The 115,212-nt window shown below is 45.0% G+C and overlaps 1 protein-coding gene across 2 annotated transcripts; it reads left to right on the top strand.

Annotated features, from left to right (window-relative positions):
• Nucleotides 1-14,888: 14,888 nt before the first annotated feature.
• ADNP (activity dependent neuroprotector homeobox) lies at nt 14,889-76,167 on the top strand. 2 transcript variants are annotated; one of them, XM_077253221.1, is made up of 5 exons: nt 14,889-15,121; nt 21,124-21,256; nt 63,543-63,659; nt 65,819-65,911; nt 71,727-76,167. In XM_077253221.1, exons 3-5 carry the CDS (start codon nt 63,552-63,554, stop codon nt 74,790-74,792), a joined length of 3,267 nt encoding a protein of 1,088 aa, XP_077109336.1. In that variant the 5' UTR covers nt 14,889-15,121; nt 21,124-21,256; nt 63,543-63,551; the 3' UTR covers nt 74,793-76,167. The 2 variants fall into 2 exon arrangements, with proteins under 2 accessions (XP_077109336.1, XP_077109335.1); XM_077253220.1 differs by lacking the exon at nt 14,889-15,121 and adding an exon at nt 15,194-15,377.
• Nucleotides 76,168-115,212: the final 39,045 nt, after the last annotated feature.

Below are 115,212 nucleotides of genomic sequence, written 5' to 3' on the forward strand. Positions count from 1 at the left end.
ATTAGGAGGCGGATCTCTGCTGCTGACGGACACGTCCTCACTGCACAGAAATATTTAGACTGGGCGGCCATTACTGTTCGCGCTCTCCAGCTCTGCTACGCCCACTCCACGCCCCTCTTCTCTTCCTGCGCTCTCCTCAGCGCTGCAATGGCGGCGGATTTTGGCGGCAAATGGCACAGCACACAGTCTTGCAATAAAGTACAGTCCAAGCACAGTAAATCACAGTCTCTAGGCACACATGACCTGATTCTTCAGGCTTAAGTAGATCCTGTTCGTGACGCCAAGTTGGAGCGCCCCCACACCGCCGCAGGGCCGAGGGGTACCCGGAGCCGGGCCTCTAGGTCTCAGTCCTGGGGTTGTCACGGTGGCTAGACCCGGTCCGTGGCTCTGTCCGTCAGTGGGGGACGTCCGGTGCAATAAGTGATGTTGTAGCGGTGCAGTTGTGGGGTGCAGGTCGCGGTAAATAACGAGGACACCAGGTTGCAGTCTCTTTACCTCTTTACTGAAGCTCTCTGGGTCCTCAGTCCGGAATACGGCTCACCAGGCTGCGCAAGTCCGGCCGGTCCAATGGCACTTCCAGAGCTCTCCTTGCAGGTGGAAATCGATGCCTTCCTTCTAGCGCTATGTGTTGCAGTCCTTCCCTGCTGTGCTTACGGAAAGTACCCCACAACTGTTGTGTCTGTTTCTCGTGTTCCCTCACAACAACTTAATTCGCAATGATCTTCCTCGTCCCTCCAGATACTATGGTAGGAACGCACCCGTATGACGGGGAGGCTCGGAGATCTTCCGGGACTCTATCTGCGCCCCTCTCCTGTTGGTACCCCCCTTTGCCTTCCTGGGTGATGCGTGAGACAGTCCGCCTCAAGCTAACTGCCCTGCCGTAGGTCTGAGGTATGGCTTGAAACTCTTTACCTCCTCGGCGTTCCGGCCACCGGTAGTGCGCCTCAGTAAGGTGCTGCCTCTTTCAGCACAACCCTCACTGGTATCTCCTTTCGCTTGATTTCGTTTCTCACTCAGCACAATCTATCTCGCTTCTTAGTCCTTCCTTGGGCACCGCCGCTATGCTGAGCAGGCACGGTCCCTTTACGTTCTTTCCATGCCAAGCCTCTGCCAGGATCCCACCCCTGGCAGAGACCCTACAGTCTCTCCCTTCACAACACCCTCTGCCACCAGGTGTTGCTCCGTTCAATCCCGTCAGCGTTCTCCCTAACTTCCTGCCTGACCCCCAGTTTACCCACTATGGTGGGGAGTGGCCTAATGAATAGCACCCTTAGCTCCCCCCGGAGGCCCAGCTGTGAAATGTATTGGTGACTGTGATACCTGCTCAGAGAACTCCTTCCGTGCCATCGAACGCAGCATGGCCCCCCTTAGTGGCTGAACCATGCTACTGCAACGACCAGGACTCTGGGGCGCTGCACATGAATAATACAGAAACTAGCAACCATGGAACCTAGGTCGTTATCAAGAATAGAGCCTATCTGAATAATAATAAAACATTAACAATACCTCTGAGATGAGAAAAAAAATATCAATTGAAAGGACCATGGTATTATAAAACAGAAATGGCCTGTGACAGATACTCGGGTACCAATAATACCCAAATTAGGAAAGCTAGGAAACTAAAGGGAGCAAACCTTAATTGCTCATTCAGTCTCTTTGGAATCACACAGTCTAGCGGAAAAATCCATTTACATTCATGTTGCAGAATTCTCCTATTCCACCCCTTCTCATTTTCTAGAAAAGCATAGCTTCTATAGCACCTAAAAAAAAAATAGACCCCCACATCGCTGTTTGTCAGGAGACATTTGTGGGGAAGTTCTTTAGCCTTGCAGAAAATAAGGTATTAATAATCTCAAAGATCTTATTTATGCAAATGTCAAAAGTCACAGAATGTGTGTATCTGTAAATGCCGCCAGGGAATTTAAAGGGGTGGTCCAATGCCTACAATGCCCGCAACCCCTCCCCACTGAAAAATATAGTTCTTACCGATAACGGTATTTCCGCCCACCAAGGACAGGAAACCTACAGATAAAAAGGCGGTACCACTCTCCTGCATCAGTTGTTTTACATAGAAAATGATGGGAGACTACTAAAACATTTGTTAATTTTAACTGTTTAGCATAACGAGATACCGCGTGACTTTAAAACTATGAATAGACTATGGCACTATTTTGATGTGAGCACCCACAAGTGAAGGGAGGGAATGTACGGGTGCCGTCATGGGCTCAGAGAAATACCGTTATCGGTAAGAACTATATTTTTCTCTGATCGCCCATGACGGCACCACGGAGAGAATTGCATATATAGTACATTCAGGGAGGGACCACCGCTTCCAGAACCCTTTTACCGAAGGTAAGGTCTGAAGAGGAGATTAGGTCCAATCTATAGTGCTTATAGAATGTGGATGGTGAGGACCAGGTAGCAGCTCTACATATCTGGTCAATAGAAGCTCCGGCCTTCTCCACCCAGGAAGATGCCACTGCCCTTGTCGAGTGAGCCTTAACCTCCCCGGGAACGGACATCCCACTTGCCGAGTATGAAAGACTGATGGCGTCCGTGATCCATCTTGCTATGGTGGCTTTCGATGCTTTTTTCCCCTTTCGGGGACCCTGGAAACACACAAACAGAGAGGGATCCTCCCTACTCTCTCTAGTGACTTCTAGGTAACGTAAGAGACATCTTCTTACATCTAGTGTATGTAATGTTTGTTCCTTCTTATTTATAGGGTTAGGACAGAAGGAGGGGAGAGATATCTCTTGAGACCTGTGAAATTTTGAAGCCACTTTCGAGAGATATGCTGGGTCTGTTTTTAAAATGACCCTATCCTCTAGAAATTGTGTGTAAGGAGGGTTAGCTGAGAGAGCCTGTAAGTCGCTGACCCTACGGGCAGAAGTGAGGGCGACTAACAGAGCGGTTTTGAGGGATAGGTTTTTTATTGAAGTTTCGTGTAATGGTTCAAATGGTGGACTAGTCAGGGCTTTAAGGACCAAGTTTAAGTCCCATTGAGGAACGACTTTTACCGGAAGAGGCCTTGATCTTCCTGCTGCTCTGATGAATATAGAGATCCACCTATTTGAAGCTAAGTCAAAATTGAATAGGGCTCCCAATGCCGCCACGTGAACTTTCAGGGTACTAGTGGCTAACCCCATCTCCAACCCGTTTTGTAGGAACTCTAATATGGAATTAAGGGGAATTTCTTTCCCTATTTTTGCACCTGATGAAGACAGAAACTTTTTCCATATCTTGCCGTACTGTTTCGTTGTAACCGGCTTCCTACTTTGTAATAAAGTTGAAATTAGCCCCGGGGAGAACCCCCTGTTTTCTAATAGTTTCCTTTCAAGAGCCAGGCTGTCAAGTGCAAGTTCCTGACCTGCGGATGACAGACTGGGCCCTGTGACAATAGATCCTGGAGGTCTGGTAATACCCAAGGGTCGGATATTGACATCTTCCTCATCCATGAGAACCAAGGTCTCTTCGGCCAGAACGGGGCAATTAAGATGACCAGCGCCCCGTCCTCCCGAATCTTCCTCAGCACTGCTGGAATCAGAATAAGAGGAGGAAAGGCGTAGACCAGATGGTGACCCCAAGACATCAGGAAAGCGTCCACAACTACTGGGTTCCCCAGAGGAGATAGGGAGCAAAAGGAGGCTACTTTTTTGTTTAGATGGCTCGCAAAGAGATCTATTTTGGGAACCCCCCATTTTTCTGTGATCTGGGTAAATATTGCCCGATTTAGTTCCCATTCTCCCTGTTTTAGGCTGGACCGACTGAGGAAGTCTGCTTTGTAATTGTCTACTCCCTTTATGTGCAGGCTTGTTAGGGATAGGAGGTTGCTCTTGGCTATTTGTAGGATTGAGTTGGTCACTTCCATTAGATTTTTGGAACGGGTGCCCCCCTGGTGATTTAGGTAAGATACTACCACCCGGTTGTCCGACATCACTCTTACGTGATGAGAGTGAAGGACCCCCAAGAATTCCTGAAGGGCAAATTTGACCGCAAGAAGTTCCTTCATGTTGGAGGATTTGTTTGCTAGAGAAGGAGACCAGATGCCCTGGGCTACCAGATCGCCCAGATGAGCCCCCCACCCTGAGGGGCTTGCGTCCGTAGTCAGGACCTTTGAGATCTGAATTACCCATGGGACCCCCTGGGAAAGATTTTCCTGCGATTTCCACCATATCAGAGAGTGATTGGTACGAGGAGATAGAGTTAACCGCCCGTCTAAATGCCCTCCTAGATGGGTTTGTTCTGATAATATCTGCCATTGGAGATCTCTTGAATGTAATTGGGCCCACTGGACCGCGGGGATGCAAGAGGTCATGGAGCCTAGGAGGGACATACCCTGACGGAGTGTTATGGAGGGGAGAGATTGAACTCTTGATACTAAACTTTTTAGTTTTTGTATTTTGTTCTCCGGGAGCCGACATTCCATTTTTTTGGAGTCTAGAGTGAGACCTAGGTACTCCTGGACCTGAGAAGGCATTAGTCTGGATTTTTCTATGTTTATTAGCCAACCCAATTCCTTTAGGGAATGAATCACTGTTGCCAGTTGATTCTCGCAATGCTGCGGGGAGGAGCCTATCACCAAGAAATCGTCCAGATATGGTACAATCAAGGTATTTTCTTCCCTGAGGTGAGCCATTACCTCCGCGATCAGTTTTGTGAAAATCCTCGGGGCTATGGCTAGACCAAAAGGCAGAGCTGAGAACTGGAAGTGACTTAGGACTCCTCTGATGTGAACCGCCATCCTGAGGAATCTTTGGTGATCTTTGTGTATTGGGACGTGATAATATGCGTCCTTTAGGTCTAGGACCACCATGAAGCATTGAGGAAACAGCATTTTGATAGATGATTTTATCGTTTCCATCTTGAATGCCTGAACCTCTAGGTAATCGTTTAGGTTTTTCAGATTTATAATGGTCCTGAAGGAACCGTCTGGTTTTTTCCTCAGAAAAAGAGGGGAATAGTACCCTTGTCCTCTTTCTTGAGGGGGAACCTCCAGTACTCTCTTTTTTACTAACCCGATGACCTCTTTTTCTAGTGCCAGCTGCTCTTCTGCCGAAGATCTTGTAGATGTCATCGTAAAAGAGGGACGAGGGCATCTTTTGAATGTTAACCTCAGTCCTGATTCTATGATGTTCAGTATCCATTGACTGGAGGTAATCCTTTCCCAGGCTGGGAGAAAGAGACATAATCTCCCTCCCACCTGGGGCGAACCTTCATTGTGAAGGTTTCTTGTTATCGTTGGGGTTTTTGTTGAAGATAAACCCCTTATTTTTGTTCCTCTTATCCTCCCACTTTCCTTGGCCTCTCCCCGGGTTTTTGCGGAAAAACCTCTTGTTCCAAAAGGGCTTCTGGTAAGAGGGGAGACCCAGAGAAGGAAAGGACTTTTTCTTGTCCCCTGCTTTTTCCAAAATGTCGTCTAAGGTAGAACCGAACAAAAATTCTCCTTCGCAGGGGATGGTACACAGTTTTGTTTTTGTTTGGAGGTCGCCTGGCCAGTTCTTAAGCCAGAGGGCGTGCCTGGCCGCGTTAGCAAACACTGCTGACCTAGCGGCCAATCTGATTGAGTCGGCCGAGGCATCGGCCAGGAAAGCCGCAGCCCCCCTCATTACTGGTAAAGTATTCAGTATCGAGTCTCGGGAAGTCTTCCCCTTTAATTGACCCTCTAGCTGATTCAGCCAGATCATTAGGGAACGAGATGTACATGCAGCTGCTACTGCAGGTTTTAGGCCTCCTCCTGCTGCCTCCCAAGAGCCTTTGAGGAAGGCGTCCGCCTTCTTGTCCATAGGGTCTTTTAGAACCCCCATGTCTTCAAACGGGAGAGCGAATTTTTTTGACGCTTTAGCTATTGCTACATCTAATTTGGGGGCTTTCTCCCAAAAGGAGCAGGGTTCATCCTCGAAGGGGTATTTCCTTTTTGGAGTTAAAAGAGACTTTTTCATGGGTTTTTTCCATTCTTTTTTAATTAAAGCTGCAATTTCGTCATTAAGCGGAAAAGCTCTTCTCTTTTTTTGTTCTAGGCCCCCAAACATGATGTCTTGTACCGATTTTTTAGGGTGGGAGTCTACTAACCCCATAGTACTTCTCACTGCTTTTATGAGGCCATCGGTGTCCTCTAGTGAGAAACAGTTGTGCCCCCCCGAAGAAGTGGATGATGCAGATGAGGAGGACAAGTCGGAGGATACTGAACTCGCACTACCGCTGTCAGATTTTGAGACCGGAGACGGAGACCTGTCTCTGGTCCTTCTCCGTTCTTTTCCCCTTTTTAGGGATCTGAAGGTGTCTTCCACTTGCTCCTTAATCAGGTTTTTTAGATCGGTTGTAAACCCAGGCAGGCTTTCGGATACTCCAAAATAAAGATACAAAAAGCATAAATATTTAATCTTAGCCAGGAGCATTACTGTGATCACTCCTCTCAATCTATACCAAGAATCCAAAAAATAGTGGACAATTATATACTTTTTACCAAAAGATGAGTACAAAGTACTCACAGACCACCATACTACACAAAGTAAAATCAATAAAGTTTATTGAAAAAAACATTAAAAAAATACATCATACTATCTGAGGATATATAGAAAAGGACTCAGTCTAAATTCCATACCAAGCAGCAAATATTCATATAGTATTGAACATTATTAATGGAAGATATATCTCTGTGCTAAAGCTCATAAGAAATCCTTTAAGGCAGATAAATAGTGTATTATACCCGGATAGATAGAGCTGAAAACACCATAAAAAATACAAAAAACCATTAAGGAAATGTTCACTCTCAATGCTTACCCATCATGAGTGCCGCTGTGGGAACGCCCCTGCGCAGTAGCACCCACCCGACAGCGAGGAGCGCCGAACGCCGGCGCCTGCGCAGTCGAGCTTCTGCGGCGCCTGCGCAGATCGTCTGAGCGCCCGAGCGGCAACCCCGCCGGCGCCTCGTGAGACCAGCGCAATCCCGGGCATGCGCCGAACTTTCAAGATGGCGCCCGGAGTGCAGATATGGCGCTGCTGACCGGCGCCCCCGGTCCTATGCAGTCCCTACCGCGCGGCTCTGCACGCCTGATGGCGCTGCAGTGTGCAGACTGACGCTTGTTTGGGGAGGGCCGCGCCGCCCCTCCCGCAACCACAGAGGGACCCCCCTGGATGTTGCCGCTGCTGCATCTTACCTGGGGAGGTGACCGCGAACTCCTTGTCACCTCCCCCGCACACCCTAGAGGCCCACTAGCCCCCAGCGGTGGCGATTCGGGTCACCACCTCAGCCGAGGCAGAGGGACCCCAGCTGCCTGAGTCGGACTGGTTGACCCCGGAATTCCAACGTCGATCTGGTAAGTCCGTAGGTCTCCCATCAAGGACAGGAAACCAACTGATGCAGGAGAGTGGTACCGCCTTTTTATCTGTAGGTTTCCTGTCCTTGGTGGGCGGATCCCCTCTCCGTGGTGCCGTCATGGGCGATCAGAGAAAAATTACTTAATCGGGGCAGCGCTGCAGTCACTTTCCTGTAGGTTAGATCACTGCCATCCCCTGTGATATCTTGTTTTGGGGGTGATGGAAAAGTGACCACAGCTTCAGTGGCCACCGCCACACTTCTGTGCCAACCGCCAATATCTTCAATAGCTGCCGCCACACTTCTGTGCCCTCCACCAATATCTTCAAAGGCCTCGGCCATACTTCGTCTGTGCCCGCAGCACAGACGCTGATTAAGGTGGTAGTCTTGGGTACCGTCTCACAGTGGCACTTTGGTTGCTACGACGGCACGATCCGTGACGTTCCAGCGATATCCATACGATATCGCTGTGTCTGACACGCAGCAGCGATCAGGGACCCTGCTGAGAATTGTACGTCGTAGCAGATTGTTTGGAACTTTATTTCGTCGCTGGATCTCCCGCTGTCATCGCTGGATTGGTGTGTGTGACACCGATCCAGCGATGTGTTCGCTTGTAACCAGGGTAAACATCGGGTTACTAAGCGCAGGGCCGCGCTTAGTAACCCGGTGTTTACCCTGGTTACCATCGTAAATGTAAAAAAAACCCAAACAGTACATACTCACCTTCCGGTGTCTGTAACGTCCCTCGCCGTCTGCTTCCCACACTGACTGTGAGTGCCGGCCGTAAAGTAAAAGCACAGCACAGCGGTGAAGTCACCGCTGCGCTCTGCTTTTACTTTACGGCCGGCAATCACAGTCAGTGCGGGAAGCAGACGGCGAGAGACGTGACACCGGAAGGTGAGTATGTAGTGTTTGTTTTTTTTTTACATTTACGATGGTAACCAGGGTAAACATCGGGTTACTAAGCGCAGCCCTGCGCTTAGTAACCCGATGTTTACCCTGGTTACCCGGGGACTTCGGCATCGTTGGTCGCTGGAGAGCTGTCTGTGTGACAGCTCTCCAGCGACCACACAACGACTTACCAACGATCACGGCCAGGTCGTATCGCTGGTCGTGATCGTTGGTAAATCGTTTAGTGTAACGGTACCCTTACAGACATGAAAAAACTGGTGACGGGTTCCCTTTAAGTATATTAGATAACTTACTAATGAAATTGACAGTGAGAAATCAACATTTTGGCTTGTCTTGTCCAAGTGATTTATTCATTAACTGAAGTTACAAAAGATAAAGTTTAAATTCAGTGCCTTAATTTAGAATGTAAGACTAATTTTGACTTGAGGTGTATAAATCAGTTCTCTTTTTCTCAAGCAGGATTGAGCTGGTATTATTTTAATATTAGTTTCTAGAAAGATATCTAAAAGACTGGTTCTAAAAATGTCATAAAAATTATGCTATATATTTAGCATGGCAACATTTTTAACTATGTATTTTATTAGTTTTTGTGTTTATACCTCTACAAGGAAAAAAACACATACCGGAAAAAAAAACACAACAAAAATAACACAACCATGCTCGCCTTTGATTTTAAATTATGACCGGTAAATCTGTCATGTTGCACATGCAGGTCTGTCTGTGGTTAGCATTAGTGATGAGCGAGTATACTCGTTACTCGAGATTTCTCTAGCACGCTCGGGTGTCCTCCGAGTATTTTTAAGTGCTCAGAGATTTAGTTTTCATCGCCTCAGCTGAATGATTTACATCTGTTAGCCAGCATAAGTACATGTGGGGGGTTGCCTGGTTGCTAGGGAATCCCCACATGTAATCAAGCAGGCTAGTAGCTGTAAATCATCCAGCTGCAGCGAAAAAAAATAAATCTCCAAGCACTAAAAAATACTCGGATGACACCCGAGCATACTTGGGAAATCTCGAGTAACGAGTATATTCGCTCATCACTAGTTAGCATGTTATAAAGCAGAAGATGAGCAGATTGGTATATAGTTTTGTCGGAACAATTTGTCAGTATCCCTGCTCTTTTTATGCTTATGAGTCCAGTGGGCGGTACTTAGTTATTAAAGGGGTGTTCTGAAGTCCAAAGTAATTTTCATACTAAATCCCTATTTATTTTGTGCCATAATCTAAACTATTTTCTAATATGCTTGAACTAAACATTCCCTAACTACACCAACTGCTTTTCTTATTTTATTTTTTTTACTTCTTTTTTGATGATGCTTTGTTTCAGTTCCAATGCATACTGGGATACTCAAACGAAGCTTTATCAGGGGCAGAGGCAGCCCCCTTCCTGAAACGAAGCGTCATCAGTTACCTCCGTTTCAGGGTCTGGGCAAGTCTCTATGCGATGTGCGCAATGACAGTGCACTGTCGCTGCTTTAGATCAGCAGTAGCAAGCTGGCAACAAAGGGGTGTCAGAGTACATGGCGTGCAGAGAACAGTGACATCACTTGTGGAGGCAACGTTAGTCTTTGCACGCCGGGTATTCTGACAGCAATCTGTTGCCGGCTTGTTACTGCTGATCTGAGCCAACAACAGAGAACGCACTGTCATTGTGCATATCGCGCAGCATGCATGGATGCCTCATTTCAGGGAGGGGTCAGAGGCTGTGACAGTTACCGCAGCCTCTGCCCCAATGACGCTTCATTTGAGTATACCAGCATGTACTGGGAAAGAAGGGTAATCAAAAAAGGAAGTAGTTAAAAAAAAATAAAATAAAAGCAGTTAGATAGTGAAGTTAGAGAAGGATAGGGAGTTTTTAATTCAAGTATATTAGAAAATAGTTTAGATTATGTACTAAATAGATAGAGATTTAAGATGAAAATTACTTTGGACTTCGGACCACCCCTTTACTATCATGTTTTTATGCAAAGGGAGGACTGTTATTCACTGATTAAGCCCACCCACTTGACTCCCAAGCATAGAAATCACAGCAATTATAAATAATAAACTACTAATTATATATTGCATTTTCCCCACAAATCTATAGATCTCTGTTCAGCTTCTCCTGCAGATCAGATACCATGTTCTTAACTTCAAAATGGTTTACTGAACTTACTCATTACAGTCCCAGCTAGCAGAAGGAAATTAAAAAACAGCTCTGACTATAAAGAACATGAAAATTCACGAGTAATCAGACATTTTAGTAGACGTACAGTCGATTTAAACGACGCTCACAGAGATCACAGCTGAGAATAACAGAAAAAATACAATATTTTCCTATATCTGGAGTCTCGGACTCTTTCCATAATTAGTTAAAAAAAACCTTGTATGATTTTCCATACCGTTGACATTTGAGTCATGGCAAGCATTAAATATCACTCCTACCAAGAGACTTTTGTAGTTATCTCCACGCTTCCATGGGATGTGCAGTTAATATGTTTGTCCCCCATACTTTGCATTATTAAAGTTTTAGCTTTTTTCCGATTCAGAAAATAAAACTCTCAGCTGCATAAAAAGTTCTGTACTTTCTCTTATACTTGCTGTACATATTGGTTTTCACACTTGTTTTTTTTGCTGTGAGTTTACTGCAAGTAGCAGGTCCACATTCAATTACTGCAAAACAAGGCATGAAAATGTGATACAAAACATGTATTGGTGGGACAATTCTAAAACTTATTGTTGTGCTTTAAGACATGATAGAAACAGATGCAAATTGCTGATGGTTCTTCCACCTCTTTTCACAAAATACTCAAATCATTGTGAGGCAGAGACCGGTGTTACATGTAAGGGTCGCTGTGTGTTCCCCTCAGGATGCACATGGAAGCGTATTGAGGCCATGGGAGTGCATTGCAGTCACAGGCGTAGCTGTGATTGCAATGCAGAATAAAAGTGTTAGTCTAGGGCAAACTAATTTTCCATGGCAGATTTAAGAAAACCTGCTCTGGGCTTTTATGTTTTGAAACGAACTACAGGATGGTGGTGCAAACAAGAAGAGCGGAGTATATAAAAAAGGTAAAATCTGTGTCCACAAACACCAGAGACAAATGTTGCAGTGAATCACTCCCACTTACCCATCATACATGGTAGCTCCCACACCTCACCCAGTGGTCCCTGATGCACATTTTGCGTTGAAGCTTTTTCAAAAGGGGATCCCTTCCATGTCTCCTCAATATTTTCCTGTATGCTGATATTATTGTGTTATGACTACGAACATGTATGTGATAACTGAATAAAAATTATTTTTAACATAACTTGTGGCATGTTATATACTCTGCTCCTCTTGTTTGCAATATCTTTGGGACTTTTTCTGCTTTATCTATTCTTCTCAGTTGCTTATTGTGGGAGAGAGATCTCTTTCTGCTCTCGGCCACAGTATTACACTCCCTGACAGAAGTTATGTCGCTTATCCATGTTATGTAAATAAAAGCTTATAACCTGACGTTAAATTCATCCATTGGTTGTATAAATTATTCTTTTGAAAGCTGAAACCCTCCCAAATGTGGTTTAGGTTAAGAAAATAAATTGGCATCAATGCAGAAATATTATCAATTAATGGACACAGAATGGTCAGATTTTGGCAAGACAAAAGTTTTGTCGCCCACAGAAAGTAATGTGATGTTCAAACAAATAATTAACTTAAAATACAAATATATGTTGCATAACATTGGTGAATGAAGTTGCGGTGCTATTAGGGTCATATTTAATATTTTCTGTGACTTCCATGAGCTTGAAGGACTGCATCCATGCGGTTCAACAATGATTCATACAATTTATTAATGAAGTCATCAGGAATAGCAAAGAATGCAGTCTTACATGCCTCCCAGAGTTCATATAGATTATTTGGTTTTGTCTTCCAAGCTTCCTCTTTCATCCTACCCCAAACATGCTCAATGATGTTCATGTCTGGTGACTGGGTGGGCCAGTCCATGAGCACCTTGATCTTTTTTTGCCTGGAGGAACTTTGTTGTAGAGATGGATGTATGAGATGGAGCACCATCCTGCTGCAGAATTTGACCATTTTATGATTTGGAATTTAAGAGGTAGCTAATACTTCTTGATATTTTAGGCTATTGATATTGCCTTCCACCTTGCAAATGTTTCGGTGAGCGTATGGTATATACTCCTCCAATTCTAACGCATGGAATATGTGTACAAACCTCTGATACACTCACTGCAAACTCCATGATAACTGCAGACTACTCGCTGCCACCAGTCTTTTATAGAGGCTGACTGGAGGTCTGGTTCAGGTTCTGGTAGCATATGGCTTCGGGGTGCGGGTTACAGATCAAAAGGAACAGAACTATCAAATTTTATATTTAATCCAAAAAATAAAATAAAAAAAATTTTACAAAGGGGACAACATACATAGTTATAGAAAATAAGAGATTAACAAATGACTTAGCACGCCGATCACAGAGATGATTCAGCTTAGTGGATGGAAGCAATCCGACTGAAAAAGCTTGTTAATGGGATCAAGCCTACACTGGTGTGTATCTTTCTCGGCATTGAACACAGATCATACTTTGTCTTGACTATCAGTACCTGAGTTAACCCCCTTCCCCAATCCCCCGTGATGACTTCACGTGGGCCGGGTTGTGGGATGTCCTCAGCCCTTCAGGATTTCATTAAATTTTCAACTTATGCGATAACTTCACTTCTGATGATAGCAGAAGTTTGAGATCACCAATATATGTTTTATATGGATTTTATCGTTACCCAGAGACCAAACATGACAAGGCTTTTGTCATTTATCTGGCCACTATGGATTTGGGGCTCATAAGCAGGTGTTACAGTTATGAAAAAGCATGCATCTTCTTCCCTGTTAACCCCTGAAGCTGAAAATGTATGTTCCATCACTATCGGATCTAAACAAACTCCAATATTCCGAATTTTATTTCAGAGACAGCGATCTATTATAAATATATAACGTTTCCTCTGAGAGAACCTAGGTGTCATTTAAATTCAGGATGCATTTCCTGGAGACAAAAGAGGCTCTTCCATGTCTCTGTCTATGTGTAAACACAGGTACCTGTGTTCCAACTTTCTGAAAAGACCTTTTCCTGCCTTAATAATTTGTCTAATATATAACTCTTTGTCCTCGCACAATAGACATCCTTTTTTTCACTGCAGGGGCACTTTGTCCTAAAGGGACTGCCTTCATTTTAATTAGGATGGTTTACTTCACAACTATATGAAAATTCCTTCTTCCTTCTGTCCATTGTACAGGCTATTCCAAGAGGCTCATACTGTAAGCTATTTGCTTCCTCACTGGAAATCTATGTGAGAGGGAAGGAGAGAGGGGGGGGGGTCAGTGCCCCTTCACAAGGGGCTTAGAGATTTTAATATTTTCTATGACACTCATTGAAACCTAATGCTGTAAAACATGGCACCACAACATACCTGCCGAGAGGGCCGCCCACCAAAACTGTCAGCCCAGGCAAGGGCATTAATCAGAGAGGTGCACAGCGACCATAGGTCTGACTCACCCCTCACTCCTACCTAGCCATACAGTGCTAGAATACCTAGCGCCATATAGTGGCCATAGATATGATGCCAGTGGGAACATACATAATGCCACAAGTAATTATTACACATAACGCTCCGAATACCGCTCCCTGATCCCAGCACTGTCATAGAGAAAGGGTCTCAAGTACGAAGAGTGTCCATTACCCCAATGGGACGTCCACATTCCCTGTGGGAACTTTTCATTGAAGTTCATAGTGATTTATGTTTAATTGATGTGAGAGAAGCTGAATAAATACAATCTCTTAGGTTGGGACTTGGGAATATTTCCTCTGTTACTGAGATGGATGGGAGTGTGGGTATTATTGAGATCAGCGCTAGTAGAGGAAGATCCCGGCTGCTGCTAAGAGGACACACGCACAAGCGAAGACTCAGTGGCTCCTTATACGACCTCATGTGCTAGTTACAGGCTACTCCCACCACGCAACCAATGGTGACCGGCGTCTACCTATCTATAGAAGAGCGGCGGCACCAGGAACAGCGCCATTCTTGTCAATGGCCATGTCAGGTATAACAGTTGACCTGATGGACATGGACTCGGTTATTTCTGGTAGAAAGCTGTATATTTCTCTTATGGTTTTTGGGTAGACAATATGTCACGGCCAAACACTTTTGCAGAAGCCGAAGTGGTGGCCATCACAACGTGTTTCTGGTACTAGGTACATAGACTGAAGAAAATCCCAGTCATAACTAGGATGACACCTCACCTCTAGGATCCCAAGAAGAGCTGCAGCAGTAGCTACACCAATATCGTCATAGAACCAATGGTTCTCCAACTTTGACTTTGGCAAATTGGGTCTGTAGGCTTAAACATTGGTCAAAATGTATCTGGTTGGATAAAAAACCCAACCATATCATTGGTGATGGTGGTGGTGTTGGTTGTGTTCTTTCAGTGGCCCCTGGCCAATATGGGGGCCCCTAGGGCAGCATAGGAGCAGGAGTCAGGGCCCCAGGCAGTACTGCTGATGGCCATTGTTTGAGCTGCATGCTGCACAGAGCAGGAAATGGGGGCCCTGAGTCTGCAATCCTCGCCCTGACCGCATGGCTGCAGCACTGAGCACCCAGCACCATGTGACCAACTCAAGCATGTAGCCCCGGCAGCGGAAGGATACGCTACAGAGAAGAGGGAAAAACACAGCACACACTGAACCCCGCCGTGATTTCACATCGTCTCCTCGTATCCTTCCGTCAGAGTGAGGCGCCCCCTACTGGAGGTTGTGTGCAGCTGTCGGCGCCGTCCTCTCGCTTTCGGCTCCAGGACAAAGAGCTTCCCGCAATCCTCAACGGCAGACGGAACCGCAACCCGGGAGCTCCCGCCAGGCCGGAAAGGTTTGTGTTTTCCCGGGCTCTCCTCGCTCCCCTCACGGACAATGAGTCCCCCCCACATGCTAATGAGCCGCTGACGCCACATCCGATCTTTCTCGGACGCCATTTTGGCCAGGGCAGGATCGTAGCCGCGGTGTATTGTCTGGAGGAGGACCCCGGCCGCCGGCTCCCGCCTCATCCTCCTCCTCATCTCCCGCCAGGGCCTGCCACCCCCTCCCTGCCGGCCGGTGAGGGGGAGCCTGACAGCCGACAACCGGAGGTACGTAAGGGCCCGGGAGGAGGGGAGCGGCGCCCCGGGAGCAGGAGTCCCGGAACCAGCGTGTACTGGCGATAGCGGGAGCCCCCCATACATAGGAGGACCATGTATACACTTATATGTACCCTGTGTGTCCTCACATTCCGGGGCTGTGCGCAGAGTAATATAGATCATCCTCAGTATGAGGAGTGCAGGCAGCGGACACCATGTCACATCGGGACACTACACCCCCCCTCCTGTATAGGGGACACTACATCCCCCCCTCCTGTATACGGGACACTACATCCCCCCCCTCCTCCTGTATAGGGGACACTACACCCCCCCCCTCCTGTATAGGGGACACTACACCCCCCCCTCCTGTATACGGGACACTACACCCCCCCCCCTCCTGTATAGGGGACACTACACCCCCCCCCCTCCTGTATAGGGGACACTACACCCCCCCTCCTGTATAGGGGACACTACATCCCCCCCCTCCTGTATACGGGACACTACATCCCCCCCCTCCTCCTGTATAGGGGACACTACACCCCCCCCTCCTGTATAGGGGACACTACACCCCCCCCCCCTCCTGTATAGGGGACACTACATCCCCCCCCTCCTGTATAGGGGACACTACATCCCCCTCCCTCCTGTATAGGGGACACTACATCCCCCTCCCTCCTGTATAGGGGACACTACATCCCCCTCCCTCCTGTATAGGGGACACTACATCCCCCCTCCCTCCTGTATAGGGGACACTACATCCCCCCTCCCTCCTGTATAGGGGACACTACATCCCCCCTCCCTCCTGTATACGGGACACTACATCCCCACCAGCCTCCTGTATACGGGACACTACATCCCCCCCTCCCCCCTGTATACGGGACACTACATCCCCCCTCCCCCCTGTATACGGGACACTACATCCCCCCTCCCCGTATACGGGACACTACATCCCCACCACCCTCCTGTATACGGGACACTACATCCCCACCACCCTCCTGTATACGGGACACTACATCCCCACCACCCTCCTGTATACGGGACACTACATCCCCACCACCCTCCTGTATACGGGACACTACATCCCCACCACCCTCCTGTATACGGGACACTACATCCCCACCACCCTCCTGTATGCGGGACACTACATCCCCACCACCCTCCTGTATGCGGGACACTACATCCCCACCACCCTCCTGTATGCGGGACACTACATCCCCACCACCCTCCTGTATGCGGGACACTACATCCCCACCACCCTCCTGTATGCGGGACACTACATCCCCACCACCCTCCTGTATGCGGGGCACTACATCCCCACCACCCTCCTGTATGCGGGGCACTACATCCCCACCACCCTCCTGTATGCGGGGCACTACATCCCCACCACCCTCCTGTATGCGGGGCACTACATCCCCACCACCCTCCTGTATGCGGGGCACTACATCCCCACCACCCTCCTGTATGCGGGGCACTACATCCCCACCACCCTCCTGTATGCGGGGCACTACATCCCCACCACCCTCCTGTATGCGGGGCACTACATCCCCACCACCCTCCTGTATACGGGGCACTACATCCCCACCACCCTCCTGTATACGGGACACTACATCCCCACCACCCTCCTGTATACGGGACACTACATCCCCACCACCCTCCTGTATACGGGACACTACATCCCCACCACCCTCCTGTATACGGGACACTACATCCCCACCACCCTCCTGTATACGGGACACTACATCCCCACCACCCTCCTGTATACGGGACACTACATCCCCACCACCCTCCTGTATACGGGACACTACATCCCCACCACCCTCCTGTATACGGGACACTACATCCCCACCACCCTCCTGTATACGGGACACTACATCCCCACCACCCTCCTGTATACGGGACACTACATCCCCACCACCCTCCTGTATACGGGACACTACATCCCCACCACCCTCCTGTATACGGGACACTACATCCCCACCACCCTCCTGTATACGGGACACTACATCCCCACCACCCTCCTGTATACGGGACACTACATCCCCACCACCCTCCTGTATACGGGACACTACATCCCCACCACCCTCCTGTATACGGGACACTACATCCCCACCACCCTCCTGTATACGGGACACTACATCCCCACCACCCTCCTGTATACGGGACACTACATCCCCACCACCCTCCTGTATACGGGACACTACATCCCCACCACCCTCCTGTATACGGGACACTACATCCCCACCACCCTCCTGTATACGGGACACTACATCCCCACCACCCTCCTGTATACGGGACACTACATCCCCACCACCCTCCTGTATACGGGACACTACATCCCCACCACCCTCCTGTATACGGGACACTACATCCCCACCACCCTCCTGTATACGGGACACTACATCCCCACCACCCTCCTGTATACGGGACACTACATCCCCACCACCCTCCTGTATACGGGACACTACATCCCCACCACCCTCCTGTATACGGGACACTACATCCCCACCACCCTCCTGTATACGGGACACTACATCCCCACCACCCTCCTGTATACGGGACACTACATCCCCACCACCCTCCTGTATACGGGACACTACATCCCCACCACCCTCCTGTATACGGGACACTACATCCCCACCACCCTCCTGTATACGGGACACTACATCCCCACCACCCTCCTGTATACGGGACACTACATCCCCACCACCCTCCTGTATACGGGACACTACATCCCCACCACCCTCCTGTATACGGGACACTACATCCCCACCACCCTCCTGTATACGGGACACTACATCCCCACCACCCTCCTGTATACGGGACACTACATCCCCACCACCCTCCTGTATACGGGACACTACATCCCCACCACCCTCCTGTATACGGGACACTACATCCCCACCACCCTCCTGTATACGGGACACTACATCCCCACCACCCTCCTGTATACGGGACTACACAACATTACGCTTACTCCGCTCCCCTATAGGGGAGAGGATGACAATACATTACGCCGCTCGTGTATGAGGGGGCACTGCACTACACTGCTTGCGTATGAGGGGGGGGGGGGGCACTGCATTACACCGCTCGCGTATGGGGGGGGAACACTGCATTACACCGCTCGCGTATAAGGGGGGAGTCACTGCATGACATCGCTCGCGTATGGGGGGGAAGTCACTGCATGACATCGCTCGCGTATGGGGGACACTGCATGACACTGCTCACGTATGGGGGGGACACTGCATGACACTGCTCACGTATGGGGGGACACTGCATACGTATTGGGGGGACACTGCATGACACTGCTCACGTATGGGGGGACACTGCTCACGTATGGGGGGACACTGCTCACGTATGGGGGGACACTGCTCACGTATGGGGGGACACTGCTCACGTATGGGGGGACACTGCTCACGTATGGGGGGACACTGCTCACGTATGGGGGGACACTGCTCACGTATGGGGGGACACTGCATGACACTGCTCACGTATGGGGGGACACTGCATGACACCGCTCCTGTATAGGGGGGGGGACACTGCATGACACTGCTCACGTATGGGGGACACTGCATGACACTGCTCACGTATGGGGGGACACTGCATGACACTGCTCACGTATGGGGGGGACACTGCATGACACTGCTCACGTATGGGGGGACACTGCATGACACTGCTCACGTATGGGGGGACACTGCATGACACTGCTCACGTATGGGGGGGACACTGCATGACACTGCTCACGTATGGGGGGGACACTGCATGACACTGCTCACGTATGGGGGGACACTGCTCACGTATGAGGGGGGGACACTGCATGACACTGCTCACGTATGGGGGACACACTGCATGACACTGCTCACGTATGGGGGGACACTGCTCACGTATGAGGGGGACACTGCATGACACTGCTCACGTATGGGGGGGACACTGCTCACGTATGAGGGGGGACACTGCATGACACTGCTCACGTATGGGGGGGGACACTGCATGATACTGCTCACGTATGGGGGGACACTGCATGACACTGCTCACATATGGGGGGACACTGCTCACGTATGGGGGGGACACTGCATGACACTGCTCACGTATGGGGGGGACACTGCATGACACTGCTCACGTATGGGGGGACACTGCATGACACTGCTCACGTATGGGGGGACACTGCTCACGTATAGGGGGGACACTGCATGACACTGCTCACGTATGGGGGGACACTGCATGACACTGCTCACGTATGGGGGGACACTGCATGACACTGCTCACGTATGGGGGGGGACACTGCATGACACTGCTCACGTATGGGGGGGACACTGCATGACACTGCTCACGTATGGGGGGGACACTGCATGACACTGCTCACGTATGGGGGGACACTGCTCACGTATGGGGGTGGGACACTGCATGACTGCTCACGTATGGGGGGGACACTGCATGACACTGCTCACGTATGTGGGGGACACTGCATGACACTGCTCACGTATGGGGGGACACTGCTCACGTATGAGGGGGACACTGCATGACACTGCTCACGTATGGGGGGGACACTGCTCACGTATGAGGGGGGACACTGCATGACACTGCTCACGTATGGGGGGGGACACTGCATGATACTGCTCACGTATGGGGGGACACTGCGCACGTATGGGGGGGACACTGCATGACACTGCTCACGTATGGGGGGACACTGCATGACACTGCTCACGTATGGGGGGACACTGCATGACACTGGTCACGTATGGGGGGACACTGCATGACACTGCTCACGTATGGGGGGACACTGCATGACACTGCTCACGTATGGGGGGACACTGCATGACACTGCTCACGTATGGGGGGACACTGCATGACACTGCTCACGTATGGGGGGACACTGCATGACACTGCTCACGTATGGGGGGGACACTGCATGACACTGCTCACGTATGGGGGGGACACTGCATGACACCGCTCCTGTATAGGGGGAACTATATCGCATTGCTCCTGTTTTTGTGGGGGATATATCCAACCCCTCCTGTTGCTGTATGGGGGGCTGCACAACCTCCCACCCCACCTGTGTTGAGTATTTGGAGAGCTCCAGCCCCCCCTCTGCTCCTAGATGCTGGGTGCACCCTGACCTGCCGGGTGATGGCCTTGGTCGCTGTCATCAGGTCACATTGTCATGTAAATTGTCGCACAATTGTGATTTGTAACTGGCGCAGAACTTGTTACACCGGGAAGCAATGCGGCTGCGGGCCGGGAAGGGGTTAAATGCCGGGGGCGGGCCCAGACTGCTGTGAAAAGGCGCGCTCGGTGCCGGGCCATGTGTCCGCTCTCCGGCGCCGTCTGCGCGGTGCGGGCGCCTCTGCCGCCCGAGCTCCACTCCCGCCTTCACCGCCGCCCGAGCTCCACTGCCGCCCTCACCGCTGCCCGGGCTCCGCCGCTCCCGCCGGGCGCTCGTGCAGCACGGAAAAGAACAGCCAGTCTGCGCCTCCACCCAACATGCACCGCAGCAGAGGCGCCCGCAAGCCTGTAGGGGGCGCATTCTGTGCGCTGGGTAAGGCTCCGGAGTGTGGGGGAGGGGAGGCTGAAGCAGGAACTGCAGCACAGCGCCTCCTACAAGGCAGCAGAGACTGCGGAGAGGAGGGAGGCAGGCGGCCTGTCTGTGCCGGCCATAGAGCTGCACTAGGGCCCCTCCACCAGCTGATGCCCCCGCTAGAGCTCGGTGAGGGGAGCAGCGGCCCCGGGGTGGGCTGTCACTGACCCGTCTGTACTTCTCTTCCAGGAGGCCTCGCTGCACACTGGATGCATGGATGTGACCTGCCCCCCCTTGTGCTGTGTGAAGACCCCCGACATCTGTGGCACTGGTTCCAGTCTTGCTTTACCTTCTTGATCTAATTTCTTTTGAGGAGCAAAAGGTTTGTCTTTGTCCCATGCATGTAGCTTCACCATGTCATGAAATAGCAGCAGCACATACTGTAGCAGCGCTGTGCAGAGAACGCTCTGGGGTGGTGGGCGATGTTCAGCTCTGTCCTGCACAACTTTTTCTCTGGTATCACAGCATTTTAGGGGAAGCCTCAGTACAACGGCTTTGTTGTGGTCACATGGAGCTGGGTTATTGTGGGCTCTCCGTGGCCTGTGGTGGTCTTCCTGCTGCTCTTTATATGTCGGGTGTCGTGAACATTGGTGTCTGATTTGTCGGCCTTTTGTTCGGACGGTGGGGGTCTTGGAACTCTCTTGTCCCAATATCCCCAGGTTGTATATGGACTGCCCCGTTGGGTTATTCTTATTATAAGTTGGATCCTTTCATATCTGGTGACTTATTTCCCTGTGATTTGTCCAATATTCAATTTTGTCATTTTGATTAAATCTCCAATTTTGTTTTTCCCCCTGGATTTTTATTTTATTTATTTTTTTGTTCAATAAGCACTTTCATCAAGTATTGTTTCACGAATAATATGCTTAGTCCTGTTACTAAATACACAAGAGTCTTAGATTGATCAGAAAACATAACTTGTACTTGGACCTAATACTTAACTTTCATGATTTCTTATAAAAGTAAAAACGCAGATCAGACGCCACTGCCCTGGTTAGTGTTTGTCGGTCGAATCATGCTGTAGAATGAATTCTCTGTTTCTACCTATAGAAAACACAACACCTCAAGGTCCAATACACTAAAAAACATCAATGGTTCCCTACCGATCCCACTAGCAGGCTTCTAGTATTGATGAAGAAAAATAGCGTATGTAGCACAAGATTTCATATTTATGTCAAACATGGCTGATTGGAGGCCCATGACGGATGTGAGGCACAGTTCTGAAAGATGAATGCATGCTTGTCTTTTGTTCTGGTCAGCACTGATATATTCCTGGGCTCAGTAGCCCCAGGCTATAAAGGTCCTTATAAAAGTTTGTGCAAATCGATTTTTCAGGACCCAGTCCCTTGGCTCCGTCTTTAGTCTGTGGCTTCTGGATGGGGGTCCTGATCTCCGCTTCCTACCTGATGGCATCCACTTCTCTTTTTTTGATCAGCCAGCCAGGTGCAACCTCATCTTTTTAGTAGAACATATGTGACGTCACACCAGGCCAGATAATCAAGAGCCGCGGATGGTGGGAGGTAAAAAAAAATAAAATGGTTCTATTAGCTGCAGATTACTGTTGTGCGACTCAATTCGCACCAACTCTAGCCCTCCATACACATTAGCTGGTGATTGAACAATCACTCGGCTGACGGCAATCTCTCTCAACTGCCCCATATACAGGCACGCTTGGCTAAGCGTTTGTGTTCTGAGAGCCGCTGGCAGACATTTCTGTTAGCCGCTTATCTCTGGGGAGAACAAAAGGATCAGCTGCTAAAAATTCTACTGTCTCCTGACATCATAAGTTGGGAGGCCCCCATAGATATGAGTGTCGGTTTGCTAGTCTGTGTATGGAGGGTCTTTAGATATTAGCTGTATACTTTTTCAGTTCAGTATGTGATCTCATGAGTATGGTCCCTGCTGTAAATAAAATGTCACTAGCTGCTGAATTTTACCAAATCATTCCTGGTGAGAGTGCAGTGGATTTTGCGGGAATTCTATAGTAATAAGCCACCTACTGTATGTGCCTAAATAAAGACCACATCCTTTTAAAATTCTTCCCTTCATATTTTCCTCCTTTCTCCCACCACTCACCCACTGTTTACCATCCCCCATGGTGGTGTAGCAGTGACTTGACATGTCACCTCGATGACCAGCCTCTGCCCATCGGTGATGTCACATGACAGGCTGCTATTATAGAAGTCACATTATCATGGCAGATTGTGGGATATCTGTGATGGGTGACTCTCCTTGTAAGGCTTATTGACTCTTTCACTCCCAGGCAATTTACCTCCTCTTCTTCCATAAGCCACAGCTTTATTTTTCCATCGATATAGATGTATGATGAGGTCTTGTAGTTTTGGATGACACTTCATTTTACCATTATAATATGTTGAAAAGTGGGGGAGGGAAACTCCAAGTTGGGTGACATTCTGAAAAATATGCAATTAAATTTTTTTTTTTTTTTTCCTCCTGTGTTCATTTTATGATAAAAATTACCTGGACAGTTTTCCCTAGGTCAGCATGAGTACAGCAATAAAAACATGCATATATATATTTTTAAGTGGAAAAAAAATTAAAAGTAAAAAAAGTCTGTTTTTTTTGTTTACATCTTTTGAGACACTTAATGTATTTAGTTTTCCATCAAGGAGGCTATGCGAGGGCTGTTTTTTTTGTGTCGGCCTGATGCTTTCATTTGTACCATATTCGGCTCCATCAGACTCTCCGCTTTCTTTTAGGCTGTGTGCACACTTTGCAGATTTTTCGCATTTTTTTTTTTTTTTTCCTGCTAAAAACACTATAAGACCGCAAAAAATCTGCAAACATTATGCATCCCATAATTTTTAATGAATTCCGCAATTTTTGTACACATGATGCGTTTTTTTCCGTGAAAAAAACGCATCGCGGTAAAACGTGGCATGTTCATTAATTTTGCGGATTTCCCACTATATAATGCATTGGGAAATATCCGGAAAAATCCGCCAAAAAAACGCACCAAAAACCGCGGTAAAGCGCAAAAAACCGCATGCGGATTTCTTGCAGAAAATGTCAGGAATTTTCTGCAAGAAATCCTGAACGTGTGCACATAGCCTTAGAATGACGTTTAGGGCTCATACTCACATGCGAGAAACTCGGATGAGTATCACACGTCAATACCCGGCGCTGCACCCGGCCCTCAGATCGGAGCATGCGGCCACATAGCAATACATGCAGCCGCACGCTCCACTTCTGAGCGCCGGGTACTGACGTGCGAGACTCATCCGAGTTTCTCGCATGTCAGTATGACGTTTATTGATCAAGTTGATAACTTTGTCTTGATAGAAAGAGACCTTTTCATTGAAACACTTTGTTATATATCCTACAATTGATCTCTTGTACTATATACCACAGTATACAGTAAAAATCTGTCTCCTTTTGAAGCGACTGATGCAGGTATCAGCCACATGTGGAGGAAGCCTGCCTCCACATGCGGTCACCACAGCAAGGGTTTACAGTTGCCCCTGTGTGAAGGGGTTAAATCTCTTTAAAATTTCCAAATTTCTCACTTCTAGAATATCATAGTGTAAAAGAAAGGCACAGGCCTGTATTAAGAATGATGTTTTCTATCAAGCCTTAATGGAGTACCTCATATTAAATCTGGCACCTCCTTTGGGCTTCCTTCAGAGATGTCCAGTTAGGGGCTGGTTTACATTTCTGGCATAATTTACGTTACTTTTGTGTCATAAATTATGAATTTGTCATTAAGGCTTTGCCAGGTCATGCTCTGCCCACCATGATGGAGATGAAAATGACAAATCTTGCGCAACTTTCAAGTTGTGAATTTTTTTTTTTTTTGCTACCTTTGCAGGAGTTTTACACCATAATTCCGGTGAAAATTCCTTGATGGATCAGGTCCATAAATTCATCTGGTTTATTCTCCAGCAGAATTGATCCAGAGGCAAAAACATACGGCACATGAATCATGAGGATCCTGACTACAAATATGGCAATCAGATTAAATCCCTGGATCAATGACCCATCTAGTAATCTAGTAGACAGAACTTGTACGATTATTATACTCCCTCTCGAAATCTCTCCTACAACTTTTTTCCTTCTCCCATATATGATTTGGCTACATTTTTTTTTTTTTAACAGTTTATCACTTATCCATAGGATAAATTATAACTTCTTGATCGGTAGGGGTCTGACCTCTGGCACCTTCACCGATCACTAGAACAGGTCACTTTTATCCCTGTTATAATGGAGCTGCCCTGCACATGCTTGACTACTGCTCCATGTATTCACCATGGGACCGCTGGAGCACTGTAGTTGGCTTTTTCTCATTGTCTCATAGGGAATGAATAGAGCAAAACCCTGTTGTGGGGATCTCGGCAGTTGCACCCCCTCCTCTCCCACTGATTATCGCTGGAATTACTCTTTACAACAATCTGCCTCCCTTGCTGTGACTAAAAAAATATTAAGATTTTTGAGTCCACAGTGGTTGATACCTGTGTGATGCTGTGGCTAAGCATTTTTTTACATTTTGCCATCCACTTGGCTCTGGCTGTTTCCCTTGCTGTGATCATTTTACGGGAAAGTCAGTCTTGGCATTTTTTCGGACTTAATGCTGTGCTTCCTATGTTTTTATCACTGACCCTTTCACTAAAGGAGATGAGTGACGTAGGCAGCTAGGGCGAACACCAGGCAAGGTGGTTTATACATGAGGGAGTTTTAATTCAAGGTGTAAAAAGTCACATTACTATAGTGTCAGAAATTGGTAGGTTTGTCCAACTATCGGTAGACAAGAATTGGACATATTGGATTTCACCAGACTTTAAGCTTTATTCCTCCTGGAGATAAACAATGGTCTCAAAAATCCGGTGTTATTCGCCAAGCCACTTAAAGATAACTTTTCTAGATTATGGCATGGTGTCCCTCATGCTGGAAAAAGTATTGTTCATCAGCTTGTTTCTGGATCATTGGGAGAAGTTTCTCTTGGAGGGATGTTTTTCTCAGGAGCCCTTTCAGACTATTTGAGATATGTGGAACAATGATGGCCTAGAGAAGAAAAGGTGAGCACTACCATGAGTCCTGTGTGGTACCAAAGGTAAAGCATACTGAGATCACTCGTGTGGGGGCCTTTCATGCAAGAGAGTGGACTCCCAATTTTGCCCAAGAACACAGCCCGTAATAAAGAATGGTATCTAGAAATCCTCCCAAGAGCAACTTTTCCCAACTACCCTGGATCAATTTCATGATGAGCAATGCTGGTTCCAGTAGATGGAGACTGTCGTGGGACAAAAGTGACAAGTGGCTCAGTGAACAAAACATTGAAATTTTGTGTACATGTCCAAAAGACTTCCCAGATCTCATTCCCACTGAGAACCTGTGGTCAATCCTCAAAAAGTGGGTGAACAAACAAAAACACAGAAATTGTGATAAACTTCAAACATTGATGAGACCAGAATGGGAGGTCATCAGTCAGGATTTGGCCCAGAAGCTGATATCCAGCTGTGAGGCTAAGGGTACTGTCACACTCTGCAACTTTCCAACGATCACGACCAGCGATACGACCTGGCCGTGATTGTTGGAAAGTCGTTGTGTGGTCGCTGGGGAGCTGTCACACAGACCGCTCTCCAGCGACCAACGATGCCGAAGGCCCCGGGTAACCAGGGTAAACATCGGGTTACTAAGCGCAGGGCCGCGCTTAGTAACCCGATGTTTACCCTGGTTACCATCGTAAAAGTAAAAAAAAAACAAACAGTACATGCTCACATTCCGGTGTCCGTCAGGTCCCTTGCAGTCTGCTTCCCGCTCTGACTGAGTGCCGCCGTAAAGTGAAAGCAGATCACAGCGGTGACGTCACCGCTGTGCTGTGCCACTGCCTTATGGCCGGCAGTCAGTCAGTGCGGGAAGCAGACGGCAAGGGACCTGAAGGACACCGGAATGTGAGTGTATTGTTTTTTGTTTTTTTTAACTTTTACGCTGGTAACCAGGGTAAACATCGGGTTACTAAGCGCGGCCCTGCGCTTAGTAACCCGATGTTTACCCTGGTTACAAGCGAACGCATCGCTGGATCGCTGTCACACACAACGATCCAGCGATGACAGCGGGAGATCCAGCGACGAAATAAAGTTTCAAACGATCTGCTACGACGTACGATTCTCAGCAGGGTCCCTGATCGCTGCTGCGTGTCAGACACAGCGATATCGTATGGATATCGCTGGAACGTCACGGATCGTACCGTCGTAGCGACAAAAGTGCCACTGTGAGACAGTACCCTAAGGGCAGAAGTCTTGGAAAATAAGGGACAACACTGTAAATATTGAGTCTTTACTTAAACTTGATCTGTTTGTAAGAAGTTTGAAAACTTATGAAATACTGATAATTGTACTTTAGTAACCACATAAATATGACAACAAGAGCTAAAAATCACAACTGGCAAATTTAGAAAATCAAAAATTCTCTAAACTTTTGATTAGTCCTGCATATGGGCTGCTTCCTTGTAAAGAGGGCAGTGGTGTGAGAGCCTTTTCTATGCACCAGTGCAAATTGTATGCACACATTTTTGTGAATGGAACATACTGGATACACCTTGGTCAAGAAGGATTTACAGGGGATTTCCACCCTTAGTTACAAGACAGGAAGTACTTTCATGTGGTAGTGTACACTGGAGTCTGCTCTGATTTCCAGAACACAGGATCGTCAGCCATATAGTCTCTGACATATACCCTCTTTGGAGGTTTCTCCAACCTACTTCTCCATCAGTTTAGTGAATGAACTAATTTGAAACCTAGGTCCATATTTGTATGTTTATTCTTAAAAACTGGGGTCAGATCTGTTCTTGTCTTGGTGTATATATAAAAAATAAATGTGTTTGTGTATATGTATGTATAATATATCTATCTCAATCTCCTGTTATAGTGAACTGTGCCTGTCAGTCTTGTAAAGTTAGCCAAATTGGGATGTATCTAAAATCTTAAGTGTCGTGTGCGCCGTAGCTTATTATAATTTACACCAGTTTCTGGTTTAAATTTTTCTTAAATTTGACAATACTATGAGAGGCCTTGCCTCCTAAACTACTTTTCCAAAGATTGGTAGGAATTGTAGCGACTGAAAGACAATTTATTGCCAAATTGGATGTGCACCATAAGTTGAGACTTTGCAAAGTAAACAGCTTGCAACCATTAATAAGTTCCCCCATAGCTGAGGTGCAGTTCCTATTAGGACTGGTTGCCGCATACAGATGGCTTCCAGAGATGCCTGCTTCAGTGCTTCTTATGCCAGTGGTATGGATTTATGACTGACTGAGCAGAATTGCTGGGCATATCTGGAATTTCCGTGCAGAAAACCCGAATTGCATTTGTGAGGATTTTGCTTGTTTTACACATTTTGCAGAGCATTTCTATTTTCTTTGAGGGTTCTGACATGTCTGATTTATTAATCTATGCTGCGTGCAGAGTTATTAGTCAAGTTGTATTTTAGAGGATTATTTTCATTATGGATCAACCACTATGTTCTCAATCAACCCAAAAGACTCATAAATATCAAAGCTTAATATTTTTGGAAGTTGGAGTGGGGTTTTTTAGATTTGGTTATCTTAGGAGCATATCTGTTAGTAACTATTACTGTGCAGAATTATTAGGCAACTTATTAAAAACCAAATATATTCCCATCTCACTTGTTTATTTTCACCAGGTAATCCAATATAACTGCACAAAATTTAGAAATAAAAATTTCTGACATGCAAAAACAAAACCAAAAAAATTAGTGACCAATATAGCCACCTTTCTTTATGATGACATTCAGCAGCCTTCCATCCACAGATTGTCATTTGCTTGATCTGTTTACGATCAACATTGCGTGTAGCAGCCACCACAGCCTCCCAGACACTGTTCCGAGAGGTGGACTGTTTTCCCTCCCTGTAGATCTCATATTTTATGAGGGACCACAGGTTCTCTATGGGGTTCAGATCAGGTGAACAAGGGGGCCATGTCATTGTTTTTTCTTCTTTGAGACCTTTACTGGCCAGCCACGCCGTGGAATAGTTGGAGGCATGTGACGGAGCATTGCCCTGCATGAAAATCATGTTTTTCTTGAACGATACCGACTTCTTCCTGTACCACTGCTTGAAGAAGTTGTCTTACAGAAACTGGCAGTAGGTCTGAGAGTTGAGCTTCACTCCATCCTCAACCTGAAAAGATCCCACAAGTTCATCTTTGATAGCAGCCCATACCAGTAGCCCACCTCCACCTTGCTGGCGTCTGAGTCGGAGTGGAGCTCTCTGCCCTTTACTGATCCAGCATCTGGCCCATCAAGAGTCACTCTCATTTCATCAGTCCATAAAACCTTTGAGAAGTCAGTGTTAAGATATTTCTTGGCCCAGTCTTGACGTTTTATCTTATGTTTCTTGTTCAAAGGTGGTCGTTTTTCAGCCTTCCTTACCTTGGCCATGTCCCTGAGTATCGCACACCTTGTGCTTTTTGATACTCCAGTAACGTTTCAACCCTGAAATATGGCACAACTGGTGGCAAATGGCATCTTGGCAGCTTCACGCTTGATTTTCCTCAATTCATGGGCAGTTATTTTGTGCCTTTTTTGCCCAACAAGCTTCTTGCGACCCTGTTGGCTATTTGCCATGAAACGCTTGATTGTTCGGTCACCAGGCTTCAAACGTTTGGCAATTTCAAGACTGCTGCATCCCTCTGCAAGACATCTCACAATATGGGACTTTTCAGAGCCCGTCAAATCTCTCTTCTGACCCATTTTGCCAAAGGAAAGCAAGTTGCCTAATAATTAAGCACACCTTATAAAGGGTTTTGATGTCATTAGACAACACCCCTCCTCATTACAGAGATGCACATCACCTGATTTACTTAATTGGTAGTTGGCTCTCAAGCCTGAACAGCTTGGAGTAGGACAACATGTATAAAAAGTATCATGTGATCAAAATACAACTTGCCTAATAATTATGCACACAGTGTAGTGTAATGTTGTAGCCGGGTGTTGTTCTACATAGGTTGGATGCACATGGAGTCTTTTCACTGAGTTTTTGGAACAGAAACTCCCAAGATTTTTAGGAGGATTTAGATTCCACTCAGTTTCCTCAAGGCTTCTGCATTAAAACATTAAAAAAAAAAAAAAGTCAGTGTGCACATAATCTCAGGCATTTTCTGCTTTTGGAAAGCCCTTCTGCAACTGCAGTTTAAAACAAAACACAAGAAAACCACACAAAAAACTGTCCTATACTCGCCCTCCTCGGGTCCATAATTGATTCTCTGCAGTGCCGAGCTCACTGGTTGGCTGCACTGCAGCGTTGGTGTCATAATGTCAGTACTGCATCCTTTAATGGACACCAGAAACTGCTGCAAGAGACTGCAATGAACCCGGGAAGGGTGAATAAAAGCTGTTTGTTTTTTATTTTGTAAATGCTGGAAAAAAAACAGAATATTCAGGGAAGGAGCAGGAGTAAAAGAGCAAAATCTGTCCCACTTTTTATCTGGCTACAGGTCCTCGTTTTATAACGGGTGATTACTCACTAAAAAACCCAACAATTTACCAAATCCTGGACGTTCACTGCAGCCAATGGCTGTTCTAAAATTAGTAGTAATAGCACGTCGGTAAGGTTAGTTATTCCCATTTTCATAGATGGTGGAATTGTTGGATATTGCTGGCAAAGACTAGCACTTTTACAATTATCTGGTTTAGTAAGGTTTGCAGCCGATCTTGAGATAGTAACTTCTTTTGTTTAGTTTGTTGCCTGGGAGACCGACCATTGCAGCTTTGTAAGCACTGGGCAGAAGCTGGCAGGTTTAGGAGGTAATGGTGCACATTGACAGTCCCGGCTGTTTAAAAGCAGTGCGAAAAGCTCAGTAGAAAAATATAAATGTGCTTGTGTTTTACAAGCAGTATCTGACTATACTGATCTTTGAAGTTGGTAATACCCCTTTTAAGACCAATATATGGCAAATATCGTGTCTGCAGGTAACACAGAAGGTTCTCGGTATGATTATATAAATGTTCTTGAAGGTGCCATGTTTCCATTCAAGCATAAAGCAAAAAATCATAGGAGACCTCTGATGGACGTGTGAAAAGATGACATTTGTGAAGTCGGTCATGGCAGATTTCAAGAATACCACGGCGGTCAAGTGGTTAAACCCCTTTTGCACTGCCCAGAGACTTCTTCTCTTACTGGAAACATTTTAAGCAAAGGGTCATTCACATCAATAGCTGTGTACTGGGAGTGTGGTCAGATTTCCATTTGGAAAAATTCCTGAGCCGTGCCCACGGGTATATTCACACACCAGAAATGTCTGTGGTTGCGTATCCATCTATTATGTTTTGGTGGAAATCGCATGGATTTCTAAGAGCACCATTCACATGAATTGAGCTGTTGCAAAGATTCCTGCGATCAGTCTGGCGAGAGTATATTGTAATGGTCTTATTGTCCTAGAAATGTTCCGATGTCAAGATTGGGCTTAACATGTAAGGCCACGTTCCCATGTTGAGCTTTTACTCGCATTTTGACTAGTGTTGAGCGATACCGTCCGATACTTGAAAGTATCGGTATCGGAAAGTATCGGCCGATACCGGCAAAGTATCGGATCTAATCCGATACCGATACCAATACAAGTCAATGGGACTCAAGTATCGGACGGTATCCCTGATGGTTCCCAGGGTCTGAAGGAGAGGAAACTCTCCTTCAGGCCCTGGGAACCATATTAATGTGTAAAATAAAGAATTAAAATAAAAAAATATTGCTATACTCACCTCTCCGACGCAGCCTGGACCTCACCGAGGGAACCGGCAGCGTTCTTTGCTTAAAATGCGCGCTTTTCCTTCCTTCCGTGACGTCACGGCTTCTGATTGGTCGCGTGCCGCCCATGTGGCCGCGACGCGACCAATCACAGCAAGCCGTGACGTAATTTCAGGTCCTTCAGGATTTTAAAATTACGTTCTGGCTTGTGATTGGTCGCGTCGCGGTCACATGGGCGACGCGACCAATCACAAGCCGTGACATCACGGGAGGCTGGACACGCGCACATTTTAAAATGCGCGCGTCTCCTGCCTCCCGTGACGTCACGGCTTGTGATTGGTCGCGTCGCCCATGTGACCGCGACGCGACCAATCACAAAGCCGGAACGTAATTTTAAAATACTGAATGCCTAGAAGGACCTGAAAATTACGTCACGGCTTGCTGTGATTGGTCGCATCGCGGCCACATGGGCGGCACGCGACCAATCAGAAGCCGTGACGTCACAGAAGGAAGGAAAAGCGCGCATTTTAAGAAAAGAATGCTGCCGGTTCCCTCGGTGAGGTCCAGGCTGCGTCGGAGAGGTGAGTATAGCAATATTTTTTATTTTAATTCTTTCTTTTACACATTAATGTTGTTTCGATCCCGATACCACAAAAGTATCGGATCTCGGTATCGGAATTCCGATACAGCAAATATCGGCCGATACCCGATACTTGCGGTATCGGAATGCTCAACACTAATTTTGACATTACTTGTTTTCCCTGCGTCAAAAACACAACGTCTTAGGCTATGTGCCCATGTTGCAGAAATGGTGCGGAAATGTCCGCAGCATTTCCGCAACTCCCTGCTGCAGGTAAAGTGCATGTGGAATTCGCATTTGTTTTCCCGCAAAACACAAGAGTTTTGCAAGCGTTTTTAGCTTGCAGAATGCTTGCGCTTTTCCAAGCGATTTGAAGCATCTCTTGGAAAAGTGATTGACAGATTGGTCACACAAGCATAGTGCTTGACAAGTGTGACCAACTTTTTACTATTGATGCTGCCTAGGCAGCATCAATAGTAAAAGATAGAATGTTAAAAATAATAAATATGGTTATTGTCACCTTCTGACGGCCCCCGATCTCCTCAGGGGCGCTCCCAGTACTTTCTTTTCCCAGGGATGCTTTGCACGAAGGACCTTTCTGACGTCATGGTCAAGTGACCGCGACGTCATCCCAGGTCCTTTGAGCAATGCATCCCTGGGAACGGAAGCCACCGTGTGCACCGCTGAGAGGCATTTTTTTTACAGAAATATGGTTCCCAAGGGCCTGGAGAAGTCTCCTCCTCCAGACCCAGATACCAGCCGCACATGAAGCGCTCACTTTACACATGGTGGGCATAGCCACATGCGTAAAGTGAGCGTTTCATTGCAATCCTATGGCTGCGGAATCGACGTAACTCCGCAGAAATAATGAACATGCTGCGGATTTTACTGCTATGCGATTTCGCAGCGGTAAAATCCGCAGCATGGGCACAGCAACTGCGGAATCCCATAGGATTGCATGAGAATGGAGTTTTTAAGCGTTTTTATGCGTTTCCACTGCGGCAGAAACGCATAAAAAATGCAGTGTGGGAACACAGCCTTAGGCCATGTTCACACTTTGCGGTTTTTACCACGGAGCCGCGGCGATTTTGATGCTGCGGGTCCGCAGCAGTTTCCATAGCGTTTCCATTAACATGTAAACCCTATGGAAACCGCAAACCGCTGTGCACATGCTGCGGGAAAAACCGCGCAGAAACGCAGTGGTTTACATTCCGCAGCATGTCACTTCTTTGTGCAGAATCGCTGCGATTCTGCACCCATAGAAATGCATTGAACCGCTTACTTCCCGCATGGGGCTGTGCCCACTTTGCGGGAAGTAAGCGGATAATGCGCGGTTGCTACCCGGGGTGGAGGAGAGGAGACTCTCCTCCAGGCCCTGGGAAGCATGAATAGTGTAAAAAAAAAAAAAAAAAAAAAGAATTAAAATAAAAAATAATGCTATACTCACCTCTCAGCGCTGCCCGCGGCCATCCGGTCAGGGTTACTGTGCGAACAGGACCTGCGGTGACGCCGCGGTCACATGACCGTGACGTCACGAAGGTCCTTCTCAGCACAGCAGCTTTGGAATCGGACCGCCGAGTGCAGCGCCGAGGAGATCGCGACGTCAGAGGGTGAGTATAGCCAATTTTTATTGTTTTTGCCATTACTATTGATGCTGCATATTGCTGCATATGCAGCATCAATAGTACAGGAGTAATCCCGCAGCGGAAACCGCGGAACAAACCGCGATAAATCTGCAGGGATAACCGCAGCGGTTTTGCCCTGCAGATTTATCAATTCCGCTGCGGGAGAGCCCGCAGAGCACACTGCAAAGTGTGCACATGGCCTTAGAGTCCCAGCAATCTAGATGGTTTCTAGAAATCTCCTGCCAGTGCGCTTTTCTAATCTGCGTAAACTACACTGCGGTGCATGTTTCACATCATAAATTTCTCTTGCGGGTAGGTGGATTTTTCTGTGCAGTTGTTCCCCAAAGACTGAAATTGGATATGGTAAGCCGCAGGTAAAAAAAAAGCACATGCATTTTTAGCGCATTTCCACCGCGGAAACCCATTAAAAACGCAAGTAATCCGCACTAAGTATGTCAATAAAGTTCAGTGAACTCAAAGTACCGAAATTTTTTTTTTTTTTTTTAAAAAAAAGGCACCTTTATTTAACCCCTTCATGACCCAGCCTATTTTGGCCTTAATGACCTGGCGGTTTTTTGCAATTCTGACCAGTGTCCCTTTATGAGGTAATAACTCCGGAACGCTTCAACGTATCCTAGTGGTTCTGAGATTGTTTTTTCGTGACATATTGGGCTTCATGTTAGTGGTAAATTTAGGTCGATAATTTCTGCGTTTATTTGTGAAAAAAACGGAAATTTGGCGAAAATTTTGAATGTTGCAATTTTCACATTTTGAATTTTTATTCTGTTAAACCAGAGAGTTATGTGACACAAAATAGTTAATAAATAACACTTCCCACATGTCTACTTTACATCAGCACAATTTTGGAAACAAAATTTTTTTTTGCTAGGAAGTTATAAGGGTTAAAATTTGACCAGTGATTTCTCATTTTTACAACAAAATGTACAAATCCATTTTTTTTAGGGACCACCTCACATTTGAAGTCAGTTTCAGGGTTCTATATGGCCGAAAATACCCAAAAGTGACACCATTCTAAAAACTGCACCCCTCAAGGTGCTCAAAACCACATAAAAGAATTTTATTAACCCTTCAGGTGTTTCACAGCAGCAGAAGCAACATGGAAGTAAAAAATGAACATTTAACTTTTTAGTCACAAAAATGATCTTTTAGCAACAATTTTTTTATTTTCCCAAGGGTAAAAGGAGAAACTGGACCACGAATGATGTTGTCCAATTTGTCCTGAGTACGCTGATACCTCATATGTGGGAGTAAACCACTGTTTGGGCGCACGGCAGGGCTCGGAAGGGAAGGAGCGCCATTTGACTTTTTGAATGAAAAATTGGCTCCAATCTTTAGCGGACACCATGTCGCGTTTGGAGAACCCCCTTGTGCCTAAACATTGGAGCTCCCCCACAAGTGACCCCATTTTGGAAACTAGACCCCCCAAGGAACTTCTCTAGAAGCATAGTGAGCACTTTAAACCCCCAGGTGCTTCACAAATTGATCCGTAAAAATGAAAAAGTACACTTTTTCACACAAAATTTCTTTTAGCCTCAATTTTTTCATTTTCACATGGGCAACAGGATAAAATGGATCCTAAAATTTGTTGGGCAATTTCTCCTGAGTACGCCGATACCTCATATGTGGGGGTAAACCACTGTTTGGGTGCACGGCAAGGCTCGGAAGGGGAGGCGCGCCATTTGACTTTTTGAATGGAAAATTAGCTCCAATCGTTAACGGACACCATGTCGCGTTTGGAGAGCCCCTGTGTGCCTAAACATTGGAGCTCCCCTACAAGTGACCCCATTTTGGAAACTAGACCCCCCAAGGAACTTATCTAGATGAATAGTGAGCACTTAAAACCCCCAGGTGCTTCACAGAAGTTTATAACGCAGAGCCATGAAAATAAAAAATAATTTTTCTTTCCTCAAAAATGATTTTTAGCCCAGAATTTTTTAATTTTCCCAAGGGTAACAGGAGAAATTTGACCCCAAAAGTTGTTGTCCAGTTTCTCCTGAGTACGCTGATACCCCATATGTGGGGGTAAACCACTGTTTGGGCACATGCCGGGGCTCGGAAGGGAAGTAGTGACATTTGAAATGCAGACTTTGATGGAATGGTCTGCGGGCGTCACCTTGCATTTGCAGAGCCCCTGATGTGCCTAAACAGTAGAAACACCCCACAAGTGACCCCATTTTGGAAACTAGACCCCCGAAGGAACTTATCTAGATATGTGGTGAGCACTTTCAACCCCCAAGTGCTTCACAGAAGTTTATAACGCAGAGCCGTGAAAATAAAAAATAATTGTTCCTTCCTCAAACATTATGTTTTAGCAAGTAATTTTTTATTTTTGCAAGGGTAACAGGAGAAATTGGACCCCAACAGTTGTTGCCCAGTTTGTCCTGAGTACGCTGGTACCCCATATGTGGGGGTAAACCACTGTTTGGGCGCACGTCGGGGCTTGGAAGGGAGGGAGCATCATTTGACTTTTTGAACGCCAGATTGGCTGGAATCAATGGTGGCGCCATGTTGCTTTTGGAGACCCCTGATGTGCCTAAACAGTGGAAACCCCTCAATTCTAACTTCAACAATAACCCCAACACACCCCTAACCCTAATCCCAACTGTAGCCATAACCCTAATCACAACCCTAACCCTAACACACCCGTAACCCTAATCCCAACCCTAACCACAACTGTAACCCCAACACACCCCTAACCCTATCCGTAACCCTAACCACAAGCCTAATCTTAACCCTATTTCCAACCCTAGCCCTAATTCCAACCCTAACCATAAGGCTATGTGCCCACGTTGCGGATTTGTGTGAGATTTTTCACCATTTTTGAAAAATACGCAGGTAAAAGGCACTGCATTTTTACCTGCGGATTTCCAGTGTTTTGTGCGGATTTCATCTGTGGATTCCTATTGAGAAACAGGTGTAAAACACTGCGGAATCCGCACAAAGAATTGACATGCTGCGGAAAATACAACACAGCGTTTCCGCGCGGTATTTTCCGCACCATGGGTACAGCGAATTTGGTTTTCCATAGGTTTACATGGTACTGTAAACCTGATGGAACACTGCTACGAATTTGCAGCGGCCAATCCGCTGTGGATCCGCAGCCAAATCCGCACCGTGTGCACATAGCCTAATTCTAACCCTAACCCTAGTTCTAACCCTAATTCTAGCCGAAACCCTAACCCTAAGGCCAGGTTCACACTGCGCTAGCAGCAGCCCGTTCAGCACATACGTTAACGGGCTGCTGCTAGCGCAAGTGGCGACGTTTGCATCGCGCTAGCGCAGATAGAGCATGGCTACGATCGCTCTGATTGGCTGTTGAAAGTGACGTTTCACTTTCAATCAGAGCGATAGTAATATTTCACCAATGAAAATTGGTGAAATATTACAATCCAGCCATGGCCGATGCTGCAATATAGCATCAGCCATGGCTGGAGATCGTGATCAGCCCCCCCACCGCCACCGATCTCCTCCCCTCCGGTCCTCCGTCCTGTCATATAGCGCCCCCCGCTCCCCTCCGTCCTCCTGTGCAGCAGAGCACTCCCATCTGCGCACGCGAGGCCTCAGGAAGATGGCCGCCCCCACTGATAACCAGGGGAATAGCGCAGATCGCGCTCTTTTTCCTCACCTGTGCAGTGGATTCGGCAGTTGGGCATGCGCAAACCACTACGCCACCAACGGAAAAATAAGCAAGATCTGGGGGAAGGAACAGCGATGTCACCGCCCATTTGACCAGACCAGCCTGATTGACAGGCGGAAACGGCGACTTTGGTAACGTATTTCGGCAGCATAGGTTGGGAATCGGGGTACACAAAATACACTATTGTAACGCACAGCTCAGGCCCTATTTAACGGTATATTTATCTCATACTGAAAAAACGGGGTGACAGGTTCGCTTTAAAGAATGACATGCCAAACAAAACAAAATAATAACACATGTTTAAAGCAAGTAACCCAATTTTAAATATGTGCAGAAATTCTGCAACATCAAAAAATGCACCAAAAGCCTAAGGTGATCTCGGTGGTCAGTGGGTGTCGCACAGTTGTTGTGACTAGATGGTATTTGTGTGTTTTCCTTGTATAAATAGGTCGTTAGTTCTTCTGTCTGATGATGCGCTGAATGATGATGTTGGTGGTCTTCTCTGGGCTTTTGTGTCCATTTTAAACCCTATTGTCTTGGCATCACTCTGATTCTGTCGCTGTATTTTGTGAGTTATTTACCTGACTCTTGGTGTTACCATAAGACTTAATTCCATAAGCCCCATTACACTCGCACACTTTTCTTGGCTACCCCTTTTATCGGGGCTGTGGCCTCGGTAAGCCAAGCATCAGACTCCTCAATTTCCCTGATTCCGTCTCCACAGCCCTGCCTCACCACTGAGCAATGTACATAAAGTGCAAATCATAAAATCCGAGATCCTTAGGTCAGGAATAGCACGGACATTTCATAACCTTCCAAAACTATGAAATCTACAGCCCATCCTGCACTGAACTACTGTACCCAATTTATTATATATTTTAGGAGTCTGTTCATTTTATACCAACTCCACCAAAATGGACACCAAGTGCCCTGCCTTTTTATACATATTGACTGGAGCATTGGAACTAATTTATTTGTGGACTTTTACAACAGGTTTCCAGTGCGTATTATGGCATATCCATTTCTGCAATAAAATGTGCAGCTGTCATTGCCTCTGCAGTTCTTTGCCGTAGAAATTCTATAATTTTAACTTTTTGGGATCTCGAGGGAGAATACCAGCTGAGTATTACCCTCTCACATTAGGTTACTGATGTTTCTAACCAGAGGGGCTTCTACCAAGGGGGGAAGCATTTGTCCTCTTTTCACTTTTTTTGTGGTGTCAGACTTCTGCTTATATTTCTATTTCAATTGTTGAGCAAAAAACTATTACTCCTTGAGGTGCTGTATCTCTGTACTATGTGATTATTTGGGGCGCCACTCGGGAGATGTGGCACGATGACATCACATCTACACATACATTTGCCAAGATGTGCGCAAAGACAGCAGATTTTGTGCATAAAACCTGGAATACTGCGGTCAGATTTGACTGAAACGACGTTAGCTGACTTGACCCCATTGTAAGTCCGTGGGGCATCAATATTACCTTGTGTATGACTGATCTGTTTTGGCAGATCACCGTGGTTTTTTTTCGCCATACAGTTGCTGAGAAACTGGCCTTTTTACTCTTCGCCACGACAGCACCCTACTGGAGAGAGAGGGATCCGCCCCGCAGGAACAGGAAACCTATTGAGAAATAAAAGGGGGCGGTCCGCCTCTCCTCCTCAGTTTAGGTTTCCTGTTCCTGCGGGAACGACAGGACTTCCGAATGAGAAAGCATACCTGGGCTTGCATGCCGCCTGCGCAGTATCCGAGAGAACGGCAGGGGCTGCGGCTCAGAAGCAGCGTCGGGGGAGTTCCGTTAGACGGCTCCCCCCTCGTCTGATGGAGCGGGCAGAAGGCCGGGTTCGGGAAAGGCCGACCGGCGTCCTTCCCAGCGTGCGGTACGGCAGCAGGAGCGGGTAAGATGACCTTCCTTCGCGGCCCGGCGTTGAATCCCGGGCCGCACACGCGCCGACCGCCGCAAATACAGGCTACCCCGGAAGTGGATCTTGGACTTCCGGGGCGCCTAGGCCGGATCCAGGGCAGGGGAGCGGCACTGTCTGCGCATGCGCGAAAAAAAAAAACCAAAAAAAAAAAAACCACGTTTTGGCGCTCTATTTAAAGCGCTCACTAACACTGAAACGGCGATGCAGAGATGTTATCCCCAGGTGCCATGGACCCTACAACCGGAGTTCCAGTACCCCCCGCCAAAGATCACGCCAGAGGATCCTCGGACACCGCTCGTAAAAGCGACGGTTCCAGAACAGGATCTCGGCCTTCTGATCCGGTATTATTTGCTTCACTGGGTGAGTTGTGAACTCTGCCTATTAAGCTAACGCTGTCTCCCTATCTCTCTCTTTTCCCTTTCTCTCTCTACTTACACGCTTAGAGCAAAAAACAACAAAAAACGAAGCACAGGGAATGTGCCTTGTGTAACCAGCCCCTCCCTGACTCATACCCCAAAAAACTTTGTGAGGACTGTTTTAAAGAAACAACACAGGGAGCAGCAGTGTCCATTACGGACCTACGGGCCATTATTAGAGAAGAACTAAAAAATATGACCCAGGAAAAACCGCGTAGTTCTAAATCTAAAACACCGACACTTGTGTCAGACTCCGATAGTGACCAACCGATACTGTCAGATGCCTCCCTATCATGTCCAGCGTCATCATCCTCATCAGAGATTGAGGGACGCTCATGTTTCCCCTTAGACAGTGTGGACAACTTGGTAAAATCCATTCGAAATACCATGGGGTGTGAGGAGTCTAAGGGTGCGCAAACCGCGCAAGAGATAATGTTCGCGGGTTTGGCAGACAGAAAGAGGAGATGTTATCCGGTTATACCAGCAGTGAAAACATTAATCAAAAGAGAGTGGGAGAAGCAAGATCAGAGAGGCTTTCTACCCTCAGCCTCAAAACGCAAATATCCGTTTAGTGACGAGGAGCTTCTTACTTGGACCAAAGTCCATAAAGTCGACGCGGCTGTAGCCTCTACCTCCAAACAATCCACTTTACCTGTGGAGGATGCGGGACTATTGGTCGATCCTTTGGATCGTAAGGCTGAATCATCCCTTAAACGTTCCTGGGAAGCGGCTACAGGAATATTCAAACCTGCAGTAGCCAGTACTTGCGCGGCCCGATCAATGATCATCTGGATTGATCAGTTAGACCAGCAAATTGAAAAGAAAAGCTCGAGAGAAAAACTAAGAGCAGCCATCCCCTTAATACGAGGAGCAGCGGCCTTTCTGGCAGACGCCTCCGCCGACTCACTCCGTTTAGCAGCAAGATCTGCGGGCCTTGTAAATAACGCAAGAAGAGCTCTATGGATGAAGAGCTGGAAAGGGGACGCGCAATCTAAATCTAAAATATGCGCAATCCCATGTGAGGGTGAGTACCTCTTTGGTAAAACCTTAGATGACATACTCAAAAAGGCAAAGGACAGGAAGAAAGCTTTTCCTGAATCCTCTATTCCCTTTTACAGGAGAGCCTTTAAGAGGAGGCCGTTTGGCAAAAGGAGGCAAACAGATAGGTCTACAACATGGACCCCTAAGGACGACAAGCAGAGAGGTACCATGTTTAGAAGACCCAACCCCCCAAAAGACAACAAATACTGAGGACATACCAGTTGGGGGCAGACTTAAATTTTTCACCACCCAATGGGAGAAGATAACATCTAGCTCGTGGGTTTTAAATATCGTCCGAGATGGAATTAAATTAAAATTCTCTCGTGTGCCCCACGAGTCTTATATTATAACAACTCTCAGCTCGCCTATACAGCAACAGGCTCTAGAGCTTGAAATTCAAACCCTAATATCAAAACGGGTCCTAGTCCAAGTACCGATGGGACAGGAGGGTAGGGGATTCTACTCTCCCCTATTCCTAATCTCTAAGCCCGACGGTTCTTTCAGAACCATCATAAACCTTAAAAAACTCAATTCATTCATTGAAAATTATACATTTAAAATGGAGTCCATTAGGTCCACCATAAAACTCCTCTTCCCAAACTGTATGATGGGGGGCATTGATCTAAAGGATGCTTACTATCATCTCCCCATTCATAACAGATACCAAAAATTCCTCAGAGTGGCGGTAAAAATCAACAACGAGGTTCGTCACTTCCAGTATGCGGCCTTACCCTTCGGCCTCTCAACAGCGCCGAGGATCTTCACCAAGATAATGCTAGAGGTGATGGCATACCTACGCCAGAAGGAAACTTTGATTGTGCCCTATCTGGATGACTTTTTGGTAATAGGAAATTCAGTTACTCAATGTGCTGATCGTTTAGCTCACGCAATTTCGTCTCTACAGGACCTGGGCTGGATAATCAATACCGACAAATCCAGACTCACTCCGCTTTCCCGTCAGGCGTTCTTGGGGTTCCAGTTAGACTCCATATCTCAAAAGTGTCTCCTGCCGCAGGTAAAAATCCTACTGATCAGACACAAAGTCCTAGCCGCAATAACTAATCCTCGTATATCCCTAAGACAAGCTATGTCATTACTAGGGTCTCTTATCTCTTGTATACCAGCAGTGAGATGGGCTCAACACCACACTCGAGTACTACAACATCAAATTTTACAAGAGGATAGACGGTTATTTGGTCACCTAAATACAAAAATAACCTTATCTCAGGAGGTTTTAACTTCCTTAGAGTGGTGGCTAGACTCAAACCATTTGTTGAGTGGGGTTCCATGGGTAATAACGCCATCTCACACCATAACCACTGACGCCAGTCCTCATGGATGGGGCGCTCATATGGGGAACGATTATTGCCAGGGTTTATGGAGCATGGAAGAAAATTGCAGCTCCTCTAACTTTAAAGAACTGAATGCTGTAAAATACGCCTTATACCATTTCCTCCCACAGATTCGGGGGAAAGACATCAGAGTCCTGTCCGACAACACCACCACGGTGGCGTATCTAAATCGGCAAGGAGGTACGAGATCAGAGACTCTGATGTCTTCTGCTACGGAAATCTTAAATCTAGCAGAAAGTCACCTAACATCCCTTACTGCACTGCACATAAGGGGAGCAAGCAATCAGCAGGCGGACTTTTTAAGCCGACACACCCTAAGGCAAGGAGAGTGGTGTCTAAACCAGCAAATATTTCTGGACATAATATCTCTTTGGGGCCATCCTCAGATAGATCTTTTCGCCACAAGGGAAAACAGAAAAGTCCGGAGATTTGCTTCTCTATCTCCAGCGGATCATCCGGACATTCTGGACGCTCTCCAAGCCCCTTGGCAGTTCAGTCTGGCGTACGCATTTCCTCCGATCATATTGCTGCCTCAAGTTATACGCAAAATCAGAGAAGAAGGGGCGAGAGTTGTACTGATAGCTCCATTCTGGCCCAAGAGACCATGGTTCTCATGGCTACGGACCATGTCGGTCTCAGATCCTTGGGTCCTCCCCTCAACGCCCAACCTTCTCTTCCAGGGTCCGTTTTTCCACCCTCAGGTGGACAATCTCCACCTGACGGCCTGGAACTTTAGAGGCAGATGCTATGATCGAGAGGATTCTCGGGGGGTTTAATTGATACGCTTCTCCATAGTAGAAAACCCTCCACCACAAAAATCTATACAAGAGTATGGAGAAAATTTTTTCAATTCCATACATTTACCAACACATCAGAGATTCCGATACATTCTATCCTGGAGTTTCTTCAAAAAGGGAGAGAACTAGGTCTAACTGTAAACACCTTAAAGGTTCATGTTTCAGCACTAGGAGCCCTCTATGGCCATAACATTGCGGGGGATAGATGGGTATCCAGATTTATTACGGCCTGCGAAAGAATGAATCCAGTTATCATACCTAGAATTCCACCCTGGGATTTAAATTTAGTCTTACAAGCCCTAACAGACTCCATTCGAGCCAATAGACTCAATACCAATTAAATGTCTATCACTAAAAACGGCCCTCTTGGTAGCACTGACTTCAGCTAGGAGAATCAGTGACATCCAATCACTCTCTATAGATCCACCTTTTTTGTTAACCTTTCAGGATAAGTTAATTCTTAAACCAGACCCTTCCTACCTACCCAAAGTAGCGAAAAAATTCCACAGGTCACAAGAAATAATCTTGCCCACTTTCTTCAGTAATCCCTCCACTCCTGAAGAACAAAAATATCACACTCTAGACGTTAAAAGAGTAGTGTTAAAATACATTGAAAAGACCAGTAGCTGGCGACAGAGTAGGGCTCTGTTTATTTCCTTCCAGGGTGTCAAGAAGGGTCATGGAGTAACAAAAAGCACCTTTTTACTCTTCGCCACGACAGCACCCTACTGGAGAGAGGGATCCGCCCCGCAGGAACAGGAAACCTATTGAGAAATAAATGGGGGCGGTCCGCCTCTCCTCCTCAGTTTAGGTTTCCTGTTCCTGCGGGAACGACAGGACTCTTACTGAGAAGACATACCTGGGCTTGCATGCCGCCTGCGCAGTATCCGTGAGAACGGCAGGGGCTGCGGCTCAGAAGCAGCGTCGGGGGAGTTCCGTTAGACGGCTCCCCCCTCGTCTGATGGAGCGGGCAGACGGCCGGGTCCGGGAAAGGCCGACCGGCGTCCTTCCCAGCGTGCGGTACGGCAGCAGGAGCCGGGTAAGGTGACCTTCCAGCGGCCGGCGTGGAATCCCGGGCCGCGCGTGCGCCGACCGCCGCACATACAGGCTACCCCGGAAGTGGTTCTTGGACTTCCGGGGCGCCTAGGCCGGATCCAGGGCGGGGGAGCCGGCACTGATCTGCGCATGCGCGGGAAAAAAAAAAAAAAAAACGTTTTGGCGCTCTATTTAAAGCGCTCACTAACGCTGAATCGGCGATGCAGAGATGTCATCCCCAGGTGCCATGGACCCTACAACCGGAGTTCCAGTACCCCCCGCCAAAGATCACGCCAGAGGATCCTCGGACACCGCTCGTAAAAGCGACGGTTCCAGAACAGGATCTCGGCCTTCTGATCCGGTATTATTTGCTTCACTGGGTGAGTTGTGAACTCTACCTATTAAGCTAACGCTGTCTCCCTATCTCTCTCTTTTCCCTTTCTCTCTCTACTTACACGCTTAGAGCAAAAAACGACAAAAAACGAAGCACAGGGAATGTGCCTTGTGTAACCAGCCCCTCCCTGACTCATACCCCAAAAAACTTTGTGAGGACTGTTTAAAAGAAACACAGGGAGCAGCAGTGTCCATTACGGACCTACGGGCCATTATTAGAGAAGAACTAAAAAATATGACCCAGGAAAAACCGCGTAGTTCTAAATCTAAAACGCCAACACTTGTGTCAGACTCCGACAGTGACCAACCGATACTGTCAGATGCCTCCCTATCATCATGTCCAGCGTCATCATCCTCATCAGAGATTGAGGGACGCTCATGTTTCCCCTTGGACAGTGTGGACAACTCAATTCATTCATTGAAAATTATACATTTAAAATGGAGTCCATTAGGTCCACCATAAAACTCCTCTTCCCAAACTGTATGATGGGGGGGCATTGATCTAAAGGATGCTTACTATCATCTCCCCATTCATAACAGATACCAAAAATTCCTCAGAGTGGCGGTAAAAATCAACAACGAGGTTCGTCACTTCCAGTATGCGGCCTTACCCTTCGGCCTCTCAACAGCGCCCGAGGATCTTCACCAAGATAATGCTAGAGGTGATGGCATACCTACGCCAGAAGGAAACTTTGATTGTGCCCTATCTGGATGACTTTTTGGTAATAGGAAATTCAGTTACTCAATGTGCCGATCGTTTGGCTCACGCAATTTCCTCTCTACAGGACCTGGGCTGGATAATCAATACCGACAAATCCAGACTCACTCCGCTTTCCCGTCAGGCGTTTTTGGGGTTCCAGTTAGACTCCATATCTCAAAAGTGTCTCCTGCCGCAGGTAAAAATCCTACTGATCAGACACAAAGTCCTAGCCGCAATAACTAATCCTCGTATATCCCTGAGACAAGCTATGTCGTTACTAGGGTCTCTTATCTCTTGTATACCAGCAGTAAGATGGGCTCAACACCACACTCGAGTCCTACAACATCAAATTTTACAAGAGGATAGACGGTTATTTGGTCACCTAAATACAAAAATAACCTTATCTCAGGAGGTTTTAACTTCCTTAGAGTGGTGGCTAGACTCAAACCATTTGTTGAGTGGGGTTCCATGGGTAATAACGCCATCTCACACCATAACCACTGACGCCAGTCCTCATGGATGGGGCGCTCATATGGGGAACGATTATTGCCAGGGTTTATGGAGCAGGGAAGAAAATTGCAGCTCCTCTAACTTTAAAGAACTGAATGCTGTAAAATACGCCTTATACCATTTCCTCCCACAGATTCGGGGGAAAGACGTCAGAGTCCTGTCCGACAACACCACCACGGTGGCGTATCTAAATCGGCAAGGAGGTACACGATCAGAGACTCTGATGTCTTCTGCTACGGAAATCTTAAATCTAGCAGAAAGTCACCTAACATCCCTTACTGCATTGCACATAAGGGGAGCAAGCAATCAGCAGGCGGACTTCTTAAGCAGACACACCCTGAGGCAAGGAGAGTGGTGTCTAAACCAGCAGATATTTCTGGACATAATATCTCTTTGGGGCCGTCCTCAGATAGATCTCTTCGCCACAAGGAAAAACAGAAAAGTCCGGAGATTTGCTTCTCTATCTCCAGCGGATCATCCGGACATTCTGGACGCTCTCCAAGCCCCTTGGCAGTTCAGTCTGGCGTACGCGTTTCCTCCGATCATATTGCTTCCTCAAGTTATACGCAAAATCAGGGAAGAAGGGGCGAGAGTTGTACTGATAAGCTCCATTCTGGCCCAAGAGACCATGGTTCTCATGGTTACAGACCATGTCGGTCTCAGATCCTTGGGTCCTCCCCTCAACGCCCAACCTTCTCTTCCAGGGTCCGTTTTTCCACCCTCAGGTGGACAATCTACACCTGACGGCCTGGAACTTGAGAGGCAGATGTTAAGATCGAGAGGATTCTCGGGGGGTTTAATTGATACGCTTCTCCATAGTAGAAAACCCTCCACCACAAAAATCTATACAAGAGTATGGAGAAAATTTTTTCAATTCCATACATCTACCGACACATCAGAAATTCCGATACATTCTATCCTGGAGTTTCTTCAAAAAGGGAGAGAACTAGGTCTAACTGTAAACACCTTGAAGGTTCATGTTTCAGCGCTAGGAGCCCTCTATGGCCATAACATCGCGGGGGATAGATGGGTATCCAGATTTATTACGGCCTGCGAAAGAATGAATCCAGTTAACATACCTAGGATTCCACCCTGGGATTTAAATTTAGTCTTACAAGCCCTAACAGACTCTCCGTTCGAGCCAATAGACTCAATACCAATTAAATGTCTATCACTAAAAACGGCCCTCTTGGTAGCACTGACTTCAGCTAGGAGAATCAGTGACATCCAAGCACTCTCTATAGATCCACCTTTTTTGTTAACCTTTCAGGATAAGCTAATTCTTAAACCAGACCCTTCCTACCTGCCCAAAGTAGCAAAAAAATTCCACAGGTCACAAGAAATAATCTTGCCCACTTTCTTCAGTAATCCATCCACTCCTGAAGAACAAAAATATCACACTCTAGACGTTAAAAGAGTAGTGTTAAAATACATTGAAAAGACCAGCAGCTGGCGACAGAGTAGGGCTCTGTTTATTTCCCTCCAGGGCGTCAAGAAGGGTCATGGAGTAACAAAAAGCACCTTATCCCGGTGGATCAGAGAGGCTATCAGACTGGCTTACTCCGCGAGGAAAGAAAACCCTCCGGAAGGCATAACGGCACACTCTACCAGAGCGATGGCATCCTCCTGGGCAGAGAGGGGAGACGTCCCGATTGAAACTATATGTAAGGCGGCAACGTGGTCAAACCCTTCTACATTTTATAACCACTATAGGCTAGACCTATCGTCAACTTCTGACCTAGACTTTGGCAGGACTGTCCTCAGCACGGTGGTCCCCTCCCTAGGTGATGGTCTCTGAAAGATCTCCAGTAGGGTGCTGTCGTGGCGAAGAGTAAAAAGCCGGATTACTCACCGGTAATGCTCTTTTAGTGAGTCCACGACAGCACCCTCTTACATCCCTCCCTAGATTAATATAATGCATATTATTTGAGTAAAATCCTTTTAATCATAAGCAAATAAGTTTAAACAATGAAATAAATGATATTTGCCTAATACTGGCGGTCCTCCGGGTACTCTGAAATCAAAACTGAGGAGGAGAGGCGGACCGCCCCCATTTATTTCTCAATAGGTTTCCTGTTCCTGCGGGGCGGATCCCTCTCTCCAGTAGGGTGCTGTCGTGGACTCACTAAAAGAGCATTACCGGTGAGTAATCCGGCTTATCCCGGTGGATCAGAGAGGCTATCAGACTGGCTTACTCCGCGAGGAAAGAAAACCCTCCGGAAGGCATAACGGCACACTCTACCAGAGCGATGGCATCCTCCTGGGCAGAGAGGGGAGACGTCCCGATTGAAACTATATGTAAGGCGGCAACGTGGTCAAATCCTTCTACATTTTATAACCACTATAGGCTAGACCTATCGTCAACTTCTGACCTAGACTTTGGCAGGACTGTCCTCAGCACGGTGGTCCCCTCCCTAGGTGATGGTCTCTGAAAGATCTCCAGTAGGGTGCTGTCGTGGCGAAGAGTAAAAAGCCGGATTACTCACCGGTAATGCTCTTTTAGTGAGTCCACGACAGCACCCTCTTACATCCCTCCCTATATTAATATAATGCATATTATTTGAGTAAAATCCTTTTAATCATAAGCAAATAAGTTTAAAGAATGAAATAAATGATATTTGCCTAATATTGGCGGTCCTCCGGGTACTCTGAAATCAAAACTGAGGAGGAGAGGCGGACCGCCCCCTTTTATTTCTCAATAGGGTTCCTGTTCCTGCGGGGCGGATCCCTCTCTCTCCAGTAGGGTGCTGTCGTGGACTCACTAAAAGAGCATTACCGGTGAGTAATCCGGCTTTTTAATGTTCTCTACAAGGGGGCAGTGCTCACGGGGTAATGAAGAGCAGCCAGAAGAGGGACCTCCAGAAAATCCTGTGAGCAATGCTCTCTGGTAAAGATCTCCAATTTGCATTAAATTAAAAAAAAAATCATATCTCTAGGAACCATATGACACATTAAAAAGGAATAATCGGGAGCAGCAGGAATAACAAGAGCAAACACTGGCACTTTTGACTATGACGGGTCCTCTCTTTTTTTTTTTTAAGGGTTTTTTTTTTATCAAGTATAGAAGTTATTCCCTAGCTGCTGGAGTCTGATTACTGGGGTCCTCACCGTGATCCTGTCTGAATGTAGGGGATGTCTAGCACCTCCAATCCATTTCATCTTTATGGGACTGCGACAGGCAGGTGGACACTGTAGTGACCGGTCTCCGTTAGTCACACAAACAAAAGTTAATTTTAGTCAATAGATCTTGTAATAATGATGCATTCCACAATTGGATGTGATTAAATAAAATGTTCCTGTGCTGAGATGATCTTATCAGTGTCCCTGAATGGTTAAAAAACTTCTTGAATGTGGTGTCAAGAACCTTGAGGGGTGAAGTATTTAGAATAGTTACTTTTGGGCATTTTCTGCCATATAGACCCCTCAAAGTCACTTCAAATGTAATGTGGTCCCTAAAAAAAAAAAAAATTGGTTGGAAAAATGCGAAATTGCTGGTCAACTTGTAACCCTTTCAACTTCCAAACTTCACTATCATGTAGTAGCTTAGACCAAGAACAATCTGTTAGGTGAGGTCCCAATCAGGCGCGGAACCTAAAACAAGTGAACCCCTAAAATGTAACTATTATTAGAAAGTAAAAAACCAAAACCTTGCAGATTTGTTGATAGATAGATGGATAGATAGATGGATAGATAGATGGATAGATAGATGGATAGATAGATGGATGGATGGATAGATAGATAGATAGATAGATAGATAGATCATGGTATACTGCCAAGGGAGCAAAGACAATCACAGTATGTGTGGGAATGTATGCCCTAGGGAGCCCTCAGGGAAACCCTACCTATCAGTGGAGGGATACATAGTGAAGATATAATTCCAAACCCCCAATACATTGAAAGTGTGATTTATCTCATGGGTCTGTCTTAATAAGAACTTTGACATGTTTAATATGCAGCACAGATAAGTACATCATTACCTCTATACTTCTATTTGATGACTTTTTGTCATTAATAGTGTTTGCTTTCCTCTAACAATTTTTTTTTCTACCCCTTCCATATTGGAATACTTATAAATCGGGGTCACCTATATGTATTGGGAGTTTGGAATTATGTCAGCATGAATTCATGTGTTGACTTTTTATTTTCTTTGATAATGTAGTGGGGACTGGGATCTGACACTCCTTAATAGGCTGCATTTTTGCATAGCAAGAGGATAGATCATACATACAACTTTATCCCTAGTACAATTTTAGGTTGGGGTTTTTTCTCAGTGCCCTTGCTTGATCCCCCTGATTCCCTGCAGACACATTACATGGTGTTTATACCCTCTGTTCTAAACCCCATTAATAGGTTAGTGGCCAAGACGTCATACCTACCTCCTATTATTTAGGAAAGAGGTTGACTGCCCCATATTGGCTGTTCTTGTACATAACTGGGTTGCTGTATGATTTGTTTTTACTACATGTTAGGTTAAGGGTACACAAGGGTCATTAGGGTTAGCTATCAACAAGTTGGGGCGCCATACTCCTTGTAGGTAGGGTATCCTTGAGGGATTTCTAGGGCATACTAGCACACACATACTGTGATCTTCATTGCTCCCTTGGGGGTATACTCTGATATCCCCCTTTTTTCTCACATTTGGTATTGTTTTTTTTATATATCTTGTTAACATAAACCTGCAAGTTTTTTTTTGTTTGTTTGTTTTTTAACTTTCTAATAAGTTTATATTTTAGGTGTCCATTTGTTTTCGTTCTGTACTAACATGAAGTACAATATGTCACCAAAAGAACATTCTCAGAATCCGTGGGATCCGTTCCAGAGTTATTACCTCATAAAGTGACACTGGTCAGAGTTGTAAAAATTTTCCTGGTCATTAAGGTGCAAACCACCTTGGGGGGTAGGTAAAGGGGTTAAGTTAATAGGTGCAGAGTAGCTTCTAATAAAGGGGTATGCGCTCTCGTCCACATACTTACAATGAAACGTGCCCAGGTACGTGCAGCCATCATCTTGCCAGAGACTAGATCCTTTTCTCTAGATCACTGGGGTTGTTGGTCCTCTGATCACAATCAGGCTTCTGTATGATAAATCTACTAGTTTGGACCATTTCCTTGCGGCAAGCCATGCTTGCCAGGTGATAGCAACAACATGCAGAATAGAGATCGGCAAAGTGGTCATCTTCTGTTCTTTGATGGCAGGCAGGAACATAGTTTCTTAAAGTATTATGGAGTGTGCACTGTAATTTTTTTTTTTTTTTTTAAATTGTGGGGGCTGGTCATTCTTATTCTGGGTCTGCCTTCTGTTCAGCACCTAGGTGCTTTCAAGGCACTGCTATCACCCTGAAATATAGTGGCAAGACACCCCATTAGATGTAGCTTCTACTCTGGTGTTTGCACCCTTCACTGCTGTCACCTGTTGACCATCTGGTTCCAGGAGCAGAGCTACCAATGAATGGAAACCACCTGTTGGTTTGAGTGTGATTATCTGGCGGTGGCACAGACAAACTGCGGAATTTGCCAGGCGGCAGCTCTCATATGTTGGGGCCTGCTTGGCAACAAACGTCACACTTTTGCACATTAGGGAGCCTGAAGATCTCCCACTGGAATAATTATAATGGGAAACTCTGTGGGAAAATGTCCTTTCTTTGGTGGTGGCAGGATTTTGTCACTCTGCAAAAATTCCTTATTATTTAAGACAATTGTTAAAATATGGCATTATGCCTGTTCTTTAATGTGATGTTAGATAAATAGCGTTACCTACCGTTCTGGAATTGAAGGGTGCGATGAAGTTGAGGAGGAAAAACTGAAAATAGTTGTCCTGTCATCCTTCAGGTCATGGTTCCTTTGTCTTCTGGTGAGTGGCAGGAGTGTGGCTTGCGCTTGCTTAGTCTCTATTAATGGTCATCGGTGCCTTGTGCATAAAGCTCCATGATATCTCAATATAACTTCCCTAAAAATTATGCATCTTCTATGCTGGAGTCTGTATAAAATGGACCGACTTTTAAAATATGTAATAAATTGGGTTCAGTAGTTCAGTGCTGGATGTGCTGTAAAAAAAAAAAATTCTGAAGAATTTGAGAAATTTAATGAAATATCCTTTAAATGTCTGTTCTGCTCCTGATCTAAGGATCGCGGCTTTTAGGGGAGATGAATCTGTGCTGCACTTTATGTACAGGCTCAGTAGTGGCCATGCCCAGAGACGTGTAAACTTATTTTTAACAGTTTATTAGCCTTAATTGGGTTTTCTACTGTTGTATTCTTGTGTGTTCCTATTAAGTCTATAAAGCTTAAGACTATAATTTTATTTCCAGGGTCCCAATAAGTCTATGGGCATGGCTGCTTAATTTTTTGCCCTGTGCTCAAGACAAGTATATTGTTACCTGTGTGTGTAGCGGGCTGAATGATGGGTTCTTTTTCAATATCTAAGCCAGCCCCCTTCTCAGCTATGCATTACATTAACTGTCAGAGATTGAGGCTTTGTACTGCAAGTTGCATACAGACTACTGGAAATGGCGTTCACACACAGCAGTTTGGTGACCACCCTGAAAATTAAAACTAAAAATATTTTGACAGTTCCTCCCTTTTCAATATCTTCATATTCTTTGGTCCTGTTTTGTTTCCTAGCTCTGGTTAATTCAAACTGGGAAAATATATATTTAAACCATTTTCTGTGCCTTCATGGACCGACCTTGACACTATCGCACATTGAGTATTTGATTGCAGAAATTTCTGCATCTCTTGGCAGGAGAACGCAGCCTCAAAAATGTTGGGTCTTTGCCTTCGTGTTTTTGGGTTTTTTTTTCAGTGCATTCAATGGACGAAAAACGCAGAGAATTGACATACTGCAGATTATTTTCTGCACCAAATCTGCAAGTCAAAAATATCAAATATGTGCATGACACGTAAGGTTTCTCATTCACTTTGCTGGCCTCATGTTTGCTGCAGGTTTTGTCACGAATCTGCGCAAGAAAAACTCGACAAAAACGCACCAAAACTGCAACTTGTGCACAGTCTAAGGCTGTCTGCAGCAGAAACTTCTCCCCTTTGCTCAAAGTTTTGCCTAGCATCTCTATGGCTAACAGAGAAGATGATAGAACTGCTCAACAGGATATTACTCCTTTTGTAGGTTTACATAACTTTCTGCATGATCCTGAACATTGGCTACATTGAGACAGAGCAGAAATCCATCATGTCTGTGTATAGGAAACAGAAGCTAATCTCTACCCTCTAGCTCAGACAGGTGAAAATTAGAAATTGAGCTAGCCTAAAAATAGTCAAATAATGACCAGTAATTGTGTTTTACCTCTTGTACATACATATGACAGCTCATTCTGAATTCACCTGAGATCTAAATTGAATGTACTTATTTATACAAAAAGTTGACCATAAAGCCAAGATGATGCCCCGATTCCTGAAGTTTCTCTGGATCGCTTCCTTTTCTTTATTGTTCTGCATACCCACTGATGGACAATTGTTCTGCTTTCTTATGGTCTTTTCACATGTGGTACATTTAGAAGCCGATCATATAAGTAACACTTCAAGAGTCAGTCGCCTCTCTTGCTTATAAAAGTAGGACTTAAAAGCTACCGCTGTGTAATTTCCATAATACAGACAAGCCGTTTTGGTGCCAACAATCGGATGTGCATTTGGGGTGTTACCTACCCAGTTGTCACTGACACTGGTGTCATTGCAAGTTTCTTGGATCTTAATGTCTTGGGCCAGCTGAATATCTCTGCTTCAGACTGATGTACCCAATGCTTATAGCATGGCAGCCAATAGATCTCAGAACTAAGCCAGTATTGGAGCGGGTCAGATTTGACTTTAGTCAGATGTGACATAATTTCAAGTGACAATATTTTAAGTGCATCATCTGAAATATACCAGAAATAGGCCAGATGGTAAGACTAATCACTGTATTCTACCTTAACTTGCCTTCCCTTTCTCCCCTGCTCTTTAACCATGCTCACATTTCCCCCGCCTTTTTTTGCTCCACTAATCCTCACTCTCCTCCGCTAACCCCATACCCTCGCAACCTCAAACCACATAACTATCTCCCCTCTCTTAACCCCCCCCCCCCCCCCGCCTCATTCATCACTAATCCTCCCCCTATCCTTCACACTATGAGAAACTATCGCAACCCCTCACACTTAAAATCTGTGCCACTGACCCCCACCCCCCTGCTTCCTCTCTCTGGGGCACTTTGGAATGCCCGCTCTATATGCAACAAGCTCCACGTGATCCATGATCTCTTTACTCCCCGCAACCTTTCCTTCCTGGCCCTCACTGAGACCTGGCTGACGCCCGATTACACGGCCTCGCCTGCAGCACTGAGTTGTGGTGGCCTCCAATTTACCCACACTCCTCGCTCTGGCAACAGACATGGTGGAGGAGTGGGTATCCTTCTTTCTAAAAACTGTGTTTTCAACCCTATCCAACCCCTACCCTCCCTTATCCTCCCTTTCGAGGTTCACTCTGTCCGTATCTACGCTTCCTCCAATCTCCAAATGGCTGTCATATACCGACCACCGGGCTCAGCCATTGCCTTCATCGACCAATTCTCCACCTGGCTCCTTCACTTTCTCTCCGGTGACATCCCCACCATCATCATGGGTGACTTTAATATCCCTACTGACACCTGCCAGCCAGCAGCCTCCAAGCTACTGGCCCTTACTTCATCCTTTGGACTCACCCAGTGGTCCTCCACAGCCACCCACACAGACGGACATACACTAGACCTCATCTTCACATGCCTTTGTTCCTTATCTAATCTTGTAACCTCTCCCTTCCCCCTATCTGACCATTATCTACTCACCTTCTCATCCTTGTCCTCCTCACCTGCCCCCCATGTCCAGCCATTACCACATCCACGCAGAAACCTTGCACATCTAGACATTCAGACTCTCACTCTCTCCTACCCCTGTCCTCCATATCTTCACTCCACAACACGGACAGCACCACTGCGTTCTATAACTCCACTCTCACATCAGCCATAGACTGTCGCCCCTCTCATGCATGGCAAAGTGCGACGAACCAATAGGCAACCTTGGCATAACAATCTCACAAAAAAACTTCAACAAGCATCCAGGGTTGCAGAGCGACGTTGGAAGAAAACACGCCTGCCAGACGACTTCACTGCTTTCAAACAAGCTACATTTGACTTCAAATTAGCCCTCAACTCCGCTAAACAGACCTATTTCGCTAACCTTGTATCTTCACTATCCTACAACCCAAAACAACTGTTCAGCATATTTAACTGCCACCTCCAACTCCCCTCATCTCCTCCGAGGACTTTGCCACCTACTTCAAAAACAAGATCGACCAAACAAGGCAAACCCTAACTGTTCCACCACCCCAATCACTCAATATACCAGACCTCTGCTCTTCCCTAATAACCTTCCTCTCCAACATCACTGAAGGAGAGCTTACTCGCCTCTTTTCCAAATCACACCTCACCACCTGTGCACTTGCTCCCCAACCTCACTAACATGCTCATTCCAGCCCTAACCCATCTCTTTAAAGGGAACCTATCACCCCGTTTTTTAAAGATTAGATAAAAATAGTGTGAAATAGGGGCAGAGCTGGGCTTTACATTAGTGCCTCTTTGGAGCCTTTACACCCCCGTTAGGCTGCCGAAATACCTTAGTGAAGTGTCCGTTTTGTCCTGTCACTCAAGCTGGTCAGGTCGGATGGGCGTGGTCACAGCGCTGTTTGTCCCCCAGGATCCTGCTCATCATTACGTTGGTGGCGTAGTGGTGTGCGCATGTCCAGCAGATGAATCCACTGCCCAGGAGATGAATAACGGCGCGGTCTTCGCTATTCAGCCGTTTACCGGTGGGCGCGGCCATCTTTCCTGTGGGCGCGGCCATCTTTCCTGTGGCCGCGCCTGCGCAGATGGAGCGCTCTGCTGCCCGGGGCTTCAGGAAAATGGCCACCGCGATCTCCATCTGCGCACGCGCGGAATCCCGCGGCCATTTTCCTGAAGCCCCGGGCAGCAGAGCGCTCCATCTGCGCAGGCGCGGCCACAGGAAAGATCGCCGCGCCCACCGGTAAACGGCTGAATAGCGAAGACCGCGCCGTTATTCATCTCCTGGGCAGTGGATTCATCTGCTGGACATGCGCACACCACTACGCCACCAACGTAATGATGAGCAGGATCCTGGGGGACAAACAGCGCTGTGACCACGCCCATCCGACCTGACCAGCTTGAGTGACAGGACAAAACGGACACTTCACTAAGGTATTTGGGCAGCCTAACGGGGGTGTAAAGGCACCAAAGAGGCACTAATGTAAAGCCCAGCTCTGCCCCTATTTCACACTATTTTTATCTAATCTTTAAAAAACGGGCTGATAGGTTCCCTTTAACCTATCGCTATCTTCTGGTACTTTCCCCTCTGCCTTCAAACATGCCACCATCACACCCATCCTCAAAAAAACTAACTAAGCTAACACAGTTCTCCATCCTCCTTCTTCTTGACCTGTCCTCTGCTTTCGACACAGTCGATCACTGCCTACTACTACAGATTCTTTTTTCCCTTGGCATCAAAGACCTTGCCCTGTCCTGGATTGCCTCATACCTTTCCGACCGCACATTTAGCGTTTCCCACTCCCACACTACCTCCTCATCCCGCCCTCTCTCTGTTGGAGTCCCTCAGGGCTCTGTCCTAGGGCCCCTACTTTTTTCCATCTATACCCTTGGCCTAGGGCAACTCATAAAGTCCCATGGCTTCCAGTACCACCTGTATGCGGACGACACTCAGATCTACCTCTCTGGCTCAGATGTCGCCTCTCTTCTGTCCAGAATCCCGGAGTGTCTGTCAGCCAAATCCTCCTTCTTCACCTCTCGCTTACTAAAACTCAATGTAGACAAAACCGAACTCATCATCTTTCCCCCATCTCACGTATCCCCCTTACCTGATCTATCTATTATGGTAAACGGCATCACGTTCTCTCCCGCACCTGAAAACCGCTGCCTCGGGGTAACTCTCGAATGTGCCTTGTCCTTCAAACCGCACGTTCAAACCCTTGCCACCTCCTGTCGCCTCCAACTCAAAAATATTGCCAGAATCCGTCCCTTCCTCACCCCACAATCTACGAAGACTCTTGTGCATGCCCTTATCTCCCGCCTCGACTACTGCAACACCCTCCTCTGTGGCCTCCCCACTAACTCTCTTGCACCACTCCAGTCTGTCCTCAACTCTGCTGCCCAGCTAATCCACCTCTCTCCTCGCTTCTCCCCTTTGCAAATCCCTCCACTGGCTTCCAATTCCCCAACGAATCCAGTTCAAACTACTAACACTGATATACAAAGCCATCCACAACCTGTCCCCTCCCTATATTTCTGAACTAATCTCCCAATACCTTCCCTCACGTAATCTCCGATCCTCCCAAGACCTCCTACTCTCCTCCACACTTATTCGTTCCTCACACAACCACCTCCAAGATTTCTCCCGAATATCCCCCATCCTCTGGAATTCCATGCCTCAACACGTCCGATTATCTACCACCCTCGGATCCTTCAGACGGAACCTGAAAACCCATCTCTTCAGGAAAGCCTACAGCCTGCAATAACCATTATACTCACCCAGGGGTGGTCCCGCTGCGGTCCGGTCGGATGGGTGTCTCCGGTCCGCTCCGGCGCCTCCCATCTTCGTTCCATGACGTCCTCTTCGGGTATTTACGCTCCGGCGCAGGCGTACTTTGTCTGCCCTGTTGAGGGCAGAGCAAAGTACTGCAGTGTGCAGGCGCTGGAACCCATCCGACCGGACCGCAGCGGGACCGCCCCTGGGTGAGTATTATCTAACGTCTTTTTCTCCTCTTTCAAGTAACATCGGCGGCTTATCTACAGCATTACAGAATGCTGTAGATAAGCCCCTGATGCCGGTGAGCTTACCTCACCAGCGATTTTGGGGGTGACAGGTTCCCTTTAAAACGTGTCAGAAATATTTGATGTTTGTTTCATCTCTTGTACCACAGCCAATAACTTAAATGATGGAACCATTGTGCTGCTTTCATCTTCCACTAAAGATGGGCACTGCAAAGAAAGTGAAGTCGGTCTCCAGTGTCAGAAGAGATCAGAGATTAGTAGAGGCCGTGGCTTCTGAACCCCTTCAGATCAGTATTTGACATCTCTATGACATGTTTAAAAGTTTTGTGAAAGTACAGTTACCTTTTATCTGTACTTTACTCAGGACATAATTATCAGTACTGCCTTTTTTTTTTTTTGTTCGTGCAAACTTCGATTATACAATCTTAAGATGCCTGATTTATCAAACAGTATGAAAAACCTAGGATAAATGTGGCTCATATTAAGAATAAAAAATAAAGAATTTTTGTCTTTGCTTACTCACCAAGGTTAATCACAGCAGAATCAAATTTTACACTGTGTACAGGAAAAACCTCCCAAAAATTCTTGAATGTTTTACAGCACGATGAAAAAAAAGGTGTAAAATAATCCTTTATTTTACACTGAAATAAAAAGAAACAAAGATTCCTAGGAGACTAGCTTTTTGAACTATGAGGTTCCTAATCTTAGCGTGGCTATGAAATGAAAGATTTTTATAATGTTTTGTGTTTTGTCGGGTTGTGCTGCTAAGATTGTCTATTGTAAGTTCACCACCTATTAGTTTGCTAACTTTTTTTTTGCTGTCGTGTATGGTCACTCCTCCATTCCAGTACATTACTCCTGTCTTTTTTCCATTTAAGCAAGGCTGATGTGGTCTTTCATTTATAAATGGGGTGCAAAAAAAGTGTTTATCTCGATAAACTTACTCCATGAGTGTTTGATATCATCATCACAACAGAGACCCTAATCACAGGACAATAAAACAATCCTTATCTAAGAATTGGCCCAATATTTATGGACGTTTATCACCCATGGTAATTCTGCTTCATGTCACCTGGCTTATCCATGGTTCTCTCCCCTCCCCCCCCCCCCCCCCCCCCCCTTTTTTTTTTTTTTTTTGCCTCTATACTATGTTGTGCATAAATATGTGATTCTTCAGAATTTGTCTTAGTCTTTGCCTGATGAAGAGACGTATGTAGTCTCGAAAGCTTGCAATTTGTTACCATCTTTTCAGTTAGCCATTAAAAGGTATCAACCACTGAGGACTCTCAATTCTAAATATTTTGATATCATTGTATCCTTCATAATCTTAAAGTGAACCTGTCACCAGGTTTGTCCGAGACGAGTTACGGCCACCGCCTTTCAGAGCTAATCTACAACATTTTATAATGCTGTTGATAAGCCCCTGATCCGACCTGTAAGAAGAAAAAGAAGTTTTATTTTACTCACCTGCGGGGAGGTCCGGTCCGAGGGGTGTCGCAGGTCTTGGTCCGGCGCCTCCCATCTTCTTGCGATGCCACCCTGCTACTTGCTTCACAGGCTACCTAGCATCGCACACTTATCTGCCATGTTGAGGGCAGAACAAATTACTGCAGTTTGCAGGTGCTGGGCTTCTCTGACCTCTCCCTGCGCACTGCAGTCATTTGTTCTGCCCTCAACAGGGCAGATAAGTAAGCCTGCGCAGGAGCGTGATGCAGGGAAGCCTGTGTGGATGACGCAGGGAAGCATCATCCACATGAAGCAAGCGGGAGGGTGGCATCACAAGAAGATGGAGGTGCCGGACCAGGGCCTGTGACACCCATTGGACCTGATCGCCCTGCAGGTGAGTATAATAAAAGCTCTTTTTCTTCTCTTGCAGGTCGGATCGGGGGCTTATTGACAGCATTCTAGAATGCTGTAGATAAACCCTGAAAGGCGGTGGCCATAACTCGTACCGGCCAAACCTGGTGATAGGTTCCCTTTTAAAGAGCACATCCTAAAAAGAAGTAATTTTGTAGGCACCATGGCCACTTAACTTCTTGTTGTTTTCCATCTCTAGTTATGTGAGTTAGGCCATGTTCACACTTCGCGGTTTTTACCGCGGATCCGCGGCGATTTTGATGCTGCGGGTCCGCAGCAGTTTCCATAGCGTTTACATTAACATGTAAACCCTATGGAAACCGCAATCCGCTGTGCACATGCTGCGGGAAAAACCGCGCAGAATCGCAGCGGTTTAAAACCCGCAGCATGTCACTTCTTTGTGCAGAATCGCTGCGATTCTGCACCCATAGAAATGCATTGAACCGCTTACTTCCCGCATGGGGCTGTGCCCACGTTGCGGGAAGTAAGCGGTTAATGTGCAGATGGTACCCGGGGTGGAGGAGAGGAGACTCTCCTCCAGGCCCTGGGAACCATATTAGTGTAAAAAAAAAAGAATAAAAAATAAAAAATCATGTTATACTCACCTCTCAGCGCTGCACGCGGCTGGCCGGTCTCAGTTGCTGTGCGAACAGGACCTGCGGTGACGTCGCAGTCACATGACCGTGATAACGCCGCGGTCACATGACCGTGACGTCACGAAGGTCCTTCTTGGCACAGCATCTTTGGAACCAGACCGCCGAGTGCAGCGCCGAAGAGATCCGGACATCAGAGGGTGAGTATAGCCAATTTTTTATTATTTTTACCATTACTATTGATGCTGCATATGCAGCATCAATAGTATAGGCGGAAACCCGTAGCGCAAACCGCGATAAATCTGCAGGGATAACCGCAGCGGGTTTGCCCTGCAGATTTATCAAATCCGCTGCGGGAGAACCCGCAGAGGTCACACGCAAAGTGTGAACATGGCCTTACAGTCTACCTCTGTTACTGGTAGAGCTCATGTTGGATTCTATTCTTTCTTGGCTCAGAAATTTGCAAAAATTTAGTTTTTTGTTCTCAAAACATGCCTATTACACTTGGGCGTCTTATGGTAAAATATTTTGTTACTGATGGCCTCTGGTTCAGGTGGAGAGCCATAACACTATACTGTGACTGCTGAATTGTCTGGTTCAGGTGGAGAGCCATAACACTATATACTGTGACTCTGCTGAATTGAACTTTTGGGCTGCCTGCACAATTTGGGGAACTCGTTATTTGGTAATGATGGCTTCTGATTTATGCTTCCCTTTCACTGCTGCTTTTCAGACCTGTCTATATGCTGGCAGGTCTCCCATCTTTGACTGAACAAAGGCATAGATGGACTTTGGTACTGATGGATTATTCTATTGTTTGGGTCCTACCATAATTACTAATAGGAAGAAACTGCATCATGTAGCTTAAAGAAATGGTAGTGTCCAAAGATTCGTTTAGTTTCAGTAAAGCATTGATACAGAGATGTTAATCCACCGCAATCCTTAGTTATTTTGCTTTCCTGTATCCCTCAACCCTCAGGATACTCTTGGATTTTTACAGCCAGTAACAGTATCCTGAAGTTTATGTAACACCATTGACCTATGGTATAGTGACAGATATACACAATCTGACGGCTGCTTGCAGTTTTGGCTTCTGTGAGCAGATGCTGTTGGCATGCTGATACGGTTACATGCCTCGGCAGTGCTGTAGTGTATGTGGTTATGCTTGGAAACAAAGGCGCGTCTTGATGCTTCAGAGCCAAAAAAACAGCACTCTGTACCGTCACCTGCTGCTTACAATACAGCTGCACTCTTACATGCGACACCTTTGGCCCCTTCATACACTAAAACCTGGGTGCATTGCAGCCCCGTAACTTGGGCGGCTGCACCACCACCTAATGTGTTCAATAGCAATTCTGGTGTTGTCTGGAAACTGACATTTTACTGTCGAGTAGTGTAAAAAGTGAATTCCATAACCCTTTTTGGTTTAGTAATTTTTTTTTTTAGGTAGCTGACAATTTTTCCCATTACTGAGAGATGACACATGGTGCTTTTAACATTCTATGGGGAGGGAGAATGAGGGAGGAGCTAGTGGCAGACACACATTCCGCTGCAAGTTCTCCTGAAATCTCCATAGAACTTTGACCACCAAAGACATCTCCTATCTCAGTAATAGGGAAGTCTGTATTCACTAAAAACGCATTTTATCCATTAATTGAGAATTTTTAGGATGAATGATCATCATACTGATCTCAGATTGCATAATAAAGGCATTCTGTCAGATTCACTTTTATGCACCGTTTTAAATAAAACAATCTACACCGGGGGCCAAGTGTTTTCTGAAACCTGAAAAACGCTTTTAAATTAAAAATTCAATTTTGTATATTTGTGTTGGTTTTGTGTTTCTCTTACTATTCAGAATGGATATCCACCATATTAGGAGACTGCATCTTCCAATCCCAATGTTATACGTTTTGCTTAAAAACCTCAAATGAAATCTACATTTTGTGGATATATTCTGGCAGGTTTTACTACTTGGGGATGTTCTCAATTTTAATATATATATATATATATATATATATATATATATATATATATATATATATATATATATATATATATATATATATATATATACACCGTATAAGCCGAGATTTTCAGCCCAAATTTATACTCGAGTCACGGTCTGTGGCAGGGTCGGCGGGTGAGGGGGAGAGGGCGCCGAGGCATACTTACCTAGTCCCGGCGATCCTGTCGCTCCCCCTGCCCGTCCCACGGTCTCCGGGTGCCGCAGCTCTTCCCCTGAGCGGTCACGTGGGACCGCTCATTAGAGAAATGAATAGGCTGCTCCACCCCCCATAGGGGCGGAGCCGCCTATTCATTTCTCTAATGAAGCGGTGCCGGTGACCGCTGATAGAGAAAGAGGCTGCGGCACCGAAGACAGGCAGGGGAAGGAGCGGGACGCCGGGAGCAGGTAAGTATGACATATTCTCCATCTTCCCGGCGTCTCTCTGCACTGACTGTGCAGGCAGAGGGCGCGATGACGCATATAATGTGCGCGCCGCCCTCTGCCTGATCAGTCAGTGCGGAGAGACGCCGGGAAGATGGCGCCGAGGAGCTGCAGGCAAGACAGGTGAGTATGTGTTTTATTATTTTTATTGCAGCAACAGCTATGGGGCAATAATGTACGGTGCAGAGCACTATATGGCACAGCTATGGGGCAACGGTGCAGAGCACTATATGGCACAGCTATGGGGCAATAATGGTGCAGAGCACTATATGGCACAGCTATGGGGCAATAATGGACGGTGCAGAGCACTATATGGCACAGCTATGGGGCAATAATGGTGCAGAGCACTATATGGCACAGCTATGGGACAATAATGGTGCAGAGCACTATATGGCACAGCTATGGGGCAATAATGATGCAGAGCACTATATGGCACAGCTATGGGGCAATAATGGTGCAGAGCACTATATGGCACAGCTATGGGACAATAATGGTGCAGAGCACTATATGGCACAGCTATGGGACAATAATGGACGGTGCAGAGCACTATATGGCACAGCTATGGGGCAATAATGGTGCAGAGCACTATATGGCACAGCTATGGGGCAATAATGGTGCAGAGCACTATATGGCACAGCTATGGGACAATAATGGTGCAGAGCACTATATGGCACAGCTATGGGGCAATAATGGACGGTGCAGAGCACTATATGGCACAGCTATGGGGCAATAATGGTGCAGAGCACTATATGGCACAGCTATGGGACAATAATGGTGCAGAGCACTATATGGCACAGCTATGGGGCAATTATGAACGGTGCAGAGCACTATATGGCACAGCTATGGGGCAATAATGGTGCAGAGCACTATATGGCACAGCTATGGGGCAATAATGAACGGTATGGAGCATCTATTTTTATTTTTGAAATTCACCGGTAGCTGCTGCATTTTCCACCCTAGGCTTATACTCGAGTCAATAAGTTTTCCCAGTTTTTTGTGGCAAAATTAGGGGGGTCGGCTTATACTCGGGTCGGCTTATACTCGAGTATATACGGTATATTTTTTTTTTTTATTTATTTTTTTTTCTGATTTTTATCAATTTATTTTATTAAATGTAGCGCCTCTTTTGTATTCCTCCAGGCAGTAATAATGTTCCAACTTCCGGTAAATAATCTGGGCAGCTTACGAAAAGCCAGGAAGACGGTGAAGAAGATCTTGGGTGATATTGGCCTGGAGTACTGCAAAGACCATGTGGACGTGAGTGTTATGTTGTTCGCTTTCTTATAACATGGACCTATTTGCTTTTATAACCCCACAATAACCTGTATGCACCCTCACTAGCCGAAAGGCCACATTCCCATGGTGGCTGAGAACCTAAACCATCATACTTGTTTTGTTTGCTCCCATTCCTGGTCTTCACTTACAAATACTGATGCAACACTACTTATGCATGTGGCCTTAGGAGGGGTCAGAATCTGCCCTGTAAGTGCTGCAATAAACCACCTGCATTGCACTGGCTCTCTGTTAACCAGTATTGTAGAAATAATTGATGCACTTTTAATTTAAAAAAAAATATATATATATATATATATATATCACATTGTGGTATACAGTCCTGCTCAGCGTTATTGGAACCCATATATTGTAGTGTAAGTACATAATGTGGAATATCTCCTTAAAAAATGAATCAAGTGAAAGTTTTTTTGTATAGAGAACTTGTGTTAAATACAAAAGAGCAAATGATAAACAATAATTTAAAACAAAAAACAATGGGAGGAAAAATGGAAAAACTTAAATCTTGTGACACTGGTATTGGCACCCTGCACATTAAATTAGGACGGAAACAGATTTTGACTCTCCTATGGTAAGTCACTAATGAGAATTGCCTCTGCTTAATTGCCAGTGCCCATGTGACATGGATTAGTCAATAAATGATGACTTCAGTGTTTTTTAAAAGCCACATGGTAAGCCCGGTTTCTTTCTCACAATGGTGAAGACAAAGGAGCTGTTGAAGGACATCAGAACTGCTATTATAAGCAAACACAAGACTTGCAAAGGGAATAAGGCCATCTCCAAGGACCTTGGTATCCCATTTTCAACAGTGTGCATTGTCACTAATAAGTTTGCCAAGCATGGAACCATCAAGAACCTACCTGGACTTGGGGAAAAGAGGAAAATTAACAAGAGATGTCTTCGAAGGTTGGTGCAAAAGGTGGAAAAGAACACCACGTTAAACATTCAAAGACCTGAAAGCCAACGTGGAACAGTCTGGGGTCATGGTTTCAGCAAGTACCATACGCCGCACACTAAACCAATCAGAGCTTTAATGGGCGAAAGCCAAGGAAGAAACCATTGCTGAAGAAAAGACACATAAAAAGGAACAGCCGCTCTTTGCCGAAAAGTACCTTGACAAACCATAATCCTTCTAGGAAATTGTTCTGTGAACAGATAAAACAAAAATAGAGGTTTTTGGCAATGCAAAGCAACAGTGTTACAGACGTCGCAATGACGCTTATAAGCAAAATAACACCCTGCCAACAGTTAAGCATGGTGTAGGATCCATCATGCTGTGGGGTTGATTTGCTTCCTCTGGTACTGGAGGCCTTGACCGTATCACAGGAATCAAGATATTAGAGGGTTATCAAGAGATTTTAGAGCGAAATGGCCTACTCAATGTAAGAAAACTTGGGTTGAGTTGAAGATTATGAATCCTTCAGCAATGAGTTCTTACCCGAAATCTGCCATTGGGAAAAAGAACCCTGCAAACATACAAGAGCTTGAAACTACAAAGGAAGACTGGGAGAAAATACCAGCTGAGAAGTGCAAGAAGCTTATAGATGGTCTACAGGAAACGTTTGGAGGCTGTCATAAATGCCAAAGGGTGTGCAACCAAATATTAATTAGGGGTGCCTTTATTGCTGCACATGCTGTTTATTCTGTTTTTTCTTTGAAATTGCAACATGTAAGTTGAAAAGCAATGTTTTATTATTGTATTATTTTGAACCACTGATTAAAAAATCCTGAGGATATAACTATGGTACATTTCATTTTATTTCTGAAGATATTGTACAGTCTATGAAAAAAAAAAAAAAAAAAAATGAACGGGTTCAAATAATACTTAACAGGACTGTATGGCTTGTCAAAAAAGAAATCTAGCTTGTCACAATGTGTCGGCCCATTAAATTGTTGTCGATCTGTCAGATTAAAAGTGTGTAGAGGAAGAAAGCAAATAAATATTTTAAGAACACTGCAGAAAAAATTGCAATGTTAGATCTATACATTTGGTGCAAGTTGCACCAAATTACAAACTTATTCTATCAAGGGCTTTAGTGTAACTGCAGTTGCTGAATACGGACTTGTATGGTTTTATTTTTCCACTTTAAATACACCTCTTATACACTCTTTTTGGTTTGCAGGAATTTAAGCCATTTGAACCCAATGACTTCTACGTGAAGAACACGTCATGGGATGATGTAGGACTCTGGGACCCCTCACTCACTAAAAATCAGGTATTTGTGGAAAAAAAAATCCCAGTGCATAAATATTTATGATTTTTGTTTGATAAAAAAAATTATGAAAGCGGTCTCTATCATTCGGCTTGCTGTTCGTGAGAAGGGAGTATTGTTTTATATTCAGAAGCTAAAACCTGGTCCCGATAAAATGAATCTCATGCAGGCGTGTATGGCTTGTGTTGTGTGGTGCATCTTGGCTTCCGTGTAATGTGCCTGACTACGCCATTTGTGGTGAAAGTCAATACTAAAATGAAAAATATAACTCTTATGCCTCAGATTCATTTTTTTTTTTTTTTTTTTTTTTTTTTTTAAGGCTCCTTGAGGTGTCCAAAATTTTTCTCAACTCATGGTTATGCAAAAAAAAAATTCCAGCTTTTTGCACTGTACTGAACTCATCAAGTTGTGCCACATAAATATGTAAATTACTCTAGGCAGTGGAGCCTGTGCCTCTTAATGTACTGGGTGGCGTGCAAAATGCTTGTCTTGATGAACCTGGACTTATGGTTTTATTTTTTCTCCTAAACCTAAAATATTAAAATGAGTACAATAGGTACCTTATACTGCTAAATCAAGTATTGAGCTGGACATCGAATGGAATGATGTAATCAAATAAGAGAATGTGGAACGCCCAGTGAATGTTAGCTTGAGACAGGTGCTGGTTCCTCTGGAGCCATCCGCTGAGCTTCTGTAGAACAATAGTAGCCAGAAAGAGCTGCACTTCTATGTAAATTGCCTCACCAGCAACAAATTTTTGAAAACACCAATGATGCCAACAGAAGACCAATATCTATAGGAATAGCTCCGTATTTTACTTCTGTACTATAGAAATTACTGTCCATCAGTCTGCTCCAATCCAGAATGGTTGTACTGCGTTGAAATAAGTGTAATTGCTATAAATTGTAATTTAAATAATGGAGAAAAACAGACCAATCTGTTCTATGAACTTGTGCTTAAAGGGAGCCTGTCACCTCTGGAATCTTTTTACCTGCAGATATAGTGGTAATCTGTGGGTAAATGGCATTTAAAATGCCTTACTGCTGGATCAGCAGCTACAGGGAGAAAATGAAGTTATATTCTCCTAGGATCCGCTTGCTTCCAGTCATCAGGGAGGTGCAGGGAGTGACTATAAGGTCAGCAATCGCTGCACGCTGCAGAGCTGGCTTTTCAACCAGTGGGCATGGGAGCGATTTACATTGTGTTTGTGTAGTGAGTGATGGCTATAACTGCACTCTGTCCTGCCCCGATGATTGGAAGCGAATCGCTGCAGGGAGGTTATAACGTCACATTTCCCCTGTTAGCTGCTGCTCCAGTGAAGCAGCCAGGCGTTATTTACCTGCAAATTACCATTTATATTTGGAGGTGACAGGTTTTATTTTAATGGAGTCAGCACAAAATGATTAAACCAAGTGCACATGCTCATGCATCCATGGTGAGGTCAATTGTTTAACCTGTGAAAAAATTCAGAATTAACAAAAACTAAATTTTTAAATTTAGACACATGGAGCTTGTGAAGGATTATTTTCTGCTCCCTTAGTTGATGTGTTTACAGATGCCATTTTAGGGTATATGCAACATTTTGATCACCTCTTGTTGCAGCAGTGAAAACTAATTATGGCGGTTTGATTTTTTTCTGATATTGATAGCTGATAGCTCATCAATCTGATATTGATGAGCTATCCAATTTAAAGGTCCTAAATATTGCAAGGCCACATAAACCTATAAAGGAGTTGTCATAAATTAAGAGGGCTCTACTTTTATTCACAACTAGCTGAAGAGCCCGGCGTTGCCTGGGCATAGTAAATATCTGTGGTTAGTTATAGCAACTCACTTCTTATTTTCCCATCACCCCTCTCATTTAGCACCTCACTTCTCTCATTTTCCCCCTCTCTCTTATTTTCCCCCTCACTCCTCTCATTCCCCCTTAACACTTGTCATTTGAACCTCAGATCTGTCATTTTCTGATCACTCCACTATTTTCCCTCACTCCTCTCATTTTGCACTCACACCTTTTCATTTTCACCTCACACCTCTCATTTTCCCCTCAGTATATACATGTTTGTCATCTCCCTTATATATAGTATACACCTGTATGTCATCTCCTGTATATAGTATATACTTGTATGACATCTCCCCTGTAAATAAAATATACCTGCTGTATGTCATCTCCTCCTGTATATTGTATATACCTATGTCATCTCCTATATATAGTATATACCTGTATGTCATCTCTTCTGTATATGGTATATACCTGTATGTAATCTCCTCCTATGTATAGTATATACCTGTATGTCATCTCCTGTATATCCTACTATATAATTGTCTAAGGGGTACTTCCGTCTGTCCCAGATATTCATTGGTCGTGGCCTCTGTCTGTCATGGAATCCAAGTCGCTGATTGGTCTCGCCAGCTGCCTGTCATGGCTGCCGCGACCAATCTGCGACGGCCACAGTCCGATTAGTCCCGCCCTACTCCCCTGCAGTCAGTGCCCGGCGCCCGCTACATACTCCCCGCAGTCACCGCTCACAGGGTTAATGCCAGCGGTAACGGACCGCGTTATGCCGCAGGTAACTCACTCTGTTGTTGCCGCTATTAACCCTGTGTGACCAAGTTTTTACTATTGATGCTGCCTATGCAGCATCAATAGTAAAAACATCTAATGTTAAAAATAATTTAAAAAATAAAAAATCATTATATACTCACCTTCTGCCGCCTTTCCCGCTCCATTCAAGCGGCAGGTTCCGGTGGCAAGGATGGTATGCGACAAGGACCTGCCATGACGTCACGGTCATGTGACCGCGATGTCTTCACAGGTCCTGCGCGAGAAGGACCTGCCATGACGTCACGGTCACGTGACCGGACCGCGACGTCAACACAGGTCCTGCGTGGCTGCGCGAGAAGGACCTGCTATGACGTCACGGTCACCTCGACGTCATCACAGGTCCTGCGCTCATACCAACCCTGGGACCGGAAGCTGGACTACAAGGGGCCCTCAGAAGGGGAGTATGTTTTTTATTTTTTAACCTGTGACATACGTGGCTGGGCAATATACTACGTGACTGGCCAATATACTACGTGGCTCTGTGCTGTATACTACGTGGGCTGGGCAATATACTACGTGGGCTGGGCAATATACTACGTGGGCTGGGCAATATACTACGTGGGCTGGGCAATATACTACGTGGGCTGGGCAATATACTACGTGGGCTGGGCAATATACTACGTGGACATGCATATTCTAGAATACCCGATGCGCTAGAATTGGGCCACCATCTAGTAGTATATACCTGCTGTATGTCATCTCCTCTATATACCTGTGTCCTCTCCTCTTTTATATAGTATATACCTGTATGTCATCTCCTATATATAGTATATACCTGTATGTAATCTCCTATATATAGTATATACCTGTATGTAATCTCTTCTGTATATAGTATATACCTGTATGTAATCTATATATAGTATATACCTGTATGTCATCTCCTGTATATAGTATATACCTGTATGTCATCTCCTCTGTATATAGTATATACCTGCTGTATGTCATCTCCTCTATATACCTATGTATCATCTCCTCTTTTATATAGTATGTACTTGTATGTCGTCATCTCCTGTATATACAGTAGTATATACCTGTAAGTCATCTCCCCTGTATATAGTATATACCTGTCATCGCCTGTATACAGTATATACCTGTAAGCCATATCCTCCTGTATATAGTATATACCTGTCATCTGCTCCTGTATATAGTATGTGCCATCTCCTCCTGTATACAGTATATACCTGTATGTCATCTCCTCCTATATATAGTATATACCAGTATGTCATCTCCTCCTGTATATAGTATATACCTGTCATCTGCTCCTGTATATAGTATATACCTGTGTCATCTCCTCCTGTATATAGTATATACCTGTATGTCATCTCCTCCTGTATATAGTAAATACCTGTAAGTCATCTCCCCTGTATATAGTATGTACCTGTCATCTCCTCCTGTATATAGTATGTACCTGTCATCTCCTGCTGTATATAGTATATACGTGTGTCATCTCCTGCTGTATATAGTATATACCTGTGTCATCTCCTGTATATAGTATATACCTGTATGTCATCTCCCCTGCATACAGTATACCTGTCATCTCCTGTATACAGTATATACCTGTAAGCCATATCCTTCTGTATATAGTATATACCTGTCATCTGCTCCTGTATATAGTATGTGTCATCTCCTCCTGTATACAGTATATACCTGTATGTCATCTCCTCCTATATATAGTATATACCTGTCATCTGCTCCTGTATATAGTATATACGTGTGTCTTCTCCTCCTGTATATAGTATATACCTGTGTCATCTGCTCCTGTATATAGTATATACCTGTATGTCATCGCCCTGGTATATAGTATGTACCTGTATGTCATCTCTTCCTGTATTAGACCTCGTTCACCTGTTATTTGGTCAGTATTTTTACCTCAGTATTTGTAAGCTAAATTGGCAGCCTGATAAAACCCCAGCCAACAGGAAGCCATCCCCCCCCCCCCCCCCCCCCCCGGCAGTATATATTAGCTCACACATAATAGGTCATGTGACTGACAGCTGCCGTATTTCCTATATGGTACATTTGTTGCTCTTGTAGTTTGTCTGCCTATTAATCAGATTTTTATTTTAGAAGGATAATACCAGACTTGTGTGTGTTTTACGGCGAGTTTCATGTGTCAAGTTGTGTTTGTTGAGTTGCGTGTGGCGACATGCATGTAACGACTTTTGTAAGATGAGTTTTGTGTGGTGACATGCGAGTAGCAACTTTTTGTGTCGAGTTGCATGTGACAGGTTAGTGTAGCAAGTTGTGTGCAGCAAGATTTGCGCGTGGCGAGTTTTGTGTGGTGCGTTTTGAGTATGTGCAAGTTTTGTGTGAGGCAACTTTGCATGTGTTGCAGCTTTTGTGCATGTGGCAATTTTTCTGCGTGTGCAAGTTTTGCGTGTGGCGAGTTTTCCATGAGGTGAATTTTGCATGTGTGGCGAGTTTTGCGTGAGCCTAGTTTTGCATGTGGTGAGTTTTGAGCAGCGACTTTTGTGTTTCGACTTTTATGTGGCGAGGTTGGTGTATGTGTGGTGAAATGTGTGCTGAGGGTGGTATATGTGTTCAAGCACGTGGTAGAGTGTGGCGCATTTTGTGTGTGTTCATATCCCCGTGTGTGGTGAGTGTCCCATGTCGGGCCCCACCTTAGCCACTGTACGGTATATACTCTTTGGCGCCATCGCTCTCATTCTTTAAGTCCCCCTTGTTCACATCTGGCAGCTGTCAATTTGCCTCCCAACACTTTTCCTTTCACTTTTTCCCTATTATGTAGATAGAGGCAAAATTGTTTGGTGAATTGGAACGCGCGGGGTTAAAATTTCGCCTCACAACATAGGCTATGACGCTCTCGGGGTCCAGATGTGTGACTGTGCATACTTTTGTGGCTGTAGCTGCGACGGTGCAGATGCCAATCCCAGACACACACACATGCACACGCACACACACTGCTGTCTAAATGTGTTTTTAATTCTAAGCGTTATAAAATTAAGTATAATAAAGTATATATAACTTTTTACTTCACGCTGCTTTTATTAAAACCAACAGGTTATGGTTTGACATTAATATTTTCATGCAAAAGGCAGAGTGAATTGACTGTAAGGATATGTATAGGCGAATAAGTGCCAACACACTTTTTCTTACGTTTATGGTATTTTCAGCAGTTACATTTTCCTGTGTATATGCAAAGCCGGATGTAATCGTGAGCTGTTGCTGAAAACTGTTTCTCTTTTCTTATAGGACTACAGAACTAAACAGTTTTGCTGCAGCCAGTGCCCATTCTCGTCAAAGTTCTTTTCTGCTTACAAAAGTCACTTTCGAAACGTCCACAACGAAGACTTTGAGAACCGGATCCTTCTTAACTGTCCATACTGTACCTACAATGGAGACAGAAAGACTTTGGAAATGCACATTAAGGTGTTCCATGCACCAAACAACCCTCAGCCCAGTCCAGTCATCCAAACTTTTAAAGATAAAGCAAAGTTCGACAGCCTTAAACCTAAGCAGGCCGACAGTGTGGAGCAAGCGGTTTATTATTGTAAAAAGTGCACTTACAGAGATCCTCTCTATGAAGTGGTAAGAAAACACATATACAGGGAACATTTCCAGCACGTCGCAGCACCGTACGTTGCAAAGGGCAGTGACAAATCGGTGAATGGGGCCATGCCAATAGGGGCAAGCCCAAGCAATGACGGCAGCATTCATTGCAAGCGATGCCTGTTTATGCCGAAGACATACGAAACCTTAGTTCAGCATGTAATTGAAGACCATGAGCGAATTGGGTACCAAGTGACAGCAATGATAGGACATACAAATGTGGTCGTTCCTAGATCCAAGCCATTGATGCTGATAGCTCCAAAGCCACAAGATAAAAAACCCATGGGCATTCCCCCAAGAATGGGTCCAATGTCCCCAGGAAATGTCCGAACTCTTCCTTCTCAACAAATGGTGAACAGACTTTCAATACCAAAGCCTTCAATGAATTCTAACATGATGTCCAACGTCCACATGCAGCAGAATAACTATGGGGTGAAAGGATTGTCTTCAGGGTACCCTGTTGGGCAACAGATGAGATTAGGAATGGGTGGTAATGCCCCTGTTTCGATCCCCCAGCAATCCCAGTCAATGAAGCAGATGCTTCCTGGTGGTAACATGAGATCTTACTCTCTTGGTAATGAGCAAAGATCGCAGGCTCCTTTAAGGTACGCTCTTCAGTGTGGAAACTCCAGCCTTTCAGGCGGCCATCTTAAACCAGCTTCCATGACTCCAACCCATATTCCATCTCGAAGCCTGGTTCAGCCTGGTGGAAAACCCACCACTGCTGCTGCTGCGGCGGCCGCTGCAGCAGCAGCTGCCAACTCTTCGTCTACCCAAAAATGGAAAATATGTACAATTTGCAACGAGTTATTTCCAGAAAATGTGTACAGCATTCACTTTGAAAAGGAGCACAAAGCTGAAAAGGTCCCAGCGGTGGCAAACTACATAATGAAAATACATAATTTTACAAGCAAATGTCTATACTGTAACAGATACTTGCCAACTGACACGTTGCTAAACCACATGTTAATCCATGGCCTCTCCTGTCCTTACTGTCGCTCAACTTTCAACGACGTTGAGAAAATGGCAGCCCACATGAGAATGGTTCATGCAGACGAAGAAATGGCACCAAAAACTGATTCCACTTTGACATTCGACTTGACATTACAGCAAGGAAGCCACACCAATATCCACTTACTGGTCACAACGTACAACCTGAGGGATGCCCCGGCCGAATCTGTAGCTTACCACGCTCAGAACCAACCAGCTGTTCCTCCTCCTACTCCAAAAACACAAGTAAAGACTGTAGAGAAGGTGGAACCACCTGTCAAAAGCGTACCACAGACTGCTGTGCCGTACAAGAAAGATGTAGGCAAAACCCTTTGTCCTCTCTGCTTTTCCATCTTGAAGGGTCCCATTTCTGATGCCCTTGCCCATCATTTGAGAGAAAGACATCAAGTCATCCAGACTGTCCATCCTGTTGAGAAAAAGCTCACTTACAAATGCATCCATTGTCTAGGAGTGTACACGAGTAACATGACTGCTTCAACTATTACTCTGCATCTCGTACATTGCAGAGGGGTAGGCAAAACCCAGAATGGGCAAGAGAAGACTGGAGGTATCATCAAAATCAATCCATATCAACGAATGCCAATGAAACGTTCCAATGACTTTATTGATTTATATCCTGCCAAAAAGAGAAGACCTGATGACGACCCAGATGCCCCAATTATTTTAGATGATAAACCTGAAGAGCCAGTGGTCTTGGCTCTGGACCCTAAGGGTCATGAAGATGACTCCTATGAAGCCAGAAAGACATTCCTTACAAAATACTTTAACATGCAGCCCTATGCGGGCAGGCGAGAAATTGAAAAGTTGGCAGCCAGTTTGTGGTTATGGAAGAATGATATTTCTTCCCATTTCAGTAACAAAAGAAAAAAGTGCACCAGAGATTGTGAAAGATACTCGCTCAAGGTTTTGCTGGGCTTCAACATGAGGGAGCTGAATAAAGTCAAACACGAGATGGACTTTGGTGATGAATGGAAGTTTGAGAACATCGATGAAAGTCAGTCTGTCCCTAATGCGAGTAAAACAATAGAGAAGAAGAAATTGAACGAGTCCAGCTCGTCCGATGCATCTGAAAATGCAGCAGAGGATTCGAGCGAAAGTGTTGTTGAGCAAACACCTGAGAAGGATGTTAAGTCCACGAATTCAGAACACAACACAAGTCTCTCAGAGCAACCTGTCAAAGCGCTAGAAAACCAAAATGTTGACACTCCATCAAATGTGATCGACCACTCTAATGCAATTGTTTTGGACAGCTCTGACAACGATGGAGAGGCAGAAGATTCCCCTGTGCTGAAGGAAAAGATCTCAATCCCAGAGAGAGAGCCTCTTAAGTCCAAGCTAGAGTTGGACCTCGAGGACCGCAATCCGGAAGTGAAGCAGAGTATTCAGATCAACGATTCCAACCACAGTAAAGATGCTGAAAATGGCCAAGAGATTGAAAAAGATAACTTGGTCGAGAGCGATGAGGATCAAGTCAAGTGCAAAACAAACTCTCATGACAAAGCCGATGAATTCTGGTCTAAAGAGAAGTCTCTCTTGTTACCTAGCATGTCCGTGAAAGAGGAAAATTTGTCAGAGAAACCAGTGGAATGGCAGACTAGCACAAACGACCGAGAAGACGAAGATCACTTTAACGTGACTGTTACCGATAAAATGCACAACAGTCTACAAGGAGTAGGACTCAGTAGCCAACAAGTATAGGTTAAACTTTTTTAGATACCACTTGTGTGTACAGCCTCGTAGCTGATATTTTCATTACAGCAGGACTGATAAGCTACTCCAGTGAACTGTTACTGCATGGTGATGACGTCGGACGCTGGGTTATCCACTCTCCTTGGTTTCGATGGCTTTCTGTCCTGCATTTGGCACATACCGATGTGACGCGCAACATTGGATGATACAAAATGCACAGATGTTTTATCCGCATTTTTTTTCCCTTTTGAGTTTTTCAATGATGTTCATCATTATTAGTTCATCATGTTATTTTTCTATTTTTTTTTTCTCTTACAAAAAAAGATAAAACTTTAAAAAAAGTAAATAAAAAAAAAAAAAAAACTTGATGCAGAGAAACCCGGCAAACCTCACAGTGCAAGGTTTCCATCCTCTGAACTACAGGACTCTGCAGGTTATTCTGAATTTTCTGGCTCACTGTATAGATTTTTGGGATACTAATTTTTTTTTCTCCCCTCACTACCCTTGTCAATGTATTCATTCTGAATAGGCAAAATGTATATTTGTACAGTATTTTAGACTTCTTCAAAGTGACTTATCAAATTTGTTCTTGTGTATCCACTATAGATTTTTTTTAATTTAGTGATGGCCTGCTGTGTAATTAACGCTGTATCTAGTTTACTTAGCAAACTGCTATAGCTAAAAACAAAAAAAGAAAAAAAAATGGTAAAAAAAACCTTAAGAATTTTTGAAGAACTTGGGTTTTTGCGCATAATCTGTACAATCTGAAGATGGATACGGTCATATAAAATATATCTGGACTATTGTAATTGATACTTTGTTTGCTGCCCCCAAACCCTGAAAAATTGAGCTGATGGAAAACCTAATATCCTGGAAGAGAGGTAACTTTATAATATTGTCCACGGTGCTAGCGTCCTGCGCGGCGACCATTCAGCAGAGCAAACATTTGGGAAGGGATTGAAGCCTAGCCTTTTTTCTTGGCAGGTAATGTCACAATGATGATAAATGGACCCCAGTGATGGTATAGGTGGGGTGCTGGATCATTTCTCAGAATTGCCGCCTGCCCTATCTGTAAGTGGCAGGCACGATTTAAACTAGGGAGAAGAAAAAACAAAAAAAAATCCACACACAATGTTTGCTAGTCGACATATTCTGATACCTTTCTAAAGGTAGAGATCTGTATAATGTGTATTGTGTTTAAAGTATCAAACCAGAAAACACAATGCCGTATTTTCGTTATTAGTATATTTAGTTGCCCACCTAGTGATGTTCATTTATTCCATCTACTATTTGGCACACTGTTGTAGTAGTATTTTGTGATCTTTCTTTCCCTTTGTATTCATTTAAGCATCTAAATAAAAAGCTGTATTGTGCTTAATGTCAATCTTTGGCTCTGTTCTCTGGATATGTACAAGGGTGAGGACCATCTTTATTTACATTTCTGTAGATGTATATTATGTAAAAGGCAACCTGCTATGTCAAAAACACTTAGTCTGCAGAGATGTGGTTAGTCTGCAGGTTAATAGCTTTCTGAAACTGTGTGGCTGCTGCACTGAAGGCACGGCTACCGGGAGGAAGCTAACTTTATTCCTCCTGACAGCCTCCAGTCACTGAAGTTGTGACGCCTTTATCACCGCTCCGTAGATAGTGGTGGCCCCGACATGGACTGCTGATGTCTGTGCATCAGTACTTAGCCGGCTGTCAGTCAGTGTCAGGGTGTGGTTCCACCTGCCGCTCACTGTGTATTGAGTGTTGACTAATGCCGTGCCTCTACAACTGAAAGCCGGAGGGGGGGTGGGGGCGGGAGGAAAACTGTTAATTTCCTCCCAACAGATTAAACCCATATCTGCAGGTTAATTGCATTTTTTTCATGACAGTTTCCTTTAAAGTAAGCCTTCAATATTGCATTTATGGCTACTGATCCGTAGGGTGCATTGGTGGTAGTTACAAGCCTTGAGACCCAGAAAAAGTTACACAGTGCCAATAAACATTTTCAGGCCTGCAAATTGCCAAAGACATGCTCACACATTGTGGCTTTTTTTGTCTGTGTTTTCAGGGGAAAGGAAGCTGCATCTTACTGTAACAGCTATAAAGCAATGAAATTTCAGAAATCTCATGTGCACATGCCTGGGTTTTTATTTTCCCTCTTGCCTGAATTTGAGAAAAGCAGCATTTTAAAATCTGCATCATGTCAATTCTTTCAGCAGATTTTCACCCATAGAAAGCAATGAGATTGCAAAAAGAACACAAACCTGTTTTGCGTTTTTTTTTTTTTGTCACCAATGCATATCTATATTAAACGTGTACTGTAGACAGATGACACATGTAATACACACCAAAAAAACAAAACAGGTGAACATGCCCTAAAGGTGTGTTTATAAATAAGGACCTTCTGGAGTTGGTCCTCTTTCTATCGCCTCTCTCTCGCTCTCCTCATTTTATTTTTTATCTCTGAAACCAATTAAGAGTGTTTGGGATCATTGTCTTCCTGAAATGACTGCCCTTGTTTCATTTTCATCATCCTGGTAGATGGTAGCAAATTTGCCAAGACATTCTTGATAAAAATATGCCAAGCTTCACTGTTGGTATGGTGTTTTTAGGGTGACAGGCAGTTCCTTTTGGCCTCCAAACATGGTGTGTATTATGGCATCCAAAGAGTTCCAATCTTGGTTTTATCTGACCAGACTATAGTCTTCCAGTATTTCACAAGCTTGTCAAAATGATGTTGAGCGAACTGTAAACTTGCATGAATATGCTTTTTGTTCAGCAATGGATTCTTGCGTGGTGAGCGTGCATATAGGCCATGGAGGTTGAGTGCATTACCTATTTTCTTTGAATCCTACTGATTCCAGGTCTTTTCTGTAGCTCTCAGCAGGTAGTCCTTGGCTCTTGGAGAACTTTTTTGATTCTTTTCACTCCTCTGTCTCAAATCTAACTGGGAGCACCTGGTCGTGGCCAATATATGGTGAGATTACGGTATGTTCTTTCCACTTCCAGATTTGGGACCCAACAGTGCTCACTGGAATCTTCGTTAGTTTAGAAATTCTTCTGTAACCAATGCCATCAGTATGTTTCGCAACAAGGTTACAAAGGTCTTGAGGCAGCTAACTGGTGTTACCCATCATGAGATGTTTCTTGTGTGGCACCTTGGTAAAGACACCCATTTTATAGGCCATCAGTTAAGCCAGCTGATATCTTTCACTAAGTGGCATGATTGTTTTCTAATCTGCCAGCTGGTGTCATGACTTTCCATGGCTTTGTGCACCTTTCTTTCTTTGTGTTCATTTTCTTTGTCATTTCTCATTATTACATACAGATTAAGTTATGGGCATCCATGGTTTAATTTCTTTGTGGCTTGGATAGGTTTTTACCAATATCCGGTGAGATTTCCATGTCAATAACGCCTTTAAATATATAATAGAAGGTTGGTGTCGCGTTCAATACTTATTTCACCCGCTGTATATAGTATACTTTACATCTGGGGCTGCATTGATTGTGCGGTTTGATGCGATGTGGATTCAATAAATAACATGTTACTAGTCTTCCGTTCCCCACAGTACGGATTTAAAACCCGCAACAGAAAATCTTTCCTGTATCAACGAACCATGTACTTTGGCATCTTGTTTTAAAAGGAGTATGTCCAAAAATGACTGTTCAAACAAAGCTCTGTGAATGCTTGGCCAAACAGTTCGGGCTGTCTTCCCACTTTCTAGTTCATCTCGCCACCTCCTCTTGATCAGCCCTGGCTTTACCAGAGCAAGAGAAGGATGAAGTTCGATGGATGGTACACCGAGTGCTTGTGCTTGGTTTCACGGTACAAATTTCAGAATACACTCTGTGTGAACATACCCCAAGACTTGCCTCACTGACATCTGTAACCATGGAAACCAGTCCAGCTTGTTTCTATAGTTACATTAGACAGTACATTACTAACCAGCGAAACTTTCCTTTTTCAAATTCGTTGCGTGGTATCTTAACTTCTGATACTTCCAAGCAACAAACTCCTGCCTCTAGTTGTTAGCTTGTACTTTGACTTAAAAAATAAAATATTTAAAAAATAAAATGAGTTGCATTTGTTCTTTTGCATCTCAGTTTCTCTGGATTCGAGGTTACATGCAATAAACTCAGGGAAAATGTTTTTGGTTTTTTTTGTCTCCCCCCACCACCACCACTCCCTCCATATTTGCAGCGATTTACTTCAGATAATGCTGCTATTTGACCCCTGTGAATAAGACAGAAGTCCTAAGGCAAGACTGGCTATTTCAATAAATAATTATGATAGTTTGGGTCCCCATGGACTTCTATGGGATTCGGGTTCAGCTTAAAGTTTGTATTGAGTTCTAGTACCAGAACTGAACTTCAATAGGGATGAGCAGACCCATGGATGAACCATTTACTACATGCCATTAGTTTTCCTTTTTAAGGCCCGCAAATTACCTAGTTAAGAGCAATTTTGGTATGAGGTTTCTGGTAAAACTCCTTAGCAGCTCTGTTCTAAGATTTATTCTGCTCTGATTGAACAGACTATTGGGGGATTTAAGTTTTTGATGCAAAGATGTCTGCTGCATGCTTGTCTCTTAGGCTACTTTCACACTAGCGTCGAGCTCGGCCCATCGCGGTGCGTCGGGCAGAGGTTCCCGACCCTAGCGTTGTCTCCGCCGCACAACGGGGGCAGCTGATGCATTTTTCCAGCGCATCCGCTGCCCCATTGTGAGGTGGGGGCGGAGTTCCGGCCGCGCATGCGCGGTCGGAAAAAGCGGACCGTCGTGAGCAAAAAACGTTACATGTAGCGTTTTTTGGTCCCGACGGTCCGCCACAACACGGCGCAACCGTCGCACGACGGTTGCGACGTGTGTCAATACGTCGCTTAATGTTAGTCTATGGGGAAAAACCGCATCCTGCAAGCACTTTTGCAGGATGCGTTTTTTCGGCAAAACGACGCATTGTGGCGGATTGCAGTTAACGCTAGTGTGAAAGTAGCCTTAGGCTACTTTCACACATCTGTTTTTTGCCGTCAGGCACAATCCGGTGAGTTTTGAAAAAAAAGATCCTTTTTTTTTCCCGCCGGATCCGTTATTTCTCAGAGTTGTATTAGCACCTAATTGTGCCTGATGGGCACACGTTTCATCGGTTTTTTTTCCGGATCAGTCCAAAAAGCTGGTTCCAGCGGATGGAGAAAATGTACAGAGGAACATTTTTTTTTTTTTCTGTCCTGCGAAAAATGCCCAGCCACTGATCCGGCGAAAAACGTATGAAACGGAGATGTGAAATGTTGAATCCGGCCTCTGAATCTGGTTTTTCATACATTCTCCATTCAAATCATGCACATCTCTTGTAGAAAAGTGGGACGATTTCTTCTTATCACTTGTCATGTCCACAATCTTTTTTTTTTTTTTTTTTTTTTTTTTTTTTTTCTTTAAAGCTATAACATACATGACCATTTTCAGTTCACTGTTACAGAATTGCAATGCATCCGTAATAATCAGAGGCTAGACTTTGGCTCCTGTTTTTTTTTTTTTTTTTTATTCCCTCTGCAAACACCCATACACTTTAATGGAAAGAAATGTGTGCATGATGCAATATTTTTTCTTCACGTCCTGCTTAAAAATCGCTCTTCTGCCCTGCCCCATTGAATAACATTGGTCCGGATACTGTCTGTTTTATCCACGGACAGTACTTGGACTGAAATTTTGCTTGCGTCAATTGACATGCTGCAGATATGAAACTGCTTCAAATCTTTAAGGAAAAAATAGGTTGCAGATTTCAGAAATCTTATTTACATTGGTATAGTAAAATGCTGTGTCTTTTTGCATCAAAAAAGCGATGTTAACATATCCTTACTGTTGGTGTACTTTTGGGACAATTACATTTGTTCTTTATCTTGTCCCATTAGTATCTGCAGTATTGTATTGTCCTACCTGGTGCCCCAGCTTTTAATATGCGTATGTCTTACAGAAAACCTATAGAAAGAATAATTATCAGCTTGTATTAGTGAGGATGCTCAGCAGAGGTCAGTGTTATCTGCTGCATCCTTCTATATAGAATATTATGTTATCTAGGAGCACGCGGTGCTGCGCTGATTAAAGGTTTATGCAGTATGATATAGGACAACAGGATCCCTCCTGGCTCTAGCGCAGGGGACACTTTCTTACATGGCATGGGTGCTGCAGAAGTGGTTCATGGCATAAGGAAACTTGGAAACATTCACGGTCCCAGAACACTTATATTCTGTCCCAAACATCATATATGCTCATAGGACAAAGTTTGGATCAGGAGCCCATGAGCCAGCCTGGACATCGCAGATAGTACTTGCATCATGAATGTCCTAGATTTCTGTCCTATTGCTTGTAGGATCTGAGCTACAATATGAGATTCTGCTGCTACAGAACAATCTCTTGCAGGATGGAGTAAAGTGTGTATGTGGAGTCACTCGTACAAATATCACTAAAGAACAGGGCACACTAATGAGACATCTGTGACATTTGAGATCATGTTTTAATTTCTGCCTCAGCCTGGCATTGAGAAATGCTATATTTTGGCGAATTACATTATGTGCAATTTACTTATTTATTCCCATTACACTAAGTCTATGTTCACATGTTGAGTTTTTGCTTTTTTTTCCTGCAGACAAAACTTGCTCTTTCTCTAGTCACCTTCCACGACAGCATAGGAGGATGTCTCCATTCCCTAATGGGGACAGGAAGCACAAAGAGGTTAAAAGGCCCCACCTACCTCCAAATCGCCAGTCTTTCCTGTAGAGGTTTTTCTATGCTGCGTGGCCGGTGACCGTGGCATACTTGCGTTTTAACCTGGCAGTGGTGGTCGTGGGCTCTGCCTTCCTCCACACGTTGCGCTGCTCCCGTCTCCTGACTCGGGACCTGTCCTGGCCCACCCGCGCCTCATTGAGGTAAAGCGGGCCAGTAATCCCCGGCGGTGTCCTCCTGAGCTCACCGCCATGTTCCTCATCCTCCTGCGGCTCGGCGTCCCGGAAGTGACGTCGGCGGACGCGCGCGTCACTTCCGGTTTCTGCGTTCCACCCTGTGGAATGCACACACTTCCTGGTGTGGCCTTGTTCCGGCCTCCAGGGCCTTCGGACACCGTGGATGGCGCGCCTCCCCACGTGGAGGCCTGCCTTGGACCCGAGGATGAGGAGGGGACTGTTTTCACCTGCACTGGGGGCTGGGTTTATGGCTATATAAACCAGCCTGAAGCACCTCCAGGTAAGACTGATCCCTTCAGTATCGATGGTGCTTCCTGCCCTACATCTGTAGAACCCAGCGCTGCCCCAGCTCCTTTAAGTCAGTCGCGGGGTGGGTCCGTGCCCAGGGTGATAAGGGGCCCTATTTTAATTCCTGACTCCACTCTCCCTTTATCTTAGGGAGACAAGTCTGCCCAGAGAAACCCGGCCAAGAAAACGGCAAAATGTGCGATCTGCAGTATAAAGCTTCCCTCCTTATGAGAGAAGAAACTCAGGCCTGCACTGACAAAATCGTTAGAGCCAAGCAACCTTTCCTGCTAGAAGAAACCCGTACGCTTGTCAGGAGTGAAGTACAATGTTCCTTAGCTGCCTTCAATCCTGATATGCATCCTCCGCAAAAAAAAAAAGGATTCAAACTGAGGATTCTGATTCTAACCGTTCCTATACTTCCTCCTCGGAAAAATGGGGTGAAACTTCAAGTTATAAAATTTCTGAAGCAAGAAAGTACTTTTTCTCCTTGGATTACATTGATGAACTAGTGATGGCAGTGTGCAGCACTATGGGGCTGCAGAAGGAACCTATATCTCAAACTATACAAGATGAAATGTTTGGAGGATTGAAGTGAGAAAAGCGACTGGGGTTCCCAGTACACCAAAACATCATAGACATGAGATCTCAGGAGTGGGAATGCCCGGAGAAGCGGCTAGTCACACCATCAGAAATGAGACACAGGTTTCCCTTAGAGGCAGGTTCCCCTTCCTGGGATGTGCCAAGGGTGGACAATACAGGTGGCAAGAGTGGCTAAGAAAACTTCACTCCCCTTTGAAGACTCCTCCCAGCTAAGGGACCCATTAGATAGAAAAATGGAGGGTCTATTAAAAAAATCCTGGGAAACGTCCACCTCTGGATTAAAGTCTAACATTGCGGCTACCTGTGTCACTAGAGCCCTTTCTCGCTGGATAGATGAGCTTGAGAAGCATATTTCTTAGGGCACATCAAGGGGAGAACTGCTGGATTCTCTACCAATGCTTCAAAAGGCTTCAGCCTTTCAGATGCCTCCATGGAGTCTATTAGGATTGCGGCTAGGTCCCTAGTCCAGTCCAATTCTGCACGAAGAGCCCTCTGGCTTAAGATGTGAAGTGGTGACGTAACCTCCAAAATTAAGCTGTGCTCAATACCCTTTAAAGGTGACTACCTATTTGGCCCCTCTCTAGATGAAATTCTAGAAAAGGCCACAGATAGGCTTTTGCTCTGGAAGGGCTTTTTTCCTATCAGGAAGCGTTTTTTTCATGCCTCCCAGTCAAGTACCCCTCAAAGAAGAGGTAAAGGTAAAACGGGGAGATGGAGCTATGCCAAAGGGAGGGGAAAAAATATCCTCATTCCACAGCAGCAGGAGAAATGACTCCGTCCCGTTGGGGGGGTCTCGCAAAATTCGTCCATCACTGGCGGGCCATCTCCGAATCTCAGTGGGTCCTCAATATAATACAAGAGGGCCTTCTGATAGAATTCTTACCCCCCCCCCCCCCCCTTGGAATCTGCGGATTACCTCCCCGTCGTCTCAGAGATTTTTCAATTATGACAGGCCTGAGGGACCTGCTAAAATCAAACGCAATTTCCCAGATACCCCCAGAAGAATGGGGTGTAGGACATTATTCCCTATTCCTGGTAAAAAAAAACCAGGGGAACTAAGCTGAATCGTCATATTGTATACCACAGATTCAAGATGGAATCCGTGAAGTCTGCCATTTCCCTAATAGGTCCAGGGTTCTTTATGGTAACAATAGACCTAAAAGACGCTTACTTTCACGCGCCCATTCACCCCGTCACAGAAAATTTCTCAGGTTTGCGATTCAGTTCAATCAGCAAGTGACTCGCTTTCAGTTCAACGTGCTCCCTTTTGGAATCTCTTCAGCTCCAAGAGTTTTCTCAAGGATAATGGCAGAGACAGTGTCTCATATCCGCAAACATGGAATCTGTATCATCCCTTACCTGGACGATCTGCTTCTAATAGCCCCTTCAGCTCAGACTCACCAATCCTGTTGCGAGAACCCTGGACATTCTTAAAACAGGGTGGCTCTCGAATTTAAAAAAATCCCAATTACAACCTTCCAAGACAGGAAGGTTCCTGGAGGTTTTGCTGGACTCATTGAAACAGAAGTCTTTTCTCCCGGTAGATCATCTTCGGGCCCTAACAAAAAAGGTGATCGATTTCAGAGAAAGCAGATCTCCGACCATACGGGAAAGCATGTCGGTCCTGGGCTCCGTGACGGCATGTATCCAGTCAGTGTCATGGACTTGGGACCATTCCAGAGTCCGCCAGGCCCACATTCTTCCAAACTGGGATGGAAATCTGGGTTCCCTAAACAGAAGAGTGTTTACCCCAGGCCGCGTGAAGGCATCACTTGCATGGTGGTTGAACCCCAGAAATATTCGCAGGGGGGTAAGCTGGTCACAATCTCCCCTTGTGACAATCACGACAGACGCCAGCAAGCGGGGTTGGGGAGCAGTAATCCTGCATACTCCGTTTCAGGGCCTCTGGAGTCAGACAGTAAGTGCCAGATCCTCTAATTTCAGGGAACTGAAAGCAGTGGAGGAAGCCCTCAAAGCAGCAAGCAGCTTAATTTCAGGAAGACATATCCAGATTTACTCAGACAACACAACTGTCGCCCATCTCAAGCATCAGGGGAGCTCAAAATTCAACAGCTTGGCAGGCGTCTCGAGTCTAATTTTTTGCTGGGCAGAAAATAACCTCTCCCTCACAGCAGTCCATCTGAAGGGGTCATCAAACTTCCAGGCGGATTTCCTGAGTCATCAGGACATTCAACCTGGGGAGTGGAGCCTGAACAGAAGATCTTTCAGGATGCTGGTGGACAAATGGGGCCTTCCGGAGGTAGATCTCTTTGCCTCAGGTCAGAATGCCCAAGTAAAAACCTTTTTTTCCCTAAATCCCAGGGACAATCCCAGAGGGGTAGATGCCATGGTCCAGACTTGGAACTTTCGACTGGCATACGCTTTCCCACCAATTCCTCTGTTGGCAAAAGTCCTGTGGAAGATACGAAAGGAACAGGTACCTACCATACTGATAGCCCCAGCATGGCCGAAGATGAGTTGGTACAACCTCATTGTGGAACTGCATATGGACGGGCCAATTCTCTTACCAGTGGATGCCGATCTTCTCATCCAAGGGTCCTTTCAACATTGCAACCCCTGGAAATGGAACCTAGCAGCCAGGTTGCTGAAACCCAGGTCCTAAAGGCGGGGGGGACTATCGGATGCAGTGATTTCAACCTTACAAAGATCCAGGAAATCTGTCACAAATGCAATCTACAGTAAGGTGTGGAAGACCTTCTCCACCTTTTGTCTTCCTAGTAGTCCTGATCCTCTCCGTCCAAATATATAAAAAAATATTAGATTTTCTTCAGCGCGGTTTAGAGTTGGGGCTTAAACCTAGCACATTGAAGGTTCAAGTGCTGTTTTCGATCAGGAGCTGGCCAACCATCGTTGGATCAAAAGATTAAGGGTATGTGCACACGTCTGGATTTCTTGCAGAAATTTCGTGAAGAAAACAGGAAATTTTCTGCAAGAAATCCGCATTTTTTTTTTTTTGCGTTTTTTTTCGCTTTTTCTTTTAGCATTCTGTAAGCGTAATTAGCTTGCAGAATGCTAAAGTTTTCCAAGAGATCTGTAGCATCGCTTGGAAAACTGACTGACACGTTGGTCACACTTGTCAAACATACTGTTTGACAAGTGTGACCAACTTTTTACTATAGATGCTGCTTATGCAGCATCTATAGTAAAAGATAGAATGTTTAAAAATAAAAAAATGGTTATACTCACCCTCTGCAGACAGCCAATCTCCTCAGCGGCGTCCGTTCCTATAGATGCCGGTGTGGTTCAGGACCTTCGATTACGTCGCGGCTTGTGATTGGTCGCGTGAGTCACATGAGCGGTCACGCGACCAATCACAAGACAGCGACGTCATCACAGGTCCTGAACCACATCATCTATAGGAACGGAAGAGAAAGCATGCACCGGAGAGGCGGGAACACTTCGGGGGCCATCAGAGGGTAAGTATATCACTTTTTTATTTTAATTCTTTTTTTTTTTACCAATTATATGGTGCCCAGTCCGTGGAGGAGAGTCTCCTCTCCTCCACCCTGGGTACCAACCGCACATAATCTGCTTACTTCCCGCATGGTGGGCATAGCCCCGTGCGGGAAGTAAGCAGATCAATGCACTCCTAGGTGTGCGGAATCCCCGCAATTCCGCATTTTTAATGAACATGTTGCTTTTTTTTCCGCGATGCGATTTTTTCGCGGAAAAAAATGCAACATTTGCACAAAAAATGCGGAATACCCTGTAAATAATAGGAGGCATGTGTAAGCGTTTTTTTCGCGTTTTTATCACGTTTTTATAGCGAAAAAACCGCGAGAAATCCTGAACATGTGCACATGGCCTTATGGTATCAGCTCTCAGATTGCAACCTGGGAAACAACCAGTTCCCTCTTGGGATTTAAACCTGGTCCTCAAGGGTCTCACTCAAGCACCGTTTGAGCCCCTGTCTTCTTGCTCTTCTCAATTTCTATCGTACAAAGCTGCCTTTCTAGTGGCAATAAGCACTGCAAGACGAGTAGGAGAGCTTCAATCCCTATTAGTAAGAGAACCCTACTTGACAATAACAGACGACTCCATAAATCTCCGTCTGGATCCCTTTTTTTCTACCTAAAGTAGTGTCTGATTTTCACCGATCTCACAACCTCATCCTTCCCTCCTGTCAGAATCCGGCAAACTCTAGAGAGGAAGAATTCCATACTCTTGACATTAGACATATCATCATACACTACCTTGAACAAACTAAGGCTACTTTCACACTAGCGTCGTTTTGCATATGTCGCAATGCGTCGTTTAGGAGAAAAAACGCATCCTGCAACGTCCGCAGGATGCGGTTTTTCACCATAGATTTACATTAGCGACTCATTGCGTCGAGTCCGCCATTTGCGACCGTGCATGCGCGGCCAAAACTCCGCCCCCCCTCCTCCCCGGACATTACAATGGGGCAGAGGAAGCATCGTAAGACTGCTTCCACTGCCCACGTCTGGCATCACTTTCACAACGCACGTCGGGCCGACGCATAGCGACGGCCCCGTGCCAACGCTAGTGTGAAAGAAGCCTTACTCTTTCAGAATTGACCAAAACCTGTATCCATATGTCAGGTCAGAAAAAAGGGAAGGTGGTGGCAAAAAGCACCATCTCTAGCTGGATTAAGAGGGCTATTCAAGAATCTTATCTTGCCCAAAAGCTAACACCGCCAACTGGAGTTAGGGCTCACTCTGCAAGATCTACATCAAGTTCATGGGCTGAACGAGTGGGCGCTTCCATCGAGCAGATCTGCAGGGCTGCAACTTGGTCTTCACCACATACATTTACCAAACACTATAGATTAGACTTATTGTCCAACCGGGATCTAGTCTTTGGCCGGAAAGTTCTCCAGGCTATTGTCGTCCCCCCCCCCCCAAAAAAAAAATAAAAAATGCTGATTTGGTTGGTACTCCTCCTATGCTGTCGTGGAAGGTGACTAGGGAAAATAGAATTAGACTTACCGGTAATTCGGTTTCTAGGAACCTTCCACGACAGCACTAATTCCCTCCCTTCCTTTGGATTTATCCTGGGTTTATTAAGGTAGCTAGTGCTATGGTATCCGTTATAAGTCACTGGCGATTTGGAGGTAGGAGGGGCCTTTTAACCTCTGTGCTTCCTGTCCCCCATTAGGGAATGGAGACATCCTCCTATGCTGTCATGGAAGGTTCCTAGAAACCGAATTACCGGTAAGTCTAATTCTATTTTTGGCAGTATAAAGAATCTGCTTACAAAAAAACACTTTGGCTGCGTTTTTCAGGATCTCAAGTTTCAGCTTTGTTTGCACCACAAAAGCATGAACACAGGTCACCGATGTAGGACATGTGAAACCATAAATTTTGGGGGGAAAAATGGTAATTTAATCAAATTTAGTGGAAAAAGATGTCTGAAAAAAATGACTATTCTAAACAAGTCACATGAGTTCATAAAAAAAATACATAATTACATATGTAACAGCGGGGGGAGGTGACTTGGTGGGGAATAGTTTACCTAAGACATTGGCAGAGCATTGACTTTGTAGGGCACTGCCTACTTTCAAACTTTAGTTTGCCCTGGAGTTGATCGAGCATTGTTCAATTTCACACCTTGGTCAGCCAGTATTTACTGCACAGATAAGGATAATCTGTGCTGCTGGTATCACATATAAGTCCAAACTGAAAGTACATTGTTTGTTTTTTTTTAGTCAGTGCGTTTTAAGTACCACAGACTTTTTCATCTGTTGTACTTCAAAATGCGCTGACTAAAATAAAAAACGCATGTACTTTCCGTCTGGATTTGGATTTAGGCTATGTGCACACGTTGCTTAATCTGCCGCGGATTTTTCCATGCAGATTCCTAAAGATCTGCAGGTAAAACACCCTGGTACTGTACAACGCATGGAAAACCGCTGCAGACCCGCAGCACATAGCCTTATTGTATGTGATTACCAGCAGCACATATCTGCAAATCCTCCTTGTGGTTTCCCAGTCTGATGACCCGTTTGGACCTGCAGCAGCTGGATGTAGAAGTGATTGAAATGTTGTGTATACACAGCTAAATCAGATTAGTATAACCTTATTTAAACACTTTTATCTGCCTTGGATAAAGCCCTATTGCGCTGTTTTTTTCCTCCTACTTTTATAGTGTTTACTTTACACTTATCACTAGTTTAATTAAACTACTAATCCTAACTACCACTCTCAAGTGAGGAGACCAAGATGATATGGTAAACTAAATGGGTTTCACATACTGCTTTTTTTCCCCACTATAAAAAGGCAGCAAAACCTGCTACCTGCATTTTTGCACTTATTGCTTTCTGTGAAAGTGATATGCTGCAGTTTTCAAAAATGCTGTTTTTTTTTTCCTGACTGAATTGAAAACTGCAATGTGTGCATGAGATTTCCAAAGTCTCAAAGCTTTTGAAGGTACTGTAAAACACAGCTTAAGGTTATTATAAGAAAAAAAATCCAATCTGTGAACATAGCCTAAAGGTTTCCACACACCTTTATTAACTGTCAGCTACAACACCCCTTATACATGCACGCACATTTATGCTGCGTGTACATGATTCCTAACACCCAGGCAGGAAGAAAAAAAAAAAATCGGGTATTAAAATGGACCATGCCCTTAGGGTATGTGTCCACGTTCAGGATTTGGTCAGGATTTTACATCAGTATTTGTAAGCCAAAACCAGGAGTGGGTGATAAATGCAGAAGTGGAGCATATGTTTCTATGTTCCACTCCTGGTTTTGGCTTACAAATACTGATGAAAAATCCTGACCAAATCCTGATGCAATCCTGAACGTGGACACATACCCTAAGGGTATGTGCACACGTTGTGGATTGGCCTGTGGAATTTTCTGCATCTCTTGGCAGAAAACGCAGGCCTAAATGCTTGTGGGTTTAAGGGTATGTGTCCACGTTCAGGATTGCATCAGGATTTGGTCAGGATTTTTCATCAGTATTTGTAAGCCAAAACCAGGAGTGGGTGATAAATGCAGAAGTGGTGCATATGTTTCTGTTATACTTTTCCTCTAATTGTTCCACTCCTGGTTTTGGCTTACAAATACTGATGAAAAATCCTGATGCAATCCTGAACGTGGACACATACCCTAATGTGGAATTCTTTTGGATTGTCGTGTTTTTTGGTGTGCGGATTTGCCATAGTCAATGGGTGCAGAAACACTGCGTTTCCGCACAAAGAATTGACATGCTGCAGAAAAAAAACCGCAGCAAATCTGCTCTGATTTTTCCGCAGGATGTGCCCAGCAATTCTCAAATTTCCATTGACTATCATTGTTTGGCTATGTGCACACGGTGCGGATTTTGATCCGCAGCAGTTTTCCATCAGGTTTACATGTAAACCCATGGAAAACCAAATCCGTTGTGCCCATGGTGTGGAAAATACCATGCGGAAACGCTGCGTTGTATTTTCCGCAGCATGTCAATTCTTTGTGCGGATTCCGCAGTGTTTTACACCTGCTCAATAGGAATCCGCAGGAGGTAAAATGCAGGTGAAATTCCCCAAAACCCGCAGGAATTCCGTGGAAAATCTGCTGTTAATCCGCAGGTAAAACGCAGTGCGTTTTATCTGCGGATTTTGCAAAAACGGTGCGGGAAATTCCACACACTAATTCGCAACGTGTGCACATAGCCTTAGAGTACTACACTGCAGATTTGATGCAATTCCGCACTTCCAAAAACGCTGCAGAAACGCATCAAAATCCACGTGTGCATATGGCCTATAACTTCCCCTTGGGAGCTTCTGTGCTTTCAAAATTTTCATATTGTACTGAATCTATCCAAAATGCTGCCCAAGATGCTTACAATCTGCACGACAGAATAAAAGACCAAGTTCCATGGAAATGTTATAAAAGTATTGAGATGCCTATACATTAATACAACAAGAGATGTTAAGACATAGAATCATAGGAGGTTAGAGTTGGAAGGGACCTCCTGGATCATAGTGTCCAACCCTTTGCTCAATGCAGGATTCACTAAACCATCTCGGACAGATATCTATCCTCTGTTTGTAGACTTCCATTGAAGGAGAACTCGCCACCTCTAGTTGCAGCCTGGTTCACTCATTGATCACCCTCACTGTCAGAAGATACAGATTAGATATTAGAAAAAAAACTTTTTCCCTTTCAGTTTCATTCCATTGCTTCTCGTTTCCATATGCAAATGAGAATCAGGATGATCCCTCTACACTGTGACTTCCCTTCAGATATTTGTAGACAGCTATTAAGTCTCCACTTGGCCTTCTCTTTTGCCAGCTAAACATTCCATCCTTTAACTGTTCCTTGTAGGACATACTTTGCAGTCTGCTCACCATCCTGGTCGCTTTTCTTTGAATTTGCTCCAGTTTTTCAATGTTTTTGGTTTTTTTTAAATGTGCCCAGAACTGGGCACAGTATTCTAGATGAGGTCTGACCAAGTAGGAGTAGAGGGGGATATTTATGTCATGAGATCTAGACTCTATGCTTCTCTTAATACATCCTAGAACTGTTTGCCTCTTTTTGCTGCTGCATCACACTGTTGAATCATGTGCAGTCTGTGATCTATTAGTATACCCAAGTCTTTCACACGTGCTGTTGCTTAGTTCTATTCCTCCCATTCTGTAGATGTAATTTTTGTTTTTTCTAGCCCAGAGGTAGAATCATTTCTCACTATTAAATACCGTTCATTAGAGGCTGCCAATTGTTCAACCTTATCTAGATCCTTCTGAATCCTTTCTCTGTAGTGTTAAGGCTGAGTCACACATAACGATATCATTAACGATATCGTTGCAACGTCACGCTTTTGGTGACGTAGCAACGATCCCGCTAACGATCTCTTTGTGTGACAGCGACCAACGATCAGGCCCCTGCTGGGAGGTCGTTGGGGAATGATCAGGACCATTTTTTGGTCGCTGATCACCCGCTGTCATCGCTGGATCGGCGTGTGTGACGCCGATCCAGCGATGTGTTCACTTGTAACCAGGGTAAATATCGGGTTACTAAGCGCAGGGCCGCGCTTAGTAACCCGATATTTACCCTGGTTAACTTTGTAAAAGTTAAAAAAAAAAAACCAGTACATACTCACATTCTGATGTCTGTCACGTCCCCCGGCATCCACAGGGTTAAAACTGCTTTCGTCAGAAGCGCTGCTAATTCATGCGCTGCTGCCGAGAGCTTCCCTGCACTGACTGTGTCTGTTGTGAACTCTATTTCTGGGCTCCCTCTAGTGGTCACAAGCGGTACTGTGTAGTGTTGTCCTTCTGCAGGTTGGCTTCATCAGCTGGTTCGTTATCCTTGGTTGGTTTTCTATTTAGCCCACCTGGATACTCAGTTCCTTGCCTGCTATCAATGTATTCAGTGCTCTTCAGATTACGTGTGTCTACCTTGCTCCCAGTCTCTCCAAGACAAGCTAAGTTTTTGTTTGATCATTTTTTGATTATCAGTGTTCATTATGTTTTTAGTCCAGCTCGCTAAAATGTGATTTCTTCGCTTGCTGGTTGCTCTAGGGGACTGAGTTTCTCCCCCCACACCGTTAGTTGGTGTGGGGGTTCTTGAAATCTCAGAGTGGATATTTTGTAAGGGTTTTTTACTGACCGCATAGATTCCCTTTTCTATTTTCTGCTATCTAGTATTAGTGGGCCTCATTTGCTGAATCTGCTTTCACCCCTGTGTATGTGCCTTCCTCTTACCTCACCGTTATTATTTGTTGGGGGCTTCTATATCTTTGGGGATTATTTCTCTGGAGGCAAGAGAGGTCTTTCTCTCTAGGGGTAGTTAGTTCCTTAGGCTGGCTCGAGACGTCTAGGAATTCAGGCACGTTCACCGGCTACTTCTAGTGTGTTTGGTTAGGTTCAGATTTGCGGTCAGTCCAGCTTGCCACCTCCCTAGAGCTTGTCCTATGTTTGTTACTTAGCTGGAGTAATTTGTGATCCTCAACCACTAAGGATCATAACATGTGTCAGCGCCGGCCGTAAAGCAGAGCGAGCACAGCGGTGACCGCTGTTACTGCCGGCGCTGACACATTCAGTGCAGGGAAGCTCTCGGCAGCAGCGCGTGCATTAGCAGCGCTCTTGCCGAAAGCAGTTTTAACCCTGTGGACGCCGGCGGGGGACGTGACAGACATCAGAATGTGAGTATGTAGTGTTTTGTTGTTTTTTTTTTTTTTTTTTTTTTTTACTTTTACAATGGTAACCAGGGTAAATATCGGGTTACTAAGCCCGGCCCTGCACTTAGTAACCCGATGTTTACCCTGGTTACCCGGGTGCTGCAGGGGGACTTCGGCATCGTTGAAGACCGTTTCAACGATGCCGAAGTCGTTCCCCTGATCGTTGGTCGCTGGAGAGCTGTCTGTGTGACAGCTCCCCAGCGACCACACAACGACTTACCAACGATCACGGCCAGGTCGTATCGCTGGTCGTGATCGTTGGTAAGTTGTTTAGTGTGACTCCAGCTTTAGCTATCCCTCCTAGCTTTGCATAGTTTGCAAATTTGATTAGTTTACCTTCAGATCCCTTATCTAGATCACTTATAAAAAAAAAAAAATGTTGCACAACACTGAGGCCAGGACAGAGCCTTGTGGTATCACACTTGAAACACTATTCCAATTGGATGTTCAACCATTTATTACCACTCTTTGAGTACGATCACTGAGCCAGTTTTGAATTCACCTAACAGTGGTCTTGTCAATCCCATACTTGGTCATTTTTTCAATAAAGATAGTAGGAGATACTGTATCGAATGCTTCGAAATCCATACGAATTGACGTGGAATCGGTCTTTTTATGGTTAGAACAGCTCTCTTCTGGTAAGAATTTCTATAAGATTTTGGAGGTTAATCAACATATAGTTGCCCTCTGATATATTATACAGGGTTGTCCAAAATTAGGTGGACAGTATAGTATGTGTAATAGGGTTATGAAGGGGGAGATTTATCAAACATGGTGTAAAGTGAAACTGACTCAGTTGCCTTTTGTAACCAATCAGATTCCACTTTTCATTCTTCACAGACTCTTTGGAAAAGGAAAGGTGGAATCTGGTTGCTAAGGGCAACTGAGTCAGTTTCACAGCTCCAGTTTTCACAGATAAATCTTCCCCAAATCTGTTTTCTTTTCAGATAATTCATGTAACCCATAATGGCAAATAATTTAAATGCAGATCAAAGAAAATGGATTTTTAAGAGTATTGGAAATCTCAAAATGCTGAAACAGCAAATTGGGTTGAAACATTTGGTACTCAAGCCCCAAAGAGACAAACCATTTACCACATTTGTGACAAATTCGATGCCACTGGCTCAATCCTTAATGCTCCAAAAACTGGTCGACCCAAAACAGCCTGTACAGAAAATAATAACTTGCTGCTGAAACATTTGTTCAGAGTCCAAAAAAGTCCACCAGAAGAGTCTCTTTAGAATTGGGCTTTCATCATGTGAATCCTGAAATCTATTGGGTGGAAAGCTTATCGTCCACGTCTAATTCATGGTTTATTGGAGGAGGATGATCCAGACAGGCGGCTGCAAGTTAGTGAGATTATGCTTAAGGAAACTGAAGAAAATCCAGTAATTTTAGATAACATGTGGAGTGCTGAAGCTTCTTTCAAATTATCTGGCCATATTAACAGATGTAATTGTATTTACTGGTATAATGAGAACATGCATTTAACATTGGAGCAACAACTAAATGAGCCTGGTGTCAATGTTTGGGGTGGTATTTCAAGTTTTCGTGTTTTTGGACCATTTTTATCACAGGAGATAAGTATCTCGAAATTCTAATGAATCAAGTTGTTCCCCAGTTACAGCAACAGCCTAATTCAAATGACCTTTATTACCAACAAGATGGGGCCCCTCCACCTTATTCAAGAGTAGTCTGTGAGTATCTTAATGAAACCTTTCCTAATTAATGGATTTGGCCGAAGAGACCCACTTGTTTGGCCAGCGCGTTCACAAGACTTGACCCCAATGGATTTTTTCTTTTGGGGAGTACTCAAGGACAAAGTTTATAGTCGAAAAACAAAAAGTGTCTTGTGAGTCTTGTGCAAAAATGTTTGTGGAAGCATAAGAGGCAGACTTCAAAGCTGTGCAAATTGTGATGGAAAACAGTTTGAGCACCTGAGTTGATAAAATTTAAGGGCTTTTGTATTATTGTTCAGAATAAAATGTAATTGTCAATGTTATGCTTGTGTTAGTAAATATAATTTTATATATAAACCAGCTGTTTCCAGCCAGCTAACGCTCGGCACGATCATTGCTATCTAATTAACGCTGCTGGTAATTATGCAAATAAATGTAAGTTTACCTTGGCTGAAGTGGTTGAATTACATAGGAAGGAAGTGCTGCATGTGGTATTGTGGGGGGGAGGAGCCTCGTGTGGTAATGTGGGGGGCGGGATTATGTGTGGTAATGTGGGGGGTGGGATTATGTGGGGGCGGGAGTATGTGATAATGTGGTGGGGGACGGGAGTATGTGGTGGGGGACGGGAGTATGCGTGGTGATGTGTTTGGTGGTGGGATTATGTGTGTTGATGTGGGGGGCGGGATTATGCGTGGTAATGTGTTGGGGTGGGATTATGTGGTAATTGGGTACGCGGGATTATGCGTATTGATGTGTTGAGGGCGGGATTATGTGTGGTGATGTGTTTGGCGGGATTGTGTGTGGGGATGTGGTGGGGGGTGGGATACTGTGTGGTAATGGGGTGGGGGTGGAGCTACTGTGCAGGGGGCGGGATTAGCGAGTAATCATGATGAGAGATAGATAGATATATATATATATATATATATATATATATATTCTGTAAATATTTTCTGTCCACATACTTTTGGATAGATATATATATCTGAGTGCGTGTATGTATCAAGCTACGCCCACTCCACATAGCCCCATCAGGAAGTACAACTACTGCTTCCAAATGACAAAATTTGGTGCAAAAAGAGATGTTTTTTTTCAACTGGATTTATGCCCACGTTCACAGTTCAAGGACAGATTTACCACTCAATTGGCTCACTGCTTCCATTACAAGGAAAAGAACCTCAAATTCTTCAACTCTACTCCATGGGAAATGTAGGAGCAGAGGCCCAGCGGAGATGCTGTTTAATTCCAAACACTCACCTTGATATTGTCACTAACTTGCAGCAGTTCCTTCACTTACCATATGTTCAACTTTTCAAGACTGCACTTGAATGCATGCCAACTGATTAAAAAGTTGTAATCAGAGCTGACAAACACTACAAGGTGAGCATCAGTGGCGTTTCAATGCCCCCACATTTGATGAGGTAGCTATTTTGATTGTGGGTAATGAGTGTCACAGCCGTGACATTGTGCTTCAGAAAAGGAACAATGGTTTGCAACGGGTGGCAGAAACTCACAGGTCCTATGATGCACTGCAATATCCAATTAGCTTTTGGCAGGGACAGGACGGCTATCACTTTGGAATACCTCAGACAAGTCCTGCAACAGGCGACCCTTCAGGGAAAAAAGTGTCAGCCATGGACTTCTATGCATATAGGATCATGACAAGAGTTGGTGAGGAAAATCACATCCTCAAATGCAGACATGTGTATACGATACGCTTTATTGCAATTCGTGCAATTTCTCTCGGGATTCCAATTGTATATGGAAGAGGAGTGTGAGGTGCCAGAGGAGGCGACTATTAAGGAGAAAAGCTGTGCTTTATGTGCAATATAACCATTATAATATGTTACAACTAACCAGTTAGTCGCTATGCCCGGGCAACGCTAGACTCTTCAGCTAGTGTGTGTATATATGTGTGTGTGTGTGTGTATATGTATGTATGTGTATGTATATATATATATATATATATATATATATGTGTGTATATATATATATATATATATATATATATATATATATATATATATATATATATATATATATATAATTAGTCTAAGGGGTACTTCCGTCTTTCTGTCTGCAACTTCCGTCACGGAAATCCCGTGTCGCTGATTGGTCTTGCCAGCTGCCTGTCATGGCTGCTGCGACCAATCAGCGACGGGCGCAGTCCGATTAGTCACTCCCTACTCCCTGCAGTCAGTGCCCGGCGCCCGCTCCATACTCCCCTCCCCGCTCACACAGGGTTAACCCCAGCGGTAACGTACCGCGCTATGCCGCGGGTAACGTTACCGCTGCTATTAACCCTGTGTGTCCCTAACTTTTTACTATTGATGCTGCCTATGCAGCGTCAATAGTAAAAAAATGTAATGTTAAAAATAAAAAAAAAACTGCTATACTCACCCTCCGCAGTCCGACAAATGCACTCGTGCCTTCCGCCAGCTTCTGGTGCCAGAAATGCATTGCGAAATTACCCAGAAGACTTAGCGGTCTCGTGAGACCGCTAAGTCTTCTGGGTAATTTCGCAATGCATCCTGGGAACGGAAGGTGGCAGCAGCCGCGCACACATCGCCAGAGCGCTGTTGGATCCCAGGGGGTGAGTATGTAACTATTTTTTATTTTAATTCTTTTTTTTTTTAACAGGGATATGTTGCCCACACGGCTAAATACTGCGTGGGCTGTGTTGTATACTACGTGGGCAGTACTATATACTACGTGGACAGTACTACATGGCTGCTATATACTACGTGGGTAGTACTATATACAGTACTACATGGCTGCTATATACTACGTGGGCAGTGTTAGATACTTCGTGGGCTGCGTTATATACTACATGGCTGCTATATACTACGTGGCCAGTGTTACATACTGTGTGGCCTGTGTTTTGTACTGCGTGGGCTGTGCTATATATTGCGTCGCCTGTGTTATATAGTACGTTGGCTGTGTTCCTGATTGGGCTGTGTTATATATTGCGTGGCCTGTATTAACGCATCGGGTATTCTACAATATGTATGTATGTATATAGCAGCCACATACTATATAGCACAGGCCACGTACTATTTGCTATATACTACATGGCTCCTATATACTACGTGGCCTGTGCCATGTACTATGTGGCTGCTATATACATATTCTAGAATACCCGATGCGTTAGAATCGGGCCACCATCTAGTATGTATATGTGTGTGTGTGATATATATATATTTACATACATACACAGTACAGACCAAAAGTTTGGACACACCTCATTTAAAGATTTTTCTGTATTTTCATGACTATGAAAATTGTACATTCGCACTGAAGGCATCAAAACTATGAATTAACACATGTGGAATTATATACTTAACAAAAAAGTGTGAAACAACTGAAATTATGTCTTATATTCTAGGTTCTTCAAAGTAGCCACCTTTTGCTTTGATGACTTGCTTTGCACACTCTTGGCATTCTCTTGATGAGCTTCAAGAGGTAGTCACCGGGAATGGTTTTCACTTCACAGGTGTGCCCTGTCAGGTTTAATAAGTGGGATTTCTTGCCTTATAAATGGGGTTGGGACCATCAGTTGTGTTGAGCAGAAGTCTGGTGGATACACAGCTGATAGTCCTACTGAATGGACTTAAGAATTTGTATTATGGCAAGAAAAAAGCAGCTAAGTAAAGAAAAACGAGTGGCCATCATTACTTTAAGAAATGAAGGTCAGTCAGTCCAAAAAATTGGGAAAACTTTGAAAGTGTCCCCAAGTGCAGTGCCAAAAACCATCAAGCGCTACAAAGAAACTGGCTCACATGAGGACCACCCCAGGAAAGGAAGACCAAGACTCGCCTCTGCTTCTGAGGATAAGTTTATCCGAGTCACCAGCCTCAGAAATCGCAGGTTAACAGCAGCTCAGATTAGAGACCAGGTCAATGCCACACAGAGTTCAAGCAGCAGACATCTCTACAACAACTGTTAAGAGGAGACTTTGTGCAGCAAGCCTTCATGGTAAAATAGCTGCTAGGATACCACTGCTAAGGACAGGCAACAAGCAGAAGAGACTTATTTGGGCTAAAGAACACAAGGAATGGACATTAGACCAGTGGAAATCTGCTTTGGTCTGATGAGTCCAAATTTTAGATCTTTGGTTCCAACCGTGTCTTTGTGCGACACAGAACAGGTGAATGGATGGACTCTACAAGCCTGTTTCCCAACGTGAAGCATGGAAGAGATGGTGTGGGGGTGCTTTGCTGATGAAACTATTGGGGATTTATTCAAAATTGAAGGCATACTAAACCATCTTGGCCACCACAGCATCTTGCAGCGGCATGCTATTCCATCCGGTTTGCGTTTAGTTGGACCATCATTTATTTTTCAACAGGACATTGACCCCAAACACATCTCCAGCCTGTGTAAGGGCTATTTGCCCAAGAAGGAGAGTGATGGGGTGCTACGCCAGATGACCTGGTCTCCACAGTCACCAGACCTGACCCTAATTGAGATGGTTTGGGGTGAGCTGGACCGCAGAGTGAAGGCAAAAGGGCCAACAAGTGCTAAGCATCTCTGGGAACTCCTTCAAGATTGTTGGAAGACCATTCCTGGTGACTACCTCTTGAAGCTCATCAAGAGTGTGCAAAGCAGTCATCAAAGCAAAAGGTGGCTACTTTGAAGAACCTAGAATATAAGACATAATTTCAGTTTCACACTTTTTTGTTAAGTATATAATTCCACATGTTAATTCATAGTTTTGATGCCTTCAATGTCAAAGTACAATTTTCATACTTATGAAAATACAGACAAATCTTTAAATGAGAAGGTGTTTCCAAACTTTTGGTCTGTACTGTGTGTGTGTGTGTGTATATATATATATATATATATATATATATATATATATATATATATATATATATATATATATACATACATACACACAGCATTCTCTTGATGAGCTTCAAGAGGTAGTCACCGGGAATGGTTTTCACTTCACAGGTGTGTCCTGTCAGGTTTAATAAGTGGGATTTCTTGCCTTGTAAATGGTGTTGGGACCATCAGTTGTGTTGTGCAGAAGTCTGGTGAATACACAGCTGATAGTCCTACTGAATAGACTGTTAAGAATTTGTATTATGGCAAGAAAAAAGCAGCTAAGTAAAGAAAAACAAGTGCTAAGCATCTCTGGGAATTCCTTCAAGATTGTTGGAAGACCATTCCCGGTGACTACCTCTTGAAGCTCATCAAGAGAATGCCAAGAGTGTGCAAAGCAGTCATCAAAGCAAAAGGTGGCTACTTTGAAGAACCTAGAATATAAGACATAATTTCAGTTGTTTCACACTTTTTTGTTAAGTATATAATTCCACATGTGTTAATTCATAGTTTTGATGTCTTCAGTGTGAATGTACAATCTTCATAGTAATGAAAATACAGAAACATCTTTAAATGAGCAGGTGTGTCCAAACTTTTGGTCTGTACTAAGTGTATATATATATATATATATATATATATATATATATATATATATATATATATATATATATATATATATATATATACATATATACATATATACATATATATATACATATATATATACATATATATATACATATATATATACATATATATATATACATATATATATATACATATATATATATACATATACATATATATATATATATATATATATATATATACACACATATATACCGTATTTTTCGCTTTGTAAGACGCTCCGGATTATAAGACGCACCCCAAATTTTGAGGAGAAAAATAGGAAAAAACTTTTTTTAATAAATTGGTGGGGCGTCTTATAATCCATGCGTCTTATTACTTACCAGGGGTTGTGGCTGCGGTGGATCAGGGTCCCAGGGTCGTTGCTGGAGGCAGGAGTGGAGCATTGCTGCAGGCTGGGATGATGGGGTCTGCAGGGGGGCTTCGGTGCTGCATGGGGGCTGCTGTGCTGCAGGCTGGGATGAGGGGTGCTGCAGGGCTGGCTCTGGTGCTGCAGGGGGCTCTGGTGCTGCTGCAGGGGGCTCTGGGGCTGCAGGGGGCTCTGGGGCTGCAGGGGGCTCTGGCGCTGCAGGGCTGGCTCTGGCGCTGCAGGGCTGGCTCTGGCGCTGCAGGGCTGGCTCTGGCGCTGCAGGGCTGGCTCTGGGGCTGCAGGGCTGGCTCTGGCGCTGCAGGGCTGGCTCTGGCGCTGCAGGGCTGGCTCTGGCGCTGCAGGGCTGGCTCTGGCGCTGCAGGGCTGGCTCTGGCGCTGCAGGGCTGGCTCTGGCGCTGCAGGGCTGGCTCTGGCGCTGCAGGGCTGGCTCTGGTGCTGCAGGGCTGTCTCCAGGGCTGTCTCTGGTGCTGCGGGGGGCTCTGGCGACATTTTGTGAAAGACCAGAGCCCCCAGCAGTTCGTCCATGCGTTCCTATATGACTGACTCCGGGAAAATGGCCGCCGGAATCTCGAGAGATGAGATCTCAGTGCTGAAATCTCATCTCCCGAGATTCCGGCGGCCATTTTCCCGGAGTTAGTCATACTGGAATGCATGGACGAACTGCCGGGGGGGCTCTGCTCTTTCACAAAATGTCGCCAGAGCCCCCCGCAGCACCGGAGCCTCCAGCATCACCCGGGGCAGCAGCGGACATCCCCGGCAGCGGCGGCGGGCGACAGCGGCGGCGGGCGACAGCGGCGGCGGGCGGTAGCGGCGGCGGACACCCCCTCATCCCAGCCTGCAATGGTAAGCGGTATATCCGCTTTGTTAGACGCACCCACATTTCCCCCCCAAATTTGGGGGAAATAAAGTGCGTCTTACAAAGCGTAAAATACGGTATATATATACATACACACACACACAGTTATGGACAGTTTTGTCTTCATTAACAATTCATTACTCCAACTCAATGAAGATAGGTCACTGACGAAAACGAGCACAAATGTCCAAATATAGTTCTATATTGAAATTAAACAATCCGACATAAAATAGGTGTAAAAGGAGCCTCAGTGGGAACATGTATGATGTTCTAATGGGAAGAGACATTATATATAAAGTAGTAAAGGTATTCTGTTCTCTGCCTGTGGTCACATTTGAACTATTTATACATCTATTATCAGAATACAGGGATGGTCCTATATCTATTAATGGAAACCAATATATAGGGCAGCACGGTGGCTCAGTGGTTAGCACCAGGGTTCTGGGTTCAAATCCCACCAGGGACAACACTATCTGCAAGGAGTTGTCTGTTCTCCCTGTTTTTGCAATGTTTATTCCAGATATTCCGGTTTCCTCCCACACTCCAAAGACATACTGATAGGGAGTTTAGATTGTGAGCCCCATCGGGGACACTGATGATGATGTATGTACAGCGCTGAGGAATATGATAGTGCTATATAAGCAATGCAATATTTTTATGGTGGTTATGTCTGGATTCTTACAGTTAATATATCTCTTCCCATTAGACCATCATACATCTACCCTCTGTGTGGTACCTTTTACACTTATTTTATGTCTTATTGTTTAATTTCAATAAATAAATGTTTATTTTTGGACATTTGTGCTAATTTTCTTCACTGAAATGTGCCTTTATGCACATTGCTTTATGAACTGGGTAACAGAAAAGGGCCTCCCTCCAAATGATCCCTCAAAAAGTTAAGACCTACCCATAGCATTTCCCATCTATACCAAACTATACAGCCTGCACAATGCGGGAGGGGAGGGACTGAATGATGAACCTAAATTCAATAACTGGAGTATCCTAATACTTTTCCATATACTGTAGTTTGTATACATTTTATTATTATAGCTTTATAAGTAGTTATCTATGACTTGCACTGACCGCACAAGAAATGGCAGGTTTCCATGACAACAGAATTTTCATATGGCAACCTTTACTGTGGAGTAATGGGAAGCAGACTGATCACACGATGTGCATGCGACCAATCACAGGGCCACGGTTCTCGCTGCATGTGAAGCAGTGAGCAGGTCTGGACACGGTTTTAGTAGAAAATAGTTGATGTAATGACTGCAGAAGTGATGACACGGAGCCATGTGCTTGCTCTATCCAGCACTAGTACTACCACTTACATCAGCGGACGCTCCGCTACCTTATTAATCCAGCCAGGAGTGACCTGGGTAAATCCAATGCAAATTTAGCAGACATAGGGTTCACACAATTTTTGTTTTTGCCTAAAGAAAACCTGAGAAATAAGTTTTATTTATTTAGGTTTTCAGACCTGATATGGTTTATTTTAAGAGGGTTTAAAAAAATTTGGAGCGGCTTCCACCATAGACTGCGTATTTTCCTCAGCGAGGTTTTGATGGGGGGAAATAGCAATCTGAATGTCCTGATAAATCGATAGGAGGAGATGAAGCGGGATTACATTTGTATTTTCGAGTGGCTATGCTTCAATATCCATGTTTAAAAAAAAAAAAAAGATTTACAGGTGAAAATTTGTTTTTTTTGCAAACTTTTCAAAATTATGGCATTTTTTTTTTCTGTGACGTCCGCAGTCATATCATTTATTAGAGGATGAGTGTGATTTGATTTCATGACCGCTCTTATCATTCCTAGGCAAGGTCGTAAAGCTATACTTCTAGATAAGGATTTCTATACATCTCCCCAGCTATAGCCTGATCAGTGGGGAGGGGACTCCATATTTCCTAGGACTGTATTAGGCTATGTTCACATGCAAAGTTTTTTGCCTGCAGTAAAAACCTGCTGTTTTTTTGTGCTTTTCCCATAGTAAGTTTTATTCCCCCAAAATGATTTCATTTGTTCCACTTTCTATAGGTAAAAGAATTGACACACTGCAGATTTTTAAAACACTGTTGTGGGGACTGAATTTAAGAACTGCAGTTGTCCATGAGATTTCTGAAATCTTATAGCTTTTGTTAGTACTGCAAAAAGCAACCTTTAATTTGCAAAAAGAAAATCGCTGCATGTGAACATAGCCTTAGGGAGCGTTTATACAGCACAATTATGGAGAACCAATCTACCAATGAAGGCTCACTTCCCGATAATCGTGCAGTATAAATAGGCTGCAGAACACGCTTTTCATCGCTTTCAGCATCGTCTTGTGTACACACCGTTAAGAGCAATGAGGGCCTATGCACTGCATAATCTTATAGAGCGGTCACTGCATTGTGAGCACAGTTGGCCCGTCTAAACAGGCTATTAAATGGCTGTCAAACATGTAGCCATTGTGGTGGTATAACACAGTATATTGTCTAATGTGAACGAGTCCTCAGTCTTTTGACATTTTCCTTGTTGCACCTGCTGTAAAGCACACGCACACACCCTGCAGCGCCCGCCTTCTTTACAGGAAAGATGTGTGTTTCCAAAATGGGTGGCATTGCTAGAAAAAAAATTGGCACAGCATATATACTAAACACATTGGGGCAGATTCTTCAAGACTAGCGCAGTGCATGCTCATGCCACAACCCAGTCGCATCCTGGCTACTCCCCAACTTCACCCATTTCGGCAGAACTGAATCATAGAATGTTAGAGTTGGAAGGGACCTCCAGGGTCATCATGTCCAACCCCCCTGCTCAATGCAGGATTCACTAAACTATCTCAGACACATGTCTGTCCAGCCTCTGACAACTTCCATTGAAGGAGAACTCACCACCTCTCGTGGCAGCCTGTTCCTCTCCTTGAACACACTCACTGTCAAAATTTTTTATTCCTAATATTTAATCTGTATCTTTTCAGTTTCATTCCATTGTGTCTCGTGTTTCCATGTGCAAATAAGAATAAGAATGAATCCTCTACCCTGTGACATCCATTCAGATATTTGTAGGCAGCTATTAAGTCTAGCCTTTTTTGCAAGCAAGCTTTAGCTGTGCGGGGATAATTACTCTACGTGATCTAGACTTCTCTTAATACATCCTAGAACTGTTTGCCTTTTTTTGCTGCTACATCGCACTGTTGACTCATGTTCAGTCTGTGATCTATTAGTATCCCCAAGTCTTTTTCACATGTGCTGTTGCTTAGTTCTAGTCCTCCCATTCTTGGTCACTTTTTTCAATAAGGATAGTGTGCTTTGTGTTGTGAATTCTGCTCTTGGGCTCCCTCCGGTGGTTGTTGGTGGTAGTGCAGTTGTCTTGGGGTTGTAATCCAGGGCAGGTGTTTCTGCTGATTGCAGCTCTATTAGGTATTTAGGTGTGCAGGATCCATGAGTCAATGCCAGTTGTCCATTGTATTTGGAGGGATTTCATCTCTCTCTGGCTCCTCATGCCCTGCTGCCAAATTCAACTAAGATAAGTGTCTGGTTTTTTGTCTCTGTGCACACATGCAGTGTGCTGTGCAATTCATTGTGTTTTTGTCCAGCTTAGACTTTGTTTGGATTTTTCAGTCATGCTGGATTCTCAGGAGATGCAGATATACTTTCTATGTCTTTAGTTAGATGTAGTATATTTGTATTATCTGCTGTGGATATTTTTAGGATTTTAATACTGACCGCTTAGAATTCTGTCCTATCCTTTTCTGTTTAGCTAGAAGTGCCTCTTTTGCTAAATCCTGTTTTTCTGCCTGCGTGTGTTTTTCCTCTTATACTCACAGTCAATATTTGTGGGGGGCTGCCTATCCTCGGGTTCTGCTCTGAGGCAAGATAGTATTCCCATTTCCATCTATAAGGGTATTTAGTCCTCCGGCTGTGTCGAGGTGTCTAGGACGTGTTAGGTACATCCCACGGCTACTTCTAGTTGCGGTGTTAGTTTAGGGTTTGCGGTCAGTACAGGTACCACCTACTCCTGAGAAAGTCTCTCATGCGGCTCCGAGGTCACCGGATCATAACAACTTTGCTGAAGTCAAAATATACTATATCTACCGCATTTCCCTGTTCCACCCAGTCAGTTATTCCATCATAGAAGGAAATTAGATTAGTCTGGCATGACTTGTTTGCTACAAACCCACTCAGGATCTGGTTAATTACTGTATTCTTACCCAAGTACTTGCATACATGCTGTTTAATAATCTGTTCAAAGATCTTTCCTGGTATAGAAGTAAGGCTCACTGGCCTATAATTTCCTGGCTCCATCTTCTTTCCTTTTTTGAAGATAGGGACAACATTTGTCCTTCTCCAGTCTTTTGGGACTTATCCTGTTCTCCAAGATTTTTCAAAATTCTGGCTAGTGGTTCTGCAATTTCCTCTTCTAACTTTTAGTATCCTAGAATGTAATTCATCAGGACCAGGAGATTTAAATTAGCTGTGTTCCCTCACCATTCAAACTTTTTGCAACTTTCTAAGGCCTTTACAAAAGATTTCTGGCTTACAAGCTTTGATGAATCCGCTCCATTATTTTACATAAAAGGTGGTGTTCCACTAAATACATGTATCAACTATTCACAAAACTGGGATACCCACTGATCCTGAGAATGTAAATAGTCTCTAGAGCCCTAAAGCAAATATATGACCACTGCTACATACCCTTGTATGTGAGCCAGATAATGAATGAAGCAGGAGTAAGAGCCTGTGCACTACAACTTCATTTAATTCCCATGCGAACTCTGTCAGTCCCATATGAGTGAATATGTTGGTCGAGCGTGCACACTACCACTCTTTTTACACATGGGACTTTTTCATCTGCAGTCTAAGGGTCACAGCAATTATAGATTTATCACCTCTCCACGTGCAACCAAATGGGAATTTGAAGATGTTGATTGGGGTTGCTAAATCTGCAAACTTGTGGTGTTCCTTCAGATGCTAAGATGTGGAAGTTTTAATGCAGTACTACATCTAATTAAAGGAAACCTGTCAGCATGACCAGCCCTCGTAATCCATCTATATGGGCATGTATATGTATTTGAATAAAATGACACTTTGGTATCCTAAATCTAATATCTTAAGAAAAATATGTATATCTTTGGAATAATATGTAAAGGAGCTGTTAAGATCTGTGGGCCGGACATAGATCTCTGAGAATCTGACTCTAGAGCTTATTTTAAATGAAAGGACATTACCAGTGTGAGACATGTAGAGCAGGCGAGCAGACTTACCAGTGTGAGACATAAAATGGCTACCTCCTCTCATTATGTGATCTATATTATTGCTACAAGTCAAGTGTGGGGTGTTTGACTTGGAAAAAATTGCAGGGCTGGCTGTTACACAGAATCTGCCTGTAATAGCATCAATTGGAGCTAGCTTTGGTCACTGCAGCCTAACCATTAAATGTCACTGTCAATCACGGTCAGCAGCAATGAAGTGGAGTGTAATAATTATAGGGGATAACTCAGGAGACTTTGCGTGGAACAAGACAACTACAGGACACAGTTTTATAAGTGGTAAAGTCTATATTATCACACGGTGATTCAAACAGGTGCAGAGAGAAACTCAAGTCCACAACACGGTGTAAATATTAAACGCAGCTTAACAGTCTATAGGAAACTTCAGAGGAAAATGCAATCAAGCAGAAAGTCTATGAAGCACAGTTATTCTTGAGGATACTTGACACGAATAAATCCTTGTCTTAGTCCAAACACAGATAGATATGCTTATAAGGCAGTTCAAATAATATCTTAGCACAACCAGGAAGGCCTGGTAAATAGTCTCAGGTTTTTGCAGAGCAGCAACAGCTTACATGTCCAGCAAATGCAGATGGAAGTAAACACGAGCAGCAGATGAAGGAGGATTACTGGAAACTGGTGTATGCAGCAGAAACTCAGAGCAGAGTAGCAGGATCAGCACACAGGTTCACAGGAGCAGGTATATAGCCAGGGAGTAATCAGAGGTCAGGAGCTGGATGCAAGGCAGAATACTCTAGCACAGACTGAAGGCTGGGGTGGAGTTTTATAGCAGGAAGACACAGTGCACATGAGACCAAAGACGCCATCTTGGAAGAGGGCAGTAATGCACAAAATGTTCAGAGTCCTGACATTACTCCCTCCTTAGAAGCGGCCTCAAGACGATCCTGGACCTGGTTTCTCAGAGAATCTCTGATGAAAACGAGAAATCTTCTGTTGGGCATTTATGTTTTCCACAGGTTCCCAAGAGTCTTCCTCAGGGGGATATCCCTGCCATCTTATCAGATATTGGAGCCGATTCCTGCGAATCCTAGAATCAATAATTTCCTCCACCACAAATTGTTCTTGCCCATCAATCACCACAGGCTGCGGAGGTGGCACAACACATCCCTGGAAGGTATTAGGAGACACAGGCTTTAGTAAAGATACATGAAAAACTGGGTGTACCTTCATAGTCCTAGGCAGCTTTAGCCAGCAGGCCACAGAGCTCACAATACCGTTGATCTTGAAAGGGCCAATGAATTTCTGTCCAAGTTTTTGTGAAGGAACGTTTAACTTCAGATTCTTAATTGCTAACCACACGGAATCTCCTACCTTGAACATGGGTGCAGGTTTACGGAATCTATCAGCCGATCTCTTATAACGTTCTTGAGCTGTGGTCAGGGATTCCTTCAGAACCTCCAGATTTTGCCTCATCGTAGTCAGCCTTTCCTCCTCTGCCAGAACCGGAAAATTAATTGGAGACCTAGGTAAGATACACGGATGATAACCCAGATTGGCAGAGAAAGGTGTAAATTTAGTGGAGGCGCTCTGAGAATTGTTATATGAAAATTCGGCTAACGGCAGCAACTCCAACCAATCATCCTGGAGATGGCTGAAATAGCATCTTAGATATTGTTCCAGCATCTGGTTGGTCCGCTCAGTCTGACCATTTGTCTGGGGATGGTAAGCGGAAGAGACAGACATTAATATTGAGTGCAGAGCAAAACCCCTTCCAGAATCTTGAAGTGAACTGTACTCCACGGTCAGAGATGATCTCATCCGGGACCCCATGCAACCGAAACACATTCTGTATAACCAAGTTCACTGTATCTTTAGCTGAGGGGAGGCCGGTGCATGGAACAAAATGAGCAGCTTTAGTCAGGCGATCAACTACCACCATGATTGTATTCATGCCCCCCGATGTAGGCAGCTCCACAATAAAGTCCATTGATATAGACCCCCAAGGGCGGGACGGAACAGGTAATGGTTGTAGAAGACCCGTAGGTGTCACATGAAGAGTCTTGTAACGAGCACATACCTCGCAAGAGAGAACATAGTCCTTGGTATCCTTCAGGCAAGTTGGCCACCAGAAGAATCGGCTCAGGAACTCTTGTGTCTTCTGTACCCCCCTGTGACCAGCCAACTTGGAGTCATGTACCAACTTGAGGATCTGCAGACGGACGACCTCAGGGATGTAGATACGTCGATCTCTGAACCACATGCCACCCTTAAAGACAAGATTAATATCCACAGGTGGGTTGGCCAGAAATACATCACTGTCATAAGCCTCCCTGCACTCCTTCCACAAGTCCTGATCGTGGATAACTCCGATGAAATTGGCATCAGATAGAATGGTCTTGGATGGGGCTCCAGGTACGGAATCCGCAGCATGGATTCAGGATAAAGCATCAGCCTTCCCATTACGAGAACCTGGACGGTACGAGATAAAGTTAAATTGATTTAAAAATAAGTTCCAACGAGCCTGACGAGGAGAAACATCTAGCGGATCTAGGGAACTCTAAATTGCGATGGTCAGTTAGCACTATGATCTGTTGTGCAGCTCCTTGCAGATGATGCCTCCATTCTTTGAAAGCCGCAATAATAGCCAGCAATTCCTTGTCTCCCACGTCGTAATTCTCTGCTGAGGTTAGTCTACGGGAAAAGAAAGCACAAGGATGTAGCAGACCCTTCTCTCCAGTTCTTTGGGAGAGAATAGCCCCCAAAGCAGAATCAGAAGCGTCTACCTCCACAATGAAAGAAAGTGTTGGATCTGGGTGTATCAACAGCGGTGCTGAGGTGAAACAGATCTTAAGCCGATCAAAAGCTTCTTGAGCCTGTGATGACCACTTAAAGGGCTTTTCTTTCTTTGTCAAGAAAGTAATGGGACGGACAATATCAGAAAAAATTCGAATGAAGCGTCTGTAGAAATTTGCAAAACCAATAAAACGTTGGACCTCCTTAACGTTCTTGGGTACCGGCCAGTCAAGGATAGCCTGAATCTTACCAGATTCCATGTTCAGCCCCTGGGGAGAGATGATATAACCTAAGAACTGTATCTCAGAACGATGGAACTCGCATTTCTCCGGCTTAATATTACAGATGGTTCTCTTTCAGACATCTTAAAACAGTTTTGACATGTTCTTCATGTTCCTGTAGAGTCAGAAAAGATTAGTATATCGTCCAAATAGATCACCACAAACTGGTCCAACAAATCTCTGAAAATGTAATTAGCAAGGTGTTGAAACATTGCAGGGGCGTTACAAAGCCCGAAGGGCATCACAAGATATTCAAAGTGTCCATACTGGCATTTGAATGCTGTCTTCCACTCATCCCCTGGACGAATACGCACCAAATTATAAGCCCCATGAAGATCCAGTTTAGAGAACACCTTGGCATAGCGGACTCTTTCCAGTAATTCGGGAATCAGAGGCAAAGGGTAACGTATGGTTACCTTATTGAGTTCCCGATAGTCAACACAGGGTCTCAGGGTCCCATCCTTTTTTTACAAAAAATATAGGTGCTCCTGCTGGTGAGGAAGAAGGACGTATGAAGCCTTTGGCCAGATTTTCATCAATATACTCCTTTAAGGCTTGAAGCTCAGGTGCCGCCAAAGGGTATACGTTACCAAAAGGAATAGCTGCCCCAGGAAGCCGCTCAATGGGAGTCATAATGCCTGTGTGGAGGAAGCTGATCTGCATTCTTCTTGTCACAGATGTAAGAGAACTCTTGATATGCTGAAGGTAAAGTAAATACTTGTACATGTGGTTCCGTAGCCGTGGACTCAGGGACAGCTTCTGTTAACGCTGAGTTGCTCCTTGTTGGAAAGATAATCTCCTTGGTCTCCCAGATGATAATTGGGTTCTGAGAACGCAACCAAGGAATGCCTAAAATCACAGGAAAATGAGAAGAAATTAGCAAGAAAGTTGCTCCTGATGATTAGGCTCCAACAAAATTTCAAGGGGTACGGTCTCCTGATCCACAGGCCCAGAGATTAAAGGTGACCCATCCACTGTTTCCATGGTAATTGGAGAGGCTCTTTGCTGAATTTCAATACCATGTTCCTTGGCAAATGCGATATCCATGAAATTGCCACCTGCACCAGAGTCAATCGTAGCTGCACTGGAAATCCACTGTCCTGAACACAGGATCTTAATAGGGAGAGAACAGTGAGAGTTCTCCTTCAGCTCCTTGGGGGTGAAGTCATAGAAAGTGAATGGAATACAGTGTTTAAAGGCAGGCTACATTCAGAGATGTCAGATTCATCATCACAGTTGTCATTCTACTACCGCTGCTAGCACCTTGTTAGGCCGCTTGGGACAGTTACTAAAAAGTGGTCAGACTGGCCACAGTAGAAACATAGACTTTCACGAAGGCGATGCTCCCTGCGCTCATTAATCTCGCGCCTCAACAGAATCAATTTGCATGGGCACCTCCTCCACCTCCCGAGATGTTTTACCTGCAGGCTCTTTCGAAGGAAGGGAAAAGTTAGAAATACGGTTATATGAGCAACCTTCTCCTGCCTACGCTCAGTAAGGCGAATGTCTTTGCGCACACAATGCTGTATAAATGTTTCTAGCTCTTGTGGTGACTCAGAGCGAGCTAGTTCATCTTTTACAATACTAGACAGACCCCTTTTAAAAATAGTCAATTGTGTATAACTGTCTCAATTGGTATCTACCGCTAATCTCCTGAATTCAGTGGCATACTCAACAAAACGTTTAGCCTGGCGTAAAGACAACAAAGCAGATTCAGCGGTTGCACGGCGATTAGGATCATCAAACATTAATGCCATAGCGGCCAAGAAATCATAGAAGTTATTTAACCGTGGGTCACGAGACTCAATCATCGGATTCGCCCAGGCGAGCGCTCGTGAGGTCAGCAGCATTATTACACACAATACTTTGGACCTATCAGTAGGAAAACGGTCAGCATGCAAAATATAGCATACATTGATTCACAAAGCCACGAAATTTGTCACAATCACCATTAAATCTGAATGGGGGCAACTTAGGTGGGCTAGCTGGTGGCGGTGGCCCAGAGGGTAAAGTCACTTGTGCAGCTATTTGCGTGCTTATGTCCTGTAAAGCCCGTCCATACTGGGACTCTATGCCAGCAAGTTTGTTTTCCTGGGCTGCCATGCGGTTGCTTAAATCCTGCAAAGTTTGTCCAAACACTTGCTGATTGTGTTCAAAGCTTCCAAACTTCTTTTGCAGACCTTCCACATCTTTCTGCAGTGATCTAATTATGGAAAACACCTGCTCTAATCTGCTTTCTGCAGTCATTGTTCCAGCAGTCTCCTCTTTTCGGGCTAGAGTATCCTGTAATAATTATAGGGGATAACTCAGGAGACTCTTTGCGTGGAACAAGACAACTACAGGACACAGTTTTATAAGTGGTAAAGTCTATATTATCACACGGTGATTCAAACAGATGCAGAGAGAAACTCAAGTCCACAACACTTGGTATAAACCTTAAACGCAGCTTAACAGTCTATAGGAAACTTCAGAGGAAAATGCAATCAAGCAGAAAGTCTATGAAGCACAGTTATTCTTGAGGATACTTGACACGAATAAGTCCTTGTCTTAGTCCAAACACAGATAGATATGCTTATAAGGCAGTTCAAATAATATCTCAGCAGAACCAGGAAGGCCTCGTTAATAGTCTCAGGTTTCTGCAGAGCAGCAACAGCTTACATGTCCAGCAAATGCAGATGGAAGTAAACACGAGCAGCAGATGAAGGAGGATTACTGGAAACTGGTGTATGCAGCAGGAACTCAGAGCAGAGTAGCAGGATCACCACAGGTTCACAGGAGCAGGTATATAGCCAGGGAGTCATCAGAGTCAGGAGCTGGATGCAAGGCAGAATACTCTAGCACAGACTGAAGGCTGGGGTGGAGTTTTATAGCAGGAAGACACAGTGCACATGAGACCAAAGACGCCATCTTGGAAAAGGGCAGCAATGCACAAAAGGTAATAAAAATGTTCAGAGTCCTGACATGGAGATCGTAGGGAGTCTAAGGCTATGTGCACACGTTGCGGATTTTTATGCGGATCTGCAGCGTTTTTTGGAATTGCATCAAATCTGCAGTGTAGTGCACAACCAATGCTAGTCAATGGGAAATTAAGAATTGTGCACATGCTGCGGAAAAATCAGCGTGGAATCGCGTTTTTTTTCCCGCAGCATGTCTATTCTTTTTGCGGATCTGCAGTGTTACCAAAGGGTTAAGGGTTACCAGAGCAGCCGGGGTCCAGTTGTAGGTCCCCATGGCTAGTGTCTTAGTAAGCCTATGAAGCCCATCCAATAGAGAAGTCTACAGTATGAGCAATCAAGTCCCATAAAAAAGTAAAAATCAAATACTGTAGTTTAAATCATCCTTTTCCCCATTTAAAAATAAAGCAAAAAAATAAAACTGTTCGGTTCCACAGTGTCTGTTAAAGTCCAGTCTTTTATAATGTAAGATGTAAACCGTACTGTAAATGCAGAAAAGAAAAAAATGTAACAGAATTGCTATTTTTGCTGCACTCGCCTTCCTCCTCCCCCAAAAATACAATTTAAAGCGATCAATATACCATATATCCCCCTATATAGTATCAAATTAAACTACAGCTCAGTGCGCAAAAAATAACTAAAAATGCCTACCGTATATACTCGAGTATAAGCCGAGATTTTCAGCCCAAATTTTTGGGCTGAAAGTGCCCCCTCGGCTTATACTCGAGTCATGATCGGTGGTGGGGTCGGCGGGTGAGCACTGTCATATACTCACCTGCTTCCGGGGCTCCTGTCGCTCCCCCTGCACGTCCCACTGTCTCCCGGTGCCGCAGCCTCTTCCCCTGAGCGGTCACGTGGGACCGCTCATTAGAGAAATGAATAGGCTGCTCCACCTCCCATAGGGGCGGAGCCGCCTATTCATTTCTCTAATGAAGCGGTGCCGGTGACCGCTGATAGAGAAAGAGGCTGCGGCACCGAAGACCAGCTGTCCGGGGGAAGGAGCGGGACGCCGGGAGCAGGTAAGTATTACATATTCACCTGTCCTCGTTCCACACGCCGGGCGTCGCGCCATCTTCCAGGCGTCTCTCCGCTCTGACTGTTCAGGCAGAGGGCGCGATGACGCATATAGTGTGCGCGCTGCCCTCTGCCTGATCAGTCAGTGCAGAGAGACGCCAGGAAGATGGCGCCGAGGAGCTGCAAGCAAGACAGGCGAGTATGTGTTTTTTTTTATTGCAGCAGCAGCACAGATTTATGTGGAGCATCTATGGGGCAATGGTGCAGAGCACTATATGGCAGAGCTATGGGGCAACTGTGCAGAGCACTATATGGCAGAGCTATGGGGCAATAACGGTGCAGAGCACTATATGGCACAGCTATGGGGCAACGGTGCAGAGCACTATATGGCACAGCTATGGGGCAATGGTGCAGAGCACTATATGGCACAGCTATGGGGCAACGGTGCAGAGCACTATATGGCACAGCTATGGGGCAACGGTGCAGAGCACTATATGGCACAGCTATGGGGCAATGGTGCAGAGCACTATATGGCACAGCTATGGGGCAACGGTGCAGAGCACTATATGGCAGAGCTATGGGGCAATAACGGTGCAGAGCACTATATGGCACAGCTATGGGGCAACGGTGCAGAGCACTATATGGCACAGCTATGGGGCAACGGTGCAGAGCACTATATGGCACAGCTATGGGGCAACGGTGCAGAGCACTATATGGCACAGCTATGGGGCAACGGTGCAGAGCACTATATGGCAGAGCTATGGGGCAATAACGGTGCAGAGCACTATATGGCACAGCTATGGGGCAACGGTGCAGAGCACTATATGGCAGAGCTATGGGGCAACGGTGCAGAGCACTATATGGCACAGCTATGGGGCAACGGTGCAGAGCACTATATGGCACAGCTATGGGGCAACGGTGCAGAGCACTATATGGCACAGCTATGGGGCAACGGTGCAGAGCACTATATGGCAGAGCTATGGGGCAACGGTGCAGAGCACTATATGGCACAGCTATGGGGCAACGGTGCAGAGCACTATATGGCACAGCTATGGGGCAACGGTGCAGAGCACTATATGGCACAGCTATGGGGCAACGGTGCAGAGCACTATATGGCACAGCTATGAGGCAACTGTGCAGAGCACTATATGGCAGAGCTATGGGGCAACGGTGCAGAGCACTATATGGCACAGCTATGGGGCAATGGTGCAGAGCACTATATGGCACAGCTATGGGGCAACGGTGCAGAGCATTATATATATGGCACAGCTATCTATGGGGCAACGGTGCAGAGCATTATATATGGCACAGCTTTATGTGGAGCATCTATGGGGCCATAATGAATGGTATGGAGTATCTGTTTCTAATTTTGAAATTCACCGGTAGCTGCTGCATTTTCCACCCTAGGCTTATACTCGAGTCAATAAGTTTTCCCATTTTTTTGTGGCAAAATTAGGGGGGTCGGCTTATACTCGGGTCGGCTTATACTCGAGTATATACGGTACAACATATTGTAAAAGTTAGAGGTCTGAGAACATGGTAAAGTTTTTTTTTTTGTTTTTTTTTTTATTGTAGTGAATAAACATATGAATTTTATTTTTATCATAGTCATCTTGCTAATCTAGAGAATCATGTAGTGAGATCATTTTTGCAGCATACTGAAGGCTGCAAAAGCAAAACCAAAAATGGAATTTCCTTTTGTTTATTTCCACCATCTCACTCCACTTCACACGGTGTCCCACAATGAGTTTTTGATGCCCTGTATTTTTGTTGAACATGCAGCATCTTACAGTGATTAATAGAACTCTGCCCACTGCGGTT

This window comes from Ranitomeya variabilis, chromosome 4 (genome assembly GCF_051348905.1).
Source record: "Ranitomeya variabilis isolate aRanVar5 chromosome 4, aRanVar5.hap1, whole genome shotgun sequence".
NCBI lineage: Eukaryota > Metazoa > Chordata > Amphibia > Anura > Dendrobatidae > Ranitomeya > Ranitomeya variabilis.

Coding starts and splice junctions, on each gene's coding strand:
- ADNP (XM_077253221.1), top strand. CDS start 63,552: ATGTTCCAACTTCCGGTAAATAATCTGGGCAGCTTACGAAAAGCCAGG. Junction 63,660..65,818: donor ACTGCAAAGACCATGTGGAC/GTGAGTGTTATG, acceptor TTTGGTTTGCAG/GAATTTAAGCCATTTGAACC. Junction 65,912..71,726: donor CCTCACTCACTAAAAATCAG/GTATTTGTGGAA, acceptor CTTTTCTTATAG/GACTACAGAACTAAACAGTT.